This window comes from Panthera onca, chromosome B1 (genome assembly GCF_046562875.1).
Source record: "Panthera onca isolate mPanOnc1 chromosome B1, mPanOnc1 haplotype 2, whole genome shotgun sequence".
In the NCBI taxonomy this organism is placed as follows: domain Eukaryota; kingdom Metazoa; phylum Chordata; class Mammalia; order Carnivora; family Felidae; genus Panthera; species Panthera onca.
In genome coordinates this window covers 123,415,014-123,540,613 of record NC_138342.1, presented here as the reverse complement: position 1 = coordinate 123,540,613, position 125,600 = coordinate 123,415,014, and the positions used below count along the sequence as shown (strand labels likewise).

Below are 125,600 nucleotides of genomic sequence, written 5' to 3'. Positions count from 1 at the left end.
TTTAAAATATCTTCAAAGGATAGGAAACTATAAAATATAGGCTAGCATATTTGCAAGAAAACTAAACAGAACTTCTAGAGATAAAAAAATAATTAAGATAAAAACTCAATTGGAGATTTAGCAACATATTAAGAAATATTTGAATAAAGAATTAGTGCGTTTGAAGATAGGGAAGAGGAGATTATCTGAATGCAGAGATACAAAGAGGTGCTAGTTATGAACAGGAGTTTATGTAACATGGGGCTTAGAGTAAAAAAGTCTACCACATGTCTAAAAACAGTTCCATTTAAAGAGGAGAGAAAAAGAGATGTGGCACAGAAAGTGGATGACAATTTTCCAGAAGTACCCAAAACATTCAAAATAAACCTCCACCTGGAACCATAGTGTAATAGCAGAAAGCAAAATCTTAAGATTATTTTAAAAGAAGCCAGAAGAAAAAAAAAAAAAAAGACATATTCAAAAGATACTCAGACTGACAGCAAATAATGAAAGTCAGTAGATAGTGAAATATCTTTAATATGCTGAAAGGAAATTACTGCTAATCTAAAATTCTATATCCAGTAAAACCATCTTTCCAAAATTGAGGGTAAAATAGAGACATTTTAAAACAAAAATAAAATGGGGAGAGTTTATTACCACTGCAAAATCCCAAAAAAGAAATTATGAAAGATAAAATTTGGATTGAAGGGAAAAGTGATTTGAAAGGAAGAGTCTGATAGGCAAAAGGAAACAAAGGGCAGAGGAAGGGCTAAATGGTATGAGTGAATGTGAACAAATATTGCATGTTTCAAACAAAATGATAATGTCTAGTGGCATGAAAAACAACTTAGACTTAAAATCTATGAAAATAATTAAATGTTATTTGGGGACAAGAAGTAAATGGACTTAAAAGTGTGGTAGATCCTTGTAGATAAATATATTAACTTTAGGCTTCAATAAGTTAAGTGTTCGTATTGTAATTTCTATGTCAAACACTAAAAAAAAATGGGGGAAACTGGAGTGATCAAAATAACTAAATCGACCCAAAAGAAGACCCAAACATAGAGAAAAAAAAATAGAAGAAACAAATGCAAAGCACAAAATAAAATAAAATGGTAGGTTAAAATGATTTACACAGAGAAGCCCTTATCTATTAGCAATTACATTTAATATAAATGGATTAAATACTTCAAGTTAAAAAATTGTGAGACTGGGTTTTTAAAAATCAAACTATATGCTGACCCGAGACACATCTAAAACATAAGGGTACAGAAATGTTGGAAGAAAACTGGCAAAATTCAAATAAGGTGTGTGGTTAGTTTTATTGCATAAATTTTATTGCATAAATATTAATATCCTCTTTTTGATAATTGTACTATGATTATGTAAAATGTTATAATTAGGGAACTCTTCGTGAATGGTATATGGGAACTCTGTACCATTTTTGCAACATTTCTAACAGTTCAAAATTATGTCAAAATAAAGATGTACATATGCACATGATGCAGTAATGCCACTCCCAGGTATATACCACAGAGGAATGTTGACCCTCATGTGCCTGGAGAAATGTGTGAGAATGTTCATAGAGGCATTATGCCCTAAAACAGAGAGACACAAATGTCCATTAGCAGAGGAATAAATAAATTGTGGTATTTTCAATCTTTTTTTAACGTTTATTTATTATTGAGAGACAGAGAGAGACAGAGCATGAGCATGGGAGGGGCAGAGAGAGGGGGAGACACAGAATCTGAAGCAGGCTCCAGGCTCCGAGCTGTCAGCACAGAGCCCGACCCTGGGTCTCGAACTCACAAACTGCAAGATCATGACCTGAGCCAAAGTCGGATGCTTGACTGATGACTGAGCCATCCAGGCTCCCTAAACTGTGATATTTTCAAATAATGGAATATATAGAACAATGTAAATAAATAAACTACTGCTACATGGATCAACACTAATGAGTCACAACAACAAAAAATTCAGTAAAAGAATCTAGGCATAAAATCTTTATGCTACATGATTCCATTTAAAGTTCAAACATAAACAAATTATAATGTTTATGGATACATATTTGGGTGGGGAAACTAAGGGGAAAAATAGAAAAGTGATTATTTTATTTATTTTTAAAAATTTATTTTAGTTTTTAGAGATAGAGCACATGCATGTGAGCGGGGGTGGGGGGGAAGGGGAAGAGAGAGAATCCCAAACAGGTTCTGCACTGTCATCACAGAGCCCAATGCAGGGCTTGAACACACAAACTGTGAAATCATGACCTGAGCTGAAACCAAGAATCAGATGTTCAACTGACTAAGCCACCCAGGCACTCCAAAAAGTGACTATTTTAAAAGTCACCATTCTGGTTACCTTTAGGAGTTGGAGGGGGTTGTGTTTGGGAAGAGGAATAAGGGAGCTAAGAGAAGGCATAGAAGCTCGTGTCCCTTACCCATACTCTGCTCTATGCATCTCCTCATCTGGCTGCTGATTCATATCCTTTATCGAATCTTTTAATACACAGGCAAACTGTTTCCCCTAGTTCTGTGAGCCACTCTAGCAAATTAAAAGGACCTAAGGAGGAGGTTGTCAGAACCTCCAATCTGTAGCCTATAGGCCACAAGCACAGACAACAGCCTGGGACCTACTTGTCACTGGCATCTGGAGTGGGGAGTGGGGAGTGGGGCACAGTCTTGTAGAGCAGAACCCTTAACCTGTGGAATCAGATGCTGTTTCCAGGTAGATAGTGTCAGAATTGAGTGTTTTGTGTGGCGTTACCCCTAACTCATGTTGGACTAGGGTCTGGGGAACCCAAAAATGATTGGTGTCGTTAGAGGCAAGAGACAATGGAAGGAAAACTGAAAGTATAGAGAGGAGATGAACTTATTTAAGAGCCCAGAACAGGAGAGCATCTAACATGTTTACCCAGTTTTGTTGTTATTGTAGTTTGTCCCAGAGAAATCTGTTTCTAAAGAACTCCATTGGTAGATAAACGACTTCGTTCCAGATAAATTTTAAGCAAAGAAAAATTAGGGTTACTGGATTTAGCAAATAAAAATGCAGGGTCTTATGTAATATTCAGGACATATTTATATTCCAATACTAAAAATATATTTATTGTTTATCTGAAATTCAAATATAACTAAGCATCCTCTATTTTATCTGGCAACCTAACCTAAACTGAAATGCATTTTGGACTTCAAGTTTGATGGTTACTTGCCACAATTATTATCTTAGGACAGTGGTTCTTAACTTTGATGGCAGATTATAATCAGCTAGGGAGCGAGTCTCAGGGGTGGGAACAGGGCATCGATATTTTTACAGTCAACCCTCTCTACCCTCCACCTCTCTCCCAACCAGGTGATCCTAATGTGCAAGATGTAGAAAAATTGGATCAATGGTTTCAAATGTTTAAATATTCTCCAGTTTACACAAAATTTCATAATGTGAAAAATCAAATTTCCAAATAGTTACCATAATCTAATTTAATGTCTTTAAATGCATCATCTTAACTTGACAGCAATATATGCAATATATTTGACATGACCACATCACTTTACAGGGATCCTGGTTTTTTTTACTACATTTCTCCGGAAACGTTCAAGCTTCTTTTCCTCTCATTCAGGAGAAAAATTGCTAAAAATTGCTATGGTATAAAAGTGAGCTAAAGGCTCTTCCCTAAACTGAGATGAAAAGCAATTCAATGTATTTTTTTAAATTGTATTTGGTGGTGGACTTTTATTTCAAAGGAGAAAGAAAGAAATTTTTAAAAAACAGATTATATTAAAGTATGAGAATTGCCTTAAAGCGTAATTCAATATTTATCAAATTGTGTATTTCTGCTGAACTCAGAAGAGTAGCTCTGGTCTCAGAAGACTAATATTAAACTGTTCATGATAAATATCCTTAGTCCCCTTTATACCAAATTCAAATGTTTCTTTGGTTCTTTTTCAATCTCACAAAAAAGGGAGACAAGACTGAACTGCTGAATGATTTTTTTTTTTTTTGAAATCTCATACACTATTTCAGCTTGTTAGAATAAATAAGAAATGTCTGTTTATTTAATTAAAGGAACTCCATTGGCTGTGTTAGCCTGTCTTCCTACTGATAGAAAAAGAAACTATACTTATAAAAGGAAAGGATCTAAAGTTGTGGGTTCAATTTCTCTTACGTTTTTTAGTCTATTTTGACAGTTGTTAAGAGTATCAGCCAATGTTTTGAAAATGGTTTATTCTGAGCCTTGAAATAACCATTGCCAACCTCACATTTTAAATCATTATTTCCGGGGTTCCTGGGTGGCTCAGTCAGTTAAGCATCCCACTTCAGCTCAGGTCACAATGTTATGGTCAGTGAGTTTGAGCCCTGCGTCAGGCTCTGTGCTGACAGCTCAGAGCCTGGAGCCTGCTTTGGATCCTGTGTCTCCCTTTCTGTCTCGGTGCCCCTCCTCCCACTTGTGCTCTGTCTCTGTCTCTCAAAAATGAATAAACGTTAAAAAAAATTAAAAAAAGAATAAATCATTTCCTCCCTAAAGATAGTTGATGGAGTGCCTCCAAAATATCTCATGATTATTTATTAATGCAAATTGCTTATTGCTTACCCTAAATCCCGTAGTCTCATGGAGAAAGCCTGCTGGTCACCCCGACAGGGGTACTGGGTACCTGTGGTCAACTGCTGCACTCTATCTTCAGCCTGGCAGGCTCACACTTGACTTAGGATCTCTCAGGTAGAGACTCATTTTAAACACACTCATGGACACTAATGGGTGTGACCAGAATGCCAATTTATTGATTGGTTATGAAAATACATCAGATACTTGTCAATAATTCTCTCTACAGGCCAATTTCCCTTTGAGGCCAAATTTCAGTCAGAAGAGGAGTAAGATGATTTTAATGGTTAGTGTCATTGATCTATAACACCTGATACACCAGCTTCATTTTAAGGTTTTATCCCCTATATTGTTGATCACCAGTTTTTATCGATATATACTTTTTTATTTTTTACATATATCTAAGCATTCAGTCAGATTACAGTTGAGTGTTGTTGGGCAAGAGTACATTTCTTTATCTTGTGTTATTAATAAAATGATGCTTCATAAGCTTTTTTAATGGCTTACTCCAGAGTTTACCCATCTTTTTCTCTTTTCATGTCTTGAGAGGCATCTCAACACTGAACAAATGCTGTACAAGAACCAAAGTCTTGTCTGTCTCATTTACAACTGTAACTTCAGAGCTTAGAACAGTGCCCGTAATGTAGGTAAGCACTAATAATAATAGTAATAGAAAGAACAAATGCTGTCTTTAGTTATTTCTACACTTCACAGATGTTCTTAGAAAAAAGAACATGTCCTAAGTACTCATGGCTGATTTCTCTTTGAGGATCTCAAAGGAAATAGCTCACGCAGCACTTGCCTTTGACCCATCAACTTAAATGAGACCTTTCAGCCTCCACTTTCTTATTCTCTCTCATCTTTTTTTGTCCTTCAGCACTTACCACAGTTGGTAGCTTGCAATTTATTTGTGTTTATTTCTATAATCCCCAGAAGGTAAAGACTGTCTGTTTTATATATAGTCTATATCTACAGCCTAACTGTATGCTGTAGGCTTAATGCTATTTTATAACAATCAGCCAGATCTATCTTGAAGTCATGGGAGGAATAACACATGGCTTGGGGATTTGGGATATCAGGCTAGTTGGATGCTGAGCTATTTTGGCAGGTAGCCATCCCAACACCCCAAAGTAGTACCTCCTGGGGAAGTGCTGCTCACAGACAAACCAGGGGTCATTGGTAGGCTCCCGGCCATATATAGAAGGAAAGAGCAAGGGAACAATTTAATGTTCACTTGGTAAATTTGAAAGTTAAGATTAATATTATATTTTCTATAAATCTAGTTGCATACCTAATAATCACTGTGTGCCTGAAAGTTGTTCATCCCGGCTATGGTGCATAGCATAAGCATCCATTCATGGTGCACTTTGCCTCAACTATTGAATTTTATACATTTAAATGCTATTTACATCTGTAACTTTTACATCTTTCACTGCATGCTACGATAGCCAATTCACAGAAATAAATCAAATGCTTACAGGTACTGAAGTGTAAAAGTAATGATGCAATGATAGTGTAAATATAACAGAACTCTGAAAATGTAAACAGTGAACAAGAGCCCGATGCAAAGCTCGAATGTGAAACTGTATATGCGAGAACAATTGAATCTTGATGAATACGTGAAAATTGGATTTTATCAGACCAGCAATCAATTTGCCTCTAGTCTCTATTGCATTGTCTGTTACAAAACTTTGTTAAAGAATGGCAAGAAGCCACAGAAGCTTTTGCATTGCTTTCAAAGTACCGTGACCTTTCTGATAAACCAATTGAGTTTTTTCCTGAACAAGCAGAAAATAATGCTTTCTAATATGAAATGGATAAATTCTGTCATTTAAAGGTGAAGGGACCCAAACTAAAGAAACATTCGAAATTGCATACCCAAAACCAAAACCAACAACAAACAGATAAGGAAGTCACACTAGTGCAAAAAACTTACGATCCCAACTATGAGGGTAATGATAATTACCAGGCTCAGGAAGAAACGTAAATTAGCCATTGGGAATTTCCTAATCAAAGAGGGCCATTGTGCATCATGTAATATTAATGGCATATAGCGCAGAAGGGCAATGTCTATCACGAGTGCATGCTAGCAGACATTTGGCTTACATTTGGAAAGAATCACAGATGTGCAGAGTATCAATCAACACTTGGCAGAAATGTGCAGAAATGTAGAAAAGGGAGGCGCTCCGGGACTTATCTGTGAGTTTGTTGCTTCACCCTTGTGCTCGAGGAGATTTTTCACGTGCATTTGGCAATTGTTTTGTGAGCCATGATGCAGGCTGGGAAGACACCGACAGCACCAGTAATGTTTTCAATAAGGAAGTGTTTGCCTATTTGGATAAACTGTCCCTTTACCTATTGCTGCATCTTAGAACACAGTCGGTGAACGTGGTTAATGTGTTCAAACTGTGGTCACTGAGTGTTTACCTCTGAAGCGTGCTTTGTGAAGAAACTGGCAGTAAGCACAAGCTGCCTTTTCCACGCAGAAATAAACTATTTATTGAGGTGAAAGTGTTTAGACAAGCTTTTGAAATCAGGGATGAGATAAAAGCACTTCTTCATGACACTAGTAATGCCATTTTTTTTTTTTTTAAAGTAGGTTTTTCAAGTGGCACATTTCAGTGATATATTCCACTTTTAATAGCCTCAGGCTATCATGTCGGAATGTAAATTTTATCATTTTAAATATTATCACTATCAGGATTTCTTAAGAAGACCAAGCTATGGTATAAATATTTTAATCCACAAGTTTGATTTTAACACTTGATTTTTTTCATTCATTGGAGAAATCCAAGATAGTATGGTACTTACCTGTCATGTTCCCCCCAAATGAGATATATAAGAGAAAGTAATCCAAATGCTTTTCCCAAACCTAGAAAAACACTTTTTAGAGCCAAATGAAATCAAAGTGGGGTAAGATTCCATTTACCATCATCTCTGAGGTTGAAAGAAAACATTCCAAGTATTAAGTATGGTGTGTTTTTTTTTTATCCTAGTGCCTGACTTATCACCGAGAGAGAAATCAGAGCATACTTTCTGGGTATATGTTTGAGCCATATATTTAGAATTATTAGATGGCGGTCCTGAACAATTCTGCCAATCTTGATAACCAATAATTATGGTTAGTTCTATTTCAGTAGAAATACAGTAAGAAAAGACACTGACTGGATGTGAGCTCTAACCTATGCCTCAAGCCTTCCATCTTTTAGACAGTCACAAAAACCTTGATGAAAGATGACGAACAGTATCATCTTCTTCACTGATATAAGGTGATTATTATTAATTGAACACTATCTTGTTCTGGATGAACCTTGGAAACATTATACGAGGTGAAATAAAGCCAGATGCAACCATGCAAATATTTCATGGTTTCACTAATCTGAAGTACCTAGAACAATCAAATTCATAGAGACAGAAAGTAAAATAGGAGTTACCAGGGATTCGGGGGGCAAGGAAGAAGGGCAATGGGGAGCTGGTGTTTCATGAGTTTCTGTTTGGGGTGATCAGAAAGTTCTAGAAATCGATGGTGGTGATGGTTGCATAACAATGCAAATGTTCTTAATGCCATTGAATTATACACTTTAAAATGATCAAAATGGTAAATATTATGTATATTTTACCAAAGTAAAAAACTGCTTTTTTGCTATTTTAAAATTATAATGAAAACATATTTAAATATTCTCCAAATTGTTAGTCTTATGTGTGCCAACATCCAGCAGTGGTCTGTGCCAGCTCTGGAAATTTGTCTCATTAAGGACATTCGAAGCATCATTTCTACAGAATGGAGGAAGTGAGAACCCACTGAAAAGGCCAAGAGGAGGCCTTGAAGAAGTAAGGCCAGGAGGTGAAAGTTGGAGCTCCTTGTACTTTGCTGTGGGAGAATCCACTCTTCTTATCTGAGGAGATAGAGTCCAAAGAGAAATTTAACGTTTGGGTTTCTTCTCATGGAGTACAACTCGGTCCACTGTCAGGCAATGGAAGCATATCAGTGGCTGTTTATTTGATAGTTCTGTATTTATTTTGAGTTTTAACTCAGGCATATTAAACTGAAAGCCTTTGGTTGTGGAGTTCTTCTCTAGGCACAGTAATCAAAATAAGAGGCCTTTGGGACTCAAAGCAAAGGTCTTCTTGGACTTTACTGGAAGTATGGTATTTCCTAAAGTGGGCCTTGGAATGTTCATAAGTGTTCCATGAAAATAGGTATCTGGTAACTAAGCAATTGCTGCCACAGGTTTCTCCACTGCAGAACTTTCCAGAGTGCATTTTGAATCAACAAAAGAGTCCTTTTTTAAATGTTGCTAATATTGCCATAGGTATTAAAATTGACCTCTTTTTTGTTTTTCACACAGCATTTTGTGGGACCTGTGTTCTGGGAAGCACACATTGGGAAAGGCTGGTCCTGCAGAACTGTGATATTGTGAATTACAATACGAAAAACATACTTGGTCTGCATCCCTATTTCTGGCACAGAGATCCTAAAACCCTTGGAATTACTAAGTGATAAGAGCAATAAAAGTGTGTTGACATGCATAACAAACCCCTTTCAACCTCACCTAAGTTTATGTTACTGGGGTGACTTTTGGAAAGTACCTAAGGCTGGGTGCTGGTTGCCAAGGGGATCAACCAGTTGATTAGAGTGTTGAAACTTTCTGTTCCATCACACTGACCTCCGGAGATGGGAGAGGAGCTGGAGATTGAATTCATCACCAATGGCCCAAGATTTAAATCAATCATGTCTGTATAATGAAACCCCTGTAAAACCCCCAAAAAGATGGGGTTTGGAGTTTCTGGGTTGCTGAACACGTGCAGGTGGTAAGAGAGAGGTGTGTTCACAGAGCATGGAATTTCCACCCTTTCCCCCACACCTTCCCCTATGCATCTTTCCCTCTGGCTGCTCCTGAGTTATATCCTTTTATAATAAACCAGTGATAGAGTAAGTAAAGTGTTTCTCTGAGTGCTGTGAGCTGCTCTAACAAATTAGCTGAACCCAAGGAGGGGATCGTGGGAAGCTTTGATCTATAGCTGGTGGATCGGAAGGAAGCACAGGTGACAACCTGGACCTGGATTTGGCATCTCAGGTGTGTGGGTGGGGGAGGGAGGAAGGAACTTTATAGGACCGAACCCTGAGCGGGTGGGATCTGATGTGACCTCCACACAGATAGTGTCGGAATGGAATGGAATGGAATGGAATGGAATGGAATGGAATGGAATGGAATTGTAGAACCCAACTGGTGTTGGAGAATTGCTTGGTGGTAGGGAGAAAACCCATACATTGGAATTGTTGTCAGAATTAAAGGAATCATTCTTACTGCCATTTCTTTGCTTCTTGCCCATGTTTTACATGATCGCTACAGGTTATCAGCGGCTCAGTTGCTGTCCAATGCCCTTAACACTTTTTGTAATACAGTAGGTTTAAATAACATTTATTGTTTTTTTTTTTCTTATTAGGAAAGCAATATGATCTTGTTGAAGAAAAATTGGAAAACACAGACCAGCAAAAAGAGTAAAATAAAACACCCATGATCCCACCATCTGGGAGTAATCGCTGTTAACAATTTCTAGGTATCAATTCAGCCCTCTTCTTATTATAAATATACACATTTATTTACTATAAGAAGACTATTCAGTATATGCTTTTTAAAACCTGATTTATAAATTTAACAGTCTACCACAAACTTCTTCCCATGCCAATAAGTGTTTGTCCACAGTATAATTTTTAAAGGTTAAACAAATTCCATCTTTGTAATTGCATAAATGTAATATTAAAATGCAGATCTGAACTATTGGCACAGACTTTGTAAGTTCAGGGAATACATAAACGCCTTCATTTTATCTCTCCTGTGTTGCATTTTAGTGCAATTTTTAAGGAAGGATTTGGTCAGCTTTTCCTAATCCCTTCACAGCTGCATTTTGACTATTTAGATATAGTCACAGCTGATCAAGGTTATGTGTGTCACTAACATATTTGCCTATAATGTAGTTCTTAGATGAATCCTGAAAAATGACTATAATTTCTAGAGACACCTGTTAGCAATTTACGGATATTTATTTATGCATTGATTGTCATCTCATTGCATACTCTGGACTACCAATGGTAGTTAGCAACAGAAAAGCAAAGTTTAAGTTAGGGAATGGGAAAAATGCAAACTTTCTTCTAGGAAAGGAATTTGTCTTTTGAATTGAAATCTATAGAGAAATCACCATCTTTTCCAAAGATGATGCTACCTAAGTATTTCCATGTGCCACCCAAAACCTTACGTGTAATTATGTTCATATTTCAAAGGCCCTCGGAGATCAAAAGGGATGAGGACTGCATTCTGCTGGCGGAGCCACTGTTTTCAGGAAGGAAAGGATATGTCGGTGAAAGGGATAGCCTTTTTCAACAACTCCAGTAAGGCCCCTCCCCACCATGTCCTCATGTCTCCTTTCTGACTGCCTCAACACCACCCAAAGAAGTCATAGTACAGCAAAGTTTTCTGTGAGCTTAACTATCCCACACCTGAGTTCCCTGTCTGACTATGATGAGAAGGACTGCTTCTCTGGTGAAATAAGAAACTCTTTTAAATCTGAGGACCAAGTGGGTCACTGACTTGAAGATCCTGAATGCTAGAGGTTTACTCCAAAGTAAGAATCAAAATTATGAACACAATTAGGGATACTTTGAAATTAAATTCAAAGATGGAAGTGTAGATCTTTATTTTAAAATATATGGCAATAGGGAAATTATTGTTTCTAAACCATAAGAAATTTTTTTTAATGTTCATTTTTCATTTTTGAGAGAAAGAGAGAGAGAGAGACAGCACGAGTAGGGGAGGGGAAGAGAGAAGGGGGACAGAGGGTCCAAAGTGGGTTCTGTGCTGACAGCAGAGTGTGGAACGTAGGGCTCCAACTCACGTATTGTGAGATCATGACCTGAGCCTTAGTGGGACACTCAACCGACTGAGTCACCCAAGCGCCCCTGAACCATAAACATTTCTAATCAAGTATAAGAATAAGCACAAACTAATAAGAGAATTAAAGATCACACCCTTGGTTTATTGATCACATACAAGTATTCGCTTTCAATTTGCCAAATCACTCAGGCCATTTCTAAGGATATTTCTATGGACCTAGAAAATAGATTTGTGTTTCTGCCAAGGAGGGCTTTTATTACCAATAAATAAACTACATACACATGCACATGTGCACATGGACACAAGCTTCCATCTAGTTTCATAAATAACATTTCAAGAGCAGTAAACACTATTGTATATTAGTGTTTATATATTATATAACATATATAAGATACTATTGTATATTAGTTCTAGAAACTTTTTCAATTTAAAATGAAGCCAGGTTGGGGCACCTGGGTGGCTCAGTCGGTTAAGCATCTGACTTCAGCTCAGGTCACCATCTCGCAGTCTGTGAGTTCGAGCCCCGCGTCGGGCTCTGGGCTGATGGCTCAGAGCCTGGAGCCTGCTTCCGATTCTGTGTCTCCCTCTCTCTCTGCCCCTCCCCTGTTCATGCTCTGTCTCTCTCTGTCCCAAAAATAAATAAACATTAAAATGAAGCCAGGAGCAAAGTCCCAAAGAATCTTTAATTAATGCTCAAAAAATAATTGTTGATTGAAACTCTGTTCAGTCAACATGCCTCTAAGAAAGAAAATATATATTTGCTGACATAGAAATATATTTCTATTTTCACTTAAAATGACTCATCTTACTTGCCTGTGCTTAGTTTTTCTCTTGTCTTTTCTCTACACACACACACGCACACACACACACACACACACACACACACCACACACAATTAGATAATAAGTACTCAAAAGATATTTCTTGAACCAATGATCCTTAGAATTGGAAAGTATATGTAGATGACCTGAGCAGAATTATTTGTTAAGTCAAGACACTCAAGGGAGACAAAACTCTTAATGAAATGTATATATTTTGAGAGACTTTTAGATCGGAAAATGACCTAACAGATCTTTCCATCCAACCCCTTTATTTTACTGATAAAGGGACTCCCACCCTGGGAAGTGAGGTCCAGCCATCCAAGGCCAGAGAGCCATCTGTTGGCAAAGCTGATCCTCAAAGACTCCAGGACTCCCAGGTCTCCCGATACTTAGGCCAAATACTTTTCACTCCTACTGTATCATTTCTCACCTGGTGTGTACTTAATGAAATCTACACATGTAATAATAATATACATACATGTTTATAAACTATACACTGGCATTTATTGGAAGTTATGCTACTCATAAATCAATTCCTCACAGAAACCTTCACCTATCCCTCAGACTTGTCAAAGCCCCCATTCACTCTCATAGACTAATGTCCCGCTCATTCAAAGCACTAACTCCAGGCATAATCTTACGTTTTCTTGTGTGATCACAAGACTGTTAACTCTGTGAGGGTAGGAAATACATCTATTTTTGCTCACTGTCATATCCCAAGCATCTAGCACAGCATCTGGCACTAAACAGATGCTTAGTTAAGGGGCACCTGGATGGCTCAGTCGGTTAAGCATCCGACTTTGGCTCAGGACATGATCTCACCCTCTGTGGGTTTGAGCCCTGCGTCGGGCTCTGTGCTGACAGCTCAGAGCCTGGAGCCTGCTTCAGATTCTGTGTCTCCGTCTCTCCCTGCCCCTCCCCTGCTTGCACTCTGTCTCTCAAAAATAAATAAATAAATGTTAAAAAAAAAAAAACAACAGATGTTTAATTATATATTGAGTGAATGGTGATCATTGGTGCTAATGACTGAAAAAAATGGGGAGTTAGTGTACATATGCATGTCTGTGTGTGTGTATACACACACACACACACACACACACACACACACACACACCATTATATATCTACCTATATGTATATAATTTATTATAGGAATTGGGTGACATTGTGGAGGTCGAGAAGAGAGATGTGAGATGAAGAACCAGGAAAGCCAGGGATATGATTTTGTCCAAATCCAAAGGCCTGAGAACCAGGAGCACCAGTGTCAGGCAGGAGAAAATGGAGGTCCTACCTCAGGCAAAACAAACAAATTCATCCTTTTGTTGTTGTTGTTGTTGTTGTTGTTGTTGTTGTTGTTGTATTTAGGTCCTCAACACATTGGATGGTGCCCACCCACATTGGTGAGGATGATCTTCTTTACTTAGTCTATGGATTCAAACGATAACCTCTTCTGGAAACATCCTCACAGACACACCCTGAAATAATGTTTTACCAGCTCTCTGGGCATCCTTTAGTCCAGTCAAGATAACACATAAAACAAACCATGATCATGATGTATGTCAACACTGGGGGTGCTTCTAACTCCCTTGTCATTCATGGGCCACTTAAAACTGTTCTTTTATTTTAAGTTAATCCATTTATTTTGAGAGAGAGGCAGAGAGAAAGGGAGAGAGAATTCCAAGCAGGCTCTATGCTGTCAGCGCAGAGCCCAGTGCAGGGCTCAGTCTCATGAACCGTGAGATCATGACCTGAAGTAAAATCAAGACCCAGATGCTCAACTGACTGAGCCACCCAGGTGCCCCAAAACTGTTCTTAATATTTCATATGTATAGGAACCTCATGTTATTTTGTCTGTGGTTATATTTCCTGTCCTTCAAGGCACAATCAAGCCCATTTGCCTCAAGTTATGCTTTTGTGGATTTTCCTTTCACCACATTCTGGCCCACTTTTTGATGTGTGAGAATTCCACAGGAGACCTTATTCAAGATGGCAGACCAAAGCACACACATGGAGCTCCACTCTCCCTTCAGATACCATTAATATTGTCATAAAGTAACCTAAAATTAAAAATAAAATCTCAGCAATAAAAAAACAAATGCAAGGGATCCATCAGCAGATAAGAGAGCTCAACCCATTTCTGGAATTTGTGGGAAAGGATGAAGACTGTGACCATGAGGCTGAGAGGAAGCAGCAGCTGCCTAGAACATAAAAGGTGAGAGAGCTGTAGCTATGGGAAGGGACTGGCAATGACAGACATCACAGCACAAGGAAGAGAAGTGAGGTAGAGAACAGAAGGACTAATATTTAGAAGAGTTCTGTCATCTCCCTCTCCAACTTTTGCTTGCAGAACTGCTTCAGCCTGGCCATTACTCTAAGACACAGAAATTGGAGGATTGTTCCCCCAGCAAACTCTCTGGGAAGAACTGGGGTAGCCACTATGGTCTTGGACTCCAGAATAAAACCCTGCTAATTTTGGCATTTAGGATGCTGCTAACATACAGCTAAGAAGGATACCTGCTGAGCAACAAGCCCATTGCTAACACTCAGAGGGTGTTAGGCTTCTAATTGGCCTTTTTATTGCCTTTTTTGTCAGGATGAATGGAGAATAAGAGGTCAACATTCATTGGAGAAAAGCAAGCACCATGATGGAGAGAGCCCAAGATTAAAAATCCACAGCAACAACAATGAAAACCCAGAAAAATCTATAGCAGGAAAACATTAAACAAGGTATTTAAATTTTTTTCAGAAAAAAAAAGATATTTTGGAAAATAAAAGGTATTTCAGATTCACTTTGCGATAATCTACATGAAAAAAGATACATGTTCTTAAAATAAAAGTATATCCATAAAATAAGAATAGGATCCTAGTGAAGAAAAACAATCAAGAAACAATAGGTCTTGAGGGGCGCCTGGGTGGCTCAGTCTGTTAAGCGTCCGACTTCGGCTCAGGTCATGATCTCATGGTCTGTGAGTTCGAGCCCCGCGTCGGGCTCTGTGCTGACATCTCAGAGCCTGGAGCCTGCTTCCGATTGTGTGCCTCTATCTCTCTCTCCCTTCCCCACTCATGTTCTGTCTCTTTCTCTCTCTCAAAAATAAATAAACATTAAAAAAAAAAAAGAAATTTATGGTCCAAATAAAAAGTACGCTAAAATCAAATTGTGTAATTTTGATTACACAAAAGGAGAACCCATTTGAAGTTGACTCTAGAAACATTTCCCTCCAAGGGATGAGGTTGTTGTGATGTTAGAACCACAGAGTCACTTGGCTCTGGATGGATACTTTCTATGTAGTTATGATAACGTTAATGCTGTTTATCGGTTTGGAACATTTAGAATCAACCTGTGTGCAAATCACAGCAGACTTGATTCTGTTTAAGGAACGCAGTGTGAACGCCATCAACCTTGACATTGTACAAATAGAGGTTCTGGTTACAAGGCCAGGAGGAGAAGCTGAGGGCAAAATGAAGGAAACAAGAATCATGAAATTGCTACCCTGGGCGGAGGCAGGAAGGGGATGTGGGAGCCGTAGAAGTTAGCTACGTCATCTATCACAGGGCGGAATCAATAAAAGAGGTCTAGAATCGATAAATCAAGAAAGAGAAGTAGAAGCTAATTATTTAGAGCTGCAGAGATGGCAACAAAAAGAAAAACAATAGCAGATGACAATGGGTGCCTCAGGGCAGCCCAACCGAGAAAAGGGAGAGCAGAAGGGATTGTTGTTTTGCAAGAAGTCTTCTGTACTATTTGTTAATTAATCACAGGAACGTCACCTTTATGAAAAATTTAAACAATCATATTTGTAAACAAAATCTCAAACAAAAACGAAAGGCTGCATGAGCTACGTAAAAGATGCAAGTTAGACAGAGGGCACTGTAGTAATCCTATTTACAACAGAAATTCAAGATTACTATCCAGCCTCCTTCTCCTGCCTACGGCCTCAGTAAGGCCTCCCGAGATTTGTGTTTGGGGGTCAACATTCAGCACCGCGCACACAGCTGGCCTGGCGACTGGGGAAGAATGCTGGAGGACAAGTCAAGTATCATGTGGTAATAACCTCTGACCCCTAATCAATAGCACAGGGCATTTCTCCAACTTGCCTGGCTTCTCAGGCCATCTGCCTTTTGGCCACTCACATGTAGTCAGCTCCCATCAAACAGCGGCTTGGCCACTATGTGAAGGAACCCGGAGGGAGGAGACTGTTCTGCCAGTGACCCCAATTCTATTAGAGTGTCACCACACACTGCAGGTGATTAAGGCTTGTGTTGGAACTGTCCCAGGTTTTTTTATTGCCTCGTAATTTCCTGGCAGCTGTGCTCCAAGGCTAGATGAAATCTTGACTCTTACCAGAAGCCACTCTCAATAAACATTTGCTGAATAAATGCTTGCATACATGAATGAATGATTAGAAGCCAGAGGAAAAAGCCTCCAAGAGAGGCTTGGGGCGAGCAGGACAGCAAGCGGGTACTCGGGATCTTTGCAGGTGGGGGAGAGGGGTGGGCATGCCAGGCGGCATGTGGGGGATGTGGGGGCGAGAGCAGGCCACGGACAGCTGGCTTTTCCTATTAGCTTTCTCTTTGTGCCGTTTGCTCTGAACTCTTCTTTCTCTCCTGCCTTGTGCCACTCGGCCCCGGGACCTGGGCTTTCATGTGTCCTCCTGGCCACCCTTCGGTTCTGTTCAGCATCTGCAATGCACATCCTATGCACATAATTCTAATACTTGGCTTCTCCACATTCACAGAATGTTCCTATCATTTCCCTTCTTGCGTTTCTTCCTGCATAGTGTCTAGCCTTTTTTAGGAATTACAACAGAGGGAGGACAGGTTACCCCCTACACACCACTCGCCCCCCAGCTGACTCTTTCATGCTAGATGTACCTCATTGAGCTGTTCTGCATTTGGGAGCTTTCTCTCCCTCCCTCCCCCAGTAAGCAACTCTGAATAAGACTTTTTCAGCAGTAGCTCCAAGCCTCAAGGATAATCACCACAGGCAGTCGTGCAACCTGGGAAGGACCTCCTGTTCTTCAGTATTTAAAAGCCGGGAAAATGGATACACCATAATAGACTGTTCTTGTCACTCTCCACAGCCATTGCATCAAGGCAATAATACTTTTTTTTTTAAATTTTAATGTTTATTTATTTTTTAGAGAGAGAAGGAGAGAGACAGAGTGCAAGCAAGGTTAAGGACAGAGAGACAGGTTAAGCAAGCAAAGTTAAGGACAGGGAGACACAGAATCCAAAGCAGGTTCCAGGCTTCGAGCTATCAGCGTAGAGCCCGACATGGGGCTCGAGCCCACGAACCGTGAGGACGCTTAACTGAGCCACAGGCACCCCAAGGCAGTAATTCTAAAGAATTTTTCATGAGAAAAAAATAAATAACCTTTTTTTAAAATTTTTTTTACCATTCCAAACCAAAGTCCTGTAATGCTTCTCTTCTAAAAGCACAAAAATGGAGTTGAAACCATACTTTTCAAGGGAACTTCTAGTTGTCATTCCCTATAGGGAACGCGAAGTAACAAAACATTGTCCCTGTAAAAAATTTAAATAACTTGGCCCATGTATAAATAAAGCAAGGCATCACAATTTTAGAAACTAAGAGCCTATGAAACTGCAATTTCAGGAGCTCCAACACAGCTCAGTAATTTTATTATAGAATTTGCATTCTGACCTGCAGTACCAATTTGAACAAAATTTAAAGTATCTCCAAAGGGTGTGTGTTGTGGGGGACAAATGAAAGTATCAAATAGCGCTCAGTCGTAGTAGTCACACAATCTGGTGTAAAACAGAGATCAAGTGCAGTAAGTATATGCCTTAGCCCTAGTTTTAAAGTGGTACCCACTGATATTGTATTCAATTTAGGACAACTGGGATACTGCCATCAGTTTAAGAAGCCTTTCTAAGAAAACCGCCGGAAGCATCAGCCCTCTCTGATGGGAAGGCAACATGGGCAAGCAGTGGAAACAAGCGGTGGAGACTGGGTTCCAGGCACAGCTAGGACACTAAGGTGCCACGCAGCCTTGGACAACTCACCCAACCTCCCAGGCCAGAGTTTTCTTTATTGAGGGAGGAAAGTTCATATTGGGCTACATTTATTTTATTTTATTTTATTTTTATTCTATTTTATATTTTATCTTACTGTAGTTTTGTTTTTAAGTGAGCTCTCTATGCCCCCCCATGACCCCAAGATCAAGAGTCATATGCTCTACCGACTGAGCCAGCCAGACACCCCAATATTGGGCTAGATCTTAACCTTTCGTTGGTCACAGATGGTTTTGAGAATGGGGTGGGCCCATCCACCCACAGGGAAAATATACCTCGCTACATACACAAAACATTTTACATGCAGTTTTAGGGGCTCATCGCACCCCCAACCTCTCCATCCCCCTGCCCCATGCACATGGATGTATGAGGGCATGTGGGCTAGATGTTCTCCCTGGTTCTTCAAGTTCTCTCCTTCTTGAGGCTGCTGGGCTGCCTCCCCTTAGCTATTCACCAGGCTGGGCCACATCCTCCACTCTTAGAACCCCCTATTGTAGTCTTACAGTCAATAAATGCCCTTGATGAAAGATTATGGAATTTCACATCTGTAAATATTAACCTGCCTTCCTGAATCCTCTGTGTTGCTACTGAACACTATTCTGAAGAGGTAGAATATAAGAATCCCAAGGAAAGGAAGCTCAGATCTCACATTCAGACTCAGGGTGAGCCTTCCCTATGGAAAGAGCAAATCATGTTCAACTGTGAAAAGATAAAAATCATATTTAGAATAGCAGTTTCTGAAATATCAGATCATTATCAGCTTATTCCACCAAAAGATCATTAAATCTTTAGGTAAATTCATTGTTTTTTTTTTCAGACCAATGTACACTGAGTGTCTATCGTGCTCCGAGCCTCGGGTAGTGCGGGAGAGACTAACATAAGTGAGATACAGTCCTGCATTCAAACAGCAGCTAGTCCAGTGGAAGAATAGGAAGAGAAAATTGCACTAGGAACATGCATCACTTTAAATGGAAATAAGCTGAGGGTGCTATGGTAGCATAATGGCAGAGGGATGGGGTTCCACCACTGCCCAGGACAGTGGCTGTCATGGGTGAGGACAACAAATTTTCCAGAGTGACTAGAGCTTAGGGCCTGCGAGGGGACAGGCTAGCAGGTGGGAGCAGTCAGACTATGCTCTGCAAGTAGGTGGCACTTCTCTGATCTCATTATTATACATGCCATATATGGTGATGAAAACTTACCAGAGGATTTTCATCAGAGTAGAGTGATAACCCTGGAATTTTAGCAAGCGCATGTAGTGGATGGGTTAAAGATGGGGGAACCTGAGGCAGCTTAGTTAATGCTCTTTACACACATCTCTCTTTGGATGCTCTCCTGATGAAAGTTTCATTCGCCTAAGCCCCATGCTTATATGCCGGTTTTTGGTAAACATTTCTCCTTGCTCAATAGGTCATCAAGGTTTGCTGGGAGATGTTTGACCCCATGTTCCTCCATCATGATTTTGTTTTTAACCTCAGTTTGAACAAGAAATCACTTATATGGGCTCTTATACCCTGCATATGTGACCACAGATATGCTTTAACTGAGAAATACCACACCTAACTAGAAAGAGCTCACAAATCTATTGTGAATGTACTTGCTGTTGGTACTAATTTGCAGTCTTTGAAACGGTGAGCATGGGTGCTGGCAATGCCACCATATTGGTTCAAATGTCTTAACATTTTCTTTTAGAATGCAAGCATTTACAGTTTTGTATGTTCAGAATTATGAATGATATTCATATGTTACCACCAAGATGCTTTAGCTTGCCTCCCTCTACTCATGCTTTAATTCTAGAAACATTTTCTGGGCCCCTACCATATTCTCAGATAATGTTCAATGTTCTGTTGTGTAAGACAGAGAAGGTCCCCGATCAGGTGGTGATCTCTGGCGTTGTGATGGAGAGTGCCTCGGGCGAGCAAGGATCCAAGGAGGTAATACCCAAGCAGGAGCCATTGTGCAAACAGCAGGGAGAGGAGCACTGGAGGGAGGGAGAATTAGTGGCTGGTGCAGAGGTACTCAGACGGGTAAGAACTTGGTGTGTCTGAGAATTTGGATTGGGGTGGGAGGAGGTCAGACAGGAGAGGTAAGCCAGAACCAGAGAGCATGGGACACCAAATCTCAAACCTAAGACCCAATGCCTCTTTAAAAAAGAATTGTAGTGCCCCTCCTGTGGCTCAAAAAGGAAATTCCTTTCTATGTTAATTTCACCTTCACTGTTTTAAAATTTAAAAACATATTAAGACTACAAAAGCTATCAAATTTCCCTAGGAACAATAAGAATGGTATTAAACCATGAATTCCTGCCCCTAGTTTGTAGGTGGCCAATGAATTGATGGACCTCATCTGCAATTTTTCCCATGAGAAGAGTGAGACCTCTCCTCCATGGCCCATGTTGATTATTACTTATTTTGTTGTAAGATTGCCATGGTAACCATAGTCTATCATTGGGAAATAATTTTTGCTTCGTATAGAAGTTCCCTCATCTCATCTCTCAACAGATGAGTATCATTAGTTCAAAATTTTTGCTCGTAAGTCCAAACTGGTATCATCAATCAACCATTAATTCCTGTTAAAGGAGTAATTTTAAAAAGCAATTTATAATAAAGTGCTTTGTATTTCAACACATAAATGTTTAGGCACAACTCCGCTGGAAGACAGAAGTAAGCAGATAACGGCCCACTTAGGCAGAATCAACGTGCATGTGAAGGGATGTTGCAGTAATGATTCAAACATGGTCAGTGGCTCCTTCAGCAGTGAGGAGATTTTCCGAAATGGTGAACATTTCTAGATAAAATTTGGAACAAAACACAGCACATCCTTTTCTATTTTGTACTTAATATGTAATATCAAGTCTGGATTCAGGCTCAGGTAATGATCAACAGGCAGAATGAAGGCTCATCCTGGGACGCCTGGGGGGCTGAATCAGTTAAGGGTGGGACTCTTGGTTTCAGTTCAGGTCATTGATCTCCTGGTTCCTGAGTTTAAGCCTTGTGTCGGGCTCCATACTGGCAGTGCAGAGCCTGCTTGGGATTCTCTCTCCCTCCCCCGCTCATTCTCTCTCTCTTAAAATACATAAATAAGTTAGAAAGAAAGAAAGAAAGAAGGCTCATCCTGTAGCTGCAGGACATCTAGCATACTTACCCCGCCCACTAAATGCCAGTCGCAGCACCCCCTCCCAATCACTATGATAATCATAATCCCATAAAACTCTAATCACCCCCTAGGAATGAGAACCACTGAGGCAGTGCCTCATGAGCCACAGGAGGGTTTGGAATTGATGCTAAGCACCTGTGGGAACTCAGTGAAAGCTTTTGTGCTAGGAAGTGACATGAACTGATTTGCATTTTTATTTTATTTTTTTAATTTTTTTTAACGTTTATTTATTTTTGAGACAGAGAGAGACAGAGCATGAACAGGGGAGGGGCAGAGAGAGAGGGAGACACAGAATCTGAAACGGGCTCCAGGCTCTGAGCTGTCAGCACAGAGCCCAACACGGGGCTTGAACTCACGGACCGTGAGATCATGACCTGAGCCGAAGTCTGATGCTTAAGCGACTGAGCCATCCAGGCGCCCCCGATTTGCATTTTTAAAGGTTTTCCCTGGTGCCATGTGGAGAGTCAATTGTAGCAAGAGCAAGATTAGTGACCCGGGAGACCAACCAGAAAGTGATGGTTGTGGTCCAGGCAAGAGATGATGGTGCCTTAGGCTAGGAAGGAAGGAGCAGAGATGGAAAGAAGTGGAGAAAGATGTGTTTTGAGGGTAGAGGCAATGGGATCTACAGATGGGATGGATGTGGGATGAGAAAAGATTTGTGGCTTTAGCAACTGCGTGAATGATGGTGGTCTTTACCAAGGAGGGGAAGAGCATGTGGGGGTGTGGCATGGGATCAAGTTCAGTTTTGGCCATGTTAAGTTTGAGATGTCACCCATGTGGAGATGTCAAGCAGGCACTTGGATATCTGAGTTCCCAAGGGATGCCCCGGCTGGAGACACATCTGTGAGTCAATGGTATATAGAAGGTAATCAAAGCCATGGGATTGGAGAGTGGAAGAAGTCACCTTGGGAGGGAGGTGTATAAAGAGGAGAAGGACAGCTAGGACAGAGCCTTGGGGCCCTCCAACACCATTAAATGAGGCCTCTACTCTATTAATTATTCCATTAAGAGCAACACTGAAGTTTTTACATTAATTTTAATGGGAATATTTAATGATTAATGACACCAGTTTTGGCTTATGAACAAAAATTTTGGAACTAATTATACTCATTTATCAAAGCATGGAGATGTACTTCTTCATGAATTTCAAATTATTTCCCAATGCATAGAGTATGATTATCATAACAGTCTTGTGATACAAAAGTAGTAATTAATGTTTGGATTAAGGGCAGTCTACATAAGGGAGAACTTGGGCTTGCCTTCTCATGAAAAACTACAGATGAAGTCTATTAATCAATATTTATTGGCCCCCTACAGAATAGGCACTGAGGTTTTTCAGCTTAAAAATCACTTATATATTCTCTAAGGGAATTTGATGGATTCCTTTTTTTTTAATTTTAAAAATCTTCCTTTTTTATAGCTTTATTAAGATATAACTTTCATATCATGCAACTTTATCGTTTTTTAATTTGAAGGCAGTGAAGGTGAACTTTCAAATAGACACATATAGATTAAAAAATAAATCACCCTGGCAGCCTAACCAAACATAAGTATGGCAACTCCTGTTTATTGGGCACCAACTCAGGTACCGATATGACAAGCAGACTTGTCCCTCTTCTTCACACATCACTGAAGGGTGTGACTCTCATTTTACAGAGAGAAACCCAGGGTCAAAGGACTGGAGAACTTCACAAGGATCACCAGAGATCACCAAGGGCCAGAGTCTGGATATAGGTCTCTGACTTGGACCCTTTCTCTCTCCCTTACTTCCTCTTGCTCCAGTCTCCTGAAAGACAGAAGCTCCAGTCTGGAATATATATAGGAACCCTCCATCCATTTTAAAGATAGATCAGGACGCCTGGGTGGCTCAGTCAGTTAAGCATCTGACTCTTGACTTCTGCTCAGGGCATGATCTCAAAGTTCATGAGTTCAAGCCCCATTTGGGCTCTGTGCTTGAGATTCTCTCTCTTTCTGCCCCCCCCCCCCCGCCCCCACTCCACTGCTGCACCCCTGCTTGAACTTTCTCTCTCAAAATAAATAAATGAACTTAAAAAAAAAAAAAGGTTGATCAGTGTCACAACCTATTTGGATTGGTGTCTCAATCATTGAAATTTTAAAGCGTTTTACTGTCACATAGGGGCACCTGGGTGTTTCAGTTGATTAAGCGTCTGACTTTGGCTCAGGTCATGATCTCATGGCTCATGAGTTTGAGCCCCGTGTCAGGCTCTGTGCTGACAGCTCAGAGCCTGAAACCTGCTTTGGATTCTGTCTCCCTCTCTCCCTGCCCCTCTCCCACTCATTCTCTCTCTCTCTCTCTCTCTCTCTCTCTCTCTCTCTCAAAAATAAACACACGCAAAAAAATAAAGGCTCTTTACTGTCACATGAGGATTAGCTTTAGAGACATTTCTTAGTGGTGTTACAGTTAATGCCTTATGCTTAAGTAGAATTACATATCCTATAAAGGTTAAATGGGTTTATCTTGTCTCCTTCCTCTCAAAAGGACTATGCAAATTTAAATTTCTAAATATACTTAGTCAAGTGAGGGGATGGAGCTGGAAAATTGGTAGGAACATGAGTTAATGGATTTTACTAGATACGAGTGGGTTATTAATATACGATGACTGGTAACTGGTAGAATCTGCTGTGTATTTAGGCAGACACCCAGGGCACAGTGACTGCCAGTTCACCCAGTTAGGAATCATACGCTTCCAGAAGTAGAATAGGAGGCTTCCATGTCCTGACCAGAGGAGACAGAATTACACTACCAAAATAAATCCTTGCCTACACAGGGATAAACAAGAATTTGGAATGTTGGAACGACACAGAAAAAGAATGGCTAAGGTTGTGGGGAAGGCATACGCTGGATGTAAATTTCCAGTGGGGTGGCCTCTCAGCAGATGGAGGAGACTCTGGGTCAGAACTCTAGAGAAGCCCAAATCCTTTGGGATTAGTGACACTCTAAGGCAGGAGTTACGATTCTGAGACCGGGTTTGGCAAATATTCAAGGTAGAATAACGTAGGATGGAACCAGGAATAAAGACATTATTTTAATATTGGGAAACACAAGGGTAAGAGGTATCCTAATAAGTGGCTAGTCTATAAATTAAGGGTGGATTAAGGAGTAATGTAAATCAATATTTGTAAGTACTCTGAAAGCAGTTATTTAGTAAATAGAATAAAACTGGCAATAGTGTTACATCAAGAATCTTCTGTCAAGAATCTATAGGTAGGATTCTTGTTGGAAGCAGCAGGAGAAAATGGACAAGATTTATATTTTATTAACATTAGCTGTGCTATACACACTGGCCACTGCTTTTTTTTTCTTTAATGTTTATTATTGTTGTGGGGATTTAAAAAATTCTTACTGGGTTTCAAATCATCTACGATGTCCCAGAGATAAGAGTTCATTTATTAGGCCTGGGGCACATGGGTGGCTCCGTTGGTTAAGCATCTGACTTTGGCTCAGGTCATGATCTCACGGTTTGTGAGTTTGAGCCCCGTGTCGGGCTCTGTGCTGACAGCTCGGAGCCTGGAGCCTGCTTCGGATTCTGTGTCTCCCTCTCTCTCTGACCCTCCCCACTCATGCTATGTCTCTCTATATTTATTTTTAATTTTTTTTAACACTTATTTTTGAGAGAGAGAGAGAGAGACAGAGTATGAGCAAGGGAGGGGCAGAAAGAGAGGGAGAATCAGAATTTGAAGCAGGCTCCAGGCTCCAAGCTGTCAGCACAGAGCCCAATGCAGGGCTCGAACCCACTAACTGCGAGATCATGACCTGAGCCGAAGTCAGACCCTCAACTGACTGAGCTACCCAGGTGCCCCAAACATTAAAAATTAAAAAAAAAAAAAAAAAAAAAAAAGAGTTTATTAGGCCTGTATTGATGAAGCCCTCTAGGTCATCGTCACCATTGTACCCAAGCCACTATTAAGCGCTTACTGTGTGCCTGCTTCTGTGCCAAGTATTTAGTGCACATCACAGCATCACACAACCTGTGAGAGTGTGACTATTATTCTTCCATTTACAGATGATGAGACTGAAGCTCATACATTAATTCGCTTGCCTGAGATGACACAGCTGGAAGGTGACAGAGTCAGCATTAAAAAAAATGTCTATAATAATTCATGTGCCCAGATTCTTTATCACATCTGCAACATAACTATACATCCATGCAATGGAAATCCATGCAATGGAAATATGGTGGAGGTGAATTTATTCTTTTGTCTCCATCTGACCCAAGACTAGAGGAAAAAACAAAATTTTCTCTCATGTTCTCACAAAATATCTAGTCTTAAGGAATAACAGCAGCTTGATTTCAATTTGTTTTTTTTTTTTAACCTTTTAAAAACTTACTCTCCAAGGCTATCTTACTTTGATTTACTTGTCTTTGAGATCAAGGCAGGGGAGGGGGTAATTTACACATTGTCAGCTTTTCACAAAGTCTTCCTTAAAGCCATTCCTGAGCTTTTAAATATAACAGGACCCTGCCTTTTAAACTGCGAATTGCATCTCGGTGAGAATGTATTATGGCTTTTCAGTTGCTAGCATTGAGCTTCCAGATCTTCCGTGAAGAGATTTTCAGTTCCAGTGCTTGGAAACTGTAGGCCTGAGAATTCCCTCCAGCACCATCCTTGGGGACCACTGCCTTAAAAACCACTTAAGAATTGTGCGGATTTTAAAATTACAGTCAACAGACTCAATTAAAAAAAAAGAGTTTCCAGTAAACTGCCTACAATCCCAATTCTCCCAGAAAAAATAAGAAATGTGTATGCAACAAAGAAATCAATGCACATTGAGACCAAACAGCTCGTCTTCTGCGTTGGGTGAAACCTGAGTTTTGAGATCTAAATCTGGTACGGTAATGTGCCAGGCATTCGGCACCATCCCCTCTGAGAAGTCTTCCCTGAGTCTTCGGGTCCAGTTTATACTCCCTTCTGTGCCCTCTGCTGTCACAGCACAATGTTATTGTGTCACTTATCTTCCTTTCTCATTAGAGTGCAAGCTGCGCAGGTAGGGCGGGGGATTTATTCGCTTTTATCACTCAGCACAATGGTTGGCACAGGGTTGGTGCCGATAACTGCTTAACAAATGGAGCCAATCACCTTGATGCTAGTGACTAACCTTTAGACCTGAATTTCCTATAGCATGCCGAATATCTCTATGCCGGGTTGTCATAAGCACCTGGTTCAAGGATAAAGTAATTTAATCACCAACGGTTAGTACAGGTGACTTTCAGTTTCTTCCTTTTGTTTTCCTTAGACTTTAAAAATCTTTAGCGAACCAGTATTGTTTGGTTAAAAGAAAATTACCTATAGAAATGGTGTATCTTTAAAAAAGTCAGGTATGGGGCTCCTGGGTAGCTCAGTTGGTTAAGTGTCTGACTCTTGATTTCAGCTCAGGTCATGATCTCATGGTCCTGCGGAGCCTGCTTGGGATTCTCTCTCTCTCTCTCTCTGCTCTTCCCCCACTCCTGCGTACTTGCACTCTCTTTCTCAAAATAAATAAGCAAGCATTTTTTAAAAAGTCAAGTATGTTCAGGGTGCCTGGGTGGCCCAGTCGGTTGAGCGTCCGACTTCAGCCCAGGTCATGATCTCGTGGTCTGTGGGCTCGAGCCCCGCATCCGGCTCTGTGCTGAGAGCTCAGAGCCTGGAGCCTGCTTTGGATTCTGTGTCTCCCTCCCTCTGTCCCTCCCCCGCTCATGCTTGGTCTCTCTCTCTCTCTCTCTCTCTGTCAAAAATAAACATTAAAACATATAAAAATAAAATTTTAAAAATAAAAAAATAAATAAAAATTCAAGTATGTTCATACCGTATTGCTTAAACCACGTATTCTTGCAGGCTGACAAAAACTCAAACTACATGAAGCGAAAGAGCGGATTAGCCATAAAGATTCTGGTGTCGCAGGATAACCATTAACAGGAATGTGGCAGCGCTTGGTAAGTCCTACACCCTACAGTCTGGATGCCCTTAAAACTCTCTCTTACGTTCTCATCCCCAGCCCATAGAGCCAAAGAGGTGGTAGGGGCAATCCCAAGGTTTACCTTAGCTTCAGCCAGACACAGAAAAACTCTTCTAGTCTCAGCATTCCTACAGAACAGGTCCCTACAGAGACCACCTAATAGTGGCCAGAGGGACTGTTTGATAAATTCCACGGTAATCCTGTAGGTTGGAGGAATGTCTTCAGAAACTGGTGGGCAGATGCCGGGGTGGACCAAGCAACAGGTTATCTGTCACGTATACTTCTACTCAGACTGTTCTCTTGCCCAGAAGTTTCTCCAATTATGAAAATGCTTCCAACCTTCAAAGCTCAACCTTAAATACCACTTCCTCTGTAAAACCTTTATGGATCTCTTTACTCACTGAAGTCTGAACTGTATCTTCTTTCCTTTGTGCTTTTCCTTCTGCCTTATTTTATACTGTTTATATGTCTGCAAACTAACAACAGAAACATATATAATGGAATTAACTCTAAATTTTTAAGTCCTACCCGAATTGAAATTCTGATTCCCAGACTAACTAGCTAGGTGACTTTGGGCAAGTTATTTAGCTTCTGGGCTAGTTTCCTCATTTATAAGAAAAATGACAGGAGTTGAGGATAGAGTATCCTTTTATGTTCTTGTGTGGAAACTGCCTCACAGGGCTTGGCGTGGGAAGCCTTCACAAATCGCTAGCTTTCTTCCGTTGGGTTTCTCTGATCACTAGACTACATACTCCCTGAGGTCAGTCAGGATTCCCCACCATGCTTCTTACATATTTTAAAGGTAAGTAGTCTTCATCAAATGTTTGTTGATTTGAACTCTTTTCTGATTGCTTTCCCAGACAGTGAATTGGTCGTATTATTATCTATTGAGAAGTTCTAAGTGCTTCGCGTGTATTGACTTAATTTCCATGGTAACTCCATGAGATAGGCTTTGTTGCTTCTATTTTATGAGTGATTAAACAGGTGCAGGAAACTTAAGGAACTCACTGGATGTCGGAAACGAGGGAGTGAGGAGCTCTAGGCCCTCCAATTCTAATCATCCCCGTTTGTGGTTTCTTGGTGGCAGGAAATAGGTCTACTATGAAACAGCTCACATTGCTTTTTGTTTGAATTTGTTGAATTTAAAGTAATCCAAACAGTTGCTCTTTTTTTCCCCCCCTTAATCTGAAACTTCCAGGAGACTCAATAGTCTCCTATGACGACAATGACCTCTATCAAGATTTTACCAAAAACACAAATAATTGCACTTGAGCAGGAAGGACTCATTTACCATGCCGCAAATTCCTAGGGTCCCCCCTTCCAGTAGGTTTCAATCTTCTGGATTATTTTGGAGTTTGACCCAGTCTATCTCCAAGCTGCCTACTAGTGTGCTACACCCAGTTAACAATTTGCATAACTGTACCAGCAAGCAGCCATGGGAACTGGGGGAAACAAAAAGTAACTAACTGCTAGGAAGAGGGTGAGAAAAATGACCCTGGCTCTTTATTGTTGGACAATTTTCAGCGACACTTCGTTGTTGAAGCTCAATAGTTTTAATTTATTCATCTTCTCTAACGTTATTGTATCACACTAATCCCCATCATCACTCCTGATCACCCGTGAGAGGAATGACTTAGGGAAATGGGAAAATAGCACACAGGGGAGGGTTTAACAGTGACTCCCGTACTCACATGCAGTAATGTTTCCAGGGCATTTTCACACCTTTTTCTTCCAAAAGAGCTTCACCTCAACTTTGTGATAAGGAAACAGTGTCTCCTTTTTACAAGTGAGGGACCAGAGGTTCACTGAAGTTAAGTGACCCAGCAGATGCCCATAAACGTGTGCACTAATATAGGTATTCTATCCAGGGCTTTCTCCACTGGCACAATGTTTTTGGAGACAGCAAGATGCAGCAGAAGTTTCTGTTTGGTCACAGTTCGGGGCAGAAACGGGGCTATGGTAAACAACTGTGGGAAGGACGTATCAAAAGAAGAAGGGGTGGCATCGATGTGGCCAAGGGAAGAATCTAAGTCTTCTCAAGTCTGTGTCCTTCATGGGCAAACTGTCTGGGGTTGGGGTGGGGGATGGGAGAGAGGACAGAGGATTCCCGCAGGAGGTGGATGGGCAAGCGAACACCGTCTGCCTGCAGTTTTGAGCTCTCCTTCCGGGCCAACGTTACACTTGCTTTTTTGTGTGAAGCTGAGATGCTGTAGAGTGTTGTCCATCTGGAATTGTTGGTGCTGCAATTCCTCACATAAACAAGTTTATACGGTTAGGTCTAAAATTCCAAATTTTGCTCCTTTTTTCTTAATTTCCAAAGTTCCACACGTCCTTTTCTGATTTACAGGGATGCTGCCCTCTTCATGATTCAGTTTCCCTGTCTCTGTATTAGTAATTTAGTTTTTTATGTTTGGCAAAGAATTATTTGAGAGAAATCTCTCCGAAGATTCAGAAGTAAATCTGATTGATCCTAAAATCTAGCATGTGAAATAAGGAAATGACAAATTTTTAATCAAAGTAAGCAATAATGACAGGTTTATTTAAAATTTCCAGTAGAGAAAACCCACTAGTTTTGGAATAAAAGTACTCAATGTACGAGAGCATAAGTGAATATAAAAGATTAGCAGAAGAAAAATAAAACCAAACACAGTACAAAAAAAATCCTTAAAAGTTTGAAATGGATTTAAACAGGGATGTTCTTTAAATCCTCCAAATATTTAACAGTTGGTGAACAATTCACTTGAAAATTAAAGCCTGTTTCTGTAAACTCCATAAAAAACTGCTTATTAAATTGAAGCACTCCATACGGTTGGTATTGAGACATATAGGCAGTCGATTTCAGAGTAGCAGGAATTACTCATTTGCTCTCACAGTTACATGAATTAACCAGCTGCACAACTGCTTTTTGGAGAGGATGGGATAGAAGGCGCCCAAAAAAAAAAAAGAAAAAAAAAAAAAAAAGAAAAGGATAAAATGTCTAAAAAATTGAAACACAGCAAAATTCAGGCATCGGTTTGTTTCTTGAAAGTCACAAACTGACTTTTTACAGTATATTCTACATTTGCAGTTGTCATTTCCCTCTCCCCCACCCCCTCAAATACTAAGTCCACTAGTCTAATCCATTCTTAACTTCCAAATATTCTGTACATATATATTTAGCAAAGAGCATATACCTAACATTATTCTGACAGCAGTATGGTCAGCGTACAATTTTAGAAAGATTACTATGTATATCATCAGGTTAAACTTTACTTAAAAAACAAAAAAACCCATTACTAAACAAATAGTTTTAAAATATTATGAAAACCCATGAAAATAAGACTCAACATGGGTTCTAAACCTGATAAAAACACACTTCAGAAAGACTATTAATGCTAAACTTCTGCCAAACGATGACCTTAAAGTGCCAAACACAAAAGAATCTCTTAGGACCATTTCTCTTAGGACCAAATAGATAATTTGTCCCTGGCTTGGCCATCTCTCCTTTAACTATACAGGAAGTCCTGCTAAAAGTATGCATTTTAGTTGATTTTACAATAGAATGTTACAATGTAAACTAAACAGGTTCTCGATATCGACAGTATGTTACCAAGGTTTTTGTTTTTTTTTATTTTTTTAATTTCTGAATCCAACAGTTGGTCACAGAGGTCAAGTATTATCAAGGCTCCTTTGTCAGTTCTTGATCGTGTCTGACTCATCCATCCTTCAAGTACATGCAAGGCTCAATAGTTTTCAAGAGGCAGAAGCCTGAGGCTGTTTAAGACACAGATGAAATAGGATTGTGAGGTGAACCCATCTGAGTAAGAACTTTATCCAGCCACTGGAGGGGGCCATGCAGGTGGATCTCAATCCAGCAGGGGGTGCTAGTAACATCCTGGCGGTGATATTCTGCTCCCCAACCCTAGAAGACACAGTGGAGGTCATTTAACTTGCTTCACTCCGTGATTAAACTTTTTAAGTAAAAACAATTCAAGTAATCAGACACTCTTGATTAAAGACACAGATGCCTTCCATAAGACAGATGCTTGTGTGCACAAACACATACAGTATGGCAGGCAGTTTCAGGTGATGGGTGTGTTCTAGGCTCCCTAAGTTCCCTCCACAGAATCAAAGTTAAGAAGCACTGGTCTTGGGGAATGAAAGTTTCAAATATATTATAAGGCTGTTTCATTTAACGAAGGCACCTTTTAACTTTTTATCATCAAGAAAATAAAGAAAAAGTCATGTTAGCCAAACTGACTTTCTGCTTCTTCCCTCCTCAGCCACTGAAGGTCCTCCTACCAACACAGAGCTCTTGATCTTTCAGTCTCTAAGCAAACGGGCAGAGGCACATACATATCCAGAAAGCTATTATGGACACCGAAGCATTGCTTTGAATCAATAGATTCCATTATACATTTGTACAAGAAGGTAGTCTGCCAGACATCTTCAGTATGACTGAATCGGGACACTAAAGTTGCAAAAGACAAAGGTAATTTTGCAACTGCAATGATCAAAAACTCACTAGTGTGGTGGGCAATGGAATATAAAGCTCTGATAAACCCTTGTTTCATGAGGAATGTCAGAGAAGGCTGGGTTCTATTTATCTGATACCTATCTACTCCAGGAATTTCAAGAAGTACATATAAATATCAGAACTCTCAGGAAGAAGGTGTGATATACGAAGTGCATGTGTATATACATTCATACATTTGTACAAATATCAATACACTGCTATGTTTAATTTAAAGGTATGTGTGCCTGTTTCCCCCATTAGACAGTAAGTTCTTTGAAGGCAGGGATCAGATCTTATTTATCTTCATCTCAAACATCTAGCACAGTGATTGGCACAAAGCAGAAGCTCTAGAAATACATGTTCAGCTGAATGGACTTGGATTTTTCAGATATATGGGGAATTTACTGTGCAAATAATTTAGAAAATGTATGTTTTAAAGTCCAAGATAATCATCTTCAAAATGGCAAAAAGACTGGCTATTAAAATTAGCAAAATGACCTATATAATTTCTCTAAGATGCTAAGTGTGCAAGGGCAAGGTATAAAACCCTTATGGTTTTAATAAAGAACAATACCATATAAACACTATGCAAACTTGTTGTTGCAAATGTATGATAAGCAGCTGCCCTTCATCATGTCAGCAGGAGTTTTAAAACAAAATTTGTTCACCCTTAGCTTTCCACATCCAGCTTCCCAGCTATGTCTATTATATCTTATATTAGCCTCCATTCCAGTATATATCACGTTATTTTATAATTAAGCATATACTAGGCTGTAAGCATTTGTGAAGCTAGAAACTTTAAGGTGCTTTTTTTCATCTTTGTATTAATTCTCTGGAATAGTGCTAAAAATATTTGCTGAATGAATGAAATCCAATACATTTTTAATGCATATCCTCGTATCATAAATACTTTTTATTAGTATAAAGTTTGTTTTTACTTGTGTGTAAATAATTAAAAATCTATAAAAGTAAAACCATTAAAAGTGACAGGGTAAACAATATGAAATGAGTTTGAAGAGAAATCCAACTGGAGCAGTAGAGTCATAGATTCTTCTTGAGTGGCCCTTCAAGAATAATAGACTCATCAAGGGAACTCTGTAATGATTACCACAGTTCCCAACTTTATCCACCCATTTTAAAGATGAACATGAGGAAGGGCAAAAGATCCCTGTGCCTTAATCACACAGTTAAAATAGCAGCTAAGGGGCGCCTGGGTGGCTCAGTTGGTTAAACGTCCGACTTCGGCTCCTGTCATGATGTCACGGTTCAGGAGTTTGAGCCCCTCGTGGGGCTCTATGCTGACAGCTCAAAGCCTGGAGCCTGCTTTGGATTCTAGGTCTCTCTCTCTCTCTGCCCCTCCCCCCACTCATGCTCTTTCTCACTCTCTCAAAAATAAATGTTAAAAAATAAAATAAAATAAAATAAAATAAAATAAAATAAAATGGCAAATAAAACTAGAACCTGGGTTTCCTGACTCTTAATAGGTATTCTTAGGCGCCTGGGTGGCTAAGTTTGCTAAATGCCAGACTTCAGCTGAGGTCATGATCTCATGGTTCGTGCCCTGTGTTGGGCTCTGTGCTGACAGCTCAGAGCCTGGAGCCTGCTTCAGATTCTGTGTCTCCCTCTCTCTGCCCTTCTCTCGCTCACACTTTGTCTCTCTCTCTTTCAAAAATAAATAAACATTAAAAAAAAATAGGTATTCTTTCCTCAATACCAATAAAACAACAAATAAGGGGCACCTCGGTGGCTCAGTCAGTTAAGGGTCCAACTCTTGATCTCAGCTCAGGGCACGATCTCATGGTTCGTGAGACAGAGCCCTGAGCTGGGCTCTGTGGTGACAGCGCAAAGCCTGTTCGGGATTCTCTCTCTGCCTCTTCCCTGCTTGTGCAAGCACGCACCCTCTCTCCCTCAAAATACATCAACTGAAAAAAAAAAAAAAAAAAAAAACAAAAAAAAACCCCAACAAACAAAAACCATCGCTGGCAAGTCAGAGTCTTCATTTTAAAATTCATTTTAGCCAAATGCAAAGTCAAAAATTAAACCGTGAATGTTAATAGTGCATGAGAAAGATCTTTCCAGTCCCATAGGTACACAGCATATTGGTAAACTTCTTTAAAAGGTAAAAACCCTCCTTTAATACTAACAAGGTACCATATTCAGCCACACACACACATCACAAAACTGGTGAATTATGTTTCAAGAAAACCAACACCAGGAGAAAAAACTCAGAATCTGCTAATATGATTCAAGAAGTAAGAAAAAAATGATATTCAGGGAAAGGCATCTTTGATCTAAAGGATGATTAACAAAGTAAGGTTCCAAAATTACCCTCTGTAATACATACATTACAAAACAGGTTTCACAACAAGTTGGGTGAGCTTCTGAAGAGAGGACATAAAAGGTGATTGCCTCACCCAAATATATAATTAGTTTTGTTTCTCAAGGTAACAGAGGATGAAATTTTATCTTTGAGTATTTAGAGACAAGTCAGTTACTAGAATAAGTTACAACTCATGAAATCTAGTCAGATATTTGATATTTAATTTTGACATCTTAAAATTTTTTTATTTCTTGGAGGTGGAAGAGAAGGGAGAAAGAGATCAATTATTGTGAGCAATGTCTTTAACCTTCTCCATCCTCAACCCTAACAACAGTCTTAGAACGAAGGTATCTACTGATCTTTGGGCAAGGATCTTATTAACTTCTGAATTATAGGAAAACCATGAGGTTTTACTGGAACCATTAAAAAAACCTGACCTATCACAAATAAACCCCAGCATGGTGAACTTTTATTTAAAAAAGATCACTCATTTATTGCTGAAACAAAAGCAACAAATGTTATCATCATAAAGGTACTAAAAACGCAGAATGAAAAGGAAGGGGGGTTTGTTTACTGAATTAATCTTTTAAGAAAATCGTGCATTTAAATTATATATGTTAAATATACAACAAAACATATTCTTATGGTATTACAGTAGCTAAAATAGTGCTTATTTGAAGAGGAAAAAGTTATTAAAGCCTGCTACACTGTTGAGATTTAAATACAAACACTCCTATATTCTAATTGTATCCTAATAACTGACATCCTCACTACAGTTTAAAAAATGCCTAGGTAATATGTTGGCTTCTATGGACATGTATCAAGAGGATATAGATTTATATACTGCGAGAAAGCACAGCAAACATGTTAAAGCCTAAGCAGAGGACTTACTTACTTTTACAAAGCTCATGCGGATAGTACACATTTTAGTGAGCTCATAGACTGTCTCGAAGCCATGGTTCACAGACTGTGCCAATAACTGAGCGAATTCTTGGTTATTAAAAATTTTCAAACTACACCCACTAGGGATCTTGCAAACAGTAGTGGGGTGAAATCCATGATGGTAGTTGCAGTTCCGACTTTGCACAAAGATGCTGCTGTCGCTGAGGCATTCGGCATACACTTCCCCTCCCACATAGTAAAGATGCACTCCTGTAGGAAGACAAGGGACGGATCATATTCATTATCATTTCTCACAGCTGAAAGGCATCTGTGTCTCTTCAATATATGAATTCGCATGGATTTAAACTTTGGTTTTTCTCTAAATCTTGTACAGCTGATAAAATCTTAGTTAACCGTATTAGCTAATACAATGTCCTTTTGTTAACGTGTATGTCTAAGAGGTTTCTAAGAAATAATAGAACAACACAGTCTCGTAAAAATTAGTAGCGAGATACAGCAAGTTCATTTTGATAAGAGTCTAATGCCCTATTTGGCCATGGATTGAAAGCATATTCTCACTCTAAAAATACAGCACAATAAAGCCGGACTTATTGGATTCTACATATACTCATCATATGAGCTCTCTTTCTTGCATTTATTTTGTAGCTCAGCTCTTTGAAAAATGTTAGGGTAGGAGAAGGGAGAATCAAAAGTAAAAGGGCTAGAAAACCACATGGAGGAAGTAGTGCTGAGAGCTAGAAGATGAAGGTCTGGGGGGTGGGGGGGGGGGAACTATAAAAATAATTCATACTGTGTGGAATCTGATCTCCCTGAACTACCATCTGCTCCAAACTTCTTCCTGTGACATCTTGGAGTGCCAGGAGTGTTGGAAATTGATCCTACCCAGCCTTTAAAAAAAGGAAACGTGGGGGGGGGGGGGGGGGGACACGTTCTGACAAAGCCCTACACCATTAAGGGAGATTATTATAGGCCACGCAGCAAACAGAGTCCCATGCCATGTGGCTTTAAACAATCCACCTTGCAGGCAACTCCAGCATGGCTCAGCCAATGCTAAAACTACGGTCTCCAATCCAATCCAAAATATTATGCGTTGTGTTTACATGTACACACAATGTCTACGACTTCTGTGGCAATTAAATAGCTGCTGGAGCAGAAGTCCATTTTCCTGCTTGATGTAGAGAAAACAATTTGAGAGAGAGAGAGCGCACGCACGAGAAACTGTGTGTGCGTACACACACGTGTTTACTTTTTCTGATTATAAAAATGAGGAATTTTCATTTTCAAAAATTTAGAAAGTAAAACAAAATATAAAGAATAAGAAAATATCACCACTTGTTTAGTGATGTAGAGGCAAAAGTTAACAGTTTGATGTGCTGTATTTGGTTTTGACTACTACTAAACTTTCTCTGTAAACATTTAAAGTTATCTACACGATTACATGGATACAACAATTTAGCGATTCTCCCGTTACTGGACCATAGTGTTGACACTAATTTTCTTCTGTTGTAACAATGCCAGGATGAATGTCTCTGGATAATTTTTGATAATATCCTTAGGAGAGATTCCTGGAAGTTAAATCACTGGATCGAAAGCTCTTGATTCACTTTGCCAAACGACTTTCCAGAATGCTTATATCAATTTACACCCTACCGGCAGTATATGAGTGCCTTTATCATTTTGCCCATGCCAGTACTGAGTGAGTTTAAGACAAAAAAAAATAAATTAAAATAAATTTTCGCTGAAAAACAATATTGTTTTCATTTACATGTGAGACTGGATATGCTCTCATATGTTTATTAGCCATCTGTGTTTCTCTTACGAACTTACTGTTCATATTTCTTACCTATGTATCCTACTGGGGTTCTAATATTTTTATTATTTTTTTATGAGCTGCAAGTAAGATATAAATAATTTATTTCCTATTTGTTTCCCTATCAGTCCTTTGTCTTTTAATTTTGTTCTTGGTGTTTGGTTTTTTTTTTTAACCTACAGAAGTTTGAAAGCTTTGAGTAGTCAAATTCTCTTGTGATCTTTTCTATTGCTTTTTATGCTTAGAAAATTTCTGTCTCCGATAAAATGTATTTTTCTTCTTGCTTTTTAACAGCTTGCCATTAAAAAAAAAAACCCTCAATTCACTAATCTATTTGCATATGTGAAATGAGGTCAGGGTTCCTCCCTACAGCCTCAACTAAAAACTAACTTTGTTACTGCAGGACCATTAGAAGACTACTGATTTGTTATGCTTCACTTAACATACATTAATTTTGAAATACAACATAGTCTGAGTTTAATTTATTCTACCATTTTGTCTATACCCTGACTTAATTGTAGTTTCATAATTAACCTAACATCAAGAATTTTTTCTTTACTCTTCCATTAAAAAAATTAGCTATTTTCACTTGTTTAACCTGCCAGGTAATATTCAGATCATATTTTCCGACTTTCAAAAAATAACACATTGTGATTCTGGCATAGATTATTTTAAACCATAAATTGAATTAGGAAGAAAGGATATCCTTAAAATATTCTCACAATATTAAGCCTTCTCTTTAAGGAACACAGACTGCTTATTTACATATCTAAATTTTCTCTCTCAGTAAAATTTGGTTTTCTTTACCTAATTCTCATGTATTGCTCATTCATATTATTTCCAAAATTTTACATTTTCTGTTGATATTAGAAGCATGATTTTCCTTTACATTATATTTTCTAACTGGTTATTGCCAGATTACAGAAAACTGACATAAAATCTCTAAAACTAAATTCTTTAAAGGTTTCTAGATAAACAACCATAACTTCTGAATAAACACAACAACCACGAGTATTACTTATGTCAGTAATACCTACATCAGTGAAAGAAGAAAGGCACTCATCCATAGACTTATGGTATAAGTGGAAATTAATAAAAGCTTTCTGGAAAGTAATTGGCATAATATATCAAGACCCTTGACCTACTAACTTCAGTTCAAGAATCTCTCCCAAAAATATTATCAATTAATCATATCATCTGCAATAATTACAATTTTGGCTTATTTCCATTATCAATAATTCTACATTTGAATACGCTAGTCAAGATATCTGGAACAATGTTAAGTATCAGCATTCCCAGAATCCGTATTTTCTTCCTAATTTTTAATAGAAATATTCTAGAGTACAATGGCTTTTTACTACTTTGGGGTAACGGTCAACTTTAGAACTTAATGAAAAATTTCTCCCTTGATCCCAAATATATGCAATATTGTGTTTATGTACAATTTTCAGGGTTTACAGATCATGGAAAGAGATCTATATGTTATGAACCTAGGTTCAAGCATTTCATCATTAAATGCGGAGTTTAGGATTTGGTTTTTTTCCCCCTTAATCATATTAAGGAACTATCAAGTCCTGTTTTAGGAGGTTTTTTTGTTTCTTTGTTTGTTTGTTTTTTCCAGGATCGAGTATTGAACTTTACCTCAAATGCCTTTTAAGCATTTACTAAATGACCTCTTAATTTGGTCCACTGTTCTAAATTTTATAGTAGGTCATTTTAAAAAAAAAGTTTACTCTGGAAATAATTTCAAATGTACAGAAACAGAACAGCCAAGAAAAACAAAAGAAGACCCATGTAACCACTATCCTGATTCATTTATTGTGACAATTTATTCTATATTTTTTATCATTTGCACCTCCTTCCCCTCTATTTTTTTCACACACTCTCATATGCATATATGTATATACATACATATGTGTATATGTATACATAAACATATACACACATATACATCCATATATATATTCTGACACAGATTTGTTTTAGATGGATAGATATTTGTATATGTGCATATATGTGTGTATTTCCTAAGAATAGGCATACTCTCTTACATAGTGACAATATAGTTAGCAATGCCAGTATATGTAACATTGATATAATACTCTCATCCAATCTACCACTCATATTTTAACTTTGCCTGCTGATCCCAATAAGGTCCTCTGTGTTATTTTTCCTGTCTGGCACAGATCATGCCCAGGGTCAGCTTATTACCTAGCTGTCATATCACTTTAATCTCTTTTAATTTGGAACACTTCACACCTTTGTCTCTTGACATTGATATTTTAGAAGAATACAGTTCCTCTTCACCCTTTTTAATAGAATGTTCCTCATTTTGGATTTGTCTGAAATTTCCCCATGATTAGATTCAGATTTGCATTCTCAACTGGAATTCTGCACAGGTGATGTTACTTCTTTCTCAGGGCATCACATCTGGTGGTATATGGGATCCATCTGTCTCTCACTGGTGATGATAATTTTGATCTCCCAGTCAAGATGCTGTCCAATGTCTCCACTGTATAACTACTCATTTCTATTCTCCCTTGTTACTAATAGCCAGTCTGTGAGGAGACACTGTAAGACCATGCAAATATCCTGATTCTTGCAAAAAATTCTCTCTTTAGTATTCACTGAGGATTCTTGCCTGATGGCTGCAAAATGATGACTTTCAAACTCTAGCACTCACTGCACATTTGTGAACCAGCTTTCCCCATTCATTCCTTATCCTTATCTATGTATTATTGGCACGGGCTTATAAATTACTATGGTTTTTCAGTGGCTTAAAATCCATGACCATACTTCATTATTTTGTTACTCAAACTGTCCCAGAAGTGGCCAGGGGAAGCACCTCCAAGATGGCTCCTGTGACACGCCCCCATCACTTTCATTGGCATCTCTTCACTTTCTGATAGAACAAAATGTTCCAGGCTCAACTCTGTCTACCTGGTCCGGACTTGGGAGTCAGCCCTTTCCCTGAGGAGTCCTGACTCCTCTCAGTGGGAAATGGTGTTAGAGACGATGAGCTGAGAACCAGACGTGTTTATGGCTCCTGGGCATCTTTGCCTGCTGGCCCTTTCAGCAGACAGATCAGAAACTACATGCACGTATGAGCACATCTAAATATGCATACGCATACACACACACATCCACGTGTACACACATATGTACATGTATTATTAAGTCATGATTTCACCCTGATACCTCCACAGGGTGAATTTTTTGCCCTCCTCCATACTTGTATGTTTCTTACTCCACAGTGAAAATCCAGGCTCCCGGAAACATCCACATTCAGTCATTTGCTTAATCTTATAACTAAAAGTTCCATAACTTTTATTCATACTGCCACTAAGCAATCAAAGCCTACTAAAATGAGCTCGGGATTTGTTTACAAGCACTCTACCCTACCTGGCCCAGACTGAAGAAACATAGCCAAATACTATATTCCTAAGTTATTCTGGACTGATTCTTTCTTTATTTTTCCCAGTGAGTTATGGTACTCATTTGAAACATATTAGGTTTACTTGTTTTAACTTGCATTTAGCTTTAGGTTGTAAGTCACTCTTTAACAGCTATTTTATTCTGCAGCAAAACACAAGATGGAAGAGTGCCCCCCCCCCCCCCCGATCAATATTTCAGCTGGTTAATATCAATTCCTATGAGGTGGCAGGACACAAACACTGCTGACTGAAAAGTGAGTAGCGTCCTGATAATACAAACTGAAAAGCTATTTACAAACCGGAGCCAGTGTTTATTACCTGGTGTTTGCCCCGGTAGGCTGCTCCAGGAACAACTGCGTCAGTTCTAGGGGAACAGGGGCACAACAGACACATATGTGAAAGAGGTTCAAGTGAAAACTCACCTTTTCCAATATGCCGCCTGGTGTTTTCAATAGTGGAATTCCGGTTAACGTTGGAGAGCAGCCCAAGGCAGAAACGGTTCTTATTGTTGGAAGGATCGGTGAAACCATCCACCAACACACTTGTGGAGGAGGCATGGAACGCTTCGCCCACACGATTATTGAGCTCATAGTAGACAATAGAGCACCAGTGTTTTGGTTCCTCATAAGCGACCGCCTGAACATCTGTAAGAAAGAAAACCTTACAGTCAACCTCAGCAAGTGCCTGGGGCTCTCAAACACTGAAGCTGTGTTGTCAAACTGGCTCAGGACCCTGGAATGCAGGTACGGGAAGGCAACTGCTATTAGAATGTATACGGTTTCTCTAGGATATCTGAAACAGGTACTCCTCACCTCACAAAGTGTGACGTCCTCCTTCAACTGGAAAATAATTTTCTCCAATTACTATCAGATAACCAAAACGCCAGCTAAGCAAGCATACCAACAGCATTTGCTGCACACTCACAATATGCTACTTGCTCCGTAATATGCCAAAATGGAAATTACCCCCACCACAGATGCCGGCTCACCATCTAAAGAAACACAAGTGGCAAGTGAAAAACAAATGGAAAGAGAACAATCGAGGACAGGAAATGTGCCAAAGGTGCTGGCAGAAAAAGGGTGACTTTCAACAAAGCCTTAGTAGGCCTATGCTTTTTCAAAGCAATGAAAATCGGTTTCTAATTATTGATAAGAAGTTCCCTTACTTCACATTAAGCTGCCAATAACTATCACAGCCACAGCTTTGCTCCAGTCCTTAAACTCAGGAAGAAATCTTGCCAGCTGGCCATTTTTACAGAATGAATCATATCTCTCTCATCCAGATTTCATGCTAACTTCCTTATATTTGCTTTAAGTCATGCAGAGCAGGTGTGTTTTGTCTCTCCATTCCCAGAATGGGCCAACAATGGAAATTACCCAACTTTACTGACAGGATGCAGCTTGTTAAGTCAAATCTCTTAAGACTAACAAATCTCCAAACAGAACATGCTTCTAAACATTTGCAACTAAAAGGTTCTAAAGATAAGTTCCTTCTGTAGTAAAACCTCTTTTACCACTGCTTTAGAGATTCCAGGAATATAAACCACGTATGCCCACTGTGCCAATATGTAATGATCTGAGGTTTACGAGGTCCTGAGCATACAAATGTACAAAGAGAAAGAATATCCACATTAGAAGCATAAACTGGACTGTTTAGGAAAAAGTACTTCTGTGTTCACTTAACAACAACCTCCACAAATATCATAATGCACTTTATTTTAGAATTCGGTAAGGAAAACAGAACAATCCTTAAAAAAATCCACACACACATTAGCTGCTCTATACACTGGATCAGGTGAGCCAAAAACAAGCATACACTATCTTCCCTGCTAAGCAACTATCCCATGTCAATTTACTGTATTTCAAAGAATGAAATTTTAGTGATTTACATAGTGCTAAATCTTAAAAGAAGACTGTAACATCATTATAGAAGGCTTTTATCAGCTATCAGGATTGTTCAAAATACTACTCCTTTAGGTCAGAAGATGACAACATTTTTCTGTAAAAGACCAGAAAGATTTTGTGGGGCATATGGTCTCTACTGTAACTATTCAACTGTGCCCTCGTAGTGCTAAAACTGCCACAGATAATGTGTAATGGACATAGCTGTGTTCCCATAAAAATTTATTTACAAAAAACAGGCAGCAGGCTGAATTGGCCTGTGGGCTGTAGTGTGCTGACTCCTGCTTTAGGAAAACCACCAAAGGTAAAAACAGTAACAGAAAGGCCGACATTCTTTCCTCATGAAGATATTAACTGTGAACTTATTTCTAATGGGGAAATTTTTAAAAGCTATTTAAAGGAAAAATTTTAAAGCAATTTAAAGGCCTGTTTCCTGAAATCAGACATTTTAGGCTTAACAACAATAGCTACAGGGTCCACACGCTCATAGCTGTAGAGCAGTCCTGTGTCCATTCTCTCCTGCGATCCTTGTTCCCCAAATACCAATTCCAAAGATGTGTGAGACACAAGTCACTTTCCCCAACCAGAAGCTTTATCTGTTGGTTCATAATTATGTTTGGGAAGATGTTCTAGAGATTATCAGGAACCATCAGATACAGAGCCAATGAAGATGTAAAAATATTTTACAGATGAAAAAGGTGTACATTCAGGGACACCTGGGTGGCTCAATCAGTTGAGCGTCAGACCTTGGCTCAGGTCGTGATCTCATGGTTTGTGGGCTTGAGCCTCGCATCGGGCTCCACGCTGACAGCGCAGGGCCTGATTCAGATCCTCTGTCTCCTTCTCTCTCTCTACTCCTCCTCCCCTCCCCAAAATAAATAAACTTTAACAATAAACAAATAAAATAGGAAGGTGTACATTTCAATTTATTACACTGCACATCTAAAAAAGGTTCTTTCATCGTATTTTAAGAACTTAAAAGATGTAAGCAACTCTGACAAAGTCTGAGATATCTCCAATTTTAATAAAGTCAGAATGAAATGAGACCTACACCTAGTAACTAGATTGCCTTATAACTTCAATTTGCATAAAATTTACACAGTGAAGTTTCATGCCACGTGTTGAGTGCACCAGTGAAGCATCTTCCTCCACGAGAGGTTGTCTGGGAACAGTTTTCTTCCACCATTTGGTCATGACTTCCTACAGGTGCTCAGGGATTCTCCCGACACTCACTGCTCTCAGTTCTCTGCTCCGTTAGGCCTACCCCGCTAGCCACTGCAGACCTCGAAACACACCCATCCTCCACCAGAAAGGGAAAGGAATGACCCGACCTGCTTATAGGTTCTGCTTCTAAGTTCTTCCAGGTGAGAACAGGAAAAACACATGCCTCAACCCCTTTCTGTAACAAGGTTAGAAACAAGTAAATATAGCAAGAAAAAAATGTTAGTAGTTCTTTCCAGTTGCAGCTGTGTATGGATAAGGGCTAAGACTCTACCAACAAAGGAATCTTTGGGAAGCCTTGTTATATGAACTTCTAATTTTGGACATCACCAGTGACATCCCCACTTCAGTAAAGTTATGCTCACTGTTTCTCAATACCTACCTTTGTCCTTCACTTAAAAATATTCTTTTATTGCCAATTTAAAATTATTAAGTATTGTGCTCAAAACAGATGACCACACAATTATACACAGGCCTTCATTAGTCAAATCAGTGTGTTTGTTCTTCATATAAAAGACTTACTTGTAATCCAAAAAATTCTCTCTATCCAGCTTCTCTTATTGTGCTTTCTCCAATAGCTATCTTTTTACAGACTAATAAACATTTGTGAGAGAAAGTAACATTTGGACAGATAAACTTCAGACACTAAAAAGGGATAAACAGCAATTCATTTTACCTCCTCTGTTGATTTCTGAGGGCAGTGAAGGTGCCATCATATTTGTGTCCATTGGCTGGGAGCCATCCTGGGTCATGGGGTCCTCAGGAGGCAGGTAAGCAGGCGGGGGCGTATCAGCTACAAAGTTTAAGAGAAAGAAAAGATTTCTTTATCTTTAAATAACCACACACACTTAAAACATAAATTCTGTGAAATTCCTGAGAGTAAACTGCCATTTCAACCTCATCAGAAAATGGACGCTAGACACTGAACTCGGTGTATACTTCCTGAAAATGACCGGCATCTCGTGATTTTGTACAACCGTAGAGAGAATTCAGGGGGAGGAAAAGCACTATATGCCAGTTCCAGAAGTCGTCTGCCTTTCCAGGATCATGCTGTCTTGAAACAATCAGGAGAGCATTTAAACATGTTTTCATACAGTCCACTTTAAGAGGACCTCTGCATTTCATAGTTTCACTGGTGGATGGAAAACCTTTGAAAGCTACGTAGGATCTCTTAAGAAAAAGAGCTTCAGGGTTTCTTACTTTAAACCCACAGGCTTTTAGGAATTTACCAACTGAGTTTCATTATCGCCAATTAGTTTACGGATTTAAACTGTTAATTTCCCATGACTTCAAGCAATCTGTTAGGACTACCTTACCCCTACCTGCTTAAATAATCACTAGTTTTAAAACCCCTAGTAGCAGAATAACAGGAAATAAATCAATTTATCACAGCCATCTTCTATTTCAGAATTTACATGTTTCTTCTAGAAAGCTCAAAATCAGCTGGCAATAAGAGGCAAACAACATGACTTGAAACAAAGAACACTAATATAGGTCTTTTGTGTTTTCTTAAATAAAATAAGGGGTAGGGGTTCCCCACAAATAATCCTTTGTGATCAAAAAACAAGTTCCTCACTGGCTATTGTGAGCCCATCTAGCACACCAGACAGGGCAGGGAACAAAGTTTTACCTTAGGGAACCATGAATAACTTGGAGAAGTAGCCCAGATCACTCAGGGCAACTGCTGAACACAAATAGCTAATACTGCTGCTCCTTCACAGCTTTTCAGAGATTTCCAAAGACTGACTCTCCAGCTGAATTGCAACCCAGTAACTTCCACCATCCAGCGGCTAACAAGCAAGGACTCACGACACAAAGACAGGACTATGGGGACCTTATCTGGATGCCTTTTTCACCCTTTCCTCCAGCTTATTTTAATTCAGCTTCTTCCCTGCAGCTGTAACACAGACTCCACTTTGCTTCCAGCCAGGAATGAAGACCTAGAGCATCCTCCGAGACCAAATCCGATAAATTTCCACAAACGAGCTGGTGAAAATGTCCTCAGCAGCCTGTGGCACCAGCAGCACTGAGAAAGTGCTACCAGCTACCTATGGGTGATGCTCTACTATGCCCACAAGTGCCTCCTCCCACCCTTGGCGGCTTTCTCTTTTCCACATCACTTTTGCTTGGCCTGCGTCTTAATCCCTGACAGCCGGGAACAAAGTGTAAACTCAAGCAATAATCTTCCCGTTTTTCACTCCGGGGGCCCACCCTGGGTTTGCTGCTGCTCCCAAGCTTCTGAAACCATCTCTTCACCACTAACCTGTTTATCAAACCCAACAGTTCCGGGTGAGGGTGGGGGCAATAGGAAATAACCAGACGATACTTAGTTTGATTTCTAAACTAATCTATATTTCCCCCTCCCCTGCCCTTCCCACACACCCACACTGCCCTGTTCGAAGCAGTTTTGGATTGCAAAACAAAACGATGCAAAATAAAAGGCTGAAAACAAAAAAAGTAACAAAAGACAGCACTATCAAATGTGGACGCTTTTCAATTTTTGAGGACATAAGCAGCCTGTTGTCAAATTCCCATTCACTTAAACCCATTTCAAGTTGCCTAATAAACTTGCTTGCCCACCCATTTTCCTTTCTTGAAATGTTAATCGATGTTAAGTACATCTTTGTTTACAGTATCCTCCTTGAGGTCTACTGGCAAGGAATTTGGCACTCATCATTTTTTGTGAGATGCTTGCTTCCTAACCTATAATTTGAAAAATATAATGTCCTAATTAATCATTTATTTTGATAAACATTACACCATCAGTTAAGTCTAAAAAAGGAGGATAATTGTTTTTGTCTTTGCTAAGTTAAACAAGCAGATGGTCTCCAGTACTTCTGTTGCATTTCCTTTGTTGCTAAAGTATATGTTTCTTGGGATTACATCACCACTTAAATGAATTTAATTAAGTGTGGGGGGGTGTGATCCCTCAGGAAATATCTTTTCTGAGGCTGCACTTATAACAGGAGTTTTTTTTTTCACGTACAACAAATGTGCGCAGCACATTATTTTTCTCTTCCTCTCTTTTATCAAGAGCGAAGACTGTAACAATTATGCCACTCCCAGAAGGATGCAGCTGTTTCAAAAACCCTTCAAAATCAGAAATAAAACTTATTCAAGCATCTGCGCCTGACAAACAGGACATTTGCTTCCTTGACTGCGAGGTCTCCCTTCGCCCAGGACGGTACCCCCGTCTGAGAGCCAAGTGCCAGGTACTAGAGCCGAAGAGCTCTCTGTGCACAGGTCCGCTCAGAGTTCCCCCGACTCCGCAGCAGCAGGGCCACTTGCGGGAACATCACTGAACTTTCCGACCTACCTGGCATCTGGAAAGGGCTTCCTGGGTCTGAGCTGGTGGGGGAGTGCGGGTAGGTGCCACTGCTGCTTCCAGGAGAGTTGGGGTAGCTGCTGCTGGGGGAGTGAGGGAACGGATGGCTATTGGGTTGCTGGAAAGAATCCGGAAAAGTTGCGTTGAGTGGCATGTGAGGCTCATTTTGTCCTAAGTTACGGAACTGAGCTAATAGGCTGTGCTGAGGATTATATTCACTGTGTCTTGGAACCAGCACTGGAGGAAGAACTAGAAAAGGGGGAAGAAAAGAGAGAGACAAAAATGAAAATGATGAAAATCTGTAATCACAGCACAATGAAGTAGAAAGATAATCTGTAAGTAACAACAAATTATCTGAACCCTGCCCCGCTGCCAACTCAAAAGCATCATGCAAATGAAGAGCCATTTTCCACTGAGGAATAAATGCAGTAACAAGTGGTCTCTTTAGAATCTGCCGTGACTTATGCCCCAGACCTGTAGCATTGACATACTGCCCAAGGAAAGTCTGCGAAATACCTTTTAAGTTAAAAATGTCCACAAGGTTTCCCCATTCTTAATGTTTTCATTCACTAAAAACCAAAGCACAATTATGAACATGTACCACCACTGACAATTCCACTTTTCCAGCCCTGGTTGATAAGATGTTCCATTTAAGAGTTAATACTTATTGAATGGTATGAATTATTCACCATAAATGTTTTAAATGGACACATTAACTCACTGTGAAACAAAAGGAGGCACAGTAAATAACGTTCAGAGGATAAATACAGTGAGCAGCATAAAATCCAAATGCCATTAAAGGTAGTTAATTAGACAAAATATGATGTTTTGTGGGACAGACTTTATGTTGTGTCCAAGTCGTCCTACTTCACAAAACTCTGTTCTCTGATGATCTTCATGCATTTAACCCACTTTTCAGTAATCCATATTTTGCCTGACAGGCAAAGGAGGAAACAGGTCATATAAACCACATTTTGCTGATTGGATACTCAAGGTTTAAAAGCCAAAAACATACACACCACTAGAGAATGAAAGAAAACAGCTCAAGTCATGCCTGAAAGCTCCATTAGGTACCTAAGGAGTTAATAATTAGCATGGTCTGCAACCTCCAGAAACCTCTAGAGGCAAAGCCACTATAAATTATGTTGCTAATCGAAGTGAAGGACTGGGTAGTAAACCCTAACAGGGTTAGATCCTCAACTTTCCACCACAGTCCCCAGACACCTCCTCTCCAGTAACACGGGCCCTTGGAACCCCTACTATGCTCACAGCCTTGCCTAGAAAAACCACCCATTTGGAAATCTGCTTGGAGGACAGAGGAGGAGATTTAAAATCTTCTATTGTTGTTGGGAGTTAGAACTCAAAATATATTCTCCCAAAGAAACAATATTTAGTGGTATTAGGAATTAAGTAGATTTTTGAGGGCTTTCCAGGGACTCTATCTATAATGTATACCATTTTTGCAGGAAAGTATGCCATGAACACTTGCATTATCACTTACTTATTCATAAGCTAAAAACTGTTTAAGTAAAAATAGGTTTCTGAAGGTCTTAAATGGTCTCTTATGTTATTATCTTAAATTGCTAATCTGTAGAAATAAGATCTACTAGTTTCTCTAAGCTGATCCCTTAGAAACAAGTCTTTTTAGTATAATAAACGTATTTCCTTTTCTGCACAGCAATGGAATCTGCCCAAATTAAGTCCCCAAAAGCATAATTCCTCCTTCTACCTTTCAATAGTCATCTGAAATGTAAATTATTTTGCTAAAGCAAAAATTCCCAGTTGTCATAAAGGCTCCTCCAATGTCAACAGAAATCTATATTGCAAAATAAACAAAGGCTCTGAAATAGCACAATACCTTTGAATTACCTATGCAATCATCCTTTTTCTTTTAGCTGCTGCGGCTTGAGTTACTACTTCCCAACTTGCCTTTCATGGTCATCTAGTGATAGCCTCATTTCTGACTGGTGCCTTAAAAGCGGGGCAAATACTGGCCTCTAAACCCTGCCCCCAAAATGCAGCACCAGACATAGCACCTTGAATCAATCCTCTGTCTCAACCCTTCGGAGGACCCACCTCCTGCCCTGTCCACCCCCCCCCCCCCCCCCCCGACTCTCCTTAACGGAGGACCCACCCCCTGCCCTGCCCCTCCCACACTCTCCCTATCGGAGGACCCACCCCCTGCCCTGCCCCTCCCACACGCTCCTTAACCGAGTCCCTGTTTCAGCACCTCTCATTGTCTTTAATTTTAGAACAGAGAATTTGTGGGGCGCCTGGGTGGCTCAGTCAGTTAAGCCTCCAACTTCGGCTCACATCATTGTCTCATGGTTCGTGGGTCTGAACCCCACATCAGGCTCTGTGCTGACAGCTCAGGGCCTGGAACCTGCTTTGGATTCTGTGTCTCCTTCTCTCTCTGCCCCTTCTCCGCTCCTGCTCTCTCTCTCTCAAAAATAATCATTAAAAAGAAAAATAACTTTTTCCTCACCTCTGATTATCAAGATAAGATGAATTCTGCCACTGCTGACATACGCACAAGTATCTTTTAATAAACTTAAAAAATTGTATTGAGTATCACACATCTATAATAAAATGCACAAGTCTTCATATAAATGATATAATATGTACTCTTGTGCCTGGTTTCTTTAGTTCAACACTATGTGTGTAGGATTCATCCAATGTTATGTATACCATATATATATAGTAAGATGTTTACTCAGTCCCCCCACCTAACCTCCTCAGAGGATAATCAATTTCTTTTGTTCCTCTGGTTTATCCTTGTATTTCTTCTTGAAAAAATTAAGCTGATAAATATGTGCTTTCTTACTTTGTCTTTATTACTAAAAAGGAAAGTAGCCCACTCTATAGACTCTCTTGCACTTTGTACAGCACCATAGTTTATTCAACCAATCTCTTATGTCTGAGTAGTTTACACTATTTTACCATCACATATAATACTGCAATGAATAACTCCATGTATATACACTGCAGTATTGTTAAAGGATTATCTTCAGGGTAAATTCCTAGAAGTAGAGATACTGGGTTTTGAAAATGCAGATACAACTTTGTTATTGTCAAGTACCCATCATGTAAGAGAGCGATTTTCCCCCCACAATCCCACAACCATTTTGTCAAACTTTTGATTTTTTGGACAACTGGATGGGTGAGAAATGATATTTTGGTGCAATTTTTTTTTTAATGTTTATTTGAGAGAGAGTGAGAATGTGAACATGCAAGCGAGCAGGGGAGGGGAAGAGACAGCAGGAGACACAGAATCTGAAGCATGCTCCAGGCTCCCAGCTGTGAGCACAGAGCCCTACCAGGGGCCTGAACTCACAGACCGCCAGATCATGACTTGAGCCAAAGTCAGACGCTTAACCAACTGAGCCATCCAGGCACCCTTCTGGTGCAATTTCAATTTATATTTCTCTTTTTACGGTGAAAGTCCATCATTTTTTCATGTACTTCAGGGGACATTTTAATATATTTTTCTGTAAATGGTCTTCTTGTACCTTTTGCCCATTTTTTGGTCTTTTCATTATATATAGGGACTCCTGGGTGGCTTAGTCGGTTGAACATCCGACTCTTGGTTTCTGCTCAGGTTATGATCTCACAGTTCCTGGGATTGAACCCTGTGTCGGGCTCTGTGCTGACAGCGGGGAGCCTGCTTGGGATTCTCTCTATCGGTCTCTCTCTGCCCCTCCACTGCTTGTAATGTCTCTCTCTCAAAATAAATATTTTTAAAAATATTTAAAATAACATTAAAAAGAAAAAAAATATGTATTGGAGATATTAGCCTGTGTGACATTTTATATGTTACAAATATTTTATTGCAATGTGTCATTTGTCTTTTGACTTTCCTTATGTGAAGAAGCTTATTTTTTTATTTTTGGTAGTCAAATTTACCAATATTTTCCTTTATTGCGTATGCAGTTTGATCATAAAAAGGCTTCTCCTACACCCATAAGGAGGAATTCATCCATGCATTCTTCTAGTACATATAAAGTTTCCTATTTTATTTAGATCTCTGATCTGTTTGTAGCTCAGTTTTATTTATACTACAAGGAATAGATCTAATTTTATCTTTTTCCAAATGGTTGGCCAGTTGCCCCAACACCATTTATTAAAAAGCTCTTCTTTGTTCTAGTGATTGGATATACCACCTTTCTCATAAAGTTCCATATATGTTAGAGTCTATTTTTAGACATTCCATCCGATTCTATTCTAGTCTGTGCCCTGCTACCACTGTTTTAATTATAGAGGCTTTATGTTTTAATATCTGATAGGGCTAGTCCCCTCTCACAGTTGTTCTTTTTCAGTGTTCTGCTTGCATGCTTACTCCTCCATATGAACTTTAGTTATTATCTTGTCTACCTCCAGAATAAAGAGATTTGGTACCTTTACTGAGGGTCACATTATATTTATAAATTAACTTAGTAAGAAAATCTTGATGATGTCAGATGTCCTATTTAAAACCCAGGAAAGTTTCTTCAAGGCTACTTTTGCATCTTTTCAGAGTGTTCCATAGTTCTTGTATTAGCTCAGACCGCCATAAAAAAATATCACAGACTGGGTGGCTTCAACAACAGACATTTATTTACTCAAAGGGTGGCTGGAAGTCTGAGCTCAAGGTGTTGGCGGGCTCATGTCTCCTGAAGCTTCTTACCTTGCAGATGGCTATTTTCTTGTGTTTTCTAACATCGCTTATTTCCCTGGTGTCTCTCTGTATGTCCTTATCCCTTCTTATAAGGACACCAGTCAGACTGGATTAGGGCCCTCCTCAATGGCCTCACTTAAAGGCCTATCTCCAAATTCAGTCATATTCTGAAGGACTTATGATTAGGGCTTTGACATACAAAGTTGGGGTGGGGGTGGTGAACAATTCAATCTAAAACACTGCACTTGGTTTTATACATTTATTACATTTATAAGTATTTTATTTTTTCTGTTCCTATTTTAAATGAAAGTTTTCTCTTCCATTATATCTTCTAGCTGGTAACTGTTTTTATATATGAAGGTTATTGATATTGCCATGCTTTTATATACTGCTACCTGGCTGGATTCTTTTGTTGTCTGAGTTAGTTTTATCATTGATCCTTACAGAGTTCTCCAGGTAAATGATCATGTCACTGAACAGTTAAAACACAATTTTCCTTTCCAATTGTTTTCTCTTGTCTAGTTGCATTGGCTAATAGTGCTAATATAATGTTAAAAAGTACTAGAGACCGTGAACTTTCTTGACTTATTCTTGACCTTAGTGGAAATGCCTCTAGTGTTTGTTTCCCCATTAAGATGCTGACTTTAAAACTCTGATACATATATATATTAATTAAGGAAGTATTCATCCATTCCTGTAGTTCAGTGTTGTTATTAGGAACAGGTGTTAAATTTTCATTAGAGATTTTATAGCATTTCTTAAGATAGTATTGATTTTTCTTCTTAGACCTAATTAATATGATTAATTATTATTCTTGCATTCCTGGCATAAAGCCTGCTTGGTCATGATGTATTATTTTCTTAACGAGGGGTGTTTATAGTAATATTTAGGAATTTGAGGCCAATATTCATAAGTGATTGTGATCTAAGTTTCTTGGTATGTTATTTTTATCAGGTTTCGATGTCAGTGTTGTACTTGTTTGATAACTGTTTCTGTGCTCAGAAGAGTTTATGTTGCTAACTAGTCTCTAAATGTTAGGTAGACTTCCCATTAAAATTATCTGGGCTTGGTGCTTTCTTGTGGAGCAGTTCCTTACTTTCTCTATTCATTCCATAGAAATAAATTTAAGCTTTCTATGCCTACTGAGGTTAATTCTGGTAAATTATACTCTCCCTCGAAAATATCCATTTTATGTGTTTTTCAAATTTACTTGCATAAAGTATGCAAAATAATCTTATAGTTAAGTTTCATATCCTCTGTATCAATAAGTATATCCCTCTTATTTCTTATTTTTTTATATTTGTGCTTTCTCCCCAGCTGACTTTTTTTTCTTTGTTCAATTACCTGATCCTTGGCCTTTTTTCCCCCTTCCAAACCAGGTAAGATTTGTTGATCTTTTTTTTTTTTTTTACTTCATTATTTTTTGCTTCATCTTTATTATCTCCTTCCTCATACTTCCTTTGATTTACTTTGTTGTTCTTTTCCTAGCCTTTTTGACTGGAAGTTTAAAATTAATCTGTTTTTATTCTTTCATTTTTACTGATATAAGTGTTCAAGACTATGAATTTTCCTCTGGTCACTGGTTTAAATATATCCCATAGATTCTGATATGTAGATTGTGATCGTTATTTTCCAAAAGTCATGTAAATTTTGTTTATATTTGCCCATCCACTTATGGGTAATTTTTTTTTTTTTTTTTAAGTTTATTTATCCACCTTTTGAGAGAAAGAAAGACAGAAATCCCAGGCAAGCTCTGTGCGCTGTCAGCGCTCATGGGGCTCAAACTCATGAGTGAACTGTGAAATCATGACCTGAGCAAAAACCAAGAGTCGGATGTTCAACCTACTGAGCCACTGGGTGCTCCTCACCTATGAGTCACTTAATAGAATAGTTTTAAAGTTCCCAGGTAAAAGAGCTTATTTGCTTTCAATTTCTAGGTTTATGGTATTGTGATAAGACTGTTGATTACACTATTTCTAACTTATGTAACTTGATATTTTCTTTGCAACCTACAACAGAATACATTTTTGTGAATGTTCTTTGCACTAGAAAAGAAGATATATTTTCTATCAAGGTACACTGTTAAAAAGTATCTTTAAGAGCTAGGTTATTAATAATGCTGTTTAGGTCTCCTGTAAAAGGTCAGCAACCTTCCTCTACAAAGGATTAGAAAGTAAATATTTTAGGTTTTGTGGGCTATATGGCCTTTGTCACAGCTATTCGACTCCACTGTTGCAATAAGAAAGCCATAGATAATATGTAAAAACAAAACAAAACAAAACCAAAACTGGTTGTAGCTGAGTTAGAAAGCTTCACATTTTTGGTTTCTTCACAGAAACAGGGAGAAGAAGGGATTTGGCCTGTGGGCAGAGTCTGCATACCTCTTCTGATATCATTACTTATGTTTTTTCTTCATGACCAGTCTTATATTTAGACTGGTATGTTAAACTTCCTATTATTAGTGTGCTTCTATTTGTTTTTGCTGCCATATCCTATAGTTTCTGCTTTATACAGGAGGTTGCTATGTTGTTTGGTACATATATGTTCATTATGAAGTGTTCTTTGTGTCAATACTTTCTGGTCTGAATTCTACTTTTTCTGATATCAGACTCACAACTCCTACTTCTTGTTTCAATCTGCCTGATATACCCTTGCCAATCCTTTATTTTTAGACTTTTTAATCACTTTTCTTATCTTTTGAAGAGATGGGTCTCTTGAATACAGCACTGACTTCTGCTTTATGAACCAACTTGAAAATCTCTTTACTTGTTAAGCCCATTTATTGATATGACTGATATGCTTGGTCTCAACTCTTGTCATGTTATTGTATACAATAGTTATCGTCATATATTTACCATATTTCTCTATGTGATCTAATCCTTTTCTTCTAGATTTTTATTTTTTAAATGTTTGTTTATTTTTGAGAGAGATAGAGGGAGACACAGAATCTGAAGCAGGTTCCAGGCTCTGAGCTGCTGGCAGAGCCTGATGCAGTGCCTGAACCTGAGCTACCCAGGTACTCCTGGTCTTCTATATTTTTAAAGAAAGTTCTAAAGATGGCCTTGTATTTCTGTCGTAGGATTATTTTTGTATTTGTATTTCTGGTGTCTTCAACCTTTGTTCTTTCCTTACTTAACCATGTATTTTCTAGTTGGTCAGTTTTAAATGGTTATCTTTTGGTTCTCATCTATTATCTATACAATCAATGAGCTTATTCTACTTTCCCCTTTTTCTATTCTTCTATTCCATTTTTAAAAAATGCTTATTTATGTATTTTGAGAGCAAGTGAGGACGCAGGGAAGGGGCAGAGAGAGAGAATCCCAAGTAGTCTCCATGCTGTCAGCACAGAGCCCCATGTTGGCTCGAACCCACAAACCGTGAGATCATGACCAGAGTCAAAACCAAGAGTCACATGCTTAACTGACTGAGCCACCCAGGTGCCCCATCTTCTATTCCGTTTTTAAATTTGCACTTTCTACTTCATCAGAACATCTTAGGTTTACATACTATCACCATTCTTACTTTTGCCTTATCTCTACAATTTCATTGACAATTTTTTTCCCAGTCATCTCTTAGCTGAATAAGGTTACTCCATTAGATTTCTCAGGAAAAGCTCACTGTAACAGTATTCACTCTTGCATATTTAAAACTTTCTGTAGTTTTTTTTTTTTAATGTTTATTTATTTTTGAGAGAGAGAAAGAATGTGAGCAGGGGAGAAGCTGAAAGAGAAGGAGACACAGAATCTGAAGCAGGCTCTAGGCTCTGAGTTGTCACCACAGAGCTCAATGTGAGGCCTGAACTCACAAACTGCAAGATCTATGACCTGAGCTGGTCAGACGCTTAACCTACTGAGCCACCTAGGCACCCCAAAACTTTCTGTAGTCTTGATACCTGAAGGAAAGCTTGGCTTGCCCTGGAATTCCTTAAGTTTTCTGAACTTTTTCCACTGTTGCCAATTTCTGTATGATGTTTTTGAGAAGTCTGAGTTCAGGACATTCTTGCCTTTACAAGCTATGTGCTCTTCTTATCTAGAGGCCCAGGGGACTTTTGTTTTGAAAGTCTAATATAGTTTTACTAAGGTATGTCTCAAAAGTTCATCATTCTAGGTGAATTTTCCCAAGTAGTTGGTGGGTCCTTTCTATATATAAATTTAGGTTTTCTCTAATTTCTGTTCCATGGTCTCTGGGAACTTAGGAGCTCCATTTATACATATATTGGATCTTCTTTGTTTCCATTCCAATCGCTTTCTCTCAGACCTTTTTTACCTCTTTTCAAATCTCCCATTCATTCTTTATTTTCCTGCTTTATTCAGTGAGTCTTATTACATTTTTAAAATTTTTGTTTATTTTTTTGAGAGAGCAAGTATGAGTGGGGGAGAGGTAGAGACAGAGAAGGAAAGAGAGAAAATCCCAAGCAGGTTCTGTGACGTCGGGGCAGAGTCTAACATAGGGCTCGATCTCAAGAACCATGAGATCACGACCTGAGCCCAAACTGATTAACTGCGCCACCCAGGCGCCCCTTATTACATTTTAATAAGAATCTTGGGGCACCTGGGTGGCTCAGTCGGTTGAGCGGCCGATTTCGGCTCAGATCATGATCTTGCAGTCCGTGAGTTCGAGCCCCGCGTTGGGCTCTGTGCTGACAGCTCGGAGCCTGGAGCCTGTTTCAGATTCTGTGTCTCCCTGTCTCTGACCCTTCCCCGTTCATGCTCTGTCTCTCTCTGTCTCAAAAATAAATAAACATTAAAAAAAAAATTAAAAAAAGAAAAGAATCTATTCTCCCTTTGGCACACTGTAATTTATTCTTTACTTATGAAATGTTTTTGTTTTAAAATTTATTTTCTGAGTTCTAGCAACTGTCATTGACTTTCTTCCAATTTTTGTCCATTTATGTAGTTCCCAAATTTCTGATTTTTCCCCCAAATGCTTGTTGGAGGATATTTATTTTGAAGTGTTGTCTTACACATTCAAGCCACAGACTGAAAGAAAATATCTGCAAGTCACATAGGTGATAAAAGATTTTGTCCTGAATATATAAAGAACCTCAAAACTCATTAATAAAAAACCAAATAATCCAATTAAAAATTAGGCAAAAGATGTGAAAAGACTCTACACCAAAGAAGATGACCTTAAAATCATCAAGTTTAGTGAAACAGGCCAGACACAAAAGGGCAAATATTTTGATTCTATTTATATGAGGGACTTAGAATAGGCAAATTCATAGATACAAAAAGTAGAACAGAGGATTACCAGGGGCATGGAGAAAGAAGGAAAAAGGAGTTATTGCTTAATGAGTATAGAGTTTTTGTTAGGATGAGAAAGTTTTGGGTATGGATAGTGGTAACAGTTATACAACACTGTGACTTTATTTAATGCCATGGAATTGTACATTTACGAATGGTTAAAGTAGTAAGTACTGTGTTATACACGACCTACCACAATACAGTTTTTTTAAATAGGATCGACATACCAAGCGTTGGCAATAGGGATTCTCACACATTGCTAGCTGGAATGTAAAGTGGTATAACCACTTTCGTTAATATTTTGGCAGTTTCTTATAAAGTGAAACACACCTACCATTATGATCCAGCCATTTTCCTTCTAGGTTTTTACCCAAGAAAAATGAAATACAGATGTGTGTTTTATTTGTGATAGCCAAAAACTGGCAACAAATGTCCACTGACAAACAAATGAAAAAACAAATTATGGTATATCAACACAGAATACTACTCGGCATTAATAAGGTATGAAATACTGATTCATACAACATGGATGAATCTCCAAATATGCTTAAAGAAAGCAGACAGAAAAAGTGCATACCATATAATTCCATGCATATAAAATCTAGAATACGCAAGCCAATGTATGGTGACAGAATGGGATCACAGTAATGGCTGATGGGAGAGATTGCAAAGGTGCAGGAGTAAATTTTTGGAGGTGATGTGTATGTTCCTTGACTGTCATGATACTCTCATAGGTATATGTCAAAACTAATTATATCATACTTTTTAAACATGTACAGTTTATTCTATATGAATTATTCCTCAATAAAACTGTTCAAAAAGTAAATGTGAAGAGGCAATTTTAAATTGTCTTTTACCAATTTTTAAACATGGCTAAAATGTTCCATTATCTATTCCTTTTCCAATCCCATCTTCAAAGTTTGGGAACTATTAATCTGAGCTCTCAATAGTATATTAATACCCAACTAAAATGGCTTTACCCTAATATCTTTATTTCTTGAGACTATATAATGTGTATCTCCCAATGCAGAATCCTCATCCAGGAAAGGGATTCCAGTTGGTTATCACAGACATACCAGTTCTAACAGTGAAAACCAACTGAAGATATCAAAAGTAAGGAGCTGCAAGGAAGTTCCATGTTAAAGCGGTGATAACATTTAAGACATTCAATGTCTTGTATGGTCTGTTAGAAGTTAGTAAGAACTGCAAGGTAAAAAGTAAATGGATATCCTATGTACTCTTGAAAGATAACTTTTCTATCAAATTTATCTAAAGTTCCATTTAACTCTCTAACTAATGGCTGCCACCAGTGTTTCAGACTCTCTCACATTACCCTCAGAATCTCTGAGAGACATTTTCCCAGTGTTTCTTACCACTTTTCACCAAAGTAAACAGCAGTGACAGACAGTGAATTCATCAGGGGTCCCGGCAGCTTCACTGGAATTGTGAAATTTCACTGAAAATTTTGTCTTACCAAATTCAAACATATTTTATGCTCTACTCCTTAATACTTACCAAACATAAAGGTGATATTTTAAGTAATTTGGAATCAAGTGAAACTGATACTCCATGAAGACGTGCAGTTTAACCTCTGGCTCAGAGTACCTGGAATGGCACACTGTGCTGGGGTGGGTTGTAGTACCTTACTTTGAACGTATAGATTTCCTCTTTACTCGGTGTGACAATTCTAACAAGTTATTAACTTCTCAGAAAACTTCAGCCAAAAAGTGACTGGTAACAGCAAGAAGGGAGACAAATAATGTACAAAATAGATTCCAGAACTAAGAGCATTTATGTAGAAACAAAGAGACGCTCCTCAAATCAATTTTAGGTGATCACCATATATCACAGAATTTACATTAACACACCACTATCACCACAAATATTTGTTCTAAGCCTGGACCAATGCTGAGCATGTTCTATCCACTTTGGAAATAAGAGTGCTTAGAGGGGTAACTTACCTAAGGTCACACAAGAAGTATCAAGAATTAGGAAGGCACAGAGCACCCTCAACTATGATATTCTACTGCTTCAGTGACCCTAAGTCTCCAAGAATGTTAAATTATGTTCTATATAGTTTAAGAGATGGATAAGTAGAATAAATTCCAGAAGTGTTTCTGGACAAATTAAGGTCAATTTAAAGGGGAAAACTCTAGTCTAATTTAACAAGTTCAGTTATGGGAGACTTCTAACTCCCTGATGGTGCATAATAGATGATTATCAAACCTGATTTGTAGAGTTTGAAGACTTAGAAGTAGGATGTCTATATGTCCTGGCTTGCCTGGGACAAGTCCTGATTTGTATGGGCTGTCCAGTGGAGTTATAATAGGTGACCCATGTCACTCTCAAAAGTGTCCTGCTTTGGACAACAAATTCTTTGGGCATCCAAAGTATAAACAGTAACTACTGAAATGCAGGAGGAGAAAGAGCTGGGTCTGGGATCTGAACAGGTGCTACCCCTAGGAAGAAGTGTTAATGGGGAAGAGACACGTGGAGGCTAGTGAGGCAGGGTCACGTCTACACGCACAAGCTCCTCTAGGATAACCAGGCCCAAGCCTCTGTGGCCTGGGTGGGCCCTAAAAGGATAATGCTGCTGCTCTTCTCTCTGATGTCTCTTCACTCTGCCACCCCCAGTCCTTGTTGCCTTCAGTCAGTAATATTTCAGGTAAGGAATGATTAAGATATCAGTTTTCTTCTTCTTTTTTTTTAGTGTTTATTTTTGTGAGGGGGGAGGGAGAGAGAGAGAAAGAGGGAATGAGCAGGGAGGGGCAGAGAGAGAGGGGGACAGAGAATGCTAAGCAGACTCCTCGCTGACAGAAGGGAGCCCAGTGTAGGGCTGGAACCCACGAACTATGAGATCATGACCTGAGCTGAAGTCCAACGCTCAACCGACTGAGCCGCCCAGGTGCTACGTGATCTCTGTTTTCTATTGGGAGAAAAAGGAAAGAATGAACATGCAGGTGAATTATCCATGTGTAAAGGCCCCTTCTATATACAATATCTATTTCTTAGGTGAAGGTTGATCAACTAGCTGAAAGAACTAGGATTTGCAAACTCTAGGCCTGACTCCGGTCAGGAACAGGAAGGGAGACAATGAGGAGGGTCTTCCTTTTAATATTTCTTTCCATGTTTCAGACTACTTCTATTTTATGGGAAACAAATATGCGAGCTCTGACTCTTCTGGGGAACCAAAGTTCTCTTCGGTGTACCAAAAAGGTTACTCCTACTTGGCATCTTCAAACAATGACTCACGTTTGCGGCTTCCCTTCAAGAGCTGCTCCTTTGGCTAATTTGAATTTCAAGAATCTCCTTGGAAAGAGGAGCCCAATGGTAAAACACCCTTCCTTACACACACTAATTTTTGATTTGAATAATTTAAAAATCAGACTGTGTTGTGTCATTCCTATAACCCTTGTAAAAACCCTGCCTGGCTCCACACCACCTCCTCAGGTGCATTCGGGGTGGGGAGTAGGGGTGGGGGGAGATGCCTAGGCAATTTCACAATGCCTCCTTCCACCCACTTGAAAATCTCTAATTGCTGTAGATCTTTAAAAGAAGGAAGCTCTCTTCCCTTCTTTTCCTGACTAATCAAGGCGGAGAAAAGTCAAATTGCTGCCTTTTCTTGGAGATGTACCTCCACTCTTCAAATTTTTAGATCTCTCCTTCAGTTAAAACCATAAAATCCCTTTCTCAGTCAACAGGGAAACCAAACTAAGAAAGTTTCAGGAGATATTTTCGTTTCGGGAGACAATTGTGATTCTGCTACTGGACTCAGCTTTTCTGCGTTGCCAAGACACAAGGAAAAGGAATGAGAAAGAAACACTAAAATTGGAAAAGAGGAGCTGAGCTCTGCTAAGCATTCATGCACACCCTCTAGATTTGTAAGCTTTTTCAAGATTTTGAAGTACTGTTTGAAATTCTATCATCAAATCAGTGGTAGCCTAGTAATGAGACTAAGGCTGACAAATCACTACCAAAGTTGTGACCCACTAAATGCTGGTGGTGAGTTTTTTTTAAAAACACACAAGTTCTGATAACAAAGCTGCCAGGCCCTTGCCTACATCTGTTCACATACACATAACGGCTAATAAGCTAGATGCTACCCAGTGGTATATAAATGTTTTTTTAGTTCTGAGGACTTGGAAAAGGCATTCAGGTAACAGTCAAGACATCCGAGTTCAGCCCTGGCTATGATAATAACTACTTTTGTGACTTTGAGCAAATCACTTAAACTTTTCAGAGTCTCAATTTCCTCATTCAAAAGCGCAAGGGATTTGAATTCCAAGGGATCTTCTGGCCCTAAATTCTGCAAGTCTTCTGACTGAAGATAATGCTGCTTTTTATATATCTGGAGCTTCACATGTATAAAATTCAGTGCCAGACCCCATCTCAGTTGGGTCTCAGGACGCCTCAGTGAGGTCACCTAAGGGCAGGAAGGTGGCCCAGAGCTAATGGAAGAATGGCCCAAGAGCAAGTTCAGTGGCTGCGGCTCTCCTGTGAAAACGAGGGACAGCCAGGCTGTTGAAGCAGCTGTGCCCGCTATAATATCTATACTAGACAGATGTCCCTAGATACAGTGTGTGTTCAGTGACCTTCTAAACAGAAACATTTCAAAAGTAGACAGTGGCAGAGAGGGTAAGACCACTTAAAAGTTAATAGTGTATGCATTTATGAAATAGAATTCCTTACTTCAGGATGCGTCAGGGAAACTCTACACTGAAGAAAAGATTCTGAGAATCTTTAATCGAGGTTGAACTTTAATAAAAATATAGCCCCAAATCCCTGAGTACTGACATTTTATCTTTGCTCAGTGGTAGACAGGCAACAGGAAGGAGGGTCTGAAATAATATTAATGTTCACCTAGCACTACATATATACCCAATGCAAGCAAGCATACAAGCAAGGCCCTGCACACGGTACTGTGGGTGCAGAAGTCAACAGGACAGCCACTGTCCCTGCGCATGTGGACTTCATGAGAGCTCACCGAGTCTTCACAACTGATGAGGGAGCAGGCTCAGCCTAGTTCAGTAATACATACAAGGTCACACCAGCTGCTAAATGGAGGGCCAGGCTTTGAATCAAGGCCTACTCATCACTACCAGACTGCATTGCTCAGTCCCATAAAACTGGAAAGAGATCTTGGAAGTTGTTTCCGTTCTTCTGTTTAGTTTTTTGGGAGAACATTTTTTTCTAAAGTTACTATACTTTTACCTAAAAGTAGTAACTTGACAGTATTTATTTTCCAGGAATATATCAATTACCCTAAAGTACCAATACATTAACAGAAAACAAGTAGGTGAACACAATTTGAATATAAGCAGAGAAATGAATTGCATTCAATAACAGTATCCTGAAGCTTAAAACAAAACAAAACAAAAAAACAGGCTCAGGTGGTTGAGCATCTGACTCTTGATTTCAGCTCAGGTCATGATCCAGGGATTGTGAGATGGAGCCCTGTGTCAGGGCCACAGTGAGCGTGGAGAACCTGCGTAAGATTAAATTTACTTAAAAGTAGCCTAAATCTAACTCAACTTCTGAGAATGAAATTTCCCAGATAATTCCAGGCCAGTGATTCCTTTTGTACACTACAGCTGCTTTCCTTGAAAGACATCTTATCTGTGAGATTATGCACCCAGAATATATCTCCAGTAACCCCATGACCTAGTCCAGATTCCCGTTCCAACCTGTCTTTGGGGGTAGGTGTCCTCCCACACTCTCTTCGCCTAGCTGCCTCATGCTTCTTGCCGTTTCCATCTGCTAGTTGCATACTTCTGTACCTTTTGTTTTTTTAAGTTTATTTATTTTGAGAGGGCGTGCGTGTGCACAAGTAGAGGAGGGGCAGAGAGAGGAAGAGAGAGTCCCAAACAGGTGCTGCCAGAGTGGAGGCATGAGATCATGGAGCTGTGAGATGACCTGAGCCAAAAACAAGAGTGGATGCTTAACCGACTGAGCCACCCAGGCACCCCCATACCTCTGCACCTTGGCTCACTTGACCATATTTCCAAGTTTCAGTTCTCAGTGTCCTCTCCTTTATGGGGCCCTTCTTGGTTTTTCTACTCACCCCCAATAAAAATGAATTCCTCTTTTCTTTGTGCCCCACTGCTGCCTACACAGACTTCCATCATAAGCATCTGTAACACTGTATTGCTAATTTGACTTCACCTCACTCAGACCCTAAAACCCTAGAGGATAGAACTAAGTTTTCTTTTCCTTCTGTATTATTCAGTGCACAGCATGTAATAGATTCTTAATAATTAATGTGTTTATGAATTACTATTCTTGGACTGTTTATTATGAGTTGATTAATACAGACTGACCTTTCTCCAAGTCCTCAGACTACCTGCATCTTGAATTAGCAAGACACTTATTTAAAAAGGCAGATTCTTGTGCCTCATCCCACATACATAAAGTCAGAAAGTCTGGAGCTTGGGTGCAGACTCCCTATGTCTCTAAGTAGCTGTGAAACTTGAACTTCAGTTTTCTCGTTTTATATCAAATTTCTAGAGATTATTCCTCTTACCCCTAAAAACTCTATATAGTATCAGTTCTAATTCTCAGCTATACAGTTTAAAATGACAATGATATAGAAGAGACCAGCAGGGCATTACACTAAGCTGACAGGAAAATTTATGAAGTGTCCAAAGTTTTGGCCAGGTGGCATGGTATGACAGAACAAGTGTTGGCTTTGGATCAAGACTGCCAAGAGTGCTGGGTGTTGAAGTAGACAGTGTAAGTTCTCACCAGTGTCTGTAGGGATAATGAAACAAGCCCCCCAACAGCTCTGTGGGGCTCCGGTGCTGCAGCACAGGGCAGGCTCTCAAACGCTGGCTCTCTCCCTGTCTCCTCTCTTCCCACCCTTACCCCAGGTACCATTCCGCTTCTGAATGTTTACCACAGAAGGAAGGCGCTATGTTATTAGAGCTTCAGAGCTTGTTAGAGGAAGAAAAACTTCAGAATGTAAACTAAAAATAACAGGAGAAAAAAAAATCCTTCATAAGGTGTAATCAGAGGAGAACAACAATTAGAGGTGGGTTTTAGTTTTAGACTTCTGAAACTGGAACCCCTGCTCAGCTATTTACTATCCAATTATCAGAACTTCACTTCTTACAAGAAAATGGGAATAGTAGTACTTCTCACAGATTTTCTCTTTATTTAACATTTATATGGTGCTTATTATCTAGGCCAAGTGATGTAAGAAAACTCATTTGATCCTCCTAACTCTGACCTACATAGTCATTACCTCCACTTTATACAGATGGATACACAGGTATGGAGATTAACTTGCCTACAAGAATATAACCAGCCACCAGTGGAGACAGGATACAGACCTAGGCATCTGGCTCCAGAACCTAGGCTCCTAACCACTGTGCCATAGCGTCTCTCTGTGTGGCACAAGCAAGTTCCTGGGCTATGGAAGGCATTCAGTGAAGGGCAGTTACAATTACACAAGCAGCTGGTGGGTCATCGATTAGACACTATTGACATGTAAATGACCATCCCTAGGGGTCACACCAGGCTGTGTGGCTTAATTTGTAACTGCAGCTGAATGTAATTAGTTCTCATTATGAGTTCAAATTTGATTCCATTAAATATACTCCATGAAACAGATACTTGTTATCTAATGATGATTACTGACCAATGGGAGATAAACATAAATAAAGTCTCTATACACACCTGAAACACAGGGGTAGACTCTCACTTTACCATTATGGACCCCAACTTCATGCAGCTGGTAAACAGCTGAGATTACATAGACTACTATTAAAAACATTAGATACCCCTCACCTTCGTTATATTGATTAAAGGGGAAAAAGCTACTTCTTTTGGAAAGCAGTGCAGTGTAGTGTAGTGGTTCGACCATGGATCTTGGAGTTAGACTTCAGTGTGAATCCCCAGATGGCCTGTTACAAGTTGTGTGACAACTTACTTAAAAGGCATCTCGGTAGCCCAGCTGGCACCTCCACAGCTTACAGCTGTGGTCAGTATTAAATGAGAATACATGTGATGTGCCAGCACGGAGTCTGGCACAGAGCAAACATAAAAAGTTACTAATTTAATTTTCACTGTTACTATTATTATTAGTGTAACTACAAGCATTAATTTTCCAAAGATGTGTTTAATGAAAATGTACTTACATTACAAATTTCATTTTTATTCTCAAAATGTACACGGAAATTATGTTCCTTACTTCAGCCAATGTTATGTTTCAAGAATGCATATACAGCCTTTTCACATTCATTATTTAATTCAATCCTTGCCACAACCCTGGAAAGTAGATACAATCACACCCTATCTCACAGGTGAGCAAACACCAATTCAAAGAGGACAACTAACTGGCCCAAGGTCAAAGATATCAAGTGTCAAAATTCTAGTCCAGGCCTTGTGACCCAAGACTCCTCCTGACCATATTTTAACTTTATAACTAAAGAGAAATAAATATCTGCTTTAAATGGTCTTATCTGTCCTGAATATCCTAAGGAACTCCACTCCACATTTACCAGTCAGCAATTGGCATTCTACCATGAATAAGAGCCCCTCCCTTTCCCCTCGATTTATTTATCATCAGCATGGATTCCTGTTTTTATCCCTAAATGGTTTATAATTATTTTCAGTCCATAATTATTTTGTTGATCAATTTATCTCTGATTGAGCTAGGGGGCAGCCCCTTCAGACTGACCCCTGTGTCATGACATGCTCCCATCAGTTTGTTGGTTTTTTTTTGCTTTACATAGCTCATTTTAAAATTAGCACTTCCTTTTCCAATTTAAAAGTTGCAGGTGATACTGTTTCAAAAGCATTTACCCAAAACTGTTCCCTAACTTGACCATCATACTTAAATATCTGTCTGGCACACCACCATACCCTGGATAAATTTCTTAGACACTCCAAGAAAGTGTCACAGAAAAAAATACTGCTGAATCTGTTACAGGGCTAGCTAGACATAACTGTCAGCGAAATGACAGGGAAACATAACGGAAAAAACATACAAGGCAACCCCACTCTGTTGTCTTACCCAGGTTTACTTTTACTTTACTAAAAGCTGCCCCCAAACCATTTACAACAATCACAGGCTCTCCTTTTGCCTTACTGTAAGTGAAGATCCCAGACAGACAAGCAGGCAGGAGGTGGTCAGGGAAAAGTGATGTGTGACTCTATAAACCAGACCACTACTTGGATAAGAAATGCCTCCTTCGTGTGGAAGGGTTAAGAACTATGAACACATCTCTTTGAGAGGGATGTTAGAACTGAGGTGGTGAGGCAGAACGTAAACCTGACCTTCTTCCATTGTAAGGTCTCCTAAGATTCCAGGGCATAAAATTGATGATATAAAGAACTGGGGGAAATGGACACCTGGGTGGCTCAGTCAGTTAAGCTCCAACTCTTGATTTCAGATCAGGTCATGATCTCATGACTAGTGAGTTCAAGCCCCACGGCAGGCTCTATGCTGAGCACAGAGCCTGCTTGGGATTCTCTCTCTCCCTCTGTCTCTTTCTCCCCCTCTCTCTCTCTCTCATAATAAATAAGTAAAAATTAAAAACCAAAACAATACAAAGAACTTGGAGGAAAATCTGACAAACAGTCCTTTGTTGCCCTAAATCTTTTTAGTTAAACATGGCCTGTGTTTCCAGACTCTAGATCTTTTATCATGGAAGTTACAGTTACTTCTAGTTATACAACCCACGTCACTTACAACAGTTTTATGAAGAGCAGACTCACATTAGAGTATTACAGGCAGGCTTCGGTGCTAAGGTCACAGGAATGGAGAAATCCTGTTGAGGGCACTGATAATTAGGAATGTGGAAAGGGTGAGCAGCAAGTGAAATGTTTATCTGCCCACCTCCCACACATGGGGAAGAATCACTATTGACACAGTGGAAGCCCAGACCAGACTAAACTCAGGGGAAACAGAAGTCTGCAGCCTTTCAAACCAGTCCTAACACCGTATCTAAGAACTACACTAATCTCCTGCCAAACTGGCAAATTAACAACATTGGGTGTTGGTTTTTCATTTTTTGTGTTTTTTTGCTTTCCTATTCTTCAGACCCTCTGAGATTTTTTTTTTTTAAAACGTTTATTTATTTTTGAGTGAGAGAGAGACAAAGCATGAGCAGGGGAGGGGCAGAGAGAGAGGGAGACACAGAATCTGAAGCAGGCTCCAGGCTCTGAGCCATCAGCACAGAGCCTGATGCAGGGCTCTAACCCACAAACAGCGAGATCACGACCTGAGCCAAAGTCAGACGCTTAACTGACTGAACCACCCAGGCGCCTCTAGACCCTCTTAGATTTTTCACACTGTGCTCGAGACTATGGTTGCCCAAAGTACCCCAGCTCTGCTCTTTAAAATAAACATCTTCTCTTTCCTTCCCAATCTCTTCCCCAAAGAAACTCACTTTTCTAACTACTAGGACAGAGGTCTAATCATTTGGCTAATTATTAGGCATGATGTTGAGTTTTTCAGGAGAATATTTCCATTTTGAAGTAGAAAAAGACAAAGTGATGAGACATACATTTTGGGGAAAGAAATCTCCAGTCTTCTTTGAGCCTCTGGATATCTAATACCAAGGAGGCTAGAAGTTAACACTGAGATAATCAGCCTAGGCATTAAATAAGCCAACCTTCCCTTCTGTTTCTCTCATGTTTGCAAGTATCCATCAAGAGCAAGAGCACAGGGCACTCCAACATGGGGCAAATCACCTGTCACTCCTGTACCCAACCACATAAAACATTCGTAATCCTACAAAAAAAAAAAAAAAAAAAAAATCACCCTTTGAAGATGTTCCACATGTGGGGATAAGAAGCCAAAAAGCACAACTCACAGGTCTCATTTTATTTCACCCAAAGCTAGCTAGCCTTCCTTGGAAGCCAAGGTTTTCCTTTTAATTTAAAATATTATTTTCACACAATTGCAATTACTGTATAACTACATCTTTCACTTATTATGACAAACTTTTTATGGCTTTCAAAACTGTTTTTTCTTCATCTTTCTCCATGCTTTTTGTGTGTTTTTTTTAATTTTTTTTTTTTAACGTTTATTTATTTTTGAGACATAGAGAGACAGAGCGTGAACGGGGGAGGGTCACAGAGAGAGGGAGACACAGAATCTGAAACAGGCTCCAGGCTCTAAGCTGTCAGCACAGAGCCCGATGCGGGGCTTGAACCCACGGACCGTGAGATCATGACCTGAGCTGAAGTCGGACGCTTAACCGACCGAGCCACCCAGGTGCCCCTGTGTTTTGTTTTTAACAACTGCTAGTGGGCGAGTGTTCCTTTGGCCCTATAAACTAGCAATGGCGGATGGGAGAGTGCCAGAATCTGAATGAATCAGAAAGATGTGAAAATACCTTCTCTTGCCCACCTAATGTTGCAGAGACAGAAAAAGGATGAAGTGGAAGATAATGGTCAGGAAAGCAAAAGGATGAGGAAGATACTTTGTATAATCTGTATAGTCGTAATTATTTCCAATTGAAGTGTATTTGTCAACAGAAAATCTCATCTAGAAACAAATCACATAATTGTCCAGTTATCTACCTCAATTTATGTAGTTTTACAATTTTTGTAAAAGTAACCTATTGTAACTGCTCTTTCTTATGTTCATCAATTAATAAATAGCACAATACCAATGCCCCCAAATAATGCACTAAAAACAGTTGCTCAGGAAAAAAAAAGAATTAGATTAAACTTCACATTTTGCCTTTAAGAATATGGAATCTGCTAAAAGATTTGGGTATAAAATCCTATGCATAATTATACTACTTCATCTGTTTCTAGTAAGATGGTAGATGCCAAGGATAAAATTATCAAACACAAGTCAAAGGCCAATGGTAATATCTTGGAGAAAAATTCATCATCTAAACTCCATGCCCCCTTGGTTGTGTACTGAGCTTGTACAGAAGCAGAATTTTCAAAAGAGAACTTCCACATGGACAAAAGAATGGAACCCTGAGTAGACTCTGAAAGAGCAACTGCAAAGGCCAGGGACATTCTCCTTGCCCCAAGGTATCCTTCCTGCACACAGCCTCTGCTAAGGGCCTCAAAGTCTCTTCCCCACCACCCCCCTTCACAGGTACAAATGCTTTGATATGTTCCTCTTACAGCTTTCAAAGCATCCTTCTTTCACCTAAGCATTATATACATCTCTCTCCTACACCAAAAGTATTACAGAACCACCCAGACTAAGACACAAACATGTAGAAGCTATATATAGCTGTATATCAATCATAGCAACTCTTATGGAATGCATATGTGCTTATTTTCCTCTTAGTCTTGACCTTCCATTTTATTTTGTTTTCACTGGTCTAATACTTTCTACTTTAGTGTATGTCTTCTTATAAGCTGATTTAAATCCTGGGTACAATGAAATATACATATATATCTGCATATATATCTGCACTACCACACAGTCTGGAACACAATGTCAAGATGTGTTAGAGATGAATGAGCTTTTTTATGACCACTCTCAGCCTTTTAAGAGTTAACTGCATCCCCCTGCCCGACTTATACTATTTGATTTAGCAACCTGTGCTATCATCACATACCAGCCTTTCTTGGGCAAACACGGTTCGTGAGGAGTTGTATATGTGCCATAAATGTTTAAATGAAGAATTTAGATGCAGATAATTATAGGGGAAGATGGTTAATTTTAGGTGTCAGCGTGCCTGGGCTACAGGATGCCCAGATAGCTGTAAAACATTTTTCTGGCTGTGTATGTGAGTGTGTCCCCAGAGGAGATTAGCATTTCAATCAGTAGACTGGGTAAAGATGGTTGCTCTCACTAATGCAAGGGGGGACATCCTCCAATCTGTTTAGTGCCTGAATAGAACAAAAAGGCAGGGGAAAGGCAAGTGTGTGTGTGTGTGTGTGTGTGTGTGTGTGTGTGTGTTTTAGCGTAAGCTGGGACACCCATCTTCTGCCCTCAATCAATGCTTCCGGTTCTCAGACCTTTGGACTAGGATTGAGACTTCTACCCCCACTTCCTGGCTCTTCAGCTTATAGACAGCAGATCACGGGACTTTATGGCCTCTATACTTGTGTAAATCAATTCCTATAATAAATCACTTCTTATATGCATATATCTATATATATCCTAGTGGTTCCATTACTCTGGAGAACCTTAATACACACATCATAATGCTTTATTTTAATTTTTAGACTTAATTTTGTTAATTAATCCAAAATCTTCAGGATCGATGATTATATCTTGATATCTGGCTTACAACTTCAGTTATCAGACTCCTATGTATCACCATTCAGATAAACTTGAAGGAAAAGTCAATACTTCTCCTCCACTCCAATCTTCCAAATGAATATACTAACACAACCCTAAAAAGGAAAAATTTTTACTTGTATGTAAGTTTTTGTCATCATTGGCTCAAGTAAAACCACATTTGCAGTATGAAGAGACACAATTAAAAAAATTTTTTCATTTTGGTTTTTTAAAATATTAATTTTATTAAATCTCAATCCTTAAGTATATGTCTTTTTAATAATCTGTGTGTAAAATAACAAGTACACATAAACATCTTTGCTGCATTTACCAAAGTACAATGGTTTTCTTGAGGAAAACCAGTAGTGTGATTGAGTACTGAGGTGAATTAGGGGCTTTTTCACGGTTCACTATTTTTTATTTTATTTAATTTTTTTAAATGTTTACTTATTTTTGAGAGAGAGAGAGAGAGAGAGAGAGAGAGCGAGCGACCGGGGAATGGGCAGAGAGGGAGACACAAAATGTGAGGCAAGCTCCAGGCTCTGCGCTGTCAGCACAGGGCCCGAAGCGGGGCTCAAACTCAGGAACCATGAGATAATGACCTGAGCCGAAGTCAGACGCTTAACCGACTCAGCTTAACCGACTGTAACCCAGTTACATTGAAGTAACTGTAGACTCATTCACATGCAGTTGTAAGAAATAATTCAGAGAAATCCTAACCTTTATCCAGTTTCATCCAATGGTAACATCTTGCAAAACTATAGAATAATAAAACAATTTCAATATAGACATCAATACCATTAAGATGCATAAAATTTCCATCAACCCAAGGATCCCTCATGTTTTCACCCTTTTACAGTGACACCCACTTCCCTCCTGCCCACCCCCTTCTCAGTCCCTGGCAAACACTAAATTCATTCTCCATTCCTAGAATTTTAAGACTTTCTGAGATAAAATTTACCAAGCCACGAATTACATGGTGACTGAGGCAGATAAAGAGTCAAAACTCTCATACAGCCAACAGGTGAAGAGGCTTTTAGGTATATTTTAACAGCTGGGAGCCATTTTACCAAAAATGGAAGCACCAGAAGGTTAACTACAGGGTGTTAAAGACTGAAATAGAAATCTCAGAATTTCAAATTCAGGTTTAATATGGCCTTTCAAGTTGATTAAGTTTAAAGTACAGAAAACAGTTTTCAAGAACAATGTGAAAAACATAAAAAACAAATAAGGCTAATGATAGGAAGTCTCCATAAAGGCATGTTAATATCCACAGATAGCAATTGAATGGTCTTCTTAATACCACAGTTAGATGACTTACTTTACGACTGTCAGCATTTAGTTGGGTAAAGAAAAGGAAAACCTATATTTAACCCAACCACTAATAACTAGCCTTAATTCTAAAGGCTACTAAAAGTCCAAATAAACAGTCACCTGTTACATCATCAAGAGGGTCACGGTCAGAAACTGCATGAACTTTCTTTCCTGTAACTGTTCACACACTGTAGAAAAAGAAATCCTTAATATTTTTTTACTTTCCCAAAGATAAATTTTTCAGTGATGGTCAAGGTAGTACCTTTCACCAACAGAAAGGTTCTTTCCCATTTTACACTCTTTACCATTGTTAACTATGATGAAGACAAGTCTGCACAGTGCTTGTGTAACTTCTGGTTTCCCCCCACTGTAATTTTTAGACTTCTTTATTTATAACAAAATAAATGACATAGGTTAAAGAAAAAACACAATTCCTTAAATCCATGAAAGTATTTTTGGGGGCGCCTGGGTGGCTCAGTCAGTTAAGTGCCCAACTTCGGCTTGGGTCATGATCTCATGGTTCGCGGGTTCGAGCCCTGCGTCAGGCTGTGTCTCCCTCTGTCTCTGCCCCTCCCCTGCTCCTGCTCTGTGTCTCTCTCTTTCAAAAATAAATAAATATTCAAAAAAATTAAAGAAAGTATTTTTGGTCAAAGGAACATTAAAAGGACAATTCTAAAACCTGCACTGGGCCAAAAACAAAGCATTCACAATTCTAAAACCTGCATTGGGCCAAAAACAAAGCATTCCTTTCTCCTCGACTCCTCCACCTCCTTAAATACACCTTATGACATTTTATCAGAGTGCTGATCTTAATGAATATCAGAGAGAAGGGAAGTCCTGGAAGATCGGGTCAATTTTATATCTGTAACAAAACATGCAAAGTTCAAAATGATGAACGAACAACTTCAAAGACAAACCCATTAGCATCTCTTTTCGATAAAACACAACTTCATCTAGTCAACTGGACTTGACTTGTCTAGGTACCTTAAACCAGTGGTTCTCAAACTGTAGCCTGCATCAGAATCACCCACAGAGCTTGTCAAAACACGGATTCTTGGCCCCATCCCCAGAGTTCAGTTCAGTAGGTCTGTGCAAGGGTCTAAAACTTTGCATTTCTTTTTTTAAATTTTTTTTTTTTTTAACATTTGTTTTTGAGACAGAGAGAGACAGAGCATGAACGGGGGAGGGGCAGAGAGAGAGGGAGACACAGAATCGGAAGCAGGCTCCAGGCTCTGGGCCATCAGCCCAGAGCCTGACGCGGGGCTCGAACTCACGGACCGCAAGATCGTGACCTGAGCTGAAGTCGGACGCTCAACCGACTGAGCCACCCAGGCACCCCAAAAACTTTGCATTTCTAAAAAAGGTCCCGAGTGATGCTGATGCTGCTGGTCTGGGGAACACATACTTTGAAAACCACTCCTTTAAACTAGAGACACCCAGTTTTTGTTGAATTTTTCTCCAGAGATCTCAACAGGAATCTCTGCAGAAAATACCAAGTCTGGGAGACCCAACTAATGCTTAAACTGCTAAATTGCTCTTTGAAATAATTTATCTGAGCTAAGTTGTTACATAGTTCAAAGTAATTCCGTGTAGAGCTGTGTATCTGTAGCTTAGAATTCCAGACCCCTTGAGGTGCCTGGGTGGCTCAGTTGAGCGTTCTACTTCAGCTCAGGTCATGATCTTACTTATCTTGAGTTCAAGCCCCACATTGGGCTCACTGCTGTCATCACAAAGCCCGCTTCAGATCCTCTGTCTCCCTCTCTCCCTCTCTCTCTCTCTCTCTCTGCTCCTCCCCCCACAAGGTGCAGGGGCTGCTTCATAGTGGTCTCTGGAAAAAGGCCATTTGTTCTTATTCCCACATTAGTCACTTTATAATATGAAAAATATAAGCTAAATCCTGATGTGTTCAAATTCAACAGATCTTGGCCTCAGCCTCAAAGTTTTCTGGAACTATTCTATGCATGACTCACAAGATTTTTGGCTAACAGTTGGGGGGGGGGGAGGGGGACGACAAAATGTCACCTGTAGTCTCAAATGTCTTATTTTAGCTGGTTTTCCACCCATCCCACCCCTGTCCCAACAAACCTTCTATAAGTAAGTTACTAAGAGCAACAAAATCATCTCAGTATTAATTTTTAACCTAAAGAAAAACTTTTCGTCATGTCAGAGGTGTTAGTAATAGTGTTATTTCATTGTTAGTAGTGAAATAAACGAACAAGGGAAGATGATGTTCAGAGGACATAGGCAAGCTGAAAACTCATTTCCAAAAAATGGACAAATGACCATACAAAGATATTACAACCAAAAAAATTTATTGAACTGTGCTAGCTGCTTAAAGTAGAAATGCTAATAATACATATGGGCCCTACCCTCACAGTTTTATTTATTTACTATCTTGCCAGGAAGACTAACAAAAAGACAAGTGTAAGTATGAGGAACATTATGAAGAAATTCAGATTGCTACAGGAAACAGAGACTACCCTATCAGGAGGGTAGCAAAAGAGGAATCAAGAGAGACTTCTCAGCAAAGCTGAAACCCATTAAGCTTAGAACTGAAGGATAAATAAGAGTGAGCTAGACAAAGAGGGAGGAGAAAGGAGTTACAGACAGAGGAAAAGAACAGAGTGTTCCCATATGACTCAAACACACAAAATATGGAAGAACGGGCAAAAAAGCTGGAACAGCAGGCAGGCAGGACCAGAACGTGCAGAGCTCTGTGTACTAGCAATGGGAAACAGGAAGATAACAGGATCATAACATGCATCTTAAAGAACTCTCTGTGTAGTGCAGATATTGGCCTGAAGTGAGTGATGGGTCAGGAGGCACAAGAGGAATTGCTGAAAGGGTGGAGAAGAGTGGCAGGAGTGTGGATGGAGAAGACATAGTGAAACTTAATTGTCTGACACACAGGTTACTTAAATTTATAGGGACTTCAGTTTCATCATTAATGAAGTAGGATTAGAATCTTCCCTGTATACCTCCTTAAAGTTACTATGGTGAATCAAAAAAAATCACACACCTAAATAATCTTGTTTGTACATATTACTTGTATACACTGTTTATTTCTTCTCCAAAACTCTTAACTCCATCTCAATTTCTGGCTAACAGCCCATGTATCTCTGTGTTGACTTTCTGCTTTTTAATTTACCTCACAGCACATATAATAGTTAGTAAAGAATGTCTGCATTAGAATAAGAATTCAGCAGGGGCGCCTGGGTGGCTCAGTTGGTTAAACATCTGACTTCGTCTCAGGTCACGATCTTTCGGTTTGTGGGTTCGAGCCCCGCGTTGGGCTCTGTGCTGACAGCTCAGAGCCTGGAGCCTGCTTCAGATTCTGTGTCTCCCTCTCTCTCTGCCCTTCCCATGCTAACCATCTGTCTCTGTCTCTCAATAATAAATAAATGTTAAAAAAAAAAAAATTTAGAATAAGAATTCAGCAAAGTTGGTGGAAAAAAGCAAATGCAGTCTTAGCAAAGATCAAGTCTAACAAAATGTCACTTTTAAATGGATACAATAAAAACCAACTAGTTATCTAGACATAAATCTAAAGAAAGATCTACAAGAATTATATGGAGGAAACTTAAAGAAAAAGACCTAAATAAATGTAGAAAATGCAAAATTAAGTCAATCCTTTGCAAATGAAACCAATGAAATTCCAAAAAAATTTCCAGAGGATTTTTCACAGAACTTGACAAGGTAATCCAAAAGAATATAATACAGAAACCACAAAAATATAATGTTGAATGAACATAACAAGTTGTGGAAGGATGTTCCAATATCGGTAACTCTTCTAAACATATAAAATAATATTATGTGTTGTCATGGATTCAGACATACATAATAACAGTATAAAAATACACATGGGAATGATGACATCAAATTTTAAGCAAAAAATTCAGAATAGTTACTGAAGGGAAAAAAACTGAATCAGAGAGGCCAAACCTAGAGTTTGGGTTTTATTTGTAATCTTTTATTTCTTAGGCTAAGTGGATACAGAGGTGTTTATTATTATACTATTCCCTAGTCTTTAAACTCTTTTTGTAGGTCTTAAATATTCCATGAAAAACCAAAAACTTTTTTTAAAAAACCCACAAAAACAGAATGCCTTTTATTTGAGAATGTTACTACATGATCTAGCATAGTAGTTTCCAACACCAGTCCAATAGCTACTCGACACCATCTGAAATATTTGTTAAAAACATGGATTACAAGGCTGTGCCAGAATCAGAATGTCTGGGAGGGGAGCCATGTGATTCTAATGCACAGCTTCATTCAGGAACCCTTGGTAACCACAAATCATTAATAACTAATCCATCAACAAAATGGGTTCCAATCTGACAATGAGATATTTAAGTGCTTAAGACTGCCTAATTACTTTCCAATTGATGCAAACTGTCTAGAATGGGGATTCTAATTTGAGGGCAAAACCATACAAATTTTAACGCATATTATACCCTCAAAAAAGGTCATACACGTAAAAACTAGGAATATCCTCTAAAGTAATAGCATCTAATGATTCCACAGCAGATAGAATTCCCTCATATCCTCCACAGGGAGCAAAATTCCACCAGAGATGATAAAAGATGCTATCTTTTTTTAAATTTTTTTTTTAACGTTTATTTATTTTTGAGACAGAGAGAGACAGAGCATGAACAGGGGAGGGTCAGAGAGAGAGGGAGACACAGAATCCGAAGCAGGCTCCAGGCTCTGAGCCGTCAGCACAGAGCCCGATGCGGGGCTCAAACCCACGAACTGCGAGATCATGACCTGAGCTGAAGTCGGACACCCAACCAACTGAGCCACCCAGGTCCCCCAAAAGATGCTACCTTTAAAAATAAAGTGGTACAATTCATTAGCAATTGCACTAAAGATGTATTTCCCTCAAGTACACAGGTGGCAACCCCATGTTTCTTCTCTTTCTGAATTTTATTCCTCTGTAATAAAATCACAGCTAAGTTTATCTAGAGAAATTCAGAGGACCAATGATAAACATAAAAAATAAATTTAGAAAGAAAACCATTCATTCATTCATAATTAGAGTTTTCAGTATTGCTATGACAATTTTGCCTCGCTCCTAAGACACAAAATTAACTAGAGAGGACTAAGTCGTTAGAAAGTACAAAATCTTCAAGGGCTGGCACATTTTCCCCTAATATTTAAAAATCACAACTAGGGGCACCTGGGGGGCTCAGTCAGTTAAGCATCCCACTCTTGGTTTCAGCTCGGGTCATGATCTCATGGTTCATTCAAGCCCTGTATCGGGCTCTGCGCTGGCAGCACGGAGCCTGCTTGGGATTCTCTCTCTCTGCCCCTCCCACATGTGCTCTCTCCCTCTCAAAATAAATACATAAACTTTTGTAAAAAAAGTAATAAAAATCACAACTAAAAACATGGAAAGGGATTATTTTCGTATTTTAAACAACACGAATCTGCTAAATACGTCAATATAAAAGGACTCACTTACCAGGACTTTCTACTCGCTTATAGTGGTAGGGATTGATGCACACTTCCTTCTGCTTGGAACCAAAAGGAAACTCACAGCATTCCAGTGGTTTTAGTTCATGGTGGCTCTGAAGATCGGGCCAACGCCACACTCGGCAGTAAATGACATGAGGCAGTCCCTTCCGGTGGGAAACTTGCAGCCTGCCGTCCAGAGAGCGGGGGATGGTGACACAGTTACTTGGCTGCCCTGGGCAGCTCAAGGCCTTTTCCAGTTCCTCCATGGCACCTTTCTTTTTCTTCAGTTTTTTCACCAAAGCATCAACAGCTTTCTCTGCCCATTTTTCTTCTTCATCACCCTGTTTCCACCCAAGAAGTCTCTTCACAGCTGGACTTGTGAAGGAAAATAAACTTGTCACGTTCATAATGACCACACTAGTTCTACACTCCTTGTGTACGGGGAAATACAGGAGTCTCCAAATGCAAAAGCACAATGGAAGAGATTTCACTTTATTGACATAGGATTCCCTGTAGCTTCTTGGTTTTGAGGTCCCAAAAAGTAGAAATTACCATGCCTAGTGCTTTAAAAAGTACTCCAAAGTCAGCACCTAGAAAAGAAAAAAGGGGGAAAAAATGTTTAAAATACTCGCTACTACAAAACCACAATTCACTGCACAATTACTATGGGCCAGGTACTATTTTAAGTACTTTTATGTATTACAATATGTTATGGACTGAATCATGTCCTCCCTAAAATTCATGTTGAAGCCATAACCCCCACTGCAACTGTATTTGGAGATGGAGCCTCTAAGGAAGTAACTAAGGTTAAATGAGGTCATAAGAGATGGGCCATGATCTGGTAAGACTGGTGGCTCTACAAGAGGAAGGGCTCCCCCGCTTTGCACACACACTGAGGAGAGGCTATGTGAAGACTCAGAGAGAAGACAGCAGTCTACAAGCCTGTGGCAGAGCTCTCACCAGAAATCAAACTGACCGGACCCTTGATCTTGGTATTCCCAGCCTCCAGAACTGTGAGAATAAATTTCTACTGTTTAAGCCACCCAGTCTGAGGTATTCTGTTGCGGCGGCCCAAGCAGACTAACACTTAGTTTTTTTAAACAGTCTTCACAGTGAGGTAATACGGTCGTTGCCATTTTACAGAGACACAGTTTAAAAAGTAGTAAGTTACTGTTCTGAGATAGAAGCAGTAGACACCTTCGTGCAAAAAAGTCCAAGTTATCAACAATATTGTAATGCTTTACACTCAGATTCATTGAGAAGCTCTAAAAATGTATTTCAAAACAGACCTCAAGCAACAAAAACTGAAAGTGACAGAAAAACATACAGTGGTCTTAACATCTGTTTTTGGTTTATTCTTCAAGTATCTTTATGCTGAAAGAGAAATTAGTTCTATTTCTACTATGTAAACATTATAAGATTTTAGGGTATTTATTCAGTAAACAAGCCTGTGTCTATGGGCCATAGGACAAGTAAAGTAGGAAATTTGGTTTTTATTGATAGGAAAGGAATGGAGCACATGAACACATACTGTACCAAATTCTTTAGTCCAGCTGTCTCAATCAAGCCTTCCAGTTACTCCTCACCAGACAAAAACAGAAAAGGTGAGAAAGCTTAAAGAGGGAAACTTTGCACAAATTCCAGCTAAGATATAGTAGAGCATGTATCACACCAACCTCCTCCCAAGAATCACTCTAAAAGGTAATAAAATATAAACAAACAAAAACGCCCCACTTTAATTTTAAATACATCAAAGAGCAGCCAAGGTCCTCAGGACTAGAGGGCCAAGATGCTTAGAACAGAAAAGCAATGAAGTGAGCAGAACATTCTTTTCTGCTCCTCTTCTCAGGGCCCTTACCAATGCCTGCACTGTAAGTAGCAAGAGGCCTGGTAGCCGAGCTGAAGGGGGCTCAAGAATGAAGCAGAGATTTCAGTGGCCTCATAGGGGGAGACCCCAAAGGGGCATGCTCTAGTGTAAGGGCAAAAAATGAAATGGACCAGTTTTTATACTGAAACATGGCCTGAATTCATCTTTTTTTTTTTTTAAAATCATCTTAATTGGTGGGAATAGAGGAGAGAAAACTGTTGCAGAGGCAATGTTTGTAGATACTGGCCAAGGATTTTCCAAAACTGACAACAGACATCTAGACACAGATCCATGAAGCCCTACAAATCCCAACAAGGATAAATATAAAGAAACCCACAAGTTTTGATGGATCATATCACAGTAAAATTGCTGAAAACCTGTAACAAAAAACTTTAAAAAGACACCTGATTTTTCTACAATAAGTACAATAAGGCTGACAGCTGACATTCCAACAGAAACAATGGAAACAAGAAGGCAATCATTAACGTGCAAATGTAAACAAACAACTAGTAACTTAGAATTCTATACTTAGTGGAAAAATCATGCAATAGTGATTGTAAAATAAATGTGTTTTACAACATACAAAATCTGAGAGAACTGACTTCTGACAGGAATTTGTGAAACAGAAGGAAAAAGATCCCAGAAAGAAGCAAGGAATGGAGGAAAGAATGAAGAGCTCCAGAAGGATAAATAAAGGTAAGTCTAAATGAGTACTAACTTTACAAAAACAATAATAGGAATCTCTTGTGGTATTTAAAAAATAGAATTAAAATGCATGGAAAAAACAAAAAGAAACAGAAAGGAGTAAATGAAATTAGTGTTCTATGGTCCCTGTATTACCCAGGTTGTGATAAAGTACTGAATTATTATTGATAAGTCTTGTCATAATAATAATTTAAAAAACTAATGATAGGATAATTTAAAAAACTATAAAAAGGTAATAGAGAACTTATACAATATAGAATTCTTTTTAAAAATATGATTCATCCAGAGAAGTTAAAAAATACGGATTTTTAAAAAAAATATTACTGCAAAGAATTTAAGAGAAAAAAACAGAGCAAATACGTGGGACAAACAGAAAACAATAGGTTTAGATCTAATTCCAAAAGTATCATTAATTATTTAAATATCAACAGACTAAATATGCAAGTAAAAGATGGGTAGGGATGGATGGGGATCATACCTAACTCTACTATGTACTTACAAGAGGCACACATTAAATATAAAGGACAGAGAAAGGTTGAAAGAAAAAGGATGGAAAAAGATATACTATGCATATTTTAACCAAAAAAGCTGCTGTAACTATCCAATAAGAAAGAACAGACTTCAAAAATAAGAAGTATCACCAGATATTTAAAAAAGGGATATTTCATAACATTAAAAGAGTTGATCTAGGGGTGCCTGGGTGGCTCAGGTGGTTAAGCCTCCGACTTCAGCTCAGGTCATGATATCACGGTTTGTGAGTTCAAGCCCCACGTCAGGCTCCGTGCTGACAGCTCAGAGCCTGGAGCCTGCTTCTGATTCTGTGTCTCCCTTTCTCTCTGTCCCACCCCCACCTCCACTGTCTGTCTCCCAAAAATGAATAAACATTAAAAAAGAAATAAAAAAGAGTTGATCTACCATGAATATAGCATAACCTCAAATTTTCATGTAAAAAGTGTCAAAATACATTAAGCATAAGCTGACAGAATTAAAATGACAAACAGACAAACCCATAATCTTAGTGGAAGATTAAAACGATAACTGATATAACAAGTCAACAAGAATCAACAGACATTGAAGATTAACAACATTTGTAAAAAAACTTGATCCAATTCATGTACATAGATCACTGTACCCAATGACTGTAGAATATACTTTCAAATATACATAGAATACTTACCCAAATTGACCATATAAAGAGCTATAAAGCAAATCTCTATACATATCAAAACCAAACAATATGCCTTCGAGCACAGTATAAGAAATCAGTAACAAAAATATCGTTCTCTAAAATAATTACACTTAAATAACTCATGGGTCAAAGAAGAAACTACAGTGAAAACTGAAAAACATATTTAACTTAATGATTATAAAAATATGACACATCAAAACTTGCAGGATGTGGCTCAAGCCATGCTTAAAGGAAAATTTATAGTCTGAAATGCATATATTAGAAAAAAAAAGATGAAAACTAATGGTCTATGTATCTACCACAAGAAAAAGGAAAGGAACAGTAAATTAAACTCAAAGAAAGTAGAAATGATAAGAAATTGGAAAAAAAAAAAAAAGCCTAACAGAAAACTTACAAAATCAAAGTTGCTTCCCCAGAAATACTAATAAAATTGGACAAACCTCTAGCAAAACTGGTCAGTAAAAGTGAAGGCACAAATTAGTAACAATAGGAATAAAAGGGGAAATCATTACTGATCCTCGCAAGTTAAAAGGATACGGATTACTAATTGCTGTCACAGCAAATCTGCACATCTAGAGCTACTTTGTGGTAGTCTACATGCGTTCCTCACTACAGCAAAGTGACTGAGGAATTCAATCTTATTATCTTCCTATCCTCAGAGCCAGCACTGTACCTGGCACCCAGCAGATTCTCAATAAATGTTTAATAAATAATTTAGCTCCCTGAACAAATCAGAAGGCCAAGCGTGGAACTCCAACTTTACTCAATAAACTATGAGTAAATATTACTAAATAAAAATATCACTCAATGGGCTGTAGAGAATCAGTTATTTCCTTTTTCAAAGTAAAGAGTTTTACCCAAATTTGCCAGTTCTATTGAAGTTGGTATTAATTTCATTTAACAGAAAAGGAAAGAGAAAACAAAGCCATGCTGCTATCAAAAGTCACACTTGGTCAGAGTGTACCTACTGAAATAATCATTTACTTTTAGATTAGCTTTGCAAAAGAACAAGGACAACTTCTTTCTAGTCTTCTCATAACAAATTACGAAGGGAATGTATTTCTTCTTATTTTATATTGCCTTTTCTTCTACTCCAATAACCACTTTTTTATATTTTAGCCAATGATTTTCAAATAGAATGGGGTGAGTTTATATCAAAATCACCAGGGGCTATTTCAAACACTGTCAGTGATGGGTTATACAAGGCAAGTATGTTGCGGGGTGAGATTAAGAACCACCATTTAAGACCTTTGTTTTAACTATTCAAACTGACACTCATTCAACAAAGCTATACTGAGTGCCTGCTAAGTGTTTGGCACTGTGCTATAGATATACAGGGACAGGGGCAAAAATGTCTGCATCCTAAAGGGGCTCACAAGCTGAGAAAAGAGCCAGGAAGTCAACAACGCTCTCTGCGGCAAGTTGGTGTCCATGCTAACGCTAAAGGATTGGGTTGAGAAGTGTTAGGCCATCTCCAGGGAGTCATCCAGAAGGATCACACTGTGACTATATACCAACGTAGAACATGAGCACAGGAGTAGAAGCGGAGGCCCATGTACTGTGCATTTGCCCACCAGGAACTAACTAGAACACTGTACGAGAAAAGCTCTAAAATGAGTGCAAACAATAATATATAAGAGAAGAAAACAATTAATTCCAAGGATTTCAGGAAGTTTTCCCAAAGAGGTCTTAAAGGATGAGTAGAATTTTATGAAACAACAGAGCTAACATTTTGAGCTATCGCTACCTGACAGACACTGTTCCGACAGTTTGGATCTACTAACTAGTGTAACCTTTACAACAAACCCTCTGAGTAAACACTATCGTTTCCCTCTTTTTACAGGTGAGGGAAGTGAAATACAGAAAAGTGAAATAAGTTGCCCAAAGTTTACAGACACAGCTGTAGGCCAGAGCCAGGGTCTGAATCTGTGCTCTCTAAGAGAGCCTCAATATTTTAGCCACTTGTCTAAACTGCTGGTTTGAGGGGAGAAAAAAAAAGTTACAAACAGAGAGGGAGGGAGGCAAACCATAAGAGACTCTTAAATACAGAGAACACACTGAGGGTTGATGGGGGGTGCGGGAGAGGGGAAAGTGGGTGATGGGCACTGAGGTGGGCACTTGTTGGGATGAGCACTAGGTGTTACATGGAAGCCAATTTCACAATAAATTATATTAAAAAAAATAAAACAAAGAAACTGCTAGTTCTAACAGACACAAAATAGAAATGCAGGGCTCAAGGTGGCTGGCGATGACACAGGGCTGATAAGAAGGGCAGGGGCAAGACTATGAAGGGCCTGTGATACATCTTATCCCGTAGACAAGTGGAAGGTTTTCTATCACAGCAATGCTGTGATTAGACCTACAGATCTAATCTGTGTTTCACAGAGACAGCCAAGGTGATAGCCTTAATACAGGAAGACTTCTCCATACAGAGAACAAAAAACAAACCGCTACCTCTAAACACTGCAGGAGCCAACTGGAGGGACTGTCCCAATGCCACTTCACAAAAATTAAAAGTGGCAAGATCACAAACCTTTACGTATAAATGTGCGTAGATGAAACAAAATGCCAGCCGATGACTAATATCTGTCTACTTGAGTTAAGTATTTTTTTAATATACAAGTCAAACAAGTCACCTACCAATGAGTCCATGATACTGTGGCCTTGGCAAGACAGCTCATTTTTTTTTCTGCCCGTTTTTGTACTTCCTGCTTTAGTTTATGTCAAAAGCTAAGTGGCCTTATCAGTTTAAAGTGCAAAATAAAAACATGAGTCAGCAAACAGAGATTTCCTTCCCTCTTCTCCAAATACAAACATTTCACACTGACAAAAAAAAAAAAAAAAAAAAAAAATCATTCACTCACTTAGTAAAGAACCTCTAAAAGCCTTAAAAATACTATCTTTTGTTCCAGCAACTTCACTTTTCGAAACTTACTCTAAGGAAATATTCTGAACTAGAAAGGTAAAATGTTTTTGCACAAAGATTTTCATCAAAGCATTATCTTTTTTAGAGGAAAAAGAGAAAAGCTAATAACTAGAAAACAGGTAAGTAAGCTATGGTACAATCCACTCAATAGAATATTACGTAGCCCTTAAAAATTATGTTCATAAAAGCTATGTAATAACTTGGAAAAAACCTTAAGCACAAAATAACATGGGTTATGTAGCATGAACAACTATGTAAATACATCAAAATATTAACAGTGGCTGGATTTGGAAGGTTAGTAATATGTCTCTCCTACTTTTCTAAACTTTTCAAACATTTAATGAAAAACTTTAACTTCTGAATTAAAAAAAAAAAGCCTCCATATGCAAATATTTGCAAATTACAAAAAAAAAAAAAATCAATTTTATGAGGTCAAGCCACATACAAACTGCTTTTAAAGCCAGGATGGACTTAGACTGTGATCTGATTTTGCAAATAATAAAAATACGTTTTTTTAAACCCTGTTTAAAACAGTGTTCTAAATTCAGATTTTTTCCTTATGGAGTGTTGCCCATGAGAAGGATTTCTATTAGCACTGCCAGAAGTCAAACGAGAAAAATACTCTTCTCATACTCCTTTTGACTTGGCTATTTAATTTTGCAACCCATGTACTATTCCTTAATGTTAAAAGGAAAAAAGCAAAAAAAATTAAAATACCTTTAACTGCTGTGTAACTTGCTTTCTATTTAAAGGAAACCTAATTAGCCAATTGCCCAATGGACATTTTCTTTATCTTGGCCTCATCTAGTAAAGAAGCATGTAATTATCCAACTGTGTGAATATAAACAAAATACATTATCTACTATTCAATACCTTTCAGATCCCAGATTCCCACACAAAGTCTTAAAATAATTATTCTAATTTGTATCTGAAAATACAATTAAAAAAGGGAAGAGGGAGAGTAGCTGCCAAGTGGTACAAAACAAGTACCTTTATAAAAGGATGGAGGAGGGAGGAGACAGATCATGACCAAATTAAATCCCTCTGTAGCTTCAGACTAGTGTGGCTTATAATTCTTGCACTTGCATGGAATTCAATGAAGTAGACAAAATAAATGGCTCCATTAAATATTGAGGGAATAATTAAATTATACAATAAAATAAATATAAAATACAGGCTGCAAAAAGTGACTGGGGAAAAAAAACAAAGACTCCTATCCTAGTACCTTAAAAAAAAAAAAAAAAAAGGAACTAAATAAAGATAAATGGTCTATTGTCAATGAAGCAAGCAACTTTTTTTTTCACTTCTCATTCTCTGGTTCATTACTTTGTCTTAACTCTAATGGTAAAACAGCATGGCATAAAGATCAAAGGAATTAAGGAACTAAAAGCACAGGGTATTGATTAACTTCACTTTGAAACTGTTTAACAGTTGGATAAGTTATTTAGGAAAAAAAGACAACTTTACAAAAATTACCTTTCTATAAAAATGCTTGAACCATTTTTTTAGGAAACCAGTATTTCCAAGTAACAAGCTGTGTGCATTATTTCCTGACTTATACCACTAAGCTTTCTTCTTAAGCAGATGATCTTGTGAATAAGCAGAAAAAGTTAAGACTTGAGCTTCCAAAGAAGAGCCACAATGGGGCTTCAGAGAAATCATAAGCCAACTGTATGATTTTTGTAGTGCACTAGTTTTTATACCTAAGATGTTTCATTATATACCTCATTAGAATGCCATGGAGATGTAAAATACCTCAGAGATGTGTTGTACAAGTACTATGGAAAGGTACGTGTCATCTATCCTTGCATCCAACTTTAAATAGGATTTAAGGCCTAGTAAGAATTCTTGCCTCCTCTGAGGTGCTTGACTAAATTAAGACATCATAAAGGGCTAAAAAGTGAACATGCCAGAGGATCTGTAATGTAACTTTCACTACTCCGTTTTTTTTTAGTCTACCTGATTTCATTTGGGTACCCAAGTCAACTGCATACTCCTACCAAAGGCAGTATTGGCAAAACAGATCATGACTCTCAAGAAGGATAAAACAAAGATACCCTAAAACTTCCCGACACTCAAAGAAACCACAGAATCACAGAAGAGTAGACACAACAGATTACGGTTAAAAATACTTAAAAAACACGAAGGCTGCAAAGAAAAATACTCCAGAGATTCAATGCCAGTAAATATTTTAAACCATAAAGAGCAATTCATCATTAAGCCAAGAATTGCAATGAGCTTTGTTGATGGAAGAGTAAGACAGAAAATTCACAAAATGGCACAAGGGTGGGGGGGGTGGTGAAGAGAAGGGGATCACAACCATATTCATCAGACCTAAGTAAAATTAGGCTACAGAGTCAAAAGTCCTGAGGAATAGAGAACTTCTAACTTTTGGTAAAACTAAATTACCTGTTACCCAAGAAAGTAGAACAGCAGACAATCTGCATACTGGCTTAGCACTGAAGGAGAAGAAGGGCATACACTCGCATTTCCGGGTGGAAAAACAATCCTATGAACAGTACCTGTGAAAAAGTTATGAACGCAGGTAGAGACAGTGCTCTGGAACAAGTAAAATACAACCATAAGCAGCATCAACTCTAAACAGTGCCTAACAAAAGCACAAAGACTATTATACTGCTCATTAAGGAAAATGATACATCCTTATCCACTGTTAAGGCAGACCAGGAAAAAAAACAAGTTAAAATTTGCTATACAAGTATAATGTCATTACAATGAATATAAAAACAGAGATGGGTTTTCTCCATCTATTTTGGTCTCAGACAAATACCTCAGAGTTATAAAGCTCTGTGATCTGGTTCCAAACAAAGATTTCTTTTCCCCAGCTACTTCATTAGGAACTAACTTCGTTTTGAGATATTAGACCTGTAGAAAAAAACAGGTGAGGTGCCCCTGGATTTATTTTTCCTGTTTTAAAATAGCAGTTAGCCCTTGATGTTCAGTTTCAAATGGGTCAAATGTAGCTAAATAAAACTCACACTAACCAAAATAATCCTAGAACAAAAAGAAAGTGAGGATGAATAACATCTCTCTCCAACTTTTGCAGGTTTGAAAACACTTTTTAAACTACCTACTCTGCTGCCAGGAACTCTACTTCAACTGAATCCTCAGAAAACGTATTTAAACAAATTCCTACACAAGAAAGTGACATGAAGATCCACTGGAGACCACAGAAGAATTCTGCTGGTCTTAGATCAAAGCATCAAAGTCCTGCCATTATAAACATCCAGAAGTCAAATTTCACCTTAGTGAGCCTCTTATTAAGCCTTGTTTTGGTTACTTCCAAACACTTCGCAACTTTCTAAGCATGTTAATTAATGACTCTGAATAGTTACGGCTGCCATTTTTTCATTAAAAATCTTTTTTCAGAGATTAATTTTCCAAATCCGGGCAACCGGTGTGTGACAGTGGGAGGGAGGATGAGCTCTCAAAAACCTATTTTTAGTAGTAATGCAATTACGACTACCTTAAAACACAGATGCTAACAGCCAGTCTCCCAGTCTCTCAGGTGCGACTTAGGAGACATGCAAGCAAGAGCTGCCATGTGGTCTGTCACCAGTGTTAACCGAGTGGGAAACTCCGGAATCTAAAAGGACAGGAGTAACACACAGACTGAAGAGCAGCTTACCACTTACCACTCGTAAGTTCACTGCAAGCTGTGACACTGTGGCCAGATAATTTCAAAAGTAGCATCCCTTGGATGAAAGTGAAGCAAGGAATTTATGGATGTCACAATTACATGAGACTCTAAAGAGGACAGCACTCTGGTTTACATATTTAGGTGTGCCAAATATACTATCCGATACATCTCCACTGTGTTGGAAAATTCTTTAAGACAAGAACGCTTTCTGGTTCTGCTCTGCATGCACAAGTCCTTCCATCCTGACAAACCTAGGCTGCTTATAAGACAAGCGGTCAATTATTCTTAGTCACAGACACTCCCTAGAGAATAGCAAGTGTCAGCTCTGTTTTGTTTCATTAGATGATTACTTGTTAAGTAGACTGAAGGCACTTAGGAATTTTCTTACCATCCTCAACTTCCACAAACAAATCTGTCTTATTTGTACATCTCCTTGCCACTTCCTCCAGAAGTTGTACCACTTTCTTTAATCCCACTGGATCCCTGTTCTCCAATTTGTGCTTGTAATGGAAAAATGTCCTTCGGTTCATAGTAACTTCAAGACATCCAGGTCCTAATGACCTCACATTGATAAATTTCATCTGTATTCACCTCAACTCAAAAACCGGAGTCATCTGGCCTGCAAGTGCTCATTCCTTGAACACAGGAGACTGAAGACTGGAGACATTTTAAACTTTCATTTTATTGACAAGAAGAAAAACTCTACCACAGTTGTCTCTTAGAAAAAAAAATATTCTGAGTCACCGTTAACAGAGAAGAGCAGTTTCACGGACTGCAAAGAATGCCAATCGTGGTAAATTCCCACAAGTGGTCAGTTATGAACGATTCACCACCAACAAATGAACAAAATTATTCTAACTGCATTATTAGCTTATGCAAGCATTGTATTGGTTGTGTTTACAAACATTATCTTATTGATTCCCGCAGCAATTCTTCAAGGTATGTATCAGTATCTCAATTTTACTAAGAAACCCGAGAATCAGAGGTCAAGTAACTTTCTCATATTCTAATTAGTGGTAGATCTACATTTTAAGCAGGTAACTAAAACAGAATAGGTGTGTTAAAGTCCATTAATCAGGTTTAAAAAAAAAAAAGTAATTCACAAGTCAAATTCAGATGAAAATGGAATAGGCCAGAGGAGGAAAAATACTGCCCTTTTATTAAAAAAAAAAAAAATCCTGCTGTATTTCATTTTTTTGGAACATATTTCTCCTTCCCCACTGATCTCACAGGTGCGGTTTATGACAACAAACACACATCTGTAGGGGTGAGCTGACACACACAAGGCAGGACAGCCTGAACCCTCTTCCCTATATTTAGAACCTTCTGCTCAGCTCTTAATTGAATAATTTAATCAGGACCCTCTAAAAGGGAAACACATCCATATTCATCACAGGCATCAAAGGAAACATCTTTACAAGTTATATCCTTTTACAAACCAACATATGGTCTCACGCCATTCTCTCAATTGTTGAACTCCTCCTCTGGGAAGAGCATGGAATTTTATTTCTTTTTATCACTTGAAAAAATCACTTCCCCCCTAATTCAGTAAAACTGGGTGGAGGCCACTTCCTCCACAGGTGAGAGAAATAAAACTTGTTGATCTGTCATTGTCAGGAATTTTAAATTTAACTATTTATTCTGTGTACTTTTAAAATAGAAACAAAAGGCAGACCAAATCCAAAATAAGAAATCAGGGCACATATCCCACACTTTCAAATAAAGCCTCTACAATTTTTCTGTCGTCTTAAGCTGTTTCTAAATGAGAAAACAAGAGCCCTTCACTTGGAAAGAAAAGAGCTAGGCTTGAATGGTAGCACCCACTCAGGAGGTGCCCTCTGAACAAAACACCTCTCTGAGCTTCCATTTGCTTTTCCACAAAACTTTGATTCCACCACCTATCCCGCTGGGTTAAGTATGAATACATAAAACTGCTCTGAAAATCACAACATGCTGAAAAATGTAATATATTTTATTAACACAAGTTTCACAAACAAGGAACCTAATTTAACACCTTGTATATACAAAAAAAGAGTTTCTGTCCTAGCTGTGTCAGTTCTATGAAGTTCTAACTTTGTAAAGGGAGAGAGAGAAAGGGGGATAAAGAAAGAGAGAGAAGGCTATATAACTGCACTCAGAACACAGCACTGAATGAGACAAAAAATAGATTTTTAAAAGCTCATGCCTTTATGAGACCTGCATTCCAGTGGTCAGGTAAGGCCTCCCTGAGAAGGTAATATTTATTTTTTTTAAGTTTATTTATTTATTTAGAGCATGTGGGAGGGGCAGGGAGAGGGGGAGAGGGGGGGAGGGAGGGAGGGAGAGAGAGAGAGAGAGAGAGAGAGAGAGAGAGAGAGAGAGAATCCCAAGCAGGCTCTGTGCCATCAGTGCAGAGCCCGACACAGGGCTCGAACTGAGGAACCAGGAGATCACAACCTGAGCTGAATCTAAGAGTTGGATGTTCAACTGACTGAGCCACCCAGGCACCTCATGATATTTGAACAGAAGCCTAAAAAGGTGGGAGGCTGAGCCCTGTGGGTAAGTGGGGAAGCACACTACAAGCACAGGAAAGAGCAAGTGCAAAGGCCACCAGGTAAGAGACAGTAGTGAGAGAGAAGATGGGACAGGTAAGGGAGCCAATCCATAGGGACTTCATAGCCTTCATTCTGAACTGAGCCAGGAAGCCTGGGGTGGGGGGAGGGGAGGGGGGAGGGACGGATGTGACCAGAGTTTGAAAGGATTACCATGGGTTGGCCCACTGAAAGAATGGAAGTAGGAAGCAGGAGCAGCGAGGTAGTGGTAGTGGCAGCAGCAAGAACTTAGGAGACAGATTGGGACGCCATAGCAATTGTTGTGGTTTTGAGAGGGACAAAGGTTTGGATCAGTGTAGCGGAAGAGTCAGATCCTGGATATATTCTAAAGGTATGGCCATGAACAAACACGTTTTATTGCTAAAGTAAATAAAGGAAATAACCATAAGGTTGGAGAAATCAGTTTAATTTTTAGACATGCAAAATCCCACATTATAGAACTATGAGACTGAGTCTCTGAGGTGGAGTCCAAGGTTACTGGAGAAGTAGTCCAGGAATGATCACAGAAGCAGTAGGGAGGGAATAACGACTAGAAGCTGAACTCTTTTCGGAATTAGGGGGAATGATGGGGACTGGCAGTAAATCACTAACAAGGAAGGGAAGGGAGTGGTATAATCTGACATGATAGTCAAAGCTGGGTGTCTCTATGGAGGATGGTGGAAGAATGGTCTGACGGCAATGAACAGGGCACCCACTTCCAGGCACTGCGATATGAGGGTTATGAGAGAAAACAGCCACGCCTTGAGACCGTTACAAAGGAAGCAACATCCTCAGATGAACATACACAAAGACATTCATGTTCTAAATAACCCAGATGTCTAACAATAATGGAATGATTAAATAAATTATGGTACATCCGACAATGATGTAACTGTTAAAAAAGAAAAAAAAAAAAGACAGACTTTCATGTCTAACAGGGGAATAAAGCCATACTGTAACCATTCAGTTTGAAAAAAGTTGCAGAACAATATACACAGTATGGTTCCATTTTAAAAACACAAATAAAAACAAAAACTGTACAGGTACAACATATGTGCATTTTTAAAGGCCTGGAAGGAAGAAACAAAACAGAACAAGTGGTTGCCTCTAGGAGTGAGCTGGAAGGAGAGGAGTTCAGAACATTTTTACTTATAACCAACTACTGTTTTCAATTTTAAAACCCCAATAATAAAGATAAGTAAAAACTGAAGAGGGTAACATTTATTCCACATGGCTCTATAAGACAGTATTATGAACAAGAGGTGGCAAGATTTATCTTTTTATAAAGAAAAAAATAATTGAAAGTGTTTCTGCACAGGGGCACCTGGGTGGCTCAGTCGGTTGAGCGTCCGACTTCGGCTCAGGTCAGGATCTCTCAGTTTGTGAGTTCAAGCCCCGCGTCGGGCTCTGTGCTGACAGCTCAGAGCCTGGAGCCTGTTTCAGATTCTGTGTCTCCCTCTCTCTGCCCCTTCCCCGCTTATGCTCTGTCTCTCTCTGTCTCTCAAAAATGAATGAATGTTAAAAAAAAAAAAAAAAGTGTTTCTGCACGTAGTGGAAATATCACTGAAGTGGGATTTCAAGAGAAATCTATTCCTGTGTACAGTGTTGGAATAGATGACTTACCTCTGGTGGGAATATGATTTTTTTATTAAGCAATTCAGCCACATGATCAAAAAGTTCAATTTTACAAAACATGTATTATAACAAAAAATAATTTACCTTCTCATTCTAGTCCTTGAATCCTCTTTCCATTAGCAATTCAAATATCCTTCAAACCTTTCAACGCATAAATTTCTTACCAAAAAAAGTTTTGTATTACTCAAGTATCTTCAAAAGCAATTTGGTCCTGTCACTTTTCCAGCATATAAATCTGTTACTTGGGAGAATGAAATGATTTCTAAAAATCAAAGTTTACACAATCCCTGAAACACTGACTCTCTTCCACATGACAATCAATGACAACAGCCTGTTATCCATCTGCCAAAAACAGGATTGGACTTACATGTTTGCCTGGCTACCTCAGAGAAGAAACTGAATAAAACAAGAGCAGCCCCCTTCCAGAACAGTAACAGCTCCCTCCAGTTAACAGCTAAAAGAAACAAATGCAATATGTCTCACTAGGTCATGGAAAAAATGCTTTGGATAAAGGCAAGCATAACCTACAAAATTAGGTGATGTACTTTAAGTCCGGACTTGTTCAGTCCAGTCCTATCTATTAACTTTTCCACAGTGACTTACTTACCAGTCAGAACGCAAACACCTAGTAGAGCTCTCAGAAGGTTTCAGAACCCCAAATCTCCTCCTTTATACATCCAACTACTAAGAGAATGTTAGTCTTCATTAATTCACAACTTAACTGAACAAATTCCTTAATCCCTTACCACCAACATAAAAGTACAGTAGAAAGAACACGGGCATGATACAGTTCCCACCACGACCAAGCTTAGAGTTATGAAGTGTGTCAGTGAGAGATGGGAGAACGATGACGGTGGTAAGAGCCACACAATATGTTCAGGCTGTTTATCTAAGGAGAACACAGGATGAACAACCAACAATCTATGCTGTTTTCTTTGCCACAACTACATGTTACATGCATCCTGGGCTTTGTTACTTACCATGCAATAAAAATACAAATTGAGTTCAACTGACTGTCAACCAGTCACATCAGTATGAACAATAAATGGATAATCCAAAGCAGCCTTAATAAAAAGTAACCACTGTAGGGGCGCCTGGGTGGCTCAGTCGGTTACACATCTGACTCTTGATTTCAGATCACATCACGATCTCACCTTTCATGGGATTGAAACTCGCATCGGGCTCTATGCTGACAAAACGGAGCCTGCTTGGAATTCTCTCTCCCCCTCTCTCTCTCTCTCTGCCCTCTCCCCAACACACGTGTGCTCTCTAAATAAATAAATGAATAAATGAATGAATAAATAAATAAAACAATAAATAAATAAATATTAACCATTGTAGGCATTTTTCCAAAGACGTACAGATGGTCAACAGGCACATAAAAAGATGCTCAACATCACTAAGCATCAGGGAAATGCAAGTCAAACCACAGTGAGATGTCACCTAACACCAGTTAGAATGGTTTTTATCAAAAAATTGTCAAAAAGACAAGAAATAACAACTGTTGGTGAGGATATGGAGAAAGAGAAACCTTGTGCATTGTTGGTGAGAATGTTAATTGGTGCAGCCACCGTGGAAAACAGCATGGAGGCACCTAAAAAAAAATTCCATATGATCCAGCAATTCTACTACTGAGTATCTACCTGAAGAAAATGAAAATGCTAATTCAAAAAGATATATGCATCCCTATGTTCATTATTTACATTGTATTTACAATACCCAAGATATGGAAGCAACCTGTGTCCAACTATGGATGAATGGATAAGAAAGATGTGATACACACACACACACACACACACACACACACACACACACACACACAGAGATACTATTCAGCCATAAGAAAAGAATGAAATCTTGCCATGTGTGACAACATGGATGGACCTTGACAGTATTATCCTAAGTGAAATAAGCCAGATGGAGAAAGACAAATACTACAAGATGTCACTTATATGTGTAATCTAAAAAAAAAACAAACAAAACAAAACCACAAAAAACCCAGACTCACGACACAGAGAACAGACTGGTAGTTGCCAAACGGGAGAAAAGTTGGGAGAGAGGGGCAAAATACGTGGAAGAGAGTAAGAAGTACAAACTGCCACTTAAAAAATAAATAAACCATGAGGATGTAATATACAGCATGAGAGATACAGTCAATAATATTGTACTAACATTGTAAGGTGACAGATGATATCTAGACTTATTGTGTTGACCATTTCACAATGTAAATAAATGTCCAATCACTATGTTATACACCTGAAAATAATATACTGTATATCAATTACACCTCAATGAATTAAAAAAAAAATTAACCAGTTTTTGGAATGTATTATGCTTTATCAAGAAAGGTTTTAACTCCTTTCCACATGTTGTTTACACTAATAATAAAGCTATTATATATACCCTGAGAATATAGTAAATTCTAAAAAAAATTTTTTTTACATTTATTTATTTTTGAGAGAGAAATAGAGGATGAGTGGGGAAGGGGTAGAGAGAGGGAGACACAGAATCTGAAGCAGGTTCCAGGCTCTCAACCGTCAGCACAGAGCCCGACGTGGGGCCTGAACCCACAAGCCCTGAGATCATGACCTGAGCCGGTCGGACGCTTAGCCAACTGAGCCACCCAGACACCCCTTAGAACACAGTAAAGTCTAAAGAAAGGCTTGTGCAAGACTCAAATATTGCTGTGGAAAATCTCTAAGTGGATGACACAGTTAACCAGAATGGTTTTATTCTATATTCTATATTATAAATTATATATGAAATATATATATCTATATTATAAAATTTACCAAGGCAAAACATATTTTATCATATAAATCTCCCCACCCTCCTCTTGAAATTCTGACTGTAGGCAAGAAACAGCCTTAACAGAACATCTGAAACACACCAATTTGAAGATTCAACAAACTCTCATTACCATCACTACCAACTGCAAAGGGAGGGAGCGGTCATGCACATGGTTCGAGGGGTGACATTATACAAGAGTGCATCCATGGTCTCCATCAATTTTCAGTACGGCTCAAGTATTCAAAAAGAATCAAAAATTATCCTCTTATCACCACCACCACTACCACCCCACAATGAAGCACCAAGCACTGTTTGGACACTTTATACCTATTAACTCCCGTAATCCTTACAGGAATCCTATAAGGACTATTTTAGAGATGATGAAACAGGTACAGAAATGTTCAGGAGCTTGCCAAAGCAACCTGCTCCTCTTAAATAACCTCCTCCTGTGTCTCATGCATAAAGCAGAAGCCTGGTAATCAAGGATTTGCTTATGGTTTTATTTTAGTCCCTCTAATTCCTTCCCTTCCCAACTTGTTTTCATTGTTCTTTCCTTCTTGATACACTTTCCTAGAACGCAGGAAAAACCAAGAGTTTTATCAGGGCAGCAATGACAAAATGAAGTTCATTTTAATCTAAAGAGTCCAAAATAGGCATAAGAAATCATAAGCTGTAACTCAACAAGACATAAGGAACCTGCAGGAGGGCTTCACACCAACAGACCATATATGTGTTCAACTCTTAATATTCTTTTTTTTTATTATTTTTTTAAATGTTTGTTTATTTTTGAGAGAGACAGAGACAGAATGCGAGTGGGTTAGGGGCAGAGAGAGAGGGAGACACAAAATCCAAAGCAGGCTCCAGGCTCTGAGCTATCAGCACAGAGCCCGATGCAGGGCTTAAATTCACGAGCTGTGAGATCATGACCTGAGCCAAAGTTGGACGCTCAACCGACTGAGCCACCCAGGTGCCCCTTTAATATTCTTTTCTTATGATAAGTGTGTGGAACATTAAAATTAAACTCCTTTTACGAAATGCATTTTCTTTACATTTCCATTGGTTATTCTCAAGAGTCCTTCATGGAAAACAAAACAAAACTACTGGCTCATTTTTTTTAAAGGTAATACTTTTCCATTCAAGCAAATGTAGAGATGGAGAAAATTTAAGTATAGGTAAAATATTAAAATATTCATCTTAATGGCTAGCACACAGCTGACAATCACAATGCTATCTATAGATATTGGCAAAAAATACTACTCTGCACTCTGGAGGGTGTGGGGGAAGGAAGGAGGAGCAGACGGGAAGATAAAGCAAACCGTGTCTCTGTATGGCAGAAACATCGGCTGGTGGCACTAACACTTCAATTCTTATGTGCCTCCTAATCCCTGCCTTTTCTTGCTCTACTGCAGGGTTTCTTAGCATTATGGGATATTAAGCAGCATCCCTGCCCTCTACCCACTTGATGCTGTTGAATCACTCATGCCCTGCCTCCCCCAGTTGTGACAACCCAAAATTTCTCCAGTTCCTGGCAGAGGAACCACTGCTGTGCTCAGCTATGCTTTTCTCTCCTTTCCTCCTTGTTATCTAAGTGCCTCGGGCCTCAACAGTTTTATATGACTCTACTTCTAGACACTAGGACACAAGGAATTGCTGATCTCTTCAAGAAGGGAAAAGAGAAAGAAGTTAAACATACACATTCTTTCTTCCTCTTTTTCTCCTCAAACAAGAAAAGCAGGAACAAAACAACCATTCCTCAGAATTAACTGGTATGTCTTGAGCGCTTACAACAGGTATCACCCAGGGTCAAGTGCTGCTGGGTATAAAAGACTTAGTTCATACCCACAATGAACTTACATCAAAATGAAAAAATTCATCAAGTACCTACTGTGTGTCAGGCCAATAGTTCTTAATGCTGGTGTACATTAAACTTACTTGTAACACTTTTATAAAAACTCCCCACCATAACCCTTGAATAGAATCCCCTAGAGGCAGGTCCATGCACTTCTGTGGTGGTTGCTGAAGTGATTCTGATGTGCAGACAAGGTGAGAACAATTGTGCTAACACAAAGATCATAAAGACACTGCCTGTGTACCTCCAAGTAACTCAGTCTAAAGAGTTAATAGATAACTGTAATAAAAGCAATTAAAACAAAAGCTAGACTAGACAAGCTGGCTTGTACTTTTCCTCAAAGTTACAAGATTTTTAGTGCAAGCCTAACATTTATGACCACCGACTCCAATTTTAACAACTGTGTAGGGGATACCCTATGAAGTATAAATACAGACACAAAAACTGATGAAGGGCAGGATGCAAGAGCTCTATCAACTGCGTCTTCAGCTTTCTTTCTCAATCTCTTGTTTTTGAAAGGTTATCCCAATTGTAAGAGAAATACTTTCAAATTAAAAATACGCAACACTAACAATGATGACTTGTTATTTAACTTTCTTATTTTTGTAGTCTCTTACTAATAAGACTGCTCCTTCAAGTCAGAAACTGACTTATACAGTCCTCATTCCCTCCCCAAACACAGTGGACAGGCAGCAGGAGGGTATGAACTGCTTGCTGAATTGGTTAATATGGATGCCACAACAGGCAGAAGCCCACAGTGAGGATGCACCTTCTTAAAGGAGCCTTTTCCCAAATAGAGATCAACATCTCAGCCTGCACAATTTGACAAAACTCCTCAGTGTCTGAATGCAAATAAATGCTATAAATAGTTTGTGTGCCAATCATCTGAATGTTAATCAGGTTAATTTTGTTCACAGTTAGGAGAAAAACATTTAAAACCAATGAAACATTCCCTGAAGCTTGAACAAATTTCATAAAAACCCTAAGCACACAAACAAAAACACAGGAAAATAAAGAGGTGGTTATTAATCATGCCAGACTGCAAAGCCAGCAATGGGCAAAAAGCAAAACAGGAAGCTGTAATAGAGGGGACGGCAAGCCATATACAACCTGCCATCCTGGGTTTCAACAGGGGCTAAGTGCTAATGCAAGATGCACTGCATTATTATTCCCTTTCACGGAAAAGCTACAGTCAGTCTCTGCTAAAATTAAGACCCATTTTGCAGTTCATCCTCCCTTCTCCCCAGCTCAGCTTTTAAAGAGTCTAAGTCTGACCAAGGCATATCAGCTCAGGGTTCTCACACATGCTCACTCAGAACAAGGAGGGGATAGGATCGGGCCAAGTGGTAAGCCTTTAGGTGAGATTTCAGTCTGTTTTGGGGCACCTGGGTGGCTCAGTCAGTTAAGCATCTGACTTCGGCTCAGGTCATGATCTCACTGTCTGTGAGATTGAGCCCCACTCTGGGCTCTGTGCTGACAGCTCAGGGCCTGGAGACTGCTTCAGATTCTGTGTCTCCCTCTCTCTCTCTGCCCCTCCCCTGTTCACACTCTGTCTCTCTCTCTCTCAAAAATAAATAAAGGCCCCCCCAAAAAAAATTAAAAAAAAAAAAGTCCTTCTTCCCCCCTAACTTTGAAATCTTTTCAGGTCATTTAAAAGAAAGAAGATGGTGAGGCAGAAGATGCTAACAAATTAATTCTATTCTGTCTAGCCCCTAGGGAAGAACTCAATGCTGAGTAAGACTGTACTTCAGTTAGGTAAGGATCTAACCAACAAGCAACAGATGTTTCCTTTACAGGCAGTGTATGAAAGCCTTTTTTTTTTTTTAACACCTCTGATCACTATTATCCTTAGGAGAAAATCTGAGAAATTAAATGCTGATGCCTAACTCTAAATGTTTTTCAGCTTATAAGAACTCCTACTACATGGGAGAACTTTTCTCACTTTAATACCTTATAAACTAATCCATCTCAACAATCAAAACCATATTCCAAGACCACCGGTGTGTCTCCTAGGAATAAGAAAATGCCAGTACAAATAAAACTAATCCTGCAACCCAGGTAGGAGAGAAAGAGGCCCATTTTCACATACTCTGTGAAGCAATGGTGTCTTTAAGGTTCATCAATCCCATCAGTTGCCTGAGAAACTGCATATAATGGATAACCCCCATAGGGCTGGAACACCTCACATTCCTAGGAGACTCTGACCCCAAATCATGTCACGGAGAGAAGCAGGGTATTATCAAGGAAACAGGACAGAGAAGGCCTGTCTCTTGTAACTCCAGCTTACATATATTGGGTACCTCCAAATAACTGCAGCTTTGCATCGGCAGCTGGGAAATACTGGCTTCAATAAGAAAAACCCAGTTTTCCCAGACGGATACCTCCTGGCACACAAAGAATATCACAATGATATAAAAGACATCATTCCTATTTCAGTGAGGAATCTGACCAGGACACAGGAGAACATTTTTTGTTTCTTAATACTTAGCATTTTATTATTTGTTTTTGTCCTTTGCCAATTTTGTTTTTTACTGGGGGTGTCTTCCTATTGATTTTAGAAGTTTCTTACATAGAATGGTAACTTGCTGCAAATATATTACCTAAAAGGTTGTTTGTGTGAGTCCATGTTTCGTCATTTGTAAGTGTGTATTTGGCCATATAAATGCTGTCACATCTATCAAATCTTCCTTTATGGCTTTTGCCTTTTACATTTAAAAGGTCTCTAGAGGGGTGCCTGGGTGGCTCAGTCGGTTAAGCGTACTTCAGCTCAGGTCATGATCTCATGGTTTGTGGGTTCAAGCCCTGCATTGGGCTCTGTTCTGACAGCTCAGAGCCTGGAGTCTGCTTCACATTCTGTTTCCCTCATTCTCTGCCCCTCCCCTGCTCACACTCTGTCTCTCTCTCTCAAAAATAAAATAAACATTAAAAAATTAAAAGGGGGGAGGCTCTAGAGCTAGCTATTAATTACTCCCTCCTATCTCTTGATGAAATGGCACAACCACCTCCCTCTCTCCTTCTGTCATTATGACAAGAATCCATGCCAGAATCTTTCTACACTGAGCATGTATTACTCCACTGGAAAAAAAAAAAAAAATTTTTTTTTAACACTAATGAATGCTATAAAAAAAAAGCCACAGATAAATTCGAAATACTTATCTTTAAAAGCTCTTTGCAATTTAAGTAACTTCTTTAAATCATTAAAGGGCATTCTTCTCTTAACTCAATTACTATAGTTTTCTCAAAAGCCTTTATCTACAATTGTCAGGGAAATGCTCCATCTACAAATTCCCAAACTTGATATTTCACAACGTCATCACCAGGATTCCCACTGCTTAACTCTTCTCAATTCATTTAAGTCCATTAGACTCCTTGTAACCCATGACCTCTTATCTAGATTGGACTCAATACTGCTCTCATTAACATTTTAGACTCTAAAAATCACATTGATTTTTATAAACAGCTAATGTTTTCTGAATGCTTACTGTGCACTGGATCCTATGCTCAGTGTAAAATGCACCCCCCCCCCACCGCCCCCATTTTAACACCTCTGAAACCAGGAACTCTACAATCAATGGTATGTCTGACATTGTCCTCAAGTAGTACATGAAATAATGCAATGAAATAATTAGCAGCATCTTAGATTAGATGAAATATGGAAGTGTAACTCATTTCATCTTACTATCAATCTTGAGGCTGATACTATCATCTCAATTTTTCACCAAAGTGAATGGCAGCCTCCCCCAAAGTTACAAAAACAAGTAAGTGTTGGGGCTTAGACTTTAAACCCAGGCAATCTGCCTCTAGAGCCTCATCTCTTAACTGATTTGCCAACCATTGGCCAGAATCATCTTTACCAACATTTCTCTCTAATCTTGCTATCAGGCCATTAAGTTATCCCAGAAAGTAACAATTACCTAGTCTACAGCCACATCACCCTTCCCATCAGGCTTTGTCCCTGCTGGTTAGATTTTGAATTCTCCATAGATTTCCTGGCACACTACCTACGATAGTTCTTTCAAAACTTTTCCATTATTTTTAAACTTCCAATACCATCTGCTGGTCCGCCCACCTCACCAACCCAGTGAAGGGACCTGCCTCCCATACTACTGGGAAAATCAGCACACGCTCTGCCATCTCCTTTCTTCCAACTTGGACTCCATTGTGCTTCTGTCTCAGACAACTCTCCCTCCTTACCATGGTTATATTTTGTCACCTGCACTTCAGATCACTAACTCCATTGTCTTTAATTGCTCTCTGTCCATTAACTTCTTTCCTTCAACCTTTGGAATCAAAACAATCTCATCGATTCTGAAATATAAGTCACTTGAGGGCATCTGAGAATCTATTTCTCATTTCTCAATCTGCTGTGTCTCTTCACAACTACATTCACTTGATTACCCAGGCTTATCCTTCACCATAAACCATACAACATTTTCCCACTCGGAACCTACTTCTGGAATCTCTCTTCCCTAGGCTTTGTTTCACTGCTCCTCTGAGCTCACATGTTTCTTCCAGTTTCTTCCTCTATCCACTTTATTTTTATCTTTTATTTTTTTAAGTAGGCTCTATGACCAGCATGGAGCCCAACACGGGGCTTGAACTCACGACCCTGAGATTAAGGCCTGAGCTGAGATCGAGTCAGATGCTTACCTGACTGAACCACCCAGGCACCCCTCATTCACTTTAAATATATGCCTCTCCCGGGGCGCCTGGGTGGCTCAGTCGGTTGGGCGGCCGACTTCAGCTCAGGTCATGATCTCACAGTCTGTGAGTTCGAGCCCCGCGTCAGGCTCTGTGCTGACAGCTCAGAGACTGGAGCCTGCTTCAGATTCTGTGTCTCCCTCTCTCTCTGACCCTCTCTCGTTCATGCTCTGTCTCTGTCTCAAAAATAAATAAACATTAAAAAAAAAAAAATATATATATATATATGCCTCTCCCTTCTATTAATTTCCAATTGTGCACTTCAGTGGAAGACTCAACTTACTGGCTCTCTTTCATGGTTCTCTCAGAATACCTATCCACCCTTAGAAGTCCAACCATCATTTCCAGGAGATGACTCTGGATTCATCACTGTCCTTAGCTATCCCACCTTACCTCAACATGTCAATTCTAATTTATCATTCATACAATCTTTATTCCTTCCACAACCAGTTCTTCCCTAATTTTTAAGTTTATTTATTTATTTTGAGAGAGAAAGAAAGCTTGTGTACATGTAAGCACAAGAGGGGGAGGGGCAGAGAGAGAGAGAGAGAAGGAATGAATGAATCCCAAGCAAGCTCCACACTACCAGCACAGAGCTCCATGAAAGGCTCAAACCCATGAAACATGAGATCACGACCAGAGCACAGATCAAGAGTCGGACACTTACCCGAATGAGCCACCCAGGTGCCCCAGTTCGTACCTATTCTTAAGAAAAGGTTTTATTAATTTTCCAGCCACTTGAGTTGGAAACTTAAGAACACTCTCTGACCCCTCTCTCCCATTACTCTATAGCCAAATAAGCACCAGTTGGTTTTTTTGCTCACAAAACCCATCTCATATATCACACAGATAACTCAAATACTTTCCTATTAATCTGCTGGCATCACTGCATGTTCACCTTCAGTGATTCCCGATGCTTCCTTATTCTGGCACTGTAAGGTCTCAAATTCTCACTCCAACTTAACCTTTCTGAACGTGTCTCCCACCTGACCACACTGAGCCCTATCAGGAATACCCACAGTGGTGAGGGAGGGCTGCTCACCAGCCTGTGGGTCTGTGCTGTCCAACACGACAGCCGCAGGATAAACACAGCTATGTCTAAACATAACTTAATTAAAATTAAAAAAATGCAACTCCCCTCAGTTGCACTGGCCACGTTTTAAGTGCTCAGTAGCCACTTATGGCTGGTGACTTTTATACTGGACAGTGTAGATACAAAACATCTCCTTCACTCCAGAAAGTTCTGTTGGACAGTGCTATACAGATCCTCAGCATACATGCTTACCTCTCTGGTCTTCCATACCACCTCTCTGCCTAGAACACTTCTCTCCTCTCCCTATGCAAATTCGCATGTCCTCCATACCACAGTGGTCCTCATGCAAGTTGTCTGCTCAACCTCCTCCTGTATTACCCTGCAACAACAATTCTTGCAGTGTTGCTGCATTTAATTTTTCATTTTTGTGTGTCTTTTAATTATTGAGCCACTCAGAACTAATAAATATTCAATGGAATAAATGAAGTACATACGGACTATAATACTGCATCAAAATTATCAAATAATGGTATATGTAATACCCCCTCTCTATTAAAAAGACATGTTTTCTTTCAATTTAAACAAAAGATCTTGCATTTAGCTAACTAAATGACTTAATTTAATGCCTAATTATAATACTTGAAAGATAATTAGTTCCCCTTTTTTTTCCTTGTGGTGTTTGACTCTGAAAGAAAAAAAACCTTAAAGGTCTGAAATACTTCCACTTTGCATAAGCACACCGCAAAGAAACCACTAAAGATAGACAAGGAAAAGAAAATGAATGAACAGTTTGAGTAACTATACCCTAACTATCTGAGATTATAGGAAAAAATATCTATAGTACAGCCACCCTAAAATTAAGGAGAAACTACAAATAGAGCATTTAAAAATTATAAAAATTATGTATATAAATGTTTTTGAATCAATAGCTAAGACCCCTCTATCTTTCAAACGTGAAATCATGAATATTTACATTCTGAGCTCAAAAACGATACAGATGCATAATTAACTGTTATATATGTATGTGTTCCTTCTTTATATTCAGGATTATTGCCTTAAGAAAATTAGTTCAGAAATGGATCCACACTATAGTTCTGGGTTCTTAACAAGGGAACAAGTCTCCTTATCTGAATACTGGAAACTGAGCAGAGATTTGGAGGAAATTGCCAGGTTAAGGATTCACTCAGACCATAAAGAGTTACTTTAAGAGGGAGTCTCCCCTAAAGTTCTGATTTGAGCTTATAACAAAAACTACAAAGATGTAAAATTCCTCAGATACTGTAGTTCCCAGTACCTTCCTAAAAACTCTGATATAATCGCTGTAGTTGAACTATTTGTGAAAGTTTTGACTTTTTTTCTCTTACATAAATGAATGTTCTACAGAGCCTGGTCATTTTGCAAATCAGCCAGCAATAGCTGTGTTACTGTTTTTACCTAATAGCACTTGTACATCTCTAAAATTGACATCTCTAAAAATTTTTAAAGTTATTATTTATTTTGAGAGAGAGACAGTGAGCAAGCAGGGAAGAGGCAGAGAGAGAGGGAGAGACACAGAATCCCAAGCAGGGTCCGCACTACCAGTGTGTAGAGTTCGATGCAGGGCTCAAACCCGCGAACCCGTGAGATCATTACCTGAGCCAAAATTAAGAGTCAGACGCTTAACTGACTAAGCCACCCAGGAGCCCCTAAAACTGACACCATCTTAATAATGCACAGCAAAATCATTTTAATTTAGATTTTAAGTAATTACATTCATGCTACTTAGTTTTGCTTTTTTTTTTTTTTTAATAAGAAACTTACTCCAGAGTATGTGTTAAAAATACTTCAGTATTTTTGCTGCAAATCAGATGACAGATCACCAAACTGGACTGAATATGTGCACTACTAGGTAACAGCAGAAAAGGAATATAAAGAGCCAAGAGATTTCACTTCAGAGAGAAAAGGTGATGCCCCTATTTGTTATCAAAGCATACCCTGCTAATCTTGGCACAAAAAGTAAAACCAGAGCTTCCAGTTGCTGAACACAAAGTGCTAGGAGAGTGGCATTCCTGGAGAGGACACGGGAGCTCTGCGCCCCTTCCTCTGTACCCTGCCCTGTGTACTTCCTCCATCTGGCTGGTCCTGAGTTGAATCCTTTATAATAAACCGGTAATCTGTTGGTAAAAGGGAGAAAGTAAGGGTGAAAGAGAGAGATGGAGAAAGAGAGAGGAAGACAGAGAGAAAGAAAGGGAGAGGAAACAGTAAAACCACACACAGAAAACACTGAAACGACATACCTTTATAGAGAACACTTCATCAGCCTCACTTTATGACTTAATATCAAGTTTCTCTACTTCTTTGTATGTAAACTATCCTTTTTCTTTTCAGATCTTTCCAATTCTCTCCCTAATACCCCTTAGCACCTTCCTTAAATACCCCAAACTTTGGCTTTTGGTTAAAAATGTGATTTGTTTTTGAGAGTCAAGACAGAAAATTCATACAGAACTGTCTGAGTTAACTTGAACTTTGTACAATCTTGGATCTCTCATTTTCTAGTAAGGTCCCATTGATTGAGACACAGGGCTTTTCTCTTCCATTTCTAAAATGAAAAAAAGAAAAATCGATTTTAATCTGTAAAAAAAACATCTCTCTGAGGTTGTCAGACTTGATTCCTACTCAGCTCAAATGATGTTAGGTACAAAAAGTCAATACCATGCCAAAAATTATCCTTTCCTTCCCTCCCCAAATTACAGTGGATTTATTCAGACCACAGCCTTAGGAAACAGTGAGCATGGCAGCAAAGGATAAACAAATGAAAACTCAACAGCAAAAAGAGTGACCTGGGTTCTGGCTTTGCCTCTTCTAGTCACTTAGAAGAGTGGCTCTAGGCAAGTCAGCTGTCTTCTCTGGGCCTCAGATTGCTCAGCCTGATACGAACCAACTGGATGAGAAAATCTTCAAAGCAGCTTTTAACACTAAATATCTCTATTCTCTGCAGAGGAAATTACAAATCTTAATGTTTATGAATGCACTTGGCAAGGCTGTCCCATCATGTCCTTCACCTGAAATATCATGCAATTTGGGTACTTGTGTGTATACAAGCTCACCAGGGCATATAAACATCTTTGGATTAGAGGATGGGAATGAGCAGACATTGGATCCATGGTATCATCAGATTCTTAAACAGCCTCACCATTAAAAAAAAAAAAAAAAAAAAAAAATCACTGCAAGACTACACAAAAGTAGACAAATGTGGAAAAAAATTCCAGAATTTGCAATGAACTATTTTCATTTCAAAGTGTAGTGTTTAACAGCTAAGAGAAGGCTAATTTTGATGTCATTAAACTACTAGAACTTTTCACTACCATCAGCTTGTGATATTACAAGAAAAACACAAGGGGAAAGTGACAGGAATTATCTGAAAAACAGAGAAGACAACAATTCAGCTTTGAAATGCATTGCTTTTTTGGTCATATTTATTCTTCCAATTATGTTCTGCTTAGATATGTATAATATAAACGTTATATTTCCTCTTAAGTACTTAAAAGAAGACAGCCCAGAAAAGCAAAATAGAGGGCAAATTTGTCTAAAAGTAAAGTCATGTCTATACTGGAATAGCAAATCAGAGCAGAACAAGGATTATTCAAATATTCTAAGCAAAAAAAGTATACATATAAATACAAACTAAAATATATAAAATATATAGTCAAACTAAATATATACAATATATATTATATAATAAATATATTACATAATATTTATATTTTACATATTTAATGCATATATAGTTAAAAGTGAGGCTCCAGAGTCAAACTGCCTGTTCATATCCCAGCTAAGATTATAAATCATAATCACTCACTAGTTATGTAGCCTGAGGCAAGACACTGAATCACTCTGAACTCAAGTTTCTTTGCCTGTAAAATGTGGTAACAACAGTACTTAGGTAAGTTTTGGGGTTTAAATGAGGTATGAGTATTAAAACTAAGCATACAGTAAAAACTCAGAAAATATTAGCTACCACTATTTATCTTATCCAAAGCTCTAAATCAAATTAGGGTCTATGATAAACATGACCCATAGAAAAGTCAACCTCATTTTATCCAGTACTTGTTACTTCCAAACTGCGTTTATCTTATCAAGAGCCAACTAGAAAGTAGAAAAATTAATGATACATCTCTTTCTTTTTTGACCCCACAAACTGACTAGTTGAAGTAAAAAGCAGAAAAGTAGCTGAAAGAAGGAAAAGGAGAAGCAAAGGTGCTACAGCAGCACTATCTAGCAGAACCTTCTGCGATAACGGAAATGTTCTACATACACTATCCAATATGGTAGCCACCGCCATATGGTCATCCTCAGACGACCCATAAACTGAATACGACTGCCAGAAATTTAAGTAAAAAAACAAAGGTCTTCTCTTCCTGAATTGTTCATATGTTCAATTCAAGTACCTTTGTTTTCAGTGGAGACCTGATAACCCTGACTAGTTAAAGAAATAACATGCCAGCTGATACATCAATACGGTGCAACTTAGTGCGAATGAAAGGATCAGAGATAAGAAGTATGTGGTCCTCTGATATTTTAGAAGGTCCCTAAGGCCAAGTTAAATTCGAGCTCACATGAAGCATGATTCAGTACACAGATCAGAGCTGCAAAGGTCCTTATCAGCAACCCCAATGCATTTGTTCCTCCACTACCAAATGGAAAGCTACTTAGGCAAGGCAGACTGAACATCCCTGCATTTATCTTCAATTTCTTTGGAAATTCAGAGTTCTGTAAGCCTTTCCCTCTTTCAGAAACACTAGCGTTCCTGGGCTGCTCAGCTTTTCCACTATAAACAAAATCCATGAACCACCCATATCTGAAGTATAACGCCAGACTCCTGCTTAGCTGCCCCTGTAATATGGTTTAATTATGATGACTGAACTAATAGGCTGACATCATAGACTTTTACAGGCTGACCCCATGTCATCCTGATGTATCATTTTGCACCAGTTCAGTGCTGTAAATCAATTTAAGATCTCAAGCAGGTTGAAAAGGCTGGTAATGATGCTTTCTCTGCTGTCTCTGGAGACTCTACATTATACACAACTTACATTATTTATAAAGCCTCAATGATGCCTCCATTAGCCTTGTAAGACTACACAAATGAGATCTTTTATACACACACAACTTGGCCTTGATTATGTAGGCAACTACAGCTTAAATATACTCATCTAATTACACTCTAGTTTCTTCTTTTTCCGATCTAACCGAGTCATTACATTTTATCTTTAGCCCAGAATTACTATAAATCAAAATCACAAACTGAAATTCAGTTTTCTTAACTAATAAATGTATATGGGGAAAATGGGACTTACTTAATGCTTTAATGAACTTAGTAGGAAAAAAATTACTTAAATTCCAAGAGATGTAAGAGGTTAACATTTTTAATTGCTTAAAAACGGTCATTTCTCTAAAACGCAAAGGTCATCAGCTCTTCAAGGGTATAAAACCAACGGATACTGCAAAAAGGAAAAATGTATTTGGTTACATACCTATGGTTGTAGGGGTCAAAACTAAATCAAGGACAAATCCCTACCCTCAGAAGAAACCCGATCCTGCCTGGATCCTCCAGAGAGGCTCTGGCATCACCCACCTCTAGAAAATCATCTCTCACGACCCTGGTTACAGTTTCCTAAGAATTGCAATATCACACAAATGTACGCCACCTGCAGAGAAATATCAAATAACTGCAAATGGGAAAGAGGGAGGGAGAGAGGAGGACAAACACTTTAATCAGTTCAGCATACTCAGGCCTGGCACCTACATCAGAACAGCAATGATGCAAAATATTTATACTCCTTGAAAATGCTGAGGCCGTGAACATTGGTCCTGCCTCGACTTTTTTGAAATAGTGGTTCCAATACAACTCACCTACCTCCAATAAAACGTAAAGTGGTAATTATAAACAAGATCAAAAATCAACATGGGCAGAGAACAGTTTTCTCATTGTGTTACTGAATGCAGGCATGTTATCCACACACGCACTTAGAGCAAACGTTCTGAAATAAAGGCATTCTGTGATCTAGGTGCTAAGAGTTCCAGCAACAGGATGGCACACTGCAATCGTGCAACTTCTCTATCATTCCACATACTCTGAAACTTCAGATACCATGCCAAGAAGAGAACAGGAGGAGAAAGGCAAAGGCCGGTTGCCACAGCACTCACGGAAACGATGGTTTCTCAAGGAGATGGTTCTGAGACGCGCCTCAATTTTCAGAAGGGAAGCGTCTTACTGGCTATCTTGCACAGTCTATTTAAAAGTCGTATGCACCTCAAAATAAACAAAAGCCGCAGCTACTGGAGTTGTAAGATCCGGCAGGCATTTGTTCCTCCTCCCTTCCTAAAGTACATCAAGGAAACGTTCTCTCTTTAAGCCTACATGTATATTAAGCAACTAGAAAAACAAGCCCACGTCTGTCTATCTCACACCCACTACCCCCCACCTTACTACAGCAGCAAACCCGAGAAACACTAACAAAGACAGCGGAGTAAATGAACAGTTGTTCAACAGCGAACTCACAAATACACATGGAGTGAGGCAATCGAATCCGGTAAAGGGAAAGGAATGAGACGACACTTGGGAGACGCACGGGGTGTAGGCGGAAGAGGGGGAAAAAAAAAAATTACGCGCCGCCGCCAAGCCTTTGAATAAATTAGAGGGAATTTCGGTGCGAACTTTCCTTGACCTCGACCCCCAAGAGGCTCGTCGGGGCAGAGAAAGGAGCCCGTCCGGGATGCGGAGGGGAGCAGGGCACCGGGTGTCCTCCTCGCGCCAGACCCGCTCCGCGAGGCGCCGACGGCGTAGAGGGCAGCGCCTGCGGCTGCCCAACTCCCGCAAGGGTCGCTCGGGCCGGCGCGGGACACAATGGGCCCGCGGGCCGCGCGGACGGGCCTCGGCCCGGCTGCGGAAAGGGAAAGAGAAACGGGGAGCGGGCGGAGGGAGAGGGTGGAATGGGAGGTCCCGCCGCGGCCGGGGCCGGGGGCGAGGCTCGGGGCCGAGGAGCGCAGCTTCCCCACCGCAGACCCAACAAAGACGCTAGGAGAACCCCGGCCGAGCCCTGCCTGCCTGGCCGCCTGGGCGCCAGGACAGGAGAAGGTAGCAGGTTCGCTCCTCGGAACGGCCGGGAGGCGCCATCATGGGGGGGGGGGGGTCCCCGGTCCGCCCCACGCGGGGAAGAGCCCCCTCCCCGCCGCGGCCCGCGTCACCGGCCCCGCACGACCGCGGCAGCCCGGCGGGCCCGCGCCTGCCCCACAAGAGGCGGCGGCGGCGCTGGAAAGCCCAGGGAGCCGAAGGAGGGCGGGGACGCGGCAAAGGAGAAAGTTGGGCTCAGGTCTGTTTCGTTTTACCGGGTTGGCGGCGCGCCCGTCCGCGCGGGCGCACGAGTGGCCGGGCGAGCGGGGTCCCGCGGCCCCGGTCCGGCCGGCGGGGCGCTGCCCTCGCAGGGTCCCTCCCCGCGCCTCGGCCCGGGCTGAGCCGCTCGGCCTCTCCTTCCTCCTCCCGCCCGCCCGCTCGCTCCCGGAGCCTGGATTGATCTGGTCGCGCTGGCGTCAGGGAGTCGGAGCCGCCCAGCCTCCACTCCTCGGCTGCCAATACCCGGCGCACTCGCCCGCCCGCCCGCACGCTCGCTCGCCTGCTCACACGCGCACCCGCGCGCCGCCGCCGCCGCCGCCGCCGCCGCCGCCGCCGCGCGACCAGGGATCCTCTCCAAATTCCCCGCCGGTTAGCGCGAACGCGGGGCCAGCCACCTCCCCCCGCCTCCGGCCCCACGCCCCATTTATTCCGAGGAGAAAAAACAACTTTCCTCCTCCTGCTTCCTTTAGTCCGGGTGGAGCGGACTTGGTGCATTATCCTCAAATGAAGTTTGGTGTTCAGTATTTATTTCCTGAAATGTTCATCACCCGTCCACCGCGCCCTCCGAACGGTACCGTAAACGTGGAGTGCATTTTTGACAATTATCTTTCAAGGCTCTCCTTTTCCTGTCTAGTTTCCATTGCCCTTCACTAACTTTCCTGTTTTGCAAGCCCCAGAAGTTGCTTGTACCCAGAATTGGATAGCCTAGTTCTGTTGCGTGTGCTTACACCAAACCCGGAATCAGTAGTGTTTTGTGCCAGTTCGGGATCTAATGATTCCAGTAGCTAACCTAATTGTTTGACAGCTGCCACAATGGAACTCAACTTTTGATCCAATTTCTACAATTTTTTAGATGACTCCAACCCCCTAAAATAAAAACAAACTGGCTCTCATCTACCTGATCTGCAAAGACGTTGAACATATCTTTTTGTAACGATTAATTTTTCCCTTGGCTAGCTCTCTGGAAGCTGGCATGAAATCTTGGATAATCACCATAATGTTGAGTTATGTTTAGAGAGGAGTAATTACTCTGAGGAATAAACTGCACATGAACCAAAAGGATCGCTACCACCAATATAAGGAAAATATCGGAGACCGAAATAATGGCACTCTCCAATTGCTCATGTGCGATTACATGTCCACATTTTATTTAAAATTCTTACTTATTAATTTGTTTCTGCATCCCATGTGTAATTATTCAAAGGATATGCAATAAATCCCATGAAACACATAAAATACTGTTTATAAATTATAGATCAGAATGTTCCAGCTAATTTCTTTGTTAAACTATTTGAGCACTTTCTGGTCAGTTCTTGGGCCTCATCTCATTTTCTCTAAAAGCAGCATTTGACACAGTTCATCATTCTCCACTCCTTGGAACAACAGCTGGAGTGAGCCTTGTTAAATGCCACTCAGATCAGGTCACTCCTCTGCTCAAAACCCTTCCTTGATAAATAGGATGTGCTATACATACAATGGAACATTATTCAGTCATTAAAAAGAATGAAACACTGACACATTCTACATGGATGAAACTTGAAAATACGTTATGTGAAAGAAATCAGACACAAAAGAGCATATATTGTAAGCTTCCATTTATATGAAATATCCAGAATAGGAATATCTATAGAGACAGAAAGTAGAATGGTAGTTGCCTGTGTTTGGGGAAATAGGTTGTGGAGGAGTGATAGCTAAAAGTTCTGGAGTTTCTTTTGGGGGCATGTGTGTGTGAAAAATGCTCTAAAATTAGTTTGTAATGATAATTATACAACTCTGTGGATATACTAAAAGTTATTGAATTGTACACTTTAAGTAGGTAAATTATAGGAATTTTATTCAATACAGCTATTTAAAAAGCCATGACAACTAAGAGCAGTGTATGCTCCTTGACTGGATCCAGGATTAGGGAAGAAGCTACAAAATGACATGATAAAACTTAGTTTTTATATTATAAAAATTATAGAATTATTAAATTTTAAGCTATAGATGACCTTTCCTCGCGCAGTCATACCTGGTAGCTGCAAATCATAATTATTAATTCTATACATGCCATGCAATTTGATTTTGCCCTTTATGCAAGTTCTTTCTTTAAATGGTAATAAAAAATTAGATACTTTTTTAAAAGGACATTATTGGGACAATTGTCAAAGCTTGAATATGGCTTGTGTATTAATATCATTGTATCAAAAAAAAAACTTCCCGTGGCTCCCCATTTCACTCAAAATAAGGGTTCTCACAATGTGCACAAACCCCTACCTAATCTGCCCTCTTGGCTCCCCTTTACCGCTCCCATCTGGTCTCCTATTCTCTCGGTTTCATACTTCCTCAAGTCAACTTAACCTCCTCACACGTCCTGGAACAACCCAGGTGCAATCCACCTCAGGGCCTCTGCACTAGCTGTTTCCTCCTTGGAAAGCCCTTTCCACCATGGGCTGCTCCCTCACCCCCCTCAGGTCTTCACCCAAGTGTTTCCCTCTCAATGAGACCCACCCTGGTCACTCTAAAATTTTGCCCACCTCTCCCAAACACACATCCTATAATGCTCTTTCCCTGCTTGGCCGTGGATGTTTCACTTATCACTACCTAACTACTTGCTTAGCCAAAAAAACAGGATTTTTTTTCCTGTTCTGTTCATTGCTATTGTCTCAGAGCCTAGAGCAGTACCTGTCCCCTAATAGAAGCTTATTAAACACCTGTTGAATGAATGAATGAACAAATGAGTGGAGCACTGTTCTAATTACAGGGCATATAATGGCAAACTATGCAGATTAAAATCCGTGCTCTCATCAAAGAAGACAAATAATGAATAAACACACAAATACGCTAGCGGGGTTGGGGATGGAGGGTGGAGGATGGTACACGGGATGGAAGAAACAAGGTAGGAAGGGATTAGGAATGGGGAAGGTTGCTATTTCTAGGGCTAGGGCAAACTCCCTAACAAGAGGTCTTGTAGGAAAAGACAGGGCATGCCACTGACCTAGGAGGAGGGTCTCCAGACTCCCAAGCAGAGTGAAGAGCAAGTGAAGGGCACCTGAACCTGAGTCTACTTCACCCATTCACAGAAGAGCCAGGAGGCCAGAGTGCTGACCAAAGGAGAAGCTAGACATAGGAGGAAAGACAGTGTGTGGGCCCAGATGTACCTGGGCTGGTGGCTGTGGAGGTGGGAACATAGGGAAGGTCTCTTCTACTGCTTCTCTTATCCTAGTGAAATAGCCACAGACCCTACTTCCTGACAATGGAGAGGGTGGGAGAGACTATGGAGTTTGGAGAGAGCAGCAGATATGAGTTATCTTCTGGGAGAGTTTGAGAGCAAATGAACTACGGAAATGTGGTAGGATTGCCAGGCAGTGCTATTAAGTGCCCATTTGAGGTTAGTGGTCATGAATTTAAAGCAGGACCAGTCAGCGTGGCTGTGGATTTTTTTCCCAGCCTCGTCAGCCTAAGGGGCAAAGCTAGGATTTTGCAGGTGGGTGTGATGGAGGGAAAAAGGGTTAGAGAGAAGAGGGTGTGGGAAGGAGGGAGGTGAGGACATACAGGAGTAAAGGACAATGGAAAAGTAACAGGATCAATGGATTGGAGGTCCCAGTGGAATCTAAGAATTCCTGAAGTTGGGAACCACTCCCAAATGCTGGAGAACAGTCTGAGAATGGGATGTTTGAAATGATGGAGCTGGAGCAGTTTGGGTAATGCCGAGGTCTAGCGGTGTGACCAGAGACACTGGGTGGCTGAGGAGGATAAGCTCCTCAGAGAAAAGGAGGTATCAAGGAACTGAAGGCAAATTAACTATGCTATTGAACTAGCTTGTTTAAAATAAAAAACAACTACTAATTTACAATAAGGGAGAGCCCTGAAAATTGGCTGCAAATACTAAATATACAAAATATGAACCCCAAAATTTATTTTAAAAGATATGACTCTACTCAATATAAAAAATGTAATGTGGGTTTTGTGTCACAGACCTTAAGTGAATTTGAATGAATCAATTTCCCTGGAATGGGCCCGCCAAAGATCCCTGGTGTGGTATATTACACATTAAAAAGGAATGTTCCAGTGATCGGTATAGTTGGGGGAAAAAGTGCAAATTATGAATTAAAAAAATTTTTTCTTAATGTTTATTGATTTTTGAAAGAGAGGGAGAGAGAGAGAGAGAGCACAAAGCAGTAGAGAGGCAGGGAAAGAAAGAGACACAGAATCCGAAGCAGGCTCTAGGCTCTGAGCTGTCAGCACAGAGCCTGATGCAGGGCTCGAAGCCACGAACTGTGAGATCGTGACCTCAACAGAAGTCAGATGCTTAACTGACTGAGCCACCCAGATGCCCGCAAATTATGAATTTTTGATGTTGAAATCCCTCTATTCTCTCATCGCACCTTTTCCTCCAGAGAGTTTTTGGCTGCTTATAATTAGGAATGTGTTTAGGCATGCTGTTGAATATCCGTGGGAAGACCCTACTTGCCTTCTAAGTACTATGAGGGTGAGAACTATGTCTAGTTGTTTCCCCACTGCATGCCCAAAGTTTGCACAGACCTATCACAGTAGACACTCAAATATTTGCTGAAGGAATAAATATCTAATTGAACTGCTGTGAAAATTCCAATTGGTGTTTTTCTTAAAGGACAGCATATTTTTGCAGTAATGGTTCTTTCTCATGATTGCCTTCACTCTCAAGTCTGAATTTCTAATTTATTTATTTAAATAAATATTTATTTTACTTATTTAAATTTCTAATTTCTAATTATAAATTCCAGGAATTTGCAAAATGCTGTTAGCCCCTTTCTAAGAGTTTCATAACAGTCTATACACTATGAGTTCTGTGTCAACATTTTATAATAAGTATTATCGTGACAGTAGAATTTTATATGAATTCCCACAGTTTCTGAAGTTTGTGGATGTTCTGTAAGCTTTGCTTAGCAGAATTGTTCTCTGGGGCCCCATTTCCAGGCGGGGTAGTGCAGTATTTATAGCATCTAGACACAAGCCTTTAAACACTATTTCTTCCTCCATTTGCCTGCCACAAAGAACTTCAATGTTGTTATTCCCCCAAACCTCACAATGAGTATCAGTGCTACTGAATTCCTAAAATGTAATATATCCACAGCATTTTCTGCTTATCTGACGTCTATTAACTCAACCATTATTAACCAAGACTGATCCTAATGTTATGAGTTTACGACCTATTGTTCAAGCTATTGTTTCTAAATTCACCTAACAAATGTTCAGCTCCAAGCTTGTGCCTCTTGCTAAACTGCTGAATTGTCACATCTACTCCTTGCCAGTTAAATCATACGGGGAGAAGTTTCCATGGGTTCATTCCTTTCCTAAGATGTTCACATCTTTCTTCAAACTCGCTCACGTCCTTCCTTTTCCATGCCCCCAGGTACTTGGATCTCATGCCTAGACCTCTGTGGTGGTCTCCAACTCTCCTCCATGCATTGAGTGAAACTCATATCATTCTAATTGGTGAATAATCTCCCAAAAGGAGTTGTTTGTCCATGTCATTCCCCCCGACCAAAAAGTTCAATGGGTCAGCAGTGCCTCCCAAAAGACTTCTAACTCTGAGGCCTGGTACCCAAAGTTCCTTGAAGTATGACCCTGACCCATGTTTCCTGCCTGGTCTCCTTCATTCTCCCACACAAGATGCCTGAGAGGCATCATTTTCCAGCTTGAGAACCTCCCCATGAGATAGATACCATTCTTCTCATCTGCTGATAATATCGGTGCCTACTGAATAGGATTAGTGGGGGGATAAGAATAAGAATAAAGGTGATAGCTAATACTTATTTAGTGTTTACAATTTGCCAAGCATTGTTTTCAGCACCTTACATATGTTTTTAACTCCTTTATCCTTGAAAAATTCCAGCGATATAGCTATTATATTATCTCCATTTTATAGATGAAGAAAATGAAGTGCAAGATGTTAAGTGACTTGCCTAAGGTCACACAGCAAGTATGCTGATGCCTTGAATGTGCTTAACTTGGTATCTGGTATATTGTCTATGTTCAGTAAAAGTAGTCAATTTTCTTTTCACAGTGCCTGGTGTGTGTTGGGCACAACTTCTGGCTCCAAAGTCAAGTGTTTTAGGTAGACTCATACCAACAAAATATTTAGTGGACTGGTCAGCTTTTAAGTTGTAACGACTATCTGATTTCCAAAAAGAAAAAAAATTCTTTTTTTTTTTTAATGTTTATTTTTGAGAGAGAGAACAGGGAAGGAGCAGAGAGAGAGAGAGAGAGAGAGAGAGAGAGAGACAGAAGGACAGAGGATCCGAAGAAGGCTCCGCACTGACAGCAGATAGTCCAATGTGGGGCTTGAACCCAAGAACTGTGAGGTCATGACCTGAGCTGAAGTCAGATGCTTAACCAACTGAGCCACCCTAGCACCCCCAAAAGAAAAAAACTCTTAAATAGTGTTTCTTCTGGTGGCAATTTCTCTTCACTAAGCCGGCATCCATTGACAAATTTAATTGAAAGACTAAAATGGTTGCCTTTAACACAAAAGCTAAATGACAGTGGCTTAAGCAATAAAGGAGCTTACTTTATCTCTTGTTAAGAGAAGATCAAAAATAGGAATTCCAGGGGTGGTGAGGCAAGTCAAAGATGTCAGGGCCAAGATCTCTGTGATTTCCTTGTCCTCTCCCTCATTGGTGATTATAAAATGACTGTTGGAGCTCTAGTCATCATGTTTGCATTCCAGGCTGGAAAAAGAGAAGGACAAGGACAAAAGGGGTAAACTGAGTCTGAAGTCCTTTAAGGAACACACACTACCACCACCATCTGTGATAGGCCATTACTACTACCATGACATGTGTCTACTTCTCCTTAGTAAATATTGTCATCTGGCCTCCTCTCTTTGCAAAGATGGCTGGCAAGTGTCAATTTTTTTGTTCTTAATCCTAGAAAATTGCCACAACAGATGGTGTTTCTGCTGGTGATGGAGAAGGAGAGGGTGAATGCAGTGATGTGCTCCGAATGGCTCTGCCTGGCTTGTGAGAGCCGATAGGTAAATTTTCAAGATTTTTACAAGCTGGTTGTTAAACACCTTGGTAGCCTGAAATTGGTCACAGTGGGAGTCTTTACACCACAAAAATTGGCAAACACCACAAATTAAGGCCCTTAAAAAAAAAAAAAAAAAAGAGCCAGTTGTCAAACATTTACCAGCATACCACTGAATATTGGATAGGTGACTAGGAGTTCCAGAAAGTTTTTTATTTTGCCTTATTATATTTGTCACTTATTTCCAACTAGAACGGTTGAGACCCATGAACACTTAGGCAGGCAATCTTTTGAAGATCTTGGTATATTAATACTCCCCTTCTCTTTATTCCATAAAAATGTTAGGCATATGCATTTATATTGTGTTTTGATATTTCCTCAGAGAATGTACAAGTTGTTCTTTGGTAGTAAGTGAGGCATGTCATGAAAATCTTATAAATGTCTATTCAGGAACTTAATAAGCTTTGTGTAAAAAATCATCTGTTCTAGTAAGAAGTGCAGAAATACGTGTAGAAACAGCCTCTGTGTTTGTAGTTGAGGCAATTGTTAAATCAGGTCATGCCTAAGACAGAGCAGCTTTTCCAAACTAAGGTATATGACCTTACTGAGGCACAAATAATCCTTTAAAATAATGTCTTCTTCCAAACTTTCTTCCTGGGAAAAGAGTAAAGTGGGAACATTTTCTCCGGATGGTTATGAGAAAGAATCCATAGTTTTTCACTCTTAAGGAGTCAATTCCCTAGGTAGGTCTTTTTTGCTTTTTAATTTATTTTATTTTATTTTTTAACATTTATTTATTATTGAGAGACAGAGAGACACAGAGTATGAGCAGGGGAGGGGCCGAGAGATGGAGAGACACAGAATCCGAAGCAGACTCCAGGCTCTGAGCTGTCAGCACAGGGCCTGATACGGGGCTCGAACTCACAAACTGTGAGATCGTGACCTGAGCCTAAGTTGGACACTTAACCAACTGAGCCACCCAGGCGCTCCATTTTTTTTTTTTTTTTAAACACAAACAGGCACTTAAAAACATAGCGCTGATAGGGACAAAGAATGCATTCCCTTTGGTTTGGAGGGAGGCAATAAGAAAAATGATTTCAGGAGCTGAGCCAAAAAATGAGAAGAAAACCTCAGGGGCTTGTGAACATGACCCCACCCAAGGGCTCTTACCTGAAAAATAGAATTTAGGTTATTTAGAAATGAATACCAGAAACAAAGTCACATATGATTTGGAGTTGCAAAATGTATCTTAGCTTTTTCTTTTTCTCTTATTATGATAAATGGACAAGAAAAAGCCTTTGAAATTTTGCATTAAACTTTAAGTTTTTATCTCTTTGGATACTTCCTTCTAGGACAGGAATTTTTAGTGTTGTTTTGTTACCTCTAAAGTCCATTACATAACTGAAGATGGTAAAATTTTTTTTTTGTTTAAAATATTTTCTCTTTTAAAAAACTTGCTGTGTAGGGTTTACCTTAGTGAATGTTATCCAACCGTAGCGGTTGTGATGAGGAATCTAATTTGAAAATAAAAACAATGATCAGTAGTGATTAATCTAGAAGGCTTGGGTATCCAACTGAGCCAACCACATTTGAGCTCTGTCTGTTCAGGAATTTTTGGAAGATAGTCAGTAAATAACACCTGCTTCCTGTCCTGAGTATGGAGGCAAACCAGAACGAAACCCAGAAGTCAGACAGATGGAACTCAAAATATGATCTTTGCTAATTAGAAAGTATATGGTAACATGTAGCCATAGAGCTGTGGCCAAACTGACTTGCTAATATTTTACCTCCAAATTAGAAAGTCTCATGCATTAGCATAGTAGAACAGCCACAGACTGCAATTTATTTGTACAACTGTGGATCAAAAGGGTCATTCCCTCACAGAGAATCCTCTTCTGGTTTCCTAGAGGATTCTTCCACTCTGCATATGCCCAGTTAGCTCATTTTTCAAAAGAAAGCCTAACGTTGCCCTTTTCCACCTGAGAACAGGTGATCAGGTTTTTTTGTTGTTGTTGCTTATTGTTTTCTTTTGTTTTCCTGATTAACCCAAGAATACTCCACTTTGCCTAACTAAAGTTGCCTGAAGTTTGCAGTTTGTTTTTATGGAGTCCAAACCCAAATGTTATCCATTTCAAAGTTTCTGGAGTTGTATTGGCCCCCAAAACTGTAACTGCTAACCTGAAATGCCTTGTGTAAAACCAAAGGCAAGAAAATAATAGGTAAAAGATGGGAAGATTACAAAGAACAATATTAGTTCAGTCATGAAATGTTTATTGAGTGCCTACTATGCGCTGGGTATAGTTTTAGGCACAAGGTCATAATAGTGAACAAGTAGCTTTTACTTTTGGTTGGCACATATTTTAATTGGAGAGACAGACAATGAACAAGGGAAGACTAGGTAAGTTATGATATGATCATTTAAGCTGTGAGGGCATGAAACAAGGTAATGTGATAGTGACCTTCAGGGAGTGGGCAGCATTCTATTTTAGATAGAGTGGACAGAGAAGGCCTACCTGAGAGGAAAATTTTAAGCTGAGATGTGGACAATGCGAAGGAAGCTGGGAAGAAGTTACAGAGCCTTTGTAGCCCCTCATAAGGATTTAGGATTTTATCCAAAGTGCAACAGGAAGTCACTGAATAGTTTTAAGCGGGGAAGAGACAGGATTTGGGTTACATTTTCCGGCTTCTCTATAGAAAAGTAGGAACAACAGAAGAATCAAAAGGGAAATCAGGTAGGCCATGTAGGATGCTGCGACAGTGGTCATAAGAGAAAACAAACAGTAGTTTGGACTAGGAATTAGTGACAGTGATGGACCAGAAGAGAGAACACTGTGAAAAGGATAAACACTTCTTGTACTATGAGCTTCAAGAGGACAAGGATTGGGCCAGGGATATATATATATATATATATATATATATATATATATATATATAATGCTGGTCACACATTTATATTTTCCAACCACACTCTCAACAACCTCAAGAGTCTTCTCTTCACAAATAAAGAATTCTAGATTTCTCCACCAGCAATATCTTTTTTCCCTCTTGTTTTAACTTTTCTTCTTCATGGCCCCTTCCCCCAAGTAATAAACATGCTCTAATATCTGCTGTCCTAAAAATACAACTACACAAACATTCATAAACATACAAAAGAGAGCCACTAAAATAAAACCAATCCTGTTCCCAAATATTTCTCTAGTTATATCTATTCTATGTCCCTTCTCATTCAAACTTCCTGAGAAAGCAGTTTATATTTCCTGCTGTCTCTTATTTCTTATATCACATTCACTCTGTGACCCGCTAAGATCCGATTTCAGTTTGCACCATGGCATTGAAACTATTCTTGCTAAGCTAGGGCCACTGCACATTGCTGGGTTAGTTGTGCATATACTACACAGTCCTCGTTAAGATTTCATTGACCTTCATATTGCCAAATCCATTGAATGCTTGTCTGTCTTCTGTTGGATGGTTCAGATTCATTGGACACTACTTATCATTTGTTCATTCTCAAAAACTTCGGCTTTGTGAAAGCCTGGAAATGATGCTAACATCCATTCCTGGAGAACTAGTTGAATTAATATGATGGAGTACTTTGGAACAGTAATAAGGAGTTAGGATTGTTTTCTATATTCTGTATGAATGTATCACCAAGATATATTGTTAAGTGAAAAAAAGTAAGGTGGAGAAAAGTGTGTATAGTTTTCATCTATGTAGGTATGTTATCATCTATTTTAAGAAAACAGAGGGATAGGGGCACCTGGGTGGCTAGTCTGTTAAGTGTCCTACTCTAGATTTAGGCTCAGGTCATGATCTCATGGTTCATGAGATTGAGCCCCGTGTTGGGCTCTGCACTAACAGCACAGAGCCTGCTTGGGATTCTCTCTCCTCTCTCTACCCCTTCCCTGCTTGCTCTCTCTTTCTCTCACACACACACACAATAAATAAACTTAAAAAAAAAAGAAAATGGAGGGATATGAATATATCTCTCTATATATTTGCTCATATCAAACAAAAATGGAAGGATAAACCAAACCTTTTTTTAACAAGTTATATACAGGGGAGAAAGAGAATAAAGTAAACAGAGATGGAAACTAGATTTCTCTGAATATATCATGTTTGTGGATTTGACTTTAGAACCCTTAAAATGTTTTACCTAATTACAAAGCAAAGGTAATTTTTAAAAAGAAACAAAAAACAAAAATCAAAATGAACAAATGAACTGAACTGGAAATCAAGCCTGTAATATAAAAAAGGGAAATATTTCAAATGACAGAAAAATACAGCAATCTGACTGTAAATACCTAGTGGGATATAATCTAAGGACAAAAAGAAATTTAAAAAAATTCAACTATTTTCACAAGTCACATTGTTAGTAATAACATTTGGCATTTTTTTCTGAAGTTATAATAAAAATATATAATAAAAATAATTATTTAAACATTGTTGCAAACCAAGACTTTCAGCATAGGAGAAAAGCAATACAAATATAGATAAAAATGCTTTAATCTTATTTTTGAATTGGAAATATCAGTATGAACTCATGATGTATTTTGTTTAAAAAAGGCTCTTTTGAGGAAAAAGTTCTACAAATAATTACCAACGTAATAGCAACGAGCACCTCCGGCTCCCAAACTGTGGTCTCTGAATACCATGCCCCATTAAGGAAACCAGAACTTTTTTGAGAAATAACTGATTGTGGATCTGTACTAAGAAAAACATAAGATGACTATGAATCATCCTATCATACTAGAAAGCAAAGGAAGCTAGCAATGGTTACTGGAGTTATTTCAGAAAACTCAGAAATGGACTCAAAGAAGCCCCTGTAGGGGTGCCTAGATGGCTCAAGAGTTCAGCGTTTGACTTCATTCAGCTCAGGTCATGATCTCATGGTTCCTGAGTTCGAGCCTCACAATGGACTCTGTACTGACACAATGGACTCTGTGTGGAGCCTGCTTGGGATCCTCTCTCCCTCTATCTCTGCTCCTCCCCCACTCACTCTCTTAAAATAAATAAATAAACTTAAAAACAAAAAGAAGAAGCTCCTGTAGCCAAAGATGGGACAATTTGTGTATCAATAAAATAGTTGCATAGATTGAAATACACAAAAATATTTAAATAAATGACTTTATGATAATACTTTGAAAACATCCATTTGATCACATTGGTTGCTAGGGAACCAACTTATATTGAACACTGGTAAATAAAAAGAAAGGATGATGCATTATTTCTTATATGACTATACTTCCAGGTAACCAAATAAGTGATATGGGGATTTCTCTTTATAATGTATTTGCATTAACAAATGAAAAAGTGATACATGAAAAAGAATGATAGAATCATACTACTACTATAATTTCTAGTCAAATAATAGATCTAGGTAATAATCATCAATGACTGCCCTATCACCAAAAGAAAGATAACCAGAAGTGCACAATACCTCCTGTGAGGGTATTCTTGCCAAAAAATGGAACATAAATTGGCCAAGCCTTGCCTCTAGATCTAAATTACCAAAATATGGGAAATACTGTAGATAAAGAATATATTAAATGACACAATGGAGGCATTCAGCAAAGTCCAGAATGTGGGAAATTCTACAGAACCCAGTTTCTTTAATAAATAAATAGCCAAAAAAAAAAAAAAAAGAAAGAAAGATAGGAAGTGGGGGTGGGGAGGAACTGTCAGAAGAGATCTAAGAGACATATTAACTAATTGCATCGTGCAGATCTTATCTGGCGCCTGCTTCAAGCAAACCAAATCAAACCAAATCAAACCAAACCATAAAACCAAGAGACAATTAGAAAATTTTGGATATTAACTAAATATTTAATGATATTATGGAATTGTTAATTTTTTTGTTGATATAATGATATTGTTGTGACATTTTCAGAAGAGCTCTTATCTTTCAGAGATGTCTACTGAAATATTTGCTAATGAACCAACATGACACCTACTTTGTTTCAAAAATAATGCAGTTTAGTTGGTAGAAAGGCATGGTAGAGATACAAATAAAATAAGATTGAAAAAAAAATAAGTAAAATAAGATTGGCCATGAGTTGACCATTATTGATGGCTCTATGGGAAAATATCATACTATTCTTTCTACTCTTTGTGTTTCAAATTTTATATAATAAAACATAAAACAATTAAATAAAAACCCTTGGCTCCCATGGCACTGCACTCCCCAGTTCTCTTCTACCTCTCTGACCATTTTCTTTTTCCTCCTTTCATGTGTTCCTTCTTCTTTGCCTGTCCCATAAAATATCGTGTTTCATTTTTAGCTCATTGCTCTTCGGACCCCACCTACCCCCCCTTGAGTGATTTCATTCAGAAATCTCCTAGCTCTGAGTACCACCTATCTGTTTACCAGAGGGTTCCAAACTGGTATCTCTGGCCCAGATCTCTCGCTCTCTAATCTTCCGATTCTCATATCCAACCATTTAATGATTATGTTCTCCTGAAAATCTTGCACATCCTTTAAATGAAACATATCTCAAGCTGATCATCATTCTCACCCCAAATCTGCCCTTTACTCTCTAGTTTCTGCAACTGTCAGTGACATCACTCATGGTCATGTAAACCAGAAATGCGGATGGCAGTCTTGACGTGTTTTCTATCTTACCTCCCATATCATCAGGTAGTATTGATTTTCTCTCCTGAGTATTTATTAAACCTATTATTCATTTGGGGTTTTTTTAAGAGTTTTCTTTTCTTTTTATTTTTTTAAGATTTTATTTTTAAGTAATCTCCACACCCAAGTTGGGGCTCAAACTCACAAGCCCAAGATTAAGAGTTGCATGCTCTTCTGACTAACCAAGCTATGCACCCCTATTATTCCTTTGTTTATTCAGTAAGTGTTTATTGAGCACTACCACATGCAAGGCGCTTTCTAGGTGTTGGAAATACAAAATTAAATAAAACAGACAAAAGCCCTGCTCTCATAGAGTTTATATTTTAGTTTTGGATTTGACTTTAGTTGTTCCTTTTCTCTTTCCTAGACTAGCGATATAGCCTACTGGGTAGTCTCCAGTCTAGCCCCCTTCAGAAGCATCCTTCACAACAGGGGTTCTCAAAACGTGGTCCCTGAAGCCACAGACCATCACCTGGAACTTGTTAGGAATGCAAATCCTCAGGCCTCACACCAAGCCCACTGAGTGAGAAAATCAGGGAGTAGGGCCCAGACATCTGTTTTAAAAGCCCTTAGGGTGGGGGCGCCTGGGTGGCGCAGTCGGTTAAGCCTCCGACTTCAGCCAGGTCACGATCTCGCGGTCCGTGAGGTCCGTGAGTTCGAGCCCCGCGTCAGGCTCTGGGCTGATGGCTCGGAGCCTGGAGCCTGTTTCCGATTCTGTGTCTCCCTCTCTCTCTGCCCCTCCCCCGTTCATGCTCTGTCTCTCTCTGTCCCAAAAATAAATAAAAAACGTTGAAAAATAAATATCCTTTAAAAGCCCTTAGGGTGATGTTGACATGCGTGCTAGTGTTTGAAATTCACTGCCCTAAAACACCATCAGAGAGATTTGTCTAAAATGCAAGTCTGGCCATGCTGTTTCCCACTTAAAACCCCTTGGTAGAATTTTCCTGAATAAGGAAAATTTCCCAGCCCAATGGAAGGGTACACATGACTCTCCATGATCTGGCTCCAGCCTGCCTCATCGCAACCATCAACTCAACACACCCTCATCTTTTCAGGCTAAATTCTGGCCTGACTTCCTCTAACAAGACTTCCCTCACTATTATCTCTCTGCCTCAGCCAAAAGCCCTACTTCTGTGTTTTGTTGTTGTTGTTTTTTGTTTGTTTTTGAGAGAGAGAAAGAGAGTGCATAAGTAGGGGAGTGACAGAGAGAGAGGGAGAAAGAATCTCAAGCAGGCTCTGTGCTCAGAGCAGAGCCTGATGCAGGGATTGATCTCACGAAATATGAGATCATGACCTAAGCTGAGATCAAGGGTTGGTCGCTTAACTGACTGAGCCACCCAGGCGGCCCCCTACTTCTCTGTTTTTATATTAGTGCATGTATGGCCATCATTGTACATACCACATATAAGCAGAAGAATATTTCCAGGGCTCTGGAGCCAGATAAGCAGTGTGAATTTGGGCAAGAAACTCATGGTCTTCACTTCTTCATCTGTAAAATGGATTAATAGGTCCTATATTGTAAGATTATGAGAACTGTGTATAGTGCTGGCTGACACTTGGTAAGAGCTCTGTTACTTATTTAAAAAAAAAACTTTTTAAAAAAGTTTATTTATTTTGAGAGAGAGAGAGAGAGCACGGCAGAAAGAGAGAGGGACAGAGAGAGAATCCCAAGCAGGCTCTGCACTGTTGGCAAGGAACCTAATCCAGAGCTTGAACACATGAAATGTGAGATCATGACCTGAGCCAAGTAGGACACTCAACCGACTGAGCCACCCAGGTGCCCCGTGTTACCTATTTTTATGAATTATCTTTGTGTGGGCATGTCCTAGGTAGATTATGAGCTGCTTAGGGCAAATGCCTGGGAGTTATTCAGCAATGTGTTCAAAACACCTAGCATAGGATCTGCCACATAATAGGTGCTCAATACATATTTGTAAATGAATTCATTTCCTTGGTGTTAATTTCAATTCAGACAGAAGACTCAATGAATGGGCTCTAAGTCTCTGCTGCTATGTGATCAGTATAGTGTTTTCGGTGAAACGTTTATTAATAGAGCAGTACACCAAATCAAAACTGGAAAGTATGACAAATACATGTTATAATTCAGTTGACTTTATTATAAATACGTTTTTTTAAATGTCAGTAATGCTAATTGTGCAAAACAATCTCACCACCAGTGTATTCTTTTGGAAAAATTGCTTTCAAACATTTAAATCGTCCTTTCCCTAACAAGGAAATGCGTTATGAATTATAAAGTACTATTGCCTACTAAATTTTACCTCTACTTTGCCAGTAGTGAGAATCCAAGCCTGCATGAGCCCTGAATGTGTGTTTTCCTGCTAAGAATTCTGAAGCCTGTTGTCCTTCAAGGCTTTCAGACTCCTACACTTTGACATTCCCAATTTTGTAGAAAGCCTTTCCATTTTGTCTGAATGAGGTATAAACTTTTCAGGCCAGAGAGATCCTGTGCCTTTGCAAGATTCTACCTTTCAAAAACTCTTCCTACACTAAAAACAGCAAGATACAGTTGATTTACTAGATCATTCTCAATAGTAGCATAGAGAAAAAAATATTGTACAAAGTCCCAGAAGAACTGCAGCAATAGAGTTTTCCAACAGTGTAACAAATTTTTTTTTTTTATCAAAGATAAAATCTTCTTTCCCGGGAAGTAGAGGCTATCGTGACCCTTTCAGTTACTCTTGAAGAAATCAGCTATTATTAGTACGTGCTTAGCCATAAGAATCCTTGGATAAGGTATGTCTTCTCATCTTCTCATTTCTTCTCACTTAGTTTGGGCGTTGCAGTCTGCCTTAAGACCTCAAGCCTCCCTGACGGTGTGGCTCCTAAAATTACAGAGAAAGAAACTTCTTTCCCCACATCCTCTATTACTTCCCGGACACACATTACTCAACGCTGCCTAACCCACAGAGGAGGGAAATACACAACTTGGAATAGGTGTTGTTTCCTTTGTCTG

General features: G+C 39.3%; 1 protein-coding gene and 1 long non-coding RNA gene across 5 annotated transcripts; one reads left to right on the top strand and one right to left on the bottom strand.

Annotated features, from left to right (window-relative positions):
• The first annotated feature begins 11,049 nt into the window (after positions 1–11,049).
• Positions 11,050–27,479, top strand: LOC132692046 (uncharacterized). Its single transcript, XR_009616143.2, has 4 exons — positions 11,050–11,197; positions 14,881–15,014; positions 18,141–18,285; positions 27,312–27,479. It is a non-coding gene; the product is annotated as an uncharacterized LOC132692046 (long non-coding RNA).
• A 2,458-nt stretch (positions 27,480–29,937) lies between these two features.
• Positions 29,938–109,323, bottom strand: SMAD1 (SMAD family member 1). 4 transcript variants are annotated; one of them, XM_060654058.3, is made up of 7 exons: positions 109,305–109,323; positions 76,721–77,303; positions 46,833–47,090; positions 44,193–44,309; positions 40,817–41,038; positions 35,143–35,399; positions 29,938–31,333 (listed from the first exon to the last, which is right to left on the bottom strand). In XM_060654058.3, the coding sequence occupies exons 2-7, from the start codon at positions 77,118–77,120 to the stop codon at positions 31,190–31,192; spliced, it is 1,398 nt and encodes a 465-aa protein (XP_060510041.1). In that variant the 5' UTR covers positions 77,121–77,303; positions 109,305–109,323; the 3' UTR covers positions 29,938–31,189. The 4 variants fall into 4 exon arrangements, with proteins under 4 accessions (XP_060510041.1, XP_060510036.1, XP_060510040.1 ...); XM_060654053.3 differs by lacking the exon at positions 109,305–109,323 and adding an exon at positions 109,005–109,285; XM_060654057.3 differs by lacking the exon at positions 109,305–109,323 and adding an exon at positions 108,178–108,435.
• Between the last annotated feature and the right edge of the window lie 16,277 nt (positions 109,324–125,600).

Excerpts from the sequence above, each read along its gene's own strand:
- SMAD1 (XM_060654058.3), bottom strand. The coding sequence starts at position 77,120 with ATGAACGTGACAAGTTTATTTTCCTTCACAAGTCCAGCTGTGAAGAGA. Across the intron at positions 47,091-76,720 it reads TAAGCGAGTAGAAAGTCCTG|TTCTTCCTCCAGTGCTGGTT; the intron begins GTAAGTGAGTCC and ends CCCCTTTTCTAG. Across the intron at positions 35,400-40,816 it reads CAGGCGGCATATTGGAAAAG|GAGTGCATCTTTACTATGTG; the intron begins GTGAGTTTTCAC and ends GTCTTCCTACAG.